Source organism: Amphiura filiformis, unplaced genomic scaffold (genome assembly GCF_039555335.1).
Source record: "Amphiura filiformis unplaced genomic scaffold, Afil_fr2py scaffold_75, whole genome shotgun sequence".
NCBI classification, from domain to species: Eukaryota; Metazoa; Echinodermata; class Ophiuroidea; order Amphilepidida; family Amphiuridae; genus Amphiura; species Amphiura filiformis.
This window is the reverse complement of record NW_027305539.1, coordinates 107,279-229,174: the sequence shown is the minus strand read 5'-3', so window position 1 is coordinate 229,174 and position 121,896 is coordinate 107,279. Positions and strand designations below refer to the sequence as shown.

The 121,896-nt window shown below is 34.8% G+C and overlaps 1 protein-coding gene across 1 annotated transcript; it reads right to left on the bottom strand.

The window, feature by feature from the left end:
- Positions 1-1,380: 1,380 nt before the first annotated feature.
- Positions 1,381-77,312, bottom strand: LOC140144719 (transient receptor potential protein-like). The gene is made up of 6 exons (XM_072166532.1): positions 77,306-77,312; positions 66,102-66,220; positions 48,749-48,862; positions 25,746-25,946; positions 14,607-14,702; positions 1,381-1,515 (listed from the first exon to the last, which is right to left on the bottom strand). Exons 1-6 carry the CDS (start codon positions 77,310-77,312, stop codon positions 1,381-1,383), a joined length of 672 nt encoding a protein of 223 aa, XP_072022633.1.
- Between the last annotated feature and the right edge of the window lie 44,584 nt (positions 77,313-121,896).

Here is a 121,896-nt window from a genome sequence, read left to right as displayed (position 1 = left end):
AGAGGTGGTCAGTCGAAAGTAACATTGAAAGAAGACAGGAGTATTCCAAGGATTGCAAGATCCCAGCAAACACAAAAACGTTTTAAAAACGTTTTAAACAAGTTATATTTTGGCTTTTAGTTTAGGTAAAAACGTTTTAATAACATTAAAATGTCGGGGTATATAAAGGTCATGATAACGTTTTAAAACGTTTTGTATGAAAACACACTACAACAATATTTTTAAAATGTTTTCAAAAAATGTTATTTTAAACTATTTTTGCAAACATTTTTGCCAAATATTTTGTCAATACTCAAATAACATTATGTTAAAATATTTGAACTCAGCAAAAACTGAAATGTTCGTAAAATGTTCTTTTCAAAACCTTTTAATAACATTTAAATTGCGGGTTATATAAAGGTCATGGAAACGTTTTTAAAACGTTATTGCAAATATTTTAGGCAAACATTTTTCGCAAAATATTTTTTCAATCCCAAAATAACATTCTGTTTAGAATGTTTTGTATCAAGTTTTCAAGAATGTTTTTGGAATGTTATTAAAACGTTTTTATACCCTTTATATAACCCGACATTTAAACGTTTTCTGTAAAACATTTTTGTTTGCTGAGCAGAAAAAAAAAAAAAAATGTTTTTTAAAGTAAAGAAAACGTTTTATACTCTTAATATACCCTTTATATAACCCGACATTTAAACGTTTTCTGACAACCTTTTATAACCTTTTGCGAATGATGTCGAAAACGTTTTGTGTTTGCTGGGATTGCAAACAGGTCACGTTACTATCGCAAAACAATGTAACGACTTTAATGACGTCAAAGACACTACTCGACCATGCCCATGTCTTCTTTCCCTGTTGGTTTCTTCTAATCACCACTTCTAAGCAACTTTCTCCCGGCATCATTTCCTGCACATCTTAATACCCAAGCCAAATAAATAGTTTGCCTCCATTCTAAAGCCCTTAGTATTATCTGTACCACATGCCTCACCCGCTCTACATTTGACGATTTCTAGCCGACTTCCGTCTTGTTAACCTTTTGAACCTTGAGTATGTTACCACAAAATTAAAAACACCTTTTCGCTCTGTAGCTAGGCTACAGAGTGTCCCTGAATGAATTGTACCGCCGGAAACTTATTTTTTGGTATTTTAACGCATAAACCAAACATAACTGGTCTTCTTCCCTATGACCTACTTGATCAAAGTTTATACTTCATCAACAGATATGTGCACAGTTGGGGCGTAAACATTAAACCTAGAGGGGAGCATATTTTGTTGCGGTATTTATTATTGGAACATTGAATTTCAATTTCAGACTAATTTAGTCCAAAATGAAGGTGAATTTGTGCTATTTCATAACGAAATATTTTGAATACTTTACATGTTACGCTATTTTGATAGTAATGTTACCTTTCTTTGGTCAAAATCAATGGCTCTTGCAAGTTTAGGCAATGGTCCTAAAGTACGCTGATCAACATTAGGTGTATCGTCGGTTGGCTCGTAATGGGTGAGTACCGTCATTATCTAAAAAGAAAAGAAAAATTATGAAGTTAAAATGTTTAAAACATTACTACTCTGGACAACATCGGAGATCAAAATCTGACGATGGTGGCGGGGGATACATGGTGAAAACCATATTATTTTCATGGAGAAAATAGAGAGAAACACGATTTTTTACAGGTTAAAGGTAAAATAACCCAAGTACGGGTGGGGATTTGCCCCTAGACAGCATCGGAGCTCAAAATCTTATGATGGTGGCGGGGATACAGGGATACAGGGTGAAAACCATATTATTTTCATGGAGAAAATAGAGAGAAACATGATTTTTTACAGGTTAAAGGTAAAGTAATATCCAAGTAGGTGTGGGGATTTGTCATAATGTTGCCCCAGTAGCGTAAGTATTGATTTCTTTTTTTATATTACATTTGGTAAGCTTTCTTGAGAAAAATAAGCAATGATTTTAATTATAGCCTACACTTTCATTCAACATGGATCAAAGGAGGCGCTGCATATACGCATACGAAGAGGATTATGAAATAACGAATTAAGCCAACATCAGTATTAGATGTTCTTTGGTTTAAATACACGTTTTCAGGAAGTAAACACGGTTTTGAAGAACATGTGTATTTACTTAGCGATAAGCATCCCCGGGAGACCGTCAAATTAAATAAGCAAAAGCATTTACATCAGTATCCCAAAAAACACAAAAATGTTCTTAAGACGTTTATGCAAAATATTTTTAAAAACAATAAAATGTCGGGTTATATTAATGTCAAGAAAACATTTCTAAAATGTTATTGTAAAATATTTTGGGCAAAAACTTTTTAGCAAAATATTTTGTCAACACTTAAATATCATTCTGTTAGAAATGTTCATATAGTCGCTGAAATTGTTCAAAAAATGTTTTTAGACGTTATTAAAACGTTTTTATTCCTTTTTATATAACCCGACATTTTTTAAAAAGTTTTCTGTAAAACATTTTGCTTTTGCTGGGATGGTAATCAACGTTTATACTGTATCGGATAAATAGCTATTCATGAATCACTTATCATACGTAAACATCGATACAAAATTCCTCTCACTATTTGCTGTCTTCAAAATACTAATTTTTCTTGAAGATCAATGTAGACAAAATAACCTTTTCACATTATAAAGTTAAAGGCAACGTTATATTTTCAAATAGTAAACTACTCCACCATAAAAGAAAGATGAATGAAGAAATACATTACATAACCTAATTCTTAACACGATTTTTATAATATTGAATCAATGTGATTGTTTGTAAGCATTGCTATTAAACGGGCTTAATTAACACGGCACGGAAAATAGCCCGGAGACGTCAAATCTTCATTCAAAAGCATGTTAAGCATTTTTTTTAAAAACGCAGTGAAATGCTTCCAGGTATAACGATATAAAATAACAAAACCAAGAGGGAAATGATTGCAAGACGAAAACGTAAGAACAATTTGAACGATTAAACTTTGAGTTTCTTACAAAAATGGTATTGAAAATTAATTGATTAAATAAATTTGTTTATTTTAATAGTTTATTATACTTAGAGTCTGATTCCCTGAGAAGATTAATTTGCATCATACGTAGTCACAATGCATAGAGTTCAAAACTCTTTATAATGTTCTGTAGTCTCCCGTGGCAATGTGTCACATCGCGCCCCAAAGAAGAAAAAACACCCGAAAAAGTACAAGACAAAGAAAATGAAAAAGAAAAAGAAATGAAAAAAGAAAAAGAAGGAGCAGAAGAAGAAGAAAAGTAGAAGCAGAAGAAGAAGAAGAAGAAGGATGAGGAGGAGGAGGAGGAGGAAATAATTTCTTTCCCACCATAACCAAGTGTAAGTGGCCTTGAGTAGGTTGATCACTATGCACCACACTCACTTTAACGTGCGTGATTGTCCTACTTGGAATGGTAATATACTGGCAACATTATCATTCAAGTACGATACTTGGTTTCCTCATTATTAGCTAACATCTTTCACACTAAAAGATTGACAACACAGACAAATACCCCACTCAAAAGATAACAATAACAAAATGGAATCAACGTTAAAATGAGCTCAGTTCAGTTGTTACAGGTTTTGATTTTGTTCAAAATTTTGAAAGAATTTCCCCATGAACGTTTTTTTTACGAATTCATTGTGGCGCGCAAAGTACCTTTAGGAAGATGGAACGAAATGAAGAAAAAGGCCAAACAAAACAACTGTCCCTCCTGCAGGAAAGTTTTTCCACAATCCAATGACACCTTTGTTTGAAAAGGTATTACTTGAATGGCATTTTATCATATTATATCTTCCATGGTCTTACATCAACCATACTTTTTGATGTAGTGGTCTTCAATATAAAAAAAAGAGAAGGAAAAAAGTTTTTCCCGCCATCACCAAGTGTAAGTGCTCTTGACTAGGTTGATCATTATGCACCACATATTATTATTCAACATTATTATTCAAGTACGGTACTTGGCTTGCTTATTACCTGAGTGTGATTGCCCTACTTAGGATAGTAATTTAGTGACAACATTAGTATTCAAGTATGGTACTTGTCTTGCGTTAACAACTTGCAAACTTGCAAGCATGAAAAATATTCTTTTCTCCCAAACTCAGAATTGAACTAACGTTAAAATGAGTTCGAAAGAGCCACAAGCAAAACTATTGCTAGTTTAGTTGTTAATTGCCCCATCGATATTTTGCAAGAATTGACAAATTGATGCATTTTACTTTTTGTTTTCAGAGTTCAATTGGGTTACGCAATTCTGAAATCACCTTAAGCAAGATGGTACGCAATGAATATGCACACTCTAATTGAATTATTTAAAGGGGCGGTTTAGATTAACAGCATCATTCTCATACATCATATAGTAACTTTTTCTATCAGAATTGAAGTGCTGTTTTGTCAGTATAATTTCAATAATCTTATTATAAACATCTCAAAAAAGTAATTAACCCCCCTTAAATAATGACCATTATTCAAAATAGGGTGATTGTATTACAAATCTGTAAAATGCGTTGGAAGCAGAATTTATTTCTGCACATTTTGACACCTCATTTGCAGCAATATTGACTAAATATTGACGTCACAGCGTACATTTAAATCAATGTAACCCAAGATTTGAAAGTTGCAATACATTGTATTGATTTTGTATTCAATGTAATGGAAGGAAATCTGTGTAATGATATCTGAGTGCTTTTGTATTATTAACATTTGTATGCAAGTGCAACTTTCAAATCTGGACCTCACTACATTAAATTGACCGGTGTTTTATTGTTTTCTGGGCTATCGTATCAATTGAGGTGTCAAAATGCGCGGACATAAATTCTGCTTCCAACGCATTTTACAAATTTGTAATACAATAGCCCCTTTTTGAATAATAGCCATTATTTAAGGGGGGTTAGTTACTTTTTGTGAGATGTTTACAAGAGGTTTTTGGTCCGACTTAGTTTAAATTGCATTAGTCATGTGGCGTTTTATTTTATGCTGTTTTGTTTTTGAAATGTGTATGAGAAATTGATATAAAAAACGTGATGTGCCAAGAAACCAGACCCAAACTGAACATATTTTATTGCATAAAAAGTAAAGAAAACATATTTAAATATTATATTGTCCTATTGTTTAATGGACTAATAAATAAATGAATATTGATAATTGTTTTGAAGGTATATGTAAAATTAGTTTTAGTGACGTAAGTAATGAACCAGTTTAACAATGAATTCAAGACATCTCCTCATGCTTATAAACTAATTACTGCAAAAATTAAGCACATTAACAAAACAAAAACAATATTGAACAATGAAGGAATTGTGAAATTATCTTCCTTATTTTGAAGTAGCTTTAAAAAGTATTGCATATTATATCGATATAAATCGTTTAATTCATTAGTCGTAGATCTCTTGAGGGGAAAACATAATTTGCATTCATCATTTAAAAGTAGGTATAATAATTGTCTTTTTAATGTGATACTGTATTCTAATTGGTTAGGAAACTGTGTATCCAGAATATTAAATATTACCCAATTCTTTAACACCTAAGACTTATAACGATGAAAAATGTTCTCGCGTGAATTTTAATAAGCTTATTATCGGTGGTACTGACTGTCAATGAAGACCAGATTGTAGTCTTGACAAACTCCTTATGTAGTAACTGGTCACAAAAACAGGTTTTCAGAGTGATGAATAATCCCTAGTTTGCTCCATCGTTGAGTGACGAACGATTTGTTTTGGTCAATGAGGTAGAGTGTTTTCTGTTGCGTTGAGAAAATCGCGCTACCTTATTGGGCAGGTACCAACGATGAAGTATAAATTCAGCTTAAGATAAGAACCGTGTGTAGGAAATTAACGACAGAGAAAAACAAGGTAAATATAACGTACGATTTTGGTAAGATAAATTACCCATTCAAAAGGTATTATATAGGGAATAATGATATACTGTCAGGTAGACGATAACGTGAACTTTTGTAGTGCATTTATATAACCTGTTATCAGGTGCCAAGTCCTTTTATTAAACTTTTAAATGGAACGGGAAAAGTGCATGGTTTATCCGAATATGCTTATGTTTAACATACACCCCACACCCCAAAAAATCACCATTACTCCGCCCCACACACAACATTTGCATAAATACCCACATTTCACGTGTGATACTAATGTAGAATTTCCGTACTTCGAAAAAAATAACAATAATAAAAACAAATACGTAATACATGGTGGTGAGTATAGTGTGAGGGGTTGCGGTATACGTGGGGTTGGAATAGGGTATTGGAATGTAGGGCTGGTACATTTATAATACCATTAGCGACCACAATCCCCATTTACCCCTGCACAACACACGCACAATTTGCAGTCACGTGTTCACAAAATGACAAAACCCCAAATATCACATAATGTCAATGCGTAATTTCAATTTTATGATGCGCAAGTTTTATTATTGTGCGATGTTATCAATCACGTATTCACAGTATGCACGTATTTGCATTCAAACGCAATCTACTTTTTAATTAAAACTGCTGATGGTCTCTCTAACCAAAATGCCGCAGGCATTTCAGAAGTTGTTGCCAAAAAATCTAACTTTATCTTGTTTTAGTGCAAAAGCTTTACAAACCACAGCGTTTTGTAAGGATAAACACCAAGCATTATATTGTCCCATAGGACAAAAATGTCTGAATTCAAGATTTTTTTATAAATGTTAAGATGCCCAACATTGAGCTTTTAGCCGAAAATTAAAATTCCCTTCAGACACAGCAGACAGTTTTCAAAGTATTTTGTTTAGCAGCTAGACCGAGGTGTTAGAAAATTCACATCTACCCCGATCTAACGAATTCAGTTCAATTTAGATCCGTGTAAAAATGTGCGCTTCAACGCACGCGCACGCGCTAAACGTGCTAGAAGCAAACCTATTCGACTATGCGTCAGTAAGTACGCTAACTAATACCCACAACTGAAGAAAATAAATTATATGCTTCACGCACCTCTATTTGGACCACATCAGTCCAGATTCAAATGTGTCAAACAAGTGGTGTTTATATAATTGGTCTTAACTAATGCATATACTGTCTGCGAGTCGATGGTACTCATTGTTCGAGCGTTGACCAATTTCCGGATCCCTCTTTCCAACTGTATCTGTAATCAACCCAATAATGACAAGAGACACTCGAGGTACGTATTTGGCGCAAACGTGTCTCAAGTACCAATACTTCGTGGCTGAGTACTTACAGGTTAAGGAACTTGTTTTCCTGTAGTGTTATTTACCCAAAAGCAATATTACTGATTGATTTTAGTAGTGAAGATAACGTAGCTGTGACAAAAGATCGAAGCATTAAATTCCGATCTTTAAGGCGGCGCGATCATTTGTGCGTAATTATTGGGGCCAGGGATTCGCTCTATCATTATAAAAAATATTTGAAGAAATCAAAGAGCCCTTGGATTATAAATTGTAGTGTAACGATATTGACAGACACAATTTCAATCAATGACAAAAAATAATGTTTGTAATCGATCGAAAAGAAACGTTTTATAAATTTTGAATTTAGCCTGAATCCTTAAATATGGCACCTCTCGCCTTTTTTATAGGTCAATGCTGTTTGAAGCTATTTCACATACATGTTCTAAAGACTCTAAAGAAAGAGTGATACCATATATTATAAAAATATCTTTTGTTGATTTAAAATGATAATGTCATGAAGTTATAAATTTTAATGTCAAATTCCGAAAACCAAAACAAAACATTGTGAAGCAGATATTTCTCAACATATGCTATTTCATGACCGTATCAGTGTCAACATTGTTTGTTTGAGACCTTCTCCAAACGTTCGTGCTATTTATACGTAAAACGGCCAATCCGTCTTTACAAATGTGTTATTTTTATGTAAACAAAAGGCTAAACATAGCATTATGAGATGTATGTTTTTATTAATATACTTCTCTGATTGGCATGCCCCCGTGGCCTAGCGGTAAAGAGTTGGACTCATAAACAACGACACTTCGGATCGCTGGTTCGAGTCCTATCTAAGCCGTGGAAACTTTTTTCTTTTTATATAATGCATGATTGCATTGCGAAATGAGTCACTTGTCGATACTTATGTTCTTTCATTTCTTTCACTTCCTTTTTCGATGAGTAGAAGTGGTATCACATATATTAGGTTATTTCGTTTTAACGAAAGAAGCGCGGTGTTAGGAAAAAGTACACTACCATTAAGTTTGTTGTTAGGGCAAAGTATTGAGTCGTGTGATTAATAACATCGTTGCCAACACTACCTTATACACAGTAGAACTACGTTAGTCAAAGGTAGGTTCGCTAAGATATTGATTCCATGTTTGCCTCAAAGAAAGTTGGCGAGTGTTTTGTTTTCTATTGTCTCGTGGTATGAAAAACCTTTTTTGTACATTTTGACTCTTACCTAATTTGGCAAATAGAGAACAATAAAAACAACAACACAATCATATTTGAGATTTTGCAAGATGAAAATTTCGCACTTATCTATATAAATAAATATATTTAACAGTTTTTGCTTTCTCTGAAAAATGAAGATACCATTGAATTTGAAATTCTGTTCCTATTTGCCGAATAGGTAACAGTGACGTGATAAATCTTATCAATGTGATATTCCGTTTAAAATCCACACCCCTGTGTAAGATTTGTGACATATTTTTCCAGAGGGAGTGTGAATTTCCAATGGAATAAACACATCAAGAAGCTTTGTAAATTGAGTAAGTCAATTATACTGATTCCATTTGAATTTCATACTCCTCCTGTGAAAGATATTTACAAACTTTTCCGCAGAGGTAGTGCAAGTTTTGCATGGAATAACCTATTAGCTGGGCAGATTATTGACTTATATGGCCACAATTGTGCATTTAGTGATACAAGCACCAAAATTGGTACAGACACACCCTTTGGGTCACTTTATACAAAAACAACGTTAGCCAAATTAAAATCCAACATGGTCGCCATTTTTTCAAGATGGCCGCCACTGAATGACACATATTAATGTTATAAAGAATTTATTGGTCATACAAGCTCCAAAGGTTGCAACTAACCTTTCTTTGTGTCCCTTATCAAGCAGAAATACAAAACACTTAAAAAATCCAAAATGGCGTCTGTATTTTTCAAGATGGCGGCTATTCATTCCAAGATGGTCGCAACTGAATGACATATATTGATGTTACAACAATTAATTGGTCATACAACCACCAAAATTTGCAGTTATCCTCTCCTTGTGTATCTTGTCATGAAGAAATAAAAACCACTTAAAAATCCAAGATGACCGCCATTTTATACAAGATGGCCGCCATTGAATAACAAATATTAATGTTACAAAGAATCAAATGGTCATACAGTGAAGCTACAGTTAACTGTCATAATTGAAGAGCCTGATGATATGAATTGTGATCTGACTTGACATATTTGTGTGCCCTTGATGCTTACAAATCTGTGTTTTAACATAAATGTAATAAAACTTGTTCTCATCAGTCCTGGCATTAACATGAGCACTGTAGTGTACGGGGAAGACCATATTTGTAACACTTGCATCGTCCATGACATTCCTTAGTACATTCACATTTTGTTAGTTCTTGACCAGTAGTCCAATAGGAGGAAAGGTACTCCAGAAGATCTTGCAAATATGAGCTTACTGTGTCCAGCCCCAATTCTCTGGCTGGGATACTGTTGATTGACTCCAAATCATACCAGTAGGTGGGATCGAATCAAATGATCTCTGCTTACGAGCAAAGAGTTCTAAACGTACATCATTCACTCTTGTAGCAGATATTTAGTTTTGAGAAAACATTTGATGCCCCATTATGCACATTCCATGTTTGCCAGGCTTTGCTTTACCACGGAAGGCAGACTCAATATCACTACCACTTAAGGCGTGAGCGAAGAGCATTCCATTAGTCTTTTCAGGGCCAATTGCATCAACGAGTTCATGTATTGGTATACATCTCAGATATGATCATTGACCAAAGGCAAGCCACAACTTCTGCAGGCCAAGTTCTTGCAAGGAGGTCAAAGTAGATATTGCAATAACGACAACATCAATATTATTTGCCTTTATCATTAGGACTTTCTTGCCTTTCTTTACCGCATGCCTGACGTATACAAACACTAAATGGAGAAAATGGCTAAATGGAGAAATATCGTCCAAATTGATCACATCATTGCTGAGGGCAAGTTCCACCTTACGACTACCGGATCGACTGTATCCATGTCGTCAATTTTGTCTGCAAGGAAATGGAAGAGTTCTGTATTGTTCTCAGTACCACTCATCCTGTCACCGTCTTCTGGCTCCTGTTCCTCGCTTCAATCTTATTTCAGACTTTAAGCTTGATGGCAGGTAGATGTCAAAGACATTGTCTAAATATTGACGTCACAGCGTACATTTAAATCAATGTAACCCAAGATTTGAAAGTTGCAATACATTGTATTGATTTTGTATTCAATGTAATGGAAGGAAATCTGTGTAATGATATCTGAGTGCTTTTTTGTATTATTAACATTTGTATGCAAGTGCAACTTTCAAATCTGGACCTCACTACATTAAATTGACCGGTGTTTTATTGTTTTCTGGGCTATCGTATCAATTGAGGTGTCAAAATGCGCGGACATAAATTCTGCTTCCAACGCATTTTACAAATTTGTAATACAATAGCCCCTTTTTGAATAATAGCCATTATTTAAGGGGGTTAGTTACTTTTTGTGAGATGTTTACAAGAGGTTTTTGGTCCGACTTAGTTTAAATTGCATTAGTCATGTGGCGTTTTATTTTATGCTGTTTTGTTTTTGAAATGTGTATGAGAAATTGATATAAAAAACGTGATGTGCCAAGAAACCAGACCCAAACTGAACATATTTTATTGCATAAAAAGTAAAGAAAACATATTTAAATATTATATTGTCCTATTGTTTAATGGACTAATAAATAAATGAATATTGATAATTGTTTTGAAGGTATATGTAAAATTAGTTTTAGTGACGTAAGTAATGAACCAGTTTAACAATGAATTCAAGACATCTCCTCATGCTTATAAACTAATTACTGCAAAAATTAAGCACATTAACAAAACAAAAACAATATTGAACAATGAAGGAATTGTGAAATTATCTTCCCTTATTTTGAAGTAGCTTTAAAAAGTATTGCATATTATATCGATATAAATCGTTTAATTCATTAGTCGTAGATCTCTTGAGGGGAAAACATAATTTGCATTCATCATTTAAAAGTAGGTATAATAATTGTCTTTTAATGTGATACTGTATTCTAATTGGTTAGGAAACTGTGTATCCAGAATATTAAATATTACCCAATTCTTTAACACCTAAGACTTATAACGATGAAAAATGTTCTCGCGTGAATTTTAATAAGCTTATTATCGGTGGTACTGACTGTCAATGAAGACCAGATTGTAGTCTTGACAAACTCCTTATGTAGTAACTGGTCACAAAACAGGTTTTCAGAGTGATGAATAATCCTAGTTTGCTCCATCGTTGAGTGACGAACGATTTGTTTTGGTCAATGAGGTAGAGTGTTTTCTGTTGCGTTGAGAAAATCGCGCTACCTTATTGGGCAGGTACCAACGATGAAGTATAAATTCAGCTTAAGATAAGAACCGTGTGTAGGAAATTAACGACAGAGAAAAACAAGGTAAATATAACGTACGATTTTGGTAAGATAAATTACCCATTCAAAAGGTATTATATAGGGAATAATGATATACTGTCAGGTAGACGATAACGTGAACTTTTGTAGTGCATTTATATAACCTGTTATCAGGTGCCAAGTCCTTTTATTAAACTTTTAAATGGAACGGGAAAAGTGCATGGTTTATCCGAATATGCTTATGTTTAACATACACCCCACACCCCAAAAAATCACCATTACTCCGCCCCACACACAACATTTGCATAAATACCCACATTTCACGTGTGATACTAATGTAGAATTTCCGTACTTCGAAAAAAATAACAATAATAAAAACAAATACGTAATACATGGTGGTGAGTATAGTGTGAGGGGTTGCGGTATACGTGGGGTTGGAATAGGGTATTGGAATGTAGGGCTGGTACATTTATAATACCATTAGCGACCACAATCCCCATTTACCCCTGCACAACACACGCACAATTTGCAGTCACGTGTTCACAAAATGACAAAACCCCAAATATCACATAATGTCAATGCGTAATTTCAATTTTATGATGCGCAAGTTTTATTATTGTGCGATGTTATCAATCACGTATTCACAGTATGCACGTATTTGCATTCAAACGCAATCTACTTTTTAATTAAAACTGCTGATGGTCTCCTAACCAAAATGCCGCAGGCATTTCAGAAGTTGTTGCCAAAAAATCTAACTTTATCTTGTTTTAGTGCAAAAGCTTTACAAACCACAGCGTTTTGTAAGGATAAACACCCAAGCATTATATTGTCCCATAGGACAAAAATGTCTGAATTCAAGATTTTTTTATAAATGTTAAGATGCCCAACATTGAGCTTTTAGCCGAAAATTAAAATTCCCTTCAGACACAGCAGACAGTTTTCAAAGTATTTTGTTTAGCAGCTAGACCGAGGTGTTAGAAAATTCACATCTACCCCGATCTAACGAATTCAGTTCAATTTAGATCCGTGTAAAAATGTGCGCTTCAACGCACGCGCACGCGCTAAACGTGCTAGAAGCAAACCTATTCGACTATGCGTCAGTAAGTACGCTAACTAATACCCACAACTGAAGAAAATAAATTATATGCTTCACGCACCTCTATTTGGACCACATCAGTCCAGATTCAAATGTGTCAAACAAGTGGTGTTTATATAATTGGTCTTAACTAATGCATATACTGTCTGCGAGTCGATGGTACTCATTGTTCGAGCGTTGACCAATTTCCGGATCCCTCTTTCCAACTGTATCTGTAATCAACCCAATAATGACAAGAGACACTCGAGGTACGTATTTGGCGCAAACGTGTCTCAAGTACCAATACTTCGTGGCTGAGTACTTACAGGTTAAGGAACTTGTTTTCCTGTAGTGTTATTTACCCAAAAGCAATATTACTGATTGATTTTAGTAGTGAAGATAACGTAGCTGTGACAAAAGATCGAAGCATTAAATTCCGATCTTTAAGGCGGCGCGATCATTTGTGCGTAATTATTGGGGCCAGGGGATTCGCTCTATCATTATAAAAAAATATTTGAAGAAATCAAAGAGCCCTTGGATTATAAATTGTAGTGTAACGATATTGACAGACACAATTTCAATCAATGACAAAAAATAATGTTTGTAATCGATCGAAAAGAAACGCTCTACCGATCTTAATTCTAGCCTGAGATTTAAAATATGGCACCTCTCGCCTTTTTTATAGGTCAATGCTGTTTGAAGCTATTTCACATACATGTTCTAAAGACTCTAAAGAAAGAGTGATACCATATATTATAAAAATATCTTTTGTTGATTTAAAATGATAATGTCATGAAGTTATAAATTTTAATGTCAAATTCCGAAAACCAAAACAAAACATTGTGAAGCAGATATTTCTCAACATATGCTATTTCATGACCGTATCAGTGTCAACATTGTTTGTTTGAGACCTTCTCCAAACGTTCGTGCTATTTATACGTAAAACGGCCAATCCGTCTTTACAAATGTGTTATTTTTATGTAAACAAAAGGCTAAACATAGCATTATGAGATGTATGTTTTTATTAATATACTTCTCTGATTGGCATGCCCCCGTGGCCTAGCGGTAAAGAGTTGGACTCATAAACAACGACACTTCGGATCGCTGGTTCGAGTCCTATCTAAGCCGTGGAAACTTTTTTCTTTTTATATAATGCATGATTGCATTGCGAAATGAGTCACTTGTCGATACTTATGTTCTTTCATTTCTTTCACTTCCTTTTTCGATGAGTAGAAGTGGTATCACATATATTAGGTTATTTCGTTTTAACGAAAGAAGCGCGGTGTTAGGAAAAAGTACACTACCATTAAGTTTGTTGTTAGGGCAAAGTATTGAGTCGTGTGATTAATAACATCGTTGCCAACACTACCTTATACACAGTAGAACTACGTTAGTCAAAGGTAGGTTCGCTAAGATATTGATTCCATGTTTGCCTCAAAGAAAGTTGGCGAGTGTTTTGTTTTCTATTGTCTCGTGGTATGAAAAACCTTTTTTGTACATTTTGACTCTTACCTAATTTGGCAAATAGAGAACAATAAAAACAACAACACAATCATATTTGAGATTTTGCAAGATGAAAATTTCGCACTTATCTATATAAATAAATATATTTAACAGTTTTTGCTTTCTCTGAAAAATGAAGATACCATTGAATTTGAAATTCTGTTCCTATTTGCCGAATAGGTAACAGTGACGTGATAAATCTTATCAATGTGATATTCCGTTTAAAATCCACACCCCTGTGTAAGATTTGTGACATATTTTTCCAGAGGGAGTGTGAATTTCCAATGGAATAAACACATCAAGAAGCTTTGTAAATTGAGTAAGTCAATTATACTGATTCCATTTGAATTTCATACTCCTCCTGTGAAAGATATTTACAAACTTTTCCGCAGAGGTAGTGCAAGTTTTGCATGGAATAACCTATGTTCATGTTGTTTCTTACCTCTTCTGTTGTCCTTGCGTGTGAGATAATATCTGTTCCAACTTGGTCTATAGTGTTCGCCAATTCTAAATAGCTGGATTTAAATTCTACATCAGTCTAAAAAGAAAACACAGAAATGAAGATAATAAGCTTTTTATTCTGGTAAGAATGTAGCCGTGAAATAAAGGTAAACATTGCTCAAAATAGGGAACCACTATAATTGTGCTTTAATTATAGTATATCATAAAATTAAAATAAGCAACATGACCGCTCTTTACATTTAATATGAGTTAATGCTGATTAAAATCAATTAAGTAAAATTTTGTGATTTTTATGCAAAAACAATGTCATTTAGGAATTGAAATTGGATTATTTTTTGCTTTGGTTTGTAATGCTAATAAAATTGCATACATGAGTACTCAGCGATGTTATGTGCCCAAAAAATATTCTATAATATTCATTAAAAGTGGTGTATTTTGTCATCAGACATTAGTTTTCACTTGTTTTGATATTTATCTCGATTTATTTGTTTATGGAATGTTCTAGAAATTTAATAGAAAATGCACGCCAGTGAATGAATCTGATTGTTTTGTGTTGAGGTAATGAATTATTTTATAAAGGCCGTAATATGCCATAAATAGTAATGATTATTCTAAGGGCCGCAAATTATATATAAGACCTTGAGAGTAACTGAAAAGGCGGCATTTTATAGCTACAACAAAAGTACAAAAGTCACCGTATTGTGTGAAGTCTTCAAACTTCGGTTCGCGGTTCTAGTTTGTTGGAGAGAACACAATACATCAAAGGCAGGAGTGAAAGCCAATAGTGCTTGATTGTTTTATTGACTTAAAGAAGCGACGAAATATTTTCATCAACGAACTGTGTTATTTAGCTGGACTAACATAGTGTGTTATCTGACTCTCACAGCAAAATAATTGTCAAAATCGAGTACAAATTGTAAGTGATCCCGAAAACCCCGAAAGAGCAGCTTTTACATAAATCATTCTGTTTTTCATTCGTATCTATATCCTGAATTGATTTCAGTTAGTTAAGGTTCAGATTTGACTAGAAGAAAATAGCCCTCAATTAAATATTGTTTGTTGATATTTTGTCGAATTTGTCAAAATCCAGCTTTGTCTCCAACAGAAAATTGATCTACCATACTCTACCGCTCTACCGTGTAGCAACGCTTATGCGCAGTTACTAGGTTTTATCACTTACGTTTTCAGCTCATTATATCTTAAGTACTTCCTCGGGAAAACTTTCAACAGATACATTGGGAAACATAGAACAAAATGTGATAATCTCCTGCTGCAAGATTTCAACATCACAAACAATAATTCCCATATATTGTTAAAATTTCAAATTGAGCCCTAAAATCTTTACCTCTGGGCAGTGGGCACCAGACATAATACAACGCATTATTCATGAAAAGATCAATAACAATCTTAGCACATTTCAACATTTATTGCGACTATATTACATTAAATTGAAATATATTTAATGTATATATGATTATAGTGCATCGTTTTAAGGCATCAAAATAATCAACTAAGCGCGACACACTTCGACTCATATATCACTCAGGAGACTTAACTGCTCTATATTCTTTGTTATTATTATGTATGGTATTTGTTGCAGATACATTAATATAATTATTGTGATGATTACAAGAAAGACAGGTGCAAACCGTCTGTGCCTTATGATAAGCTATTTGAGCTGGAATTTAAGCTGTTTGACATTATAGTCATCCATTCTTCTTATGGAATTTTATGAACAAAATATGCAAAGCGGCTTAAAAGAGATTGATAAGAAGTAACAGGTCTTTGAAAATCAGATACTCCGGATCAGGTTAGTATTTAAGATACTTGCATTTAAAATGATCAGTAAAAAAACCCGATGATGCTTTCTTCACATGTTAACATTGAGCTGTACGATTTATTATAAAAGGCAATTAATACCTCCAATGGCACACCATAAACTAAAGAAAATCTTATTATAAACAGCATTTATGAAGCGATGTTGCAAAAGTAACAGCGGTGTACAAATCGCAAAAAACCCAATGCAACAAGAAGTATTATGATATTATAATTTATTTTTTATGTATTTATTTATTACTTTCAGCCAAAGCCAGACAAAGCCCAGTAGTACGCAGAAGCTACTTAATTAAAGGGATGCCAACCGAGTATGACGGGACCGGGATATGGGAAGAGGTCCGATTTTACAAGCAGGATGAAAAACGGAGAACCAGCGAAGGTGGGTTGAGCAAAGGAACACAGTTGTCTTAAGACTGTGCAATAAGCAACATTCTGAGTGTGTCTGATCTTGAGAAGCAGAAAGTTTTAAATGCGAGGAGCGGTGGTACTAATTCATCTCCGGCAAGTGAGTGCGATCTGTTTGGAACTTGGCAAATCAAAAGATTTGTTTTCATTTTTCACAGGACACAGGCATTGCTCTCAAACAGACCGATTGCAACACAGGTAATCACTCGGCAGAGGGCAATAGGACACCCGTCCTACGCATCGCTAAATATCAAAATGAGCACCAAGATGTCAACATCCTTACCTCCGGGCCACAAGATATCAAAGCACGACATAATATGCATGAACACATCAATAACACCCATAACACTTTTCAACATTGATTGACATTAAATTGAGATGCTTTCAATGTATATTGATATGTGGTGTTAAGGCATTGGAATAATCTACTAAACGCGACACACTTCGACTCATATTATCACTCAGGGGACTTAACTGCTCTTTACTTTCATTATTTCTATGTATGGTATTTGTTGCAGATGTGTTTATGTAATAATATGATGTGTAAAAGAAAACAGGTGCTAACCACCTGTGCCATATAAGGAGTTATTTGAGTTGGAACTTAAGCTGTTTTACATCATAGTTTTTTTCTTAAGGAATGTAAACAAAATATGTAAATCGGCTTTAAAGAGATTGAAATGAAGTAAGAGGTCTTTGACAGATAAAAGTGTTCTTTATTATGTTATTATATGCATATAAAAAGAACTGAGCGATTTATTATAAAGGGTGATAAATACATCTAAAGGCAAAGTAATAAATCAAGTAAATCTTATTAGGCGCATTTCAAATTGTCAATACTAAACATGGGAGCAAGACATTTTTCTTAAGGAACCCCATAAATCAAAGAGCTCAACATTGAATTTTTCATTTTTTTGCTTGTAGATACTACCTACTTTATAACCTGAAATAAACGCTTGAATATAAAATAATTCAGCACATTTATTGTATCATCTTGATCACATTTCCAGATTATTCATAAGCACAAGAATGCGAGACAACACTTTGTTTCATTCCCGAGATATCAACATGTCATAAAATAATGAACAACAGCGTGATTAAAATGATTAATATATAATTATTTGAATGTTAACCTTTTTTCATTACTGGTGATATTTTGTTCTGTCAGGATGGTGCCTGATGACTAGCGTCTTGGCTGCACTGTTGCTAAATGAAACAAAGAACACCAACGCATCAGCCAGAAAGTCTCAAAACTACCAACTCACGACTTTACGCCCATTTCGTGGTAGCAGATCACACGTGGCTACTAAGTTAAAAGGCAGTAATTGCTACGATATTTTTTTATTATAGAAACTGCATTTTTATTTGCGCCCTGCACCCACAGAATAAGCGTGAAGTCACACGTTGGGAATTTCGAGACGTTCCAACTGTTAGGTTGATGTTCTTTGCTTGAAAACACATTTATTGGAAGTGGTATGTCCTTTGTAAATATGGGAAGAGAATTGAATTCAGAGTACAGTATATTATGTCCCCATTCACAAAGGACATAACACTGACTATACATGTGTCTTCAAATGAAGAATAGAACTCAACAATTGGAAGGTCTCGAAACCACCAAATTCTGTAACCTTACATTATACCAGCAAGCAATGTGATGATACAAACATGGTGCAAAATCAAGGTAGTTATATGAAAGATTGGTAAAAGAAGCGCTTATGCGCAGTCACTAGGTTTTATCACTTACGTTTTCAGATCATTATATCTTAAGTACTTCCTCGGGAAAACTTTCAACAAAATACGTTGGGAAACATAGAACAAAATGTGATAATCTCCTGCTGCAAAATTTCAACATCGCAAACAATCATTCCCATACATGAAAATCTTTACCTCTGGGCACCAGACATCACATACCGCATTATTCATGAAAAGATCAAGAACAATCTTACATGTTTCAACCTTTATTGCGACTATGATATTACATTGAATTGAAATAGTAATGTATAATTATAGTGCATCGTGTTAAGGCATAAAAATGTTCAACTAAACGCGACACACTTCGACTCATATCACTCAGGGGACTTAACTGCTCTATATTTTGTATTATTAATATGTATGCTATTTGTTGCAGATACATTAATAAAATTATTGTGATGATTACAAGAAAGGCAGGTGCAAAACGTCTGTGCCTTATGCGAAGTTATTGGAGCTGGAAATTAAGCTGTTTGACATTATAGTCATCAATTTTTCTTATGGAATTTATGAACAAAATATGCAAAGCGGCTTTAAAGAGCTCGAAAAGAAGTAACAGGTCTTTGAAAAACAGATACTCGGATCAGGTTTGTATTTAAGTTACTTGCATTCAAAATGATCAGTAAAAACGATATATGATGCTTTCTTTACATGTTCACATTGAGCTGTACGATTTATTATCAAAGACAATTAATGCTTCCAAGGGCACACCATAAAGAAAAGTTATTTATCTTATTATAAACAGAATTTATGAAGCGATGTTGCAAAAGTAACAGCGGTGTACATATCGCAACAAAAAAGAACAATGCAACAAGAAGTATTATGAAATATTATAAGACCAACAGTGCTCAAAAGCTAAATTAAAAGGATGCCAACCGAGTATGACAAGACAGAAATATGGGAACAGGTCCGATTTTACAAGCAGGATGAAAAGCGGAGAACCCAGAGAAGGTAGGTTGAAGAAAGGAACACAGTCGTCTTAAGACTGCTCTGAAATAAGCAACATTCTGATCTTGAGAAGCAGAAAGTTTTAAATGCGAGGAGTGGAGTACTAAATCATTTCCGGCAAGTGAGTGCGACCTGTTTGGGCCTTGGCAAATCAAAAAATTTGTTTTCATTTTTCATAAGAGAAGGACCTGACCCCAAGGGACACAGGCATTGCTCTCAAACAGACCGATTACAACACAGGGAAGAACAGGACGATCACTCGGCAGAGGACAATAGGACACTCGTCCTACGCATCGCTAAATATCAAATTGAGCACTAAGATGTCAACATCCTTACCTCCGGGCCACCAGACATCAAAGTACAACATAATATGCATGATCATATCAATAACACCCATAACACTTTTCAACATTGATTACCACAATATGACATTAAATTGAGATGCTTTCAATGTGTATTGATATGTGGTGTTAAGGCATTGGAATAATCTACTGAACGCGACACAATTCGACTCTCAGGGGACTTAACTGCTCTTTACTTTCATTATTTCTATGTATGGTATTTGTTGCAGATGTGTTTATGTAATAATATATAATTATGATGCGTACAAGAAAACAGGTTGTGCTGAGGGGTCACATATATGAATAGGTCAATATGATTGGGACTTTCTTTCATTCTTTAAAAAAAAAAATTATACTGAAACATAATTCATGATAGATTTGAAGTCATCAGATCTTGGTCAACTGTGAGATTCGTTCAAAAATACAATTTCATGCATAAAGTATTTTGGTATTTTTTATCAATTCAACCCGCTATGTATCCGGGCAATGTATCCGAGTAAAAAATTAAAATCTATAAGCCTTTCTCTCTCGCATCTCGTCTACATTGTAAGCTATTGTGCGTATGCCTATATGTGATGCGATCAAACAAAATCAGTCGGAACTCGGAAATATTGATTTTGAGATATAGCCAAACAAAGGCAACATTTCCCTTTGTTTCCTCTTGTTTTGGAAACTCTTCAATTGCTCATAACTTTGGAACTGGTTGTTCAATTTCAATGGAGTTTTCTGCAAAATGCAGCTTTGCAAATGCTATTAACTCTCCTATGAGAAACTGAAAATTTAATATTTCCGAGTTCCGACTGATTTTGTTTGATCGCATCACATATACTGAACATCGCGGTACACACAAAGGTGATATACATGCACCGTGCACGCGCCAGTACAGTACAGTATCGCTAGAATGTCAATCCCAATGATGTTGTTAGATCTAGCAAATAAACCCATCAATATCCATCCTTTATGTCTCAACGATGTCTATGCATAGCCTATCAAACGAATCTCGAGTTTGGTGCAACCTGATTGACTCAAACCTACCTATTTGAACGAAGTTTCAGGAGACCATAAGCAGCACGACCAGCATTCACTCGTGGCCGCCATTTGCTTTTGTCATTTTAAACAACAATTGGTTAAAATTCCGTGGCGCGAGATGTATCGTTAAAGGGACATTCAGTATGTTCTGGTAAATTTTTTAGGTTTCAATGTTTGCAAAAAGACTTGTATATGAAGTTAAATATGAAGAAAACTATTTAGACTATTTTGGCCCGGGATTTTGGTACGTCAAGTGATCATGTCTGTTATGCCCAGTGCGTTCCAAGGTCCTGCCTTGATCACATTAATTAATATTCCTTTATTAGGATTGCAGGCATTTGCCGCTATAAAATTTAGACTTACTTTATCTTGTATCAGAATACGCTTGCAACAAAACGATATATTCACACACACCACCACACACACATATAGTTTTGAGCATAGGCCTAGTGATGAGAAATTCATAACTTTCACAAATCATGCTGTTTTGTCAAAATAAATATTGTTGCAATTTTTATTTGTTATTTCAAGTTGATTGCGCCACATCATGAGATCAAAATATTAACATTCTAAAAATTTCCGTTGACCATGCCCACAAAATCTGTAAATGTCCCTTTAAACAACTAGGATTTTTCCGTAACTAACCCACTTGCTTAAAGGCTTTAACTTGTGAAAAGTTAACGGATATTAAACTTTTCTGTTTAAACCTGTTAAACCAAATTGTTTAAAAGAAAATATGTGCCTTTAAGGTGGCTGTGTACTCTCAGACATGCATGTAGTAAAAGTGCAATAACTTTGTAATTATTCGCGCAAAACATATAAAAGTATACATTTTTATGAAGGCAAGACATCAATAAATCTTAATATAAATACAGATTTGGGGTAAAAACAACAATTTTGAAGAAAATCACAAAAAATGAGTTTTTGGCAATATTTGTTAGGTACATCATAACAAAAAACACTCTTTCCAAAATATTTTATTTTGTTTTTAGCTCAATCTTGAGGCTCCATTCCAAAAACGGTTTTTTATTTTTTGATATTGGCCTTATTTTTTGAGATATTGACCATATAAGGCATCAAAATGAACTTTTAAAATTCAAAAACGCCTATTTGCACAAAATGATGCCCAAAATCGGAAATAGACCAAAATATAAAAAATGAGAAAACCGTTTCTTGAGTCGATCATGCTTTTTACGATGATCATATTTGCTTACCTATAGATGCTGTATTTATTGAGTTATCGTGTACCTAAATCGTCATTTTACCGAGAAAATGAACATTGAAATAATGGCCGTTGAAGTTTAAAGTGGTCACATTTTGCACTTTCATCGAATCTCACAGGAGAATGCGACAGTTTTCGTTTTTGAAACTTATATTACGTGAACATCGGGTAAATCCACAGCCCCTTGAGAAGTTTGAGCGAAATCCATTCATAACTTGATATTTAAATCGGGGGAAAGAACTTGAAAAACCCCACATTTTATCAGCTAAAACGGAGCCATTTGACCACTAGGTTTTTGTGAAATCAGTGCTTCCGTGGTGTTTCCATAAGATGCGCCGCGCAAGCAGATAAGCGTCGCGTATGCGTCGCGTATTTGTGCGTCAACAAATTGCGCGATACGCAACGCGATGAGTTGTTGCGTGCGTGTACCTTGCTGGTACAACAAAGATTTTCTTTCCTTTTCAATTTCAAACACGAGTGGAATAGTGAAATAAAATCCTTAAAATATTGCAGTTGGAGTTTACAAATCTGGATTTTCATTCCTTGTATTTATAAAAAACATAACAAGGTACAAACATATCATAAAAACTCAATTTTGAGAAAGAAACAATGGCTAGAGTACACAGCCGCGTTAAACAGATATTGGTTAAAATCGTAAACAATGTTTCTTAAACAGCGCAATCTTAACTTAAAAATACTTACAATGTATAATTATAGTGCATCGTGTAAAGGCATCAAAATAATCAACTAAGCGCGACACACATCGACACACATATCACTCAGGGGACTTAACTGCTCTATATTTTTTTATTATCAATATGCTATTTGTTGCAGATACATTAATATAATTATTGTGATGATTACAAGAATGACAGGTGCAAAACGCCTATGCCTTTTGAGAAGTTACTTGAGCTGGAATTTAAGCTGTTTGACATTATAGTCATCAATTTTTCTTATGGAATTTTATGAACAAAATTTATAAAGCGGCTTTAAAGAGATTGAAAAGAAGTAACAGGTCTTTGAAAAACAGATACTCGGATCAGGTTTGTATTTAAAATGATCAGTAAAAAAACCGATGATGCTTTCTTCACATATTAACATTGAGCTGTACGATAGAAGTCAGTTAATGCTTCCAAGGGCACACCATAAACTAAAGAAAATTTATTTATCTTATTATAAACGGTATATATGAAGTGATGTTGCAAAAGTAACCGCGGTGTACATATCGCAATAAAAATGCAACAAGAAGTATTATGAAATATTATAATTTATTTTTTATTTATTTATGACATTCGGCCGAAGCCAGGCAAAGTCCAATAGTGCTCAGAAGCTACTAAATTAAAGGGATGCCAACCGAATACCACGGGACATGGATATGGGAAGCGGTCCGATTTTACAAGCAGGATGAAAAGCGGAGAATTCCGAGAAGATAAGTTGAGCAAAGGAACATAGTCGTCTTTTAAAAGACTGCTCTGAAATAAGCAACATTCTGACCCCAAGGGAAACAGGCATTAATGCTCTAAAAATGGCCGATTAAAACACAGGGAAGAACAGCATGGAAGATGATCACTCGGCAGAGGACAATAGGACGCCCGTTCTACGCATCGCTAAATATCAAATTGAGCACTAAGATGTCAACATCCTTACCTCTGGGCCACCAGACATCAAAGCACAACATAATATTCATGAACATATCAATAATACCCATAACACTTTTCAACATTGATTGCGACGACATTAAATTGAGATGCTTTCAATGTGTATTGATATGTCGTGTTAAGGCATTGGAATAATCTAAACGCGACACACTTCGACTCATATTATCACTCAGGGGACTTAACTGATCTTTACTTTCATTATTTCTATGTATGGTATGTGTTGCAGATGTGTTTATGTAATAATATGATGTGTAAAAGAAAACAGGTGCTAACCACCTGTGCCATATAAGGAGTTATTTGAGTTGGAACTTAAGCTGCTTTACATCATAGTTTCTTCTTAAGGAATGTAAACAAAATATGTAAAGCGGCTGTAAAGAGATTGAAATAATATAACAGGTCTTTGAAAGACAGATACTCTGATAAAGTTTGTTATAATGAATATTTATTTTACTTTTTATTTCAAAAGGATCAGTAATAAATAGACAGATAAAAGTGTTCTTTATTATGTTACCATATGCATATAAAATGAACTGAACGATTTATTATAACGGGTGATAAATACTTCTAAAGGCAAGTAATAAATCAAGGGACATATTATTATGTACATTTTAATGCACACATCTAAAGGCAAGTCATAAATGAAGTAAATCTTATTATGCGCATTTCAAATTGTCAATACTTGAACATGACGAGTAAGGCATTCTTCTTAAGGGACGCCATAAATCAAAGAGCTCAACAAATATTGAATTTTTCATATACTAGTATTTGCTTGTAGATGTACCACCAACTTTATAACCTCAATTCAACAACTCTTTCTATATACCTTTGTACAGGAGCCAAGCGTTGTTAGTCGGCGATGAATCCACAGTCTATCAGCGAATACGCGAATGCAAGGTTACACGTTACACGCGTTACATGCCTGGAACTTATGCGTAAACACACTCTCTTTAATGTTCGAGGTAGCAGCTAAACATTACCGCTTTAAACTTTCTACAAAGCACAATTATATCATCTTGATCACATTTCCAGATTATTCATGAACACGAGAATGTGAGACAACTCTTGGTGTCATTACCGAGATATATCAACATGTTATAAAATAATTAAAATATATTTCAATGTTAACTATTGCGGCCCGAGTTAAACTCCTCGCGTTGCCACATGTAAGTTTGGTTTATACCGACCCATGCTCGTCTTCAAAGGTTTTTCTCCATGTGCTCCGGGTTTCCTCCTGCTTATAAAATCAGCCTCTTCCCATATCCCTCTACTGTCATATTCGTTTTCCATTCCTTTAATTTGGTAGCCTCTGAGCACTATGCTTTGTCTGGCTTTAGTCGAATGTTATAAATAAAATAAATAAATGAAATAAAATAAATAATGACTTATTCTACATGTCTTGTAGAATTGAAATAGAGTTATGCAAGGAACAAGTCGCCAGGCATGTTTTTGAGTTATAAGCCTTGAAAGATAGCATTCCCATAAAAAAAATCAAATTTTGTAATTCTTATTTTCGTGGTATTTGACCTTGGGACTTAGTGGACTTTCAAATCCTTAAAAGTACATTTGAATTATGATAATCCCTATTCAATCTTGTGTATTAGGCAGGAAACTAATTAGCACAATAGTCAGACTAGCAATTTGGTAAAAATATCTAGGTATCATTTATAAAATTATCCATATCTTGAAAGTATTGATGCTATGTATATAATTTTGGTATCATTGTGAAGATTATTGTCCCGTGCTTACATTTTTATTCAAATCTTGAAATTTTGGGTTTTTTGGAACGGGTTACAAAATGTTAAACGAACTAAACTTCAAAGAAGAAACATTTCATTTGTATGAGGCTCAAAAAAGTTTGCACACAATCTACAATAAAAGCTAACATGAAAAAGCTGTTTTGTCACCAAGTTATACATTCAGATTTCAATACTTACATGACTGAGTTTTTTCAATGTATGACTCATAACAAATGCCCTGTCTACGGGGTCCCCGTTAGCAAGTGTAATGTAGGCCTCACTGGCTAATCCTCTGTAGAGTTCTAAGGTTCCCACAGACTTCTGTAATTCATCTGTAGCTTTGGTGGCAAAGTTTTTTGATGTGACATTAACTATTGTGGTTCCGGAATTAAGCAACGTCTGTAAGTAGTAAATAAATAACAGAGAAGAACGAATTATATATTATGACATTTTAGTCATTGTATTCAAATTTAAAAACGTGTTTTGTTCTTGAAGAGGGCAAAGAGCAAGCAAAAGTAATAAGTAATGAAATAAGCGGAAAAAAGGAAATAGAGTGCACGAAAGTACGAGCGAAAGATAGAAGAGAAAAAGAGCGAAATATGTGAAAGGGTAAAGTCATTTAAAAGAAAGGAAAAAGGAAGAAAAGCAAAACAAAGATACAACCTAAAAGAAAGAGAAAATGTAAGTTATAGACAAACAGATTGAAAAAAGTAAATGAAAAGGAAAGAATGGTAGAATGACAGTAGAAGGATAGAGAGAAAAGTAGTAAACGAAGAACAGATGCAAAGAAGGAGAGAAAATGGAAAAGACAGAATACATCCAAAACCATTCAGAAAGTGGCAAAAAGCCAAGAGAAGACAACACCAAAGAATCAAAGCAATAGGAAGAACCAATAAGAAAGAATATCAATCACGTTAATGGAGGTTATACGAGATATTACGAGACCTATGTTTTTACACGTAGACTTAATCATTGGTATAACAAGTATTGGGTGAAGGTATGTCTGGAAAAGGATAATATCTTCGTGGTTGCGAGATATTGCACTGATGTAAGGTGGCAAAACAGGCGCCAACTGACGATTGAAAGAATTCAGGGAACCAATGTGTTGTGAATTGCATACCTTGTCCACGCCTATGCTATTATAGGAGAAAATTGCCAATTGTAACTAGGATTTGAAACTTACATAAAATATTTGGTCTTGGAGCCTTATGATTCAAATGAACACACACAAACCAGGTCTGTTTGTTGGGTCTTGAAATCGAATTGGTAAACTGATGTCGAAAACGTTTTGTGTTTGCTGGGAAACTGAGTTGTCACTGTTCTGCGTGACATAATGCAAAGGAGATTGAATGATCATCAACAGCTGGTTTCTACGTTCTATTTGAATAAATTATGTAATTAAAATTTAATGTTGCGTGATATGTGTTATGTAAACGATCACGATCATGCGAGGAGAACAAATTCAAATGAATGGAATTGAATGCAACGGAAATAAACAGAGAAAACGTAAAGTCCCTGACGAAAAGTGCTTCATACAAGAAATAGCATGCACCATCAATAAGATCAATATGAAAGAAAATTCAGTACGTTAATGGTGATTGTGCGAGGTGTTGTGATACCTACATGTAGTATGTTTTACACGTGCAATTTATCATTTGTATACTGCGCCAATAAAGTATCCTTACAGTTGGAAAAATAATCACAATTTCCGAACTGAACAATATTGAGGTAAATTTGTTTTTTTAATAGATGCACTAGCTAATCCTGCACATTATGACACCACATTGAATCCAATTCAAGAAGCAAAGTTACAAGCATTTGATTAGACGAAGGTCCAGTTTTAAAAGTGACAAACTAGCCTATTCAAAACTCCACAGACTAGACATCTGGTTTGAGAGTGGTGAATGGCTAATTTTTGCGTTTGGCTTTAATTTAAAACAAAAGGAACAAAAGAAAATTGAAACAAAAGAACTGGCAAATAAAATGAAAGCTTTGAAAAGTACAAAGAAGTAAAAACTGAAATAAAAACTGCTTTAAATAACGCTTCATTGAAGAAACTGTGTTGTCTCTTTGTTTCTCTTGTTGAAATCTGTTTGCACCATGTATAGGCCAGTTTGTCACTTTTAAAACTGGTCCTTCGTCTATTCACATGCTTGTAACTTTACTTCTTGAGGTCACATTGGATTCAATGTGGTGTCATAATGTGCAGGATTAGATAGTGCATCTACTATTATAAAAACAAATTTACCCCAATATTGTTCAGTTTTAAAATTGTGATTATTTTTCCAACTGTAAGGATACTTTATTGGCGCAGTATATAACAAATCGGCAAGTGTATCAATATGATCCCAAACATCAGCATCTGTCAGGGTACAATTCTTTTACTCTAACATGTTTGACCATTAATTTTTTTGACATTTGAACTGTTCGGGTACACAAATTTGCAAAGTGGTAAAAATGGCGCCAAATGGAGACTCAAATAATTCAGGAAAACGATGTATTGTGAATTAAATGAGCTAGTTTATCCATGTGTACGTGTATAATACCATATCAACGTAACACAAACATTACACAAACAATTTTAATTAGCATTTTAAATTCACATGAAATGCAATCAAATGACCACACATCTGGATAGTTCAATGGTTGTGATTTGTCTGTCAGGCAGAATGCGAAGGGAATGGAATGACCGGTAGCAGCTGTTTTCTACGTTACATTTGAATATGTTATGTAATTGAAATTCACTGTTATGTGATATGTGTTATGTAAACTAAACAATCACTGCGCTATGATGCTTGAAGAAATAAATTAAAGGAACTGAATTGAACGGAAATTACATGAGATTACGAACACACGATTCCATGAAAAAAAAATCGTGGAAAGCAAAAACCTTCTTCACAGTCAAAGATATACACATAGAAACAAACAAAGAGGGAAAAGGCGGAAATGGAAAAGACAAAATCCATTTAAAACCATTAAGAAAGTGAGAAACGACGGGAGAAGAAACAGCTAATGAATAGAAAGAATCAATAGGAAAGAAGATTAATCAAGTTAACGGAGATTGCGCGAGGTGTTGTGAGACCTAGTTTTCAAACAAGCAATTTATCATTATAGTATTTCAAAGGGTAAATGTATCACCAGGAACTTAATGGGTCAGGACACAGTTCTTTAACTCCAACATGTTTGTACATTCATGGTACGATCTCTGAATGATTCGTGTACAAAAACTCATGCTCCACAACATGAGGTCAATGTTTGAGCTTCGATGGTTATCTTGATAGTAAATGAACCCTGGTTTTAAGATGAGATCATTTGGCCTCATTGTGCATCGTCTGGAAAAGGAAATTATATTCGCAGTGGCGAGACATTGGACTGAGTAGAGGTGACAAAAAAAGCGCCAAATGACGATTGAATGAATTCGACAAACCGATGTGATGTAAATTACATACCGTTAGTTTATCACTGTCTACGATTACAATACAATATAAAGGGGAACATCAGCATTACGCAGACACTTTGGATAGATAAGAGCAACTTGAAATTGACATTCAAATAAGCACATATAGTTGGTATAGGGTTCGTGGAATTCAATTGGTTATAGTGTTATCGCATCACATAATGAGAAGGAAATTGTGTTTAATATCGGTAACAGCTGTTTTTTACCATTTTGAATTACAATTTGAAGCTGCGTGACATAAATGTGTTATGTAATTACTGGCTAAAATACAAGGAAGACAATTTGAGTTGAAGGAATGCGCACGCAACTTAATCTACACTGCCAGATTTCCATTGCTGCCAACCCCGAGGTACACGGCTGCGCAGCTACTTTGTGGCTACTTTAGAATACCAGTGAAGTACCAATCCAGGACCAGTGTGTGATTCCGATGTGTGTACTCTGAACGGGACTCTAAAGTACCTACATGGGTACTCTGTGTACAAATGAAGTAGCTGGGAAGCAACGTACTTCTAGGGTTGCAGTAATAGGAATGTTGTAGAGTATTATTAACGCATGATTTCATACATTACGCATGGAAAAAGAAAAGTGCTTAATAAATAGTACTGCGCTGCCAAGAAAACCTTGTTCAAGAAAACACACCAGATGTTACTTCTTTAGTTAAGAAAATAATATTACTTTAAAATATCGTTAATTCTTAAGAAAATGTATATATTCAGGGATGAGCGCAGATCTGAGTGAATTGAATGATGCAACCATACTGCAGTTACTGTCCGTTTTCCTATACACAATACACAGTGCTCTCACCATTGACGCGTGACCCCTAAAAATGATGTACGTATGAAGAATGGGCACTTGCCTAGTTAACATCACTGTGTGAAAAATAACCAGCCAATATTTTAGCTATTCTCCAAACTTCTAGCAAATATATTTCTCTAACATGACCTAAAATTACAGCTAGATTAGATGTTCAGAAATAGTCGCACTTTTGTAAAATATGAGCGAGGGCAAGGCATAGCTAGCCAACTCCCCGTGTTAATTGAATAGAGATTTGACCGAAAATATTGGTATCGGACCGCTCACTTCTGAAGGATGCCACAAAAAACGGTACAAGCTACATCTTAACTATTCTAAATAGGTTCTAGAAAATTTAGTTTTGTAACATGTCCTAAATTTTTAGCTAATTTAGATGTTTGGAGAGGGTCGCACTTTTGTGTTTTAGGAAGGATATGTAAACGACAGATAACACCAAAAATATGAAGAAATTATTTCCAAACCGTGTTAAGTCAACAATCATTATGTTGCTCATTTTGAAGAATGCTGGTTAACAAAAAGCAAGTCTTTGTCTCATTTCGTAAACAAAGCTACACATACCATTGTTTCCTTTCGTTTCCTTTATAATCGGTTAACCAACTGAAGCTATAATACCAGCTTTATTGCGATGTCGCACATTGAAAACAGACACTTGTGCACAACCAGAGAAGATCTGATTTATTCAGTTGAGCTGCTTCAATGAGTGTTATCTTGGTTTAATAGCTTTTAATGGGGTTTAAGTCCTGCAAAGGTCGAGATGAATTCTACTGTAGACATGACTGCATCATGCGTGAAAGGAAAAAGAATTAGAGTTCTTCCAGTGAATACATTGAACATATTGCATTCAGAATTCTTTTGAACTTTCGACCAATAGCAGACGATTAGAAAGATCACAACTCATAAGCAACGTGTTAGAGCTTGGTGCTGTGCAGTGAGAATAACAATTTATATCGTCGATTCGAATTGGTGATAATGTTATCACATAATGTGAATGAAATGGTGCTTAATATCGGTAACAGCTGTTTTTAACCACTTTATATGGGTTATATGTAATTACAATTTGATGTTGCGTGACATGACTGTGTTATTCAATTACCGGCTATGATACAAGGGTGATCATTCGAATTAAAGCAACTCCAGATGCATGAAACTATTAGACACATGATTTCATGAAATAAACAGGGAATACGAAAACCACCTTCACATTGACACACATATTATTTATTATTAAGTGATGTTTACACAGTTGAGCTAAACATTGAAACAAACCGTATACATAATACAAAACCAAGGAAATTAGCCAAATGAAACAATGCAATATATTAACAAGAGGGAACTTCATTTTGTGATAGTGTCAGTCTGTCACAATCTTTTTCAGATTCTCGACGTTTTTCGCACTTTTACTTTAATATTAGATCGTAGAACTAGAATTTACTCGCCGTAATTAGCAACCCTAACATTTTTCAACCGACTAGGTACATATCCCGTGATTGACTAACAAAAGTAGGGCTTGGCAACTGGCCAACGCAAGCTAGAACACTTCACTTGTGTTTTCCTTTAAGTTTAAGGGAAGGGGTATGAACGTTTGGACAGTATTTATTGTGGGACATCAGACATATCGAATTGCATTCTGAATACGAAGAATGGCCTTCTGATATCAAATAATTTAATTCGCAATGTAATACACATTTTATGGCAAATTATTAAAAATTGACATTTTTGATATTTATCAGTACTCGAAGTAAACTTTATAAATCTGATGATTTTACCTAAAGTGTATGTAGGTGGGATGAAAAGCCGACGATCAATTGAAAATTTTGACCTTTCGTATTGAAGATATGGATTTTTCCCAAAACACCAAAAAAAAAAATAGGTCTTTTTGGGAAAAAAATCCATATCTTCAATATGAAAGGTCAAAATTTTCAATTGATCGTCGGCTTTTCCTCCCGGCTACATACACTTTAAGACTATATCATTAAATTTATAAAATTTACTTGTGTTGTATCTCCAAAATGTGAAAAATATCAAATTTTATTAATTTGTCATAAAATTTGTATTACAGGGTGTCCCAGAATGATCTGTACCGGGAAAGATGGAATTTTTTAGGTATGAAGGGCATGTTGAATGGTCATATTGTTTTGCATTTTAAGTTCTACATATATTTAGCTTTCTCAGATTTTTTAGATTTTAAAAATTTGACGTTTCTTGTAGAAGTTATAGAAGATTGCGTACAAATGGTGAATTCTAAGTTTTGACAACACAACCTATTTTGAAAATCTGTAACATTACTAACCGTTCAGCACAAAGTTATTTGGAAAAGTTATGCAGGTATTTTAGCTGTGCCCTGTTCATATTTCCAATAAATAGCCGATATCTATCTATTATTTATGACGTAACGAAGCAATCATTATATGGAATTAAAGATTTGTGGCCTAATCCCATTCTCTATTATTGGCGGTAGATTTAAATATAGTTATTGTGGTGTGAGGTCCATGTCATTTGAAATGCTTGCAGAGATCGAACTGGCTGTGGTACAGAAAAGACGGCTCCTCAATTTACTGTACAGCAGCGTGGATTTCTTTCAAAAACTTACTGGCAAACCGGCAGCTATGTTGAGACGCAAAGAAGATTCATTAGACGATAGTGTATAACGTAAAGAAGTTTGACGAGCACGGAACTGTCAGGAATCGGCAGAGTGCAGCTTCAGGTTCTCGTAAGCATGTTAAGACTGTAAGAACTAGAGCGAACATTGCAGCTGTCCGGCAAGCTTTAAGGCGCAGCCCCAACAGTAGTTGTCGTCGAAATGCTGTGCCAAGCATCACACGTTCTTCATTTAATCGTATCGTGCCATTTTTCAAAGGTATGCGAGCCGTTTTTCATCGATTTTACATTATTGCATGCCACGCCAAAACAAATAAAGGTAGCGTGCTGAAATTAACAGAATAAGTAGGAGACATGTCCAACATTATAATGCTGGTATCAAAAATAGATACACTGCCCGTCTTCTATTTTTAGTTATTTTTGCAAACACGGTACAAATCATTCTGGGACACCCTGTATATCGTGAATTTCATAAAATGAAAATTATTTGATATCAGAAAGACATTCTTCGTACTCAGAATGCAATTCGATAGGTCTGACGTGCTCTCATGTCCCACAAAAAATGCTGTCAAAACGCTCAAAACGCTCATTTCAGTTCCCTTAAGCGATTCAAAGATTGATTGCAAATATGAATGATTCATATTTCAATATAGATTACTAGGTCCCCGTTACTATGGCCTCTAAAAACCAATATCACTCGAGAACCGCGATGCCCAAGAAATAGGCCGTTCTGTGGCAGGTCCATACAGGGTGCATCAAAATAAAATAAACAGTTGGAAAAATACGACTAGATTAAAAAGCATAATGTATTTGGTCAAAATACTTTAGTTGATAGCTGAATCAACATCGTATCCTCCTCACAACAGGAAAATCACTGGCGTGTGACAAAGTCACTTTATTTACAGTAAGAGACAGTCTTAGTCTTCCCATGGCCACCCGGGCTTAGCAATCATTCCTCTGTGCAATTATGTGTCTCCTGGAGTCCATCCATACTGCAGTTACTGTCCGTTTTCCTATACACAATACACAGTGCTCTTTCCCATTGACGTGTGACCTCTACAAATAGCCCTACGTTAAAAGTATGGGGATATGACTAGTTAACGTCGCTGTGTGAAAAATAACCGACCAATATTAAAAGTACTCTTCTAAAGTTCTAGAAAATATAATTTTTAACATGTCCTAAATTTTTAGCTAATTTAGATGTATGGAAATATTCGTACTTTGGTGTTTTAGTTAATGTTATAGGTAATAGTACATTGCCTAGTTAACGTCGCTGTGTGAAAAATAACCGGCCAATATTAAAAGTACTCTTCTAAAATTCTAGACAATATAGTTTTGTAACATGTCCTAAATTTTTAGCTAATTTATGTGTTTGGAGAGGGTCGTACTTTTGTGTTTTAGGAAGGATATGTAAACGACAGATAACACCAAAAATATGAAGAAATTATTTCCAAACCGTGTTAAGTCAACAATCATTATGTTGCTCATTTTCAAGAATGCTGGTTTACAAAAAGCACGCCATTGTCTCATTTCGTGAACAAAGGTACACATACCATTGTTTCCTTTCGTTTCCTTTATAATCGGTTACCCAACTGAAGCTATGAATACCAGCTTTATTGCGATATCGCACATGAAAACAGACACTTGTGCACAACCAGAGAAGATCCGATTTAATCAGTTGAGCTGTTTCAATGAGTGTTATCTTGCTTTAATAGCTTTTAATGGGGTTAAGTCCTGCAAAGGTCGAGATGAATTCTACTGTAGACATGACTGCATCATGCGAGGTCTGCAGGAACACTCGTGAAAACCCTTTGATTTTAGATAGCCCCACAAGAAAAAATCCAAAGGTGTACGATCAGGAAATCCTAGGGGCCATTCCACTAACTTGGTGATTCAAAGCAAACAAATCTGCAAGGCGTTCTATCAATTACTGTAAAGAAAGTGGTGCAGCATGTGATTTTCATGTGATTTTTATTGACTTCGAGCAACTACACGGCTCGCAAAATTTAGCCCCTGCGTCTTTATTAATGCCCACACGCCCGTGATTTTACAGTTGTCATGGTTGTGGGGAGGATAAGATATGTTGATTCAGCTATCAACTAAAGCAGTGTGACCAAATACATCATACCTTTTAAACTGTGGTATTTTATCAAACTGTTTATAATGTACTTTATTTTCATACATCCTGTATATAATCTAATTTTCTTTATTCTACAGTTTGATACTGAGGGACCAGAGTTATTTGCCATATCGAGGAAATATTACATGCAAAATCTTTAAGCAGGAAACTTTATAAGTATAGTTCAAATGAAGGAAAAAATTAGTCTTGCAAAACCAGGGTATAAATGTTTTTGTTTTAATGTGATTTTCCTCTGGAAGGAACTCGAAGGGAACTTTTCTATGTTCCATTGATCTCTTGTACAGACGAATAGGAATATCTTAATTAAACTTTATGTCTAAATGGCTTCCTTTGTGTTCCTCGACTCATTCGTATTGAATGAAGATAGGGATTTAATCGCAGCAAATCGGCGAGCGAGTCATCGCATTGTATTCAGTTGGGTTGTAAAATCCCATTCTAATAATAGTTCAAACATGGCATAAGTATTTACAATAACAGTGATAACATAAGCATTGCACGAGCACTTGAACGGACCTTTATGATAAGCAAATTTATGACCTACATAGTTGATAACTAATATATTTTCGAAGATATGGCATTGCATTGTATTGAACACACCGGTTTACAATGCTTTACGACCGAATTTTCAGGAGAAAAATAATTTTGAGATTAATCGGGTAAAACCGGGGGTAGCTCTTGTTTTTATCAGCCTGCTCAGATAGGACAAAGTGCCTCAGGCAAACATGTCACATATTGTATTGGGGTTGACTTAGATGTCAAAGTAATGCTTAAGCTACTACATAAGCTTTATTTCAATAAAATCGGTACTTGGTCTACAGAACAGCTGTTTTCTACCGGTTTGAATAGGTTATAATGTAATTACAATTAATGTTGCGTGATATGGCTGTGTTGTGAAATTACTGGTGCAAGTAAGACAATTCGAGTTAAAGGAATGTGCACGCAACTGAAATTGTGTTGGAACAAGCAGGCAGAACAAAAAAAAAAAAAAAAAACAATTCCTGAAAGAAGTAGCACCATCTTTTACGCATAGACGTAAAATACAGGGTGTCCCAGAATGATCTATACCGAAAAAGATGGAATTGTTTAGGTATGAAGGGCATGTTGAATGGTCATATTGTTTTGCATTGTAAGTTTTACATATATTTAGCTTTCTCAGATTTTTTAGATTTTAAAAATTGGACGTTTCTAGTAGAAGTTATAGAAGATTGCGTAAAAATGGTGAATTCTAAGTTTTGACAACGCAACCTATTTTGAAAATCTGTAACATTACTCTGTTCAGCACAAATTTATTTGGAAAAAGTTATGCAGGTATTTTAGTTGTGCCCTGTTCATATTTCCACTAAATAGCCGATATCTATCTATTATTTATGACGTTACGAAGCAATCATTGTATGGAATTAAGAATGTGTGGCCTAATCCCATTCTCTCTTTGGCGGTAGTTTTAAATATAGTAATTGTGGTGTGAGGTCCATGTCATTTGAAATGCTTGCAGAGATCGAACTGGTTGTGGTACAGAAAAGACGGCTCCTCAATTTACAGTACAGCAGCGTGGACTTCTTTCAAAAACTTACTGGCAAACCGGCAGCTATGTTGAGACGCAAAGAAGATTCATTAGACGATAGTGCATAACGTAAAGAAGTTTGACGAGCACGGAACTGTCAGGAATCGGCAAAGTGACGCTTCAGGTGCTCGTAAGACTGTAAGAACTAGAGCGAACGTTGCAGCTGTCCGGTAAGCTTTAAGGCGCAACCCCAACAGTAGTTGTCGTCAAAATGTTGTGCCAAACATCCCACGTTCTTCATTTAATCTTATCGTGCCATTTTTCAAAGGTATGCGAGTCGTTTTTCATTGATTTTACATTATTGCATGCCACGCCAAAACAAATAAAGGTAGCGTGCTGAAATTAACAGAATAAGTAGGAGACATGTCCAACATGATAATGCTGGTATCAAAAATAAATACACTGCCCGTCTTCTATTTTTAGTTTTTTTTGCAAACACGATACAAATCATTCTGGGACACCCTGTAGTTGATTAATTAAGGGGACCAATCACGTTAATGGACGTGTTTAACAAGTGTTTGGGAGACCTAGTTTTTTGGTATGCTTGTGGGGACAACTGAAATATTTACCGTTTGTATCGTTTCGGACTTTGAAAATATTCTCGCAGGACTTGGTGTGTCCAGTACAAAAACTCATACACATACTCATACAGTACGCACTATATAGGCAATTACAGCTACTGAGGTCAAAGTGTTTAAAGTAAATAATTAAGGAAATGACCTGTACGCAGAGCAATAATGCCAGATATAAATGTTGATGTTCCTGTAGCAGGAACACGACGTGGACTGCACTACAGTAAAAAAAAAATTAAAGTACCAGTTATGTTCACCCCTGTATATCCTAAACAAAGACAGATATGTCATAATTGGAACCAGCAGCCAATAGCTGCATCTTTTAGTCGACTTTAAGACCTCATTTGTTGAAATTGAAAAACACGATGATCCAAAAACCCAAGGAAGATGCCAATTGTAAAGTTGCAGTTTGCTGCATTGCATGCCCTATTGATTTGTACACAAACCGTTTACGAACAAGAGAACTAGCGCTGTGTTTCCATTGATTAGCAAGTTAAATCTAGCGCCGTGCTTTCATTGATTAGAACACAAAAGTGCAACTTTTGATTTCGTTTCTTCATTAGGTTTTAGATCACCGCTTCTTTAATTCTCAACCAATTTCAACAGATAAGGTCTTAACCCTTAGCTAAAGGGTCCAGGTAGTGGCTGCTTGTTTTAAATTTAACATATGCCTACTTGTCTTTATTTAGGATATAAAGGGGCGAACACAACTGGTACCTTAATTCTTCGGCTTACTGTATGTTCCGTTATTTGCTTGTATAGTATATAAGGCAAAAACAAATTGTTTGCTTGCCATCCACCAAAATCAGGGTCGGACCTTTAATTCTTTTTTTTTTTTAATTTAGTGTTTAGTTTATAAGTTTAATGGTTTTTTATTACTTTTTCTGTGTCTAAATTTATTTTCAAAGCTAAATTTGACCAACAAAATTGTTCTTAAGCAGAAAATCATTACTGTAAACTAATTATAACATTTATATCTACTCATTCATGTTTTCAATTAACTTGGCGTCTTATGCCTATAAGTTTGCAGTCGTTCTAAGTGAATCAAATTCTATGGTGTGTCTTATGTATTGAATGTGTGAAGTGGAGTATTGTTGTATCTTTCCACATGGCCAATGTTCATTGCCTACTGGCCTATACAGTACTGAGTCATAAAATTTTTTTTTCTTGGCCTAACAATAAGAATATGTTGACGAACTCTGTGGTTAAATAACGCCGAATGGCTTCCCGTTTGATTTTCGCCTCTTTCGTATTGAATGAATGCATGGAGATTAAATCCTAACAAGCCTGAGTCCTACAAAACACTGTAAACAACTTCACGGCACGTGCGTGCATCCCACGGGATGTGATGGCGCAATAACCTTAAGTGATATATGGGCACAAATTCGCTGGCCCGGGCAGCGTAAGACCCGTGGCTAGGTGTCGGCGGCCTACTGCTTGGCACGCGTGGGGTCTCAGGTTCGAATCCCACCCAGAGCCAACAACTTCTGTGTTCGTTTTCTCTCTTTATCTCCCTTCTTCCCCTTCCAGTCGCCAAAAAGGGGTAATACAAAAATGTGCATTCTTTACCAAATAAAAGGTGTCAAATGACGAATGAAATAATTAGGGAAACCAATGCGATGTATCATTACACTAACATTGTTGGAATTTTCCGTAGAAATAGCGCATGTGGAATTGATATAAAATGTATTCAATTGAGAACAAAATTGGTATAGGGTTCTCGAAACCGAGCTAGTAATAGTGTTATCACATCACATAATGTGAAGTGAATGGTGTTTAATATCGGAAACAGCTGTTTTCTGCCATTTGAATAGGTTATACCAGGAAGTGCAATTCCCTGGTTATACGTAATTACAACTTCGTGCTGCGCGACATAAATGTGTTATGTAATTAATGTCTATGATGCAAGGAAGACAATTCGAGTTAAAGCAATGTGCACGTAACTGAAATTACACTATCAAAGTCCGATGTGTGTACTCTAAGTGGGTAGTCCCAATTAAGTAGCTGGGCAGCAGTCTACCTCTACGGGCGCAGTTTTAGTAATGTTGTAGCGTACGTAATGCTATCAACACAGGATTGGATTAAAGAATATAAGCATGGGGAAAAGAAGTAGCATTGATTAAGAACTGTTTCTATTGCGGAACTAAATGTTTAAGCAAGAAAGTGCGATATCGATCAAAACAGACTGAACTGTCATGTTGTGATGGTATCTGTCACAATCCTTTTCATAGTTCAACTGTAACACTCCAAAACGAACTGTCCTTCCATCAGTTCTTTCCGCTTTTTTACAAGTAGATGGTTAGACTAGATATGACTTCGTGGTTTTGTTGTTGTTGCTGTTGTTGTTGTTGTTGTTGAAACTTAAACATACAACAAAACACCGCATACTGGATGATAAATTTGTTCTTTCAAGAAAACTTTGTTCAAGGAAACACACCCAATTTACTTTAAAACATCGTTACTTAAAAAAATGTATTCTGAGATAGGTGCAGGTCTGAGCGTACGTCGTAAAAGGAAAATATATTAGAGTTTGAGTTCTTAAAGTGAATACATATCATGAAAATCTTGCATTTAGAACTCTTTGACTATTAGCAGGCAATCAAAAGTAACGTGTTAGAACTTGGTGCTGTGCAGTGCGAATAACTATTTATATCGTCGATTTGAATTGAATATAACATGTAATAATGTGATCACATAACGCGAATGAAATGGTTTTAAAATTCGGTAACACCTGTTTATTACCATTTTGAATAGGTTTTGTGTAATTACAATTCGATGTTGCGTGACGTAATTGTGTTATTACTGGCTATGATGCAAGAAAGACGATTCGAGTTAAAGCAATGCGCACGCAATTGCACAACATTTTTTCGCACTTTTACATTAATATTAGAGTGTGGGACTAGACGGTTTTTTTAAAAAGCCTTGTTCAGAAGAGAAAACATCAGATTTTATTTCATTTTGTATTGGTAAAAAATGTATTCATGGATGAGCACATATCTAATCGACTTTAGTAATAAAATGTAACAGGGAAAATGAATACAGTTCATCAAAGATCTTGTATTCAGAATTGTTTTTACCAATTCCAGATTATTGGAAAGAACAAGGATCGCAAATAACAGAACATGTTGTACAGTGAGAACAACAACAATTACATCATCGATTCTGCCCTTAACGAAAGTTCAAAAGTACTAGACATGATAGTGTTAGTAAAATATCTATGAAATAAATTATCCTTTTGTGATTTGAATTCCAGGATGAAGTACTACGTTTCGCGTGCTTTGTTTCCGTTGTTCTCCTGTATTTTCCGCTGTACAAAACGCCTAGAATGAAGTACAGCAAACAGGCGTAAAATAAACGTAGCCTAAATAAAAACGGAAAAACTATATTGACCTTCAGGTTATTGTACTGTTATTGTGTAGCCCGTCGAGCACTGACTACAAGTCAATTATTATGAAACGTCAGTTGCTACCTTATGGTTACCATTATACACGATTCTGCTGGTAGTGATATGTAGTGCTGTTGTGACGTCTGGCACTAATGTGGCTTATGGTAAGGAGAAAGTGCCAAAGTGGTATTATACGTCGTATATCGGAGCTAAATTTAGTTAAAGTTCGTCTTCAAAATGGATATGTGTAAGTATACAGGCACTTTCAAACGCACCGTCTGGTAGAACCTACGGCACTTGTCTGTTCTTCTTCGTCAATGCTAATGAGCCGGCAGAATTAACATGATTTAGGTGGTTCCTTCTGCGGAATTAAGCCTGAAATATACATATTTTGTCATTGCAATAGTGCATCATACTTATAGGTCATTCTATTTTTTACGTAAAGTAGCTATCCTACTTGATTCGTATAGATATTGCCATCATAACTGTTAATTTCATGGTTTATACACACATACACACATACACTATGTACACATACAAACATAGGGAAATACAGCTGCTGAAGTCAATGTCGACCGTCTCAAAAGTTGTATTATTTGCTGTTTGGTTATTGAACTTGTATGTCGAGGGTTTAGAGTCTGAAAGCCTTCAACAACTCATAATCACCTGCTCCAAAAAATGAGCTTAAAGTCGCCAGTACACTATAGAAGACACAGTCCAAATATCAATAGAAAACAAACAACAAAAATTCCGAAGGAAATATTGATATTTGAAGACCAAACCAAGGAGCTATCCTAACATATTCGGTATAAAGTAACGGGTATACAATTTCAAATAAGATATATAATATATAGATTACAAATATGGAATATCTCAGAAAGTTATTTTGCCATTTTGGCTCATTTTGTGAGAGCTAGTTAATGCTTTCTGGTTCTTAACTCTGGATATGTTCGGTCCTGTATGCTGACTGAAGATCTATACACAACATTATTTTGTAATTGCAGTTGTGAAGGGTTAATATCACGTCTTAAACGTTGCTTCAAGTCAACGTTATTTTTGTAACATTGATCTATGAGTAAGGTACACTACACACCAACAGTGGCATCCGTGGGTTTTCAGAAATTGGGGAGGGGAGGAGAACGTGGGGCGCACGGGTCTCAATTCTCCCGACTGTTCAAAACATTTTGGTACGCTTTGCATGCCGTAATTAGTAATTAACCCCAACATTTTTCACCCAACTAGGTACATTTCCCCTGATTGACTGACGAAAGTGGGGCGTGACATTTGACAACCAATAAAGCAATCGAGGTTAACATTGGTGCCCACGTGACACCTTTGTTGCAGGGGCAAGGACGCATCCCATGTGCTTTCCCTTAGGTTTAATTGATTCAAAGATTGATTGCAAATATGAATGATTCATATTTCAATATAGCCCTACTAGGTCCCTATACTGTGGCCTATATCTCTTGAGAATCGCAATGCCCGAGAATCAGGCCATTGTGTTGCAGGTAAACATAGAATCTAGACATTTCTATTCTAGAGGATGATACTGTGGGATCTTCAATAATTTCATTATTGAAGACTAAATAAAATGCCCGATCATCGAACAGGAAACATTATAGGTATTTAGTTCAAATTAAGGAAGTTGCCTGTATGCAAAGCCAGGGTATAAATGAAATGTATAAATGTTGATGTACTTCTAGCAGGAACACCGTCGGGGACTTTACTTGGTTCCGTTATTTGCTTGTATAGACAATAAGAATATGTTGAAGAACTCCAAATGGTTTCCTGTGTGATTCCTCTCATTCATCATATTGAATGAACATATGGAGATTAATTTGGTTCTCAAACAATTTTGCTTCCTATAGTCTCTTTTGTATTATAGGAAACGAGTCATGGAAGCCACTGGTTACATTTATTTTTTATGTGTTGCAGTTATTGAGTTATGATAAATAATTGGTCAAAATGATTTTTTTTTGCTATTCCCTTCTCAAATTGAAAAATATGCACACGAGGGAAAATAAAACCCATTACTATGAGTCTTGGGATCTCATGTATTAAACCCATATACCTGTCTCTATGGGTATTGGACTTTTCCCCTCAAAAAGTTGAACCAAAATCGCTAGCTCATGTGTACCACTCCACTACTACCTAAAAGCATTGTACGTTATCAACATTTAATCCACAAAAAGGATAGCGTATTAATAGCTAATGCTACAAGCACTTTGTCTTGTACTTTTAAACTTTTGTCAGGTGCAGTCTTGCCCTAATATGGCGTATGGTAAGTAGAAGAAAGTAGCAAAGTGGTATAATATTGGAACTAAATTTAGTTAAAGTTCATCTCCAAAATGGGTATATGTAGGAAGGCAAATTCAAACGCACCGCTTGGTAAAACCTACGGCACTTGTCTCTTCTTGTTCCTGCTACTTCTAGTGAGCCAGCAGAATTAACATGATTAAGGTTGTTTTTTGTACGGAATAAAGCTAGACACATACATATAATATTATTTCAATAAAGCACCATACTTAAAGGCAATTCTAGCATATTTTACGTACAGTAGCTATCCTAACAGCCACCAGACACGTAATAGACATTGCGAACATAATTGTTAATATAATTTCATGGTTTTAAACATACACCGCAACATAGGCAATTTACAGCTGCTGAGGTCAATACCCGTCTTAAGAATGTTATATAAAGTCAATGTTATTTTGTTTATTGATTTAGTATGTGGCATTTCATGTACGCTGACTGCACACAATATATTAAATTGCAGCAACGAAGGGTCAAAACCACTTAAATGTTGTAGCCTATAAGTCAGTGTTATATTGGCTATTGATCTATATGTAAAGCACATGCCACCAAAAAAACAATCAAAGTTAGCATTCGTGTCTACGTGATACGTTACGTTGCTTTTCAAAGACACCTATTCAGTTGTCTACGTCGGATATAAATGATTCAAAGATTGGTTTCAAATATGAAAGATTCATAGTTTTAATATATTCCTACTAGGGCCCTGTTGTTATGGCCTCTGAAAACAGTGTTCAAAACCAGAAAGCTGTAACTCATAATGACCAGTTCTAACAAAATTGGTCCTTTGGTCTTCAAAACTCAATATTTCCTCCACAATGTATTTTGTTTGCTATTGAATTTTGTGAAGATTGATGTACTGTATCTTCTATTATAGTACCCTGCGACTTTATGCTCATTTTGTGGGAGCAGGTGATTGTGAGTTGACGCTTTCTGGCTCTCACCCCTCGATATGATGACTTGCGAACCGCGCCTTTTCTCGGTGAACGTCGTACGCCCGCTATGTTGAAGGTCGGCTATATCGTCGGTTCGCTATATTTAACTGGTATTTTCCTATACTAAAGGGTTCACTATATGAAATAAGGATTGTATGTCAAAATTGTATTATATGAACTAGGAGCTAGCAAAGTTAGGGTTATGGATAGGCTTAGGATTAGGGTTATGGTTAGGATTAGGATTATGATAAGCTTGAGTGTGAGGGTTAGGGTTAGAGATATATTCTACATGGCGAATCTTATTTTTAAATTCGACCTAGCGGGTCTTTGACAAGCGACCATCTTGCACTAAAATGGATTATGGTAAGGAGGAAGTAGGAAAATTGTATTATATAAGTTCGTCTCCAAAATGGGTATTTGTAGACAGGCAAGTTCAAACGCACCGTCTGGTAAAACCTACGGCATTTGTCTCTTCTTGTTCCTACGACTGTGCCGTTAGAATGATTAAGGTAGTTTCTTGTACGCAAAAAAGCCAGACACATACATAATATCAATTCAATAAAGCACCATACTTATAGGTAATTCTACCATATTTTAACAGTTTTCTCCCAGTAGCTATTTTAACAACCACCAGACACGTAATAGACATTGCGAACATAATTGCTAATATAATTTCATGGTTTGAAACATACACACAGCATAGGCAATTTACAGCTGCTGAGGTCAATACCCGTCTTAAGAATGTTATATAAAGTCAATGCTTTTTTGTTTATTGATTTAGTATGTGGCATTTCATGTACGCTGACTGCACACAACATAATTATGATATTCGATTGCAGCAGCGAAGGGCCAAAACCATTTAAAAGTCTTAAATGTTGTAGCCTATAAGTCAATGTTATTGATCTATGAGTAAAGTGCACGCCACCAATAACACAATCGAAGTTAACATTCGTGTCTACGTGATATCTTTGATGCGTGGTCAAGGACACCTTCTCAGACGTCTACGTCGGATTTAAATGATTCAAGGATTGATTGCAAATAATGATAGAGTCATAATTTCAATATAGCTCTACTAGGTCCCCGTTACTATGGCCTTCGAACACAAAAATGACTTGAGAACCCTTCCTTTTAAAGAAGTACGCCCGCTATGTCTAAGGTCGAATATGAAAATAATATTTGCTATGTCAAATCTTAATGTAGGGTTTGCTAAAGTTAGAGATATGGCTATAGGCTTAGGATTAGGGTCATGGCTAGGCTTAGGATTAGGATTCTGGCTAAGCTTAGGATTAGGATTACGGTAATGTTCATATTCGACATGCCGAACATTATTTCATATTGGACTTAGCGGGCTTACGACATAGCGAACCTTATTTGTATCCGACATGGCAAATCTTCAACGTAGCTGGATGTAACCTCTTCCTTCTGTCACACTGCTAGAGAACCATAAGGAGAAACGCCAATGCCCCACCACTAGTAATGGTTAATTTCGATATTGAAGTTTAGAGGCATGAAAATGCCCAACTTTCAAACAGGAAACTTATAGATATTTAGTACGAATTAAGGAAATTGCTTGTATGCAAGGGCAGTGTATAAAATGTTGATTTTCCTGCAGCAGGAACGCCATTGGGACTTTACTGCATGTTCCGTTGAATGCGTTGATTGCTTGTTTATATGGTCGAATCCAACGAAAAGTGTACACGGCATGTTCAGGGCCATAACTTAAAAGTATTAATCAATTGGCATTCATTTTTGTATTGTGTTTATTCGCCTTGATCATACGCTTCGCGCCATATATAATAAGCCCCCCTTCTGTGAAAAACTTAGACACAGAGACCCCAAAACATGCTATTTTACCCATTTTTTCAAAATATTTCTTAAAGTATTTTTAAAAACGTCTAAATCAGTTATGAAAAGAAGTCATTGGATTGAATCTAAATTGATTTCCTGAAAGGCGTGTATTAAAAGATTGCCTGTTCAATTTTTCACATATTTGTACATAATTATGAATTTTTTTGTGATCATTTTTTGAGTGGTATTTTTTTACATTACCTACGAATACAATTGTTCATAGCACTAGATATATAAAAAAAAAATGGAAATCACTAATAAATGCGCAATTGATACAAGCTTTGATGTGTCCAATACTGAAATGCATTGCATTCGGGCATCTTTATTATTGTGTTTAGCTGCCAGAAATTCTAAATGGCACAAAGGTAGGTTTGGTAAAAAATATGCATTACCTCCGAATACATGTTAAAAGCTGTGTCATTTCCACAAAGTGAGAGAATAGTAAACAATAGTTAAGCAATAGGTGCATGGTAATACACTCTTTATTTCTACCAAGTTTCAATAGCCTGCGTTTAAATATTTCTGAGATGTCAACAATAAAAGCAAGTATTCGTAGGTAAATTTCGGTAACCGAATGTTACCTACGAATACAATTTGACATCATGACAGTATTGTGAAACACAGCCATTCATGCCAATGCCCATATTGGTACATAACGAAGGCCTGTATGTTTGCTATCAAATCATATGTCAATGAAAGTTGCGAATTCACATACATGCCCACCATGCAAAACTGAATACGGCTTAATTGTTGAAAAATATGTACTGAAATAGACGACGGTCTGCTCATTTGAAAGAAAAATCAGATTCAAAGAAGATTAGAAGGGGATAAATACTTGGATTTGTCAACTGTCATGTGTGCTTCATTTTAAATGTTTACCGACCTTCTGGTGTCTGAGTAATTTGTGTCCAAATTGATTTATTCGAAGGTAACTTTTGACGTTTTCGCTAAGGTTACCTACGAATACCATGAAAAAAACGACTGTTCTCATTGTCTCATCATCTAGACAACATAATGATGGACCCTGGTATAAAGCTAATTGTAGTTGCCCTCAAACGAAAGGCCACAAGACGTAACTGACTCCAAGATGGACTTCACAAGTCTGCAATAACGGTTTTAAGCGAGTTGTGTGCAATTAAGCAAATTATAGTCACTTTAGTGCCTTTGTTTCTTACTTCAATACTCTTTCAACCGTTGTGAACCGACATTATTAATACATGATAGGGTCTAAAGTATCAATAAACGCACATAAAGAAAATGATACATTCAAAGTGCTTTATAAAATGAAGTTTTGATTGGGATATCCACCAAAAGTCTAATTCTTACCTACAAATACTGAAATGTTACTTACGAATACAGCATAATATATGACATGTGTAATGAAGTGTCCCTACCAATGGAAATTAATTGTCAAAAACTTTAAGCGGTACCCCAGGACACTATTATTACCCATATACGGATTCATTCAACAATTATTTATTATGTAAAGTTGCTGATTAACTACTTGTATATCAAAATGAAGTGGTCAAAATCTTGCTAAAAGCATCAAAAAAATTTTGATCTAAGGTAATAGCCTTTATTCATTTGGACGTACCATCTGAAAGAGATCTAAAACTACCATTTTATTAATTCATTACCATAATAGCAAACTTTAAACCTCTAAACTCAATATAGATATTGTTAAATCGCTCATGTTACCTACGAATACCCGGGTTTGTTCACCTTTTCATTGTATAAAGCGTTAGGTGTATGCTTATAATTCCTAATATTCTTGAAAACATATATCCTACTCGTTCTTATACAATGTGTAAATTGATTCATACTCATTTGATAAATAAAATACAGAAACTGACCTAAACTTCATTTTCAAAAGTAATAGCATAAATTGACTAAGATCATATTGATCGCGTTATAAAAATAAAAACAAATATTTTCTGGTTGAGCTAGCATTTTCCTGATACCCTGTGGTCTACATTACACGAAAAAAGCGTTAATGAGAATATTCCATTTGTTTTAGGTTGATTAGTATTGCGATAGTGAAAGAATCCTAGTGGTATTCGTAGGTAACATTGGGTTTTGATATCACATTTACTATCACACGTCCTGGATTTATTTTTCAAGATTAGTAATGGCACTTTTGGTTCCTATAAGGCCAATATGTCATCAATCAATGGGCAAAAGGAAAAAAAAATTGTGGAGGCATTTTTATTTCGGACTTTTATTTTTGGCCCGTGGACACTTTTGGTTGGATTCGACCATATATACATTAATATACAAAAAGAATGTTAAGAACTCTAACTCCACTGGCTTCCTATGTGATTTTCCTCTCATTCGTATTGAATGGGTGTATGGAGATTAATTTTGTTCTGAATACATTTGCTTTGTGGTTCTCTATATTATAATGGGGACTCTCTCTCTCTCTCTTTATATAAATTCCGTTTTTTATCAGATTTTATTTGTACTAGTGTCTCCTTTCTTGTTGTTGCAATGTTCTACATGCATATCGTCAGCCTACTACGATAATTGCCTTTGTCATTTTTTGTATTTTCGACAACAAAGTACAAAAGATGGTTAAAACATGCATCAGTTACGTAATCACCCTAATTATTTCTGATAATTATTGTTAACTGCATACATATGTGTTATATGCGTTACAATGTTTATACACACAATACAGTAACATTATATATATACCCAGCAAACACAAAACGTTTTCGACATCATTCGCAAAAGGTTATAAAAGGTTGTCAGAAAACGTTTAAATGTCGGGTTATATAAAGGGTATATTAAGAGTATAAAACGTTTTCATAACCTTAAAAACATTTGTTGATAATCTACTGCTCAGCAAACAAAAATGTTTTACAAAGAACGTTTAAATGTCGGGTTATATAAAGGGTATAAACACGTTTTAATAACATTCCAAAACATTCTTGAAAACTTGATACAAAACATTCTAAACAGAATGTTATTTTGGTGTTGAAAAATATTTTGCAAAAAATGTTTGACCAAAATATTTGCAATAACGTTTAAACAAGTTTTCATGACCTTTATATAACCCGACATTTAAATGTTATTAAAAGGTTTTGAAAAAACATTTTAGAACATTTCTGTGTTTGCTGGGTTCAAATATTTTAACATAATGTTATATAATTATTGACACAATATTTGGCTAAAATGTTTGCACAAATAGTTTACAATAACATTTTTTGAAAACATTAAAAAATATTGTTGTAGTGTGTTTTCATACAAAACGTTTTAAAACGTTATCATGACCTTTATATAACCCGACATTTAATGTTATTAAAACGTTTTTACCTAAACCAAAAGCCCAAATATAACTTATTTAAAACGTTTTTAAAACGTTTTTGTGTTTGCTGGGTAATAAACAAGGTATGTTTGTTATTTAGTCCTCTGGTATACATTATCATATGTAGCTCCATGCATGTGTACCATTCGGTTTTAAATACACTGGGTGGATATGCGTCCATGATTGTGAAAATCAAATATTTATTTCTACACCTTATACTACATGTATTGTTTGCCAGCTTATAAAGTATTAATTAAACGTTTGCTTTCAATTACCTTGATCATCGAAAAATCATTACGTTGTGCTGCTAGAACTACCGGTGTTACGTCAGGATGGAAATCGTCGTTATCGCAGTGGCAATCCAAGACAGCTTGTCGCTCATCTGGAGTCTGCATATACACACACACATAAAAAACAAAGTTGCAAAAATAATAAAGCTATATATAAGGAAGTCTACAGTTTGTGTCCGCGTAGACTGACTGTAGGACGTCTAGGTCTATATATTCGACATTGGTGAGTGATACAAGGAAAGCAAAACGATTTTAAAGGCAAAATATCACCGTTTAACGATGGTAAATTAACAAACCAGCTTCTATATCTTTCGGTTAATAGCAAAACCAATTTTTCTCAATGTATGCCATTTAATGCAAGGTTATCTTTGCATTACAGTGGCGAGCATTAGGGTGTTCGTGCTGGCGTATAATGTGGGGTACATTGTACGAAAAAGAGAAAAAGAGAGATGGAGAAAAACACGAGACAGAAGTGAGATGGGGGAATGAATTAGGATAGCGACTTTGGCGAGGGAGAGAGGAACCTCTAAAACACATAAAGAAACAGAAAAGTTCAAAATCAGATTTATTGCATTATAAAATTCATTATCCAAGAATTTTAAAAATCTAACGACAGCGAAATAGATATATAAAGGCAAACATATGGCCTAACACTTTATTTATTTATATCTATTCAAGGTCCTTACTTGACAAGATGTGATAAAATCAATATTCCTACACGAAGATGGAAATAAGCATATGGTCTTTTGATGGGTTTCTAAACATAATCTGATCAAATGTTCCGTCCCTTTATTTTGCTATCAATAGAGAACTATTTGATTTGATTTATATAACATTTTATATAATTGGACATCAATTTCCGTTCAGGCATTGTGCAATATAAGCCACTAGTCTGCCTATTCTAATGGCATTCTAAAGGCATACTTCAATGTGTGTCTGATTGCCCTATATGATTACCTGTCAGAGTTGTTTACCGTTAATATACAGAGAGATTATCACCCGTGAAATGCTATGTTGTAGAACATTTGTATTGTGACGAGGACGAGCTCGTACTATTCATTTTTGTGTGTGTAATGTTGAGTTATTTGATGGGGAACATGTAGGAGGACGTGTTTTTGTAGGTTTTGCTTATGGGATATATTAATATTTGCGAAGGTGAGGGATGGACGGGTGTGTATATATGCCAGGTGCCCCCATCATGACCGGTGCCCCCTCGATTAGATCTTCGTACTTGTGGGCATTCGTATGCAAACTATTAACTCCGATGATATAAAGACTGCTCATTCGTCCATTTTCGTTCAATATTAGCATCACAGCAGTGTTTTTAAGGGGGTACTACACCCCTGTCATTGCCTGTGGTAAATGTGTGACTATTTTTGTATTTTTCTCAAAAACTAATAACACACTGGTAACAAAATTTATGTATATTATTGGGGCAAGGAATCCAATTATTACACTGAAATTTCCGTGACTCAAGACAAGCGGATCGGTAAATATGATAGGAAATGAGGTACATCCTAGCGGTACCTCATTTTTTATCATAAATAACGAACCTTTTGTCTTGGGTCACGAAATTTCAGTGTAGTAACTGGATTCCTTACCCCTATAATATACAAAACTTTTGTTACCAGTGTGTTATTAGTTTTTGAGAAAAGTGCAAAAATAGTCACAAATTTATCGAAGGGTGTAGTACCCCCTTAAAGACAAATACCCTAATTGAAAAGTTGCAGCTATTCGTATTGATTTGAAGTCAGCGCGGAAGATAACGATGGGTTTTACGTGCCACAACGCTTGTGTAATAACCATTGATCGCTGTAAATTGCAACTTTAACATTTGGTCATTTTTATTTAAAAGCACTACTGTGTTGTTAATAGTGAACGACAATGGACAAATGTGGTACCAAAATGCACGCAAATAAAGCATCCTTCTTTCTATGTTGAAATATTGTGAAGATAATTAGTTCTGAAACCATTAGACGTATTTATAACAGCTGCGTTACTTTTTGTGCAGACTTTATTACATGACAACACATCAATACAACAAGAACCTCGTACATAACGAACACCTATACAAGTCATGGATCTGAAAACATTGTTAACGAAGTCCTATATCCTTCTTACCCCTGTATACGGGCCTGTATACCAATTCCATAGTTCACGTCAAGTTCGGTTGGGACGTCAATGCCCTTCCGCGGTGTGTCTTTGTACACGTGCATGAGATTAACTTTACGCTATGACAAGACAGCAACAGAGTAAATATGCGTAATGCAAGGGGTTGTGTGACTGTGGTTGGGTTGTGTGTGGGTGGTGTGGGTGAAGGAAGAAGGGTGTGGGTGAATTGAAATGTTACTTATTAATAAATAATTATCTTTTTCGTGACGGCATCAGAGGCCCATGAAGAACGCAAGATCCTCTACATATCATGTTTTTTCCTCGCAACACAATTAATTACGCCCTGCAATAACACACATAACGCGGTTCACGTACCTGTCACAAGCTAAGTTAACATGGTTAATACAACACAAAATTCTTTAAAATCTGGTACCACCCTTCCCAAGAGACCCAGTCTACAATCTACGTCATGATATAATTTTATTAATCCGTAATTAATATTTAATTAGCTTTACAAATAACATTAATGTACGTTATAAGGAAAACTGAACTTTCATTAGCACTCCTTTTATATCACAGAACATTCTAACCCTTTAATCTTTAGCATCATTAAGCCCGAAGACACGCTTTCACGCAAACATGAAAGTCTATATGTGACGTGTCATGTCAAAAGGAGACACTTTTGGGCAGGGTCGTAAATGGAGAAATAGCCAAAAATCTAGCCAGGGGTGATTTTTTCACAATTTGGGTTTCTTGCGAATTTGTGATGTTATTAGTGTTAAAAATATTATCTGATAGTTTCAGACTGGAATATAACTGGCATCTTGCATTGTTCGAGACATTTTTCAAGGTAATTCCTACGCTCAACATTGTCAATAATATTTTTAAAGGCCGATATCTCAATTTCCAATTTTATAATAACATAACTTATGAACTCAATATCTTCGCTTAGGAATGTCCGATTTCATTGGAGAAAACGGCGTTGTGCGGCAAAATATCTCTATATTTAAGATATGTAAAAACCTCAAAATTGATAACCTGCCCAAAAGTGTCTCCTTTTGACATGGCACGTCACATATTACCAAAGGTCTTGTTTAATTTTGATCATCCTCACGGCAGTAACAGTTTTTTGCGTTTTTCCCCAGGGCATTTACATAGTGTGTAGATGATACTGCATCATGAGGGACTTGAACATGAATAAATCAATGTGTACCTTTTTAATGTTACAACCGCCGATGACACATACTCGTTTTGCAAAGAGCATGTTAACTATCAAAACATTGTTGGAAAGTAATATGAGCGAGCGAGGGAAGTGAGAGTATATCACCACTTGGTAAGAGGCTGGAATGAGGAGCCCTTTGCTTTGTATAAGTAAATGCCGACAACACTTATGATGTCTGACTGCACTTAATGGGAGTCATGGCTTATTCCACATACCGGTAAATCTTGACACAGACTCTAGACTCTATTTTGTATAATATTAAAGTTGGAGTTAAATATGGCACATAAACCTAAAGCATAAAATATTATTAAATACAAAGATTAAAACAGGAGCAACTTTTACTGACTAGTTTGACGGGTTCGCTTTTCATGGTCGAAAAACATCATCAGAATATTGATTCATGGTCACAATAACATATTATTATTGTTGTAACAGAATATACAAACTGTTTAAGTGGCGACCAATTCAGGGGCAGTTTATGATTCATTTGTGGAATGAGCAACATCAGTTATGTGAATATCTGGAAATGGTCAATCCCTCATTTCAAATTATAAGTTTTGGTTTCTCTTTTGTTCAGAAACCATAAATCAAGGGATTAAAAAGTAGAGCAGATCTGGGGTATATAACCAGGAGTATATAATAGCCTATTGTGCTAACATAATTGTTATCATGAGTATCGGATATCTATTCCCGCGGGTGACAGTTGATGCACTCTGTCGTACTTTCATGTCACCGTATAATTACACCCCGAGTTCTAGGCCTGGAAATCCTGCGCTTTTATTGAGGGGTGGGGTGGGGCATTTGTTTGTTTGTATGTATGAGACATAAACGATGCATGGAGGTGATTTAATTATGAATTAGTTTATTATCCCCGGTAAGCACAAACCAGTTGACCCACACCTCTTACCTAGGCTCCCCTCTTCCCCGCCTATATAACCTCCGCTTCCCTAAGTATCTCCTGCTCCCCCACAAAATATCAATTTTTAATAATTTACCATAAAATGCATTTTGCATCGCCGATTTAAAAATAATCAAAATTGATTATATTCATATCAGAAGGACATTCCTCCGATCAGAATACAATTTGATATGTCTGATGTGCACTCATGTCCCACAAAAAAATCCTGTGCAGACGTTGCAACCTGATCACTTAATGCTGTATCTGATCAAATGATTGTTCAAGGTCAGTAACATTTATATGCATTATAAGATTAAATTAGAGGTTACTGACTAGGTATAATTGTTTAAATCAAAAATATATGACAAATATCAAAGCACAAGCTGTTTCATTTCTTTCTTAACAATTCACAACATCCGATTGACCCAAATCCAACATAAGTAGAAAAACATAGAGGCAAACATACGATACACTGAACATTTTGATGACATTAACAGATACATTAATCTTCATTATGGGTAATATAAAGCCAAACAGATATCGAGCCACATATTTTTGATTATGTGCAATGAACCTAAGTGATTATGATTATAATTTTATGTGAAACATTTGCTTAGAGAAGAACATTTCGGCGATTAAAGGGTAAACAATAATCCATTCCAAATTCATTTCGAGTAACCTTCATTTTGTACAAGTGCTGTACGTGATGTGTTTTTGTCAGAGTGGCTCACTACAATATGAAGTATGACACTTTATTCTGCAACCTAATATTTCAGACAATGGTCAAGGTCCAAAAATCTGTAACCTTTTTGAAATGTTCCAATGTAAATATGGAATCTAACTAGCTCTAGACGTAGTGATATAACAAGATTAATTACCATAGCAAGGGGTCAACACTATTTTGAATTTATTGCGCTGCACTAGATGCACGCACCATTGATTATCAATATATCGATAGAATATAGGCATAAAACATAGATCGTAATTTTATAGCAATTTCATCGTATATTCTATGTAATTTCACATTATGCAGAGTCCATAAACTATTCACTCGCACTTGCACGATAAGTGTCTTTGAAAAGACCATGTTGACATGGTGTCTTCAGGAAAGAAAGTTACTAAGACCTAACTTTTGAGACCGTTTTTATGTTTGAAGGTGCAAAACTAACCATATGGTATGCTGTTATACCGCTGCGCTCAGAAATAACAATCATCAGGACAAATTGTAAGCAAATAGTTTCTGAGTTAGATTGACAGGTGACGTCAGACGGAAACTAGTAGTTTTAATTCAGTCTCCGATTAGAATTACAGAGTATAGCAGTTATGCACCTTTAATGCTCTTTAAAGTACGCGAAAGTTTACGATATATATAACATAAGCTCAACTGTTTTCTGTTTCAAGTATGAGTTTCAAGTATCAGACACACGATAACGATTGCCTCTTGTACCTGCATTCATGTCAAAATATTATCTTATTGATCCTTGCCTCCAACATAAGTAGAATAACATAGAAAACAAAATAAGATACATTGGACATTTTGATGACATTTCCAGATCCAGTGATTTATATATTGAGTTTATAAAGCCATTCAACACAGATATCATACCACATGATGTGTAACGCGTGAAGTGATCATTATCATTTTATGAGAAACACCATACCACATAATTACTTATGTGCAACGAGCTGACATGATTATCATTTTTATGCTTCTAAACAATTGAAATATTTTGAAATTGAAAGTATTTGCAAAAACTCATTCCGATTTAAAAATTTTTTTCTTGGATATATTTGAACGTTTTCACCGTAGAGCAGTTGGTGCCATTACAATGTTCCATCGAATGTACCACTTCCCTGGATGTACTATGGTAATGCTCTAGAGGTATTGTGCCAACTATTATCTGACCAGCTCCAGACTGACACTCGTCTTCGCCACTCCGTTTGATTCCAAGATCCAAGGTCTAACCTTGTTAGTCATGAACGGTCCTTTCTTCCATCTACACCCCCCTCATGGAATGCACTCCCGCCCCACATTTTAAGAATTGTGAAACAGGTCAGCTTCATAAATGAGGTTAACAGCTGTCCCAGGCGCCAACCCGTTAGCTTTACCGTAAACGCTAAGCTGATAATGTCTTGGTCATCGTGTAGCTTGACATTACAAAAAATTGTGTTGAGCATTAAAATAAGTATGAATCGAAATGTACTAGAAACGTTAGAATGAGCAACATCAATGCGGCTGAGGTCATGGTGGTGGTATGTCATTTCTGCCCAGCTCGGGTCTAGCCGGCCTCGTCTCGAGGCGTTACGGCGCCTGGGATAGTGTTCTTTTGCTTCTCAATTTATTTTTTATTCTGATCTCTGTAAGTCTTTTCAACCTACTGCTGCTGTTAGTATATCATATCACTAGTGGCCCTGCCGGTCATGGTTTAGGAAAACAGGAATAAACCAGACAAAATTGCTGATCCCAATTTTTATTTAGTAACTGCTCACAATAAACTACAAGTGCTCAAATCTATTAAAAACTCTATTTAGTGATCTTTCTCCCTGCAACAAACTAACTTGTTTGAAAATTGTGCCACTATCCCTGGCTGAGATCCCAAGCATCGCCTTTATGGACTCTCACAATCATGTTTGTCTGAGGTATATATGCGTATCCGACAAGCGATTTTCTCTTGTGTCTCAAGCATGTCAACATATCGGAGGCTCATCGCAATACTGCGCTCAGCGTCAATATAGCAGAGTGCTCAGTGCAATAGCTCCCATGGGGAATGTTGTGTACAAAAGGTATAAATGCAATCGTAATTATGAGTAACTCTACACAGAGGAGCTAGTGGGGATAAGGAAGAGTTACGCCTAAACCTCGATAATATCCCTACTATTAGAATAGCATAGACACATACATAAAATACATTTTGATGACATTTGCAGAAACAGGGATCTACATAATGAGGTTATTAAGCTATCCAACACAGATATGATTTCAATGTGTGTAACTATATAAAGGAATGGGTGCTTTGTGTCGGCGTGATAAATTATTGCTTGTTCCAATTACTTTACAATGTAGTATGTATCTGCATTTGTTAACACAATTGAATTATAATTAATTATGTTGTAATTTAAAAAGGAACAAAGTCATATTTACGTCTGGTAATACGTTTTTCCTGTTAGATATCTCCTCACCCGGAGGATATTGATTATGATTTGGTCAATAGTGCATTTATAAGCAGGAAAATAGTTACCGTCAAATTGCATACATAACGTTTTGCGTTTAACAACAGTTATCTAGGCTAATGGGTCATTCCAATTGAAATCCATACATCCCTTGTGGAAGACATGACCTTAATCTTAATCAGAGAATGTGAATTCAAATGGAGTTACCTAAATGGATGACTCCATTTGAAAGATACACTGCCTGTGTGAGAGATTAAGGTCGAGAATTCCATAGGGGGTATATGAATTTCAACTGGAATGGCCCAATTGATATCAAACATTTATTATCATAGCACAGACTTGTTAAGGATGAGTACGTTAATTGAAACTAAATAGAGCTTGAAAAATATAGAGGGTGCATAATTAGGAATAAAGAACCTGGTAAAACTAAATGGTGGAACTATGGCTCATAACGATCTCCTTCATTGTTTATCAAAATTAGTAAAACACTCGTTTAACTTTATGGCCACATTCCAGGGAGGTAAATAACATGTTAAAATGTTAAAACCCAGTAAATTATTTTGCCCACCCAGTAAATTCAACTTGCCCATTGCCCAAAAGTGCCCACCCAGTAAATTATTTTGCCCACAAAAAAATTGGGCACGATTATTATAATAATCATCATAAAACTAGTACGAAGGTGCATTTCTTGAAATCAACTTGCATTTTGAAAGTGATGTTGAATAATGAAAGTTAACATCTGCCAATTTATTCATTTACCATGTTTACAACTTCGGAGTAAGAATAGTTACCACACAGTGCACAATGGAAGCAATTTCCACATAAAACCACATGAGCCCATAAATTTGGATATTCTTGAATAAGGCATGTTTTTTATAGACTTGAAACATTAACTCAATCCAGATATACATTGCTCATTTCAAGTCTTTGAGCATGCACAAATAGGTTTGAGTAAAAGTCAAAACATTATTTCAGTGTAATACCAAATAAAAACATTACCCTTCCTATCTGCTTTTTCCCTACCTAGGAGTAATGGTGAGTGGTTATTAGTGTAAGATTTTTAAATGTCCAAAGTGAATTATAATATGATATAGCCTACAATTTTTCTTGAAAGTTGCAACATGAATATGGTAACCTATCTATATGAATTTAGGGGGAGGGTAAAGGCCACTTTTTACATCAAAGCCAACTTCCACGCAAAACCAGGTCTACATTTCTGAAAATTCAAACGCCTGAATGCCATTAATTATCACTGCCCACCCAGTAAATTATTTTCCTTAATTTGAGGGCAAAAATAAATTAAATTATCCTTATTTACCTCCCTGCCACATTCTCCTGTGATATTCGAACAGGGTTTCTTTAAAACGGTTAGACAGAGCCTATAAAAATTATGTGGACTAAAAATACTTGATATGTTAGCATTTATCAATAAATTTGTGGTAAAAAGGCTACACAAGAGTGGGTTATGAAATAACATTGAACATAAAATTTGCATAAAAGGTGAATTTTTATAATTTTAATGCTCACTGAAGCAACATAAAAGCAGCATTGCCAACACACACTGTTAAATACGTCAGCGTTTTTGTTTAATTTTAATTTTTTTAACAGAAATCATTTTTGTACATAATATTTTGTATCATTCTATACACAAACGCGCTAGAAAACTATATGCAAATAAGCACTTTCCACGCTCTTCCTGTCGTGTGCATATTTTTGGAATGTTATGCTAATACTTTTACAAGGTGAATGTCACGTCCTATATGGTTGAATCCAACCAAAAGTGTCCACGGGCCAAAAATAAAAGTCGAAAATAAAAATGTCTCCACAATTTTTTCCTTTTGCCCATTGATTGGTGGCATGTTGGCCTTATAGGAACCAAAAGTGCCATCACTAATCTTGAAAAATAAATCCAGGACGTGTGATAGTAAATGTGACATCAAAACTCAATGTTACCCACGAATACCACTAGGATACTTTCACTATCGCAATACTATTCAACCTAAAACAAATGGAATATTCTCATTAACACTTTTTTCGTGTAATGTAGACCACGGGGTGTCAGGAAAATGCTAGCTCAACCAGAAAATATTTGTTTTTATTTTTATAACGCGATCAATATGATTTTAGTCAATTTATGCTAGTTTATTTTTGAAAATGAAGTTTAGGTCAGTTTCTGTATTTTATTTATCAAATGAGTATGAATAAATTTACATATTATATAAGAACGAGTGGGATATCTGTTTTCACGAATATTAGGAATTATAGACATACACCTAATGCTTTATAAAATGAAACCCGGGTATTCGTAGGTAACATGAGCGATTTAACAATTTCTATTGAGTTTAGAGGTTCAAATTTTGCTATTATGATAATTAATGAATAAAATGGTAGTTTTTAGATCTCTTTCAGATGGTACGTCCAATTTTTACCTTAGATCAAAAATGTTTTGATGCTTTTAGCAAGATTTTGAACGCTTCATTTTGATATACAAGTAGTTAAACAGCAAATTTACATAATAAATAATTGTTGAATGAATCCGAATATGGGTAATAATATTGTCCGGGGGTACCGCTTAAAGTTTTTGACAATTGATTTCCATTGGTAGGGACACTTCATTACACATGTCATGTATTATGCTGTATTCGTAAGTAACATTTCAGTATTTGTAGGTAAGAATTAGACTTTTGGTGGATATCGCAATCAAATCTTCATTTTATAAAGCACTTTGAATGTATTATTTTCTTTATATTCGTTTATTGATACTTGAGACCCTATCATGTATATTTAATGTCGGTTCACTGTGGTTGAAAGAGGATTGAAGTAAGAAACAAAGGCACTAAAGTTACTTTAATTTGCTTAATTGCACACAAATCGCTTAAAACCGTTATTGCATACTTGTGAAGTCCATCTTGGAGTCAGTTACCTCTTGTGGCCTTTCGTTTGAGGGCAACTTTACAACAATTAGCTTTATACTAGGGTCCGCCACTGTGTTGTCTAGATCATGAGATAATGAGAAAAGTCGTTTTTGTCCATGGTATTCGTAGGTAAACTTAGCGAAAACGTCAAAAGTTACCTTCGAATAAACCAGTTTGGACACAAATTACTCAGAAACCAGAAGGTAGGTAAACGTTTAAAATGAAACAAACATGACAGCTGACAAATCCAAGTATTTATCCCCTTCTAATCTTCTTCGAATCTGATTTTTCTTTCAAATGAGCAGACCGTCGTCTATTTCAGTACATATTCTTCAACAATTAAGCCGTATTAAGTTTTGCATGGTGGGCATGTATGTGAATTCGCAACTTTCATTGACATATGTTTTGATAGCAAACATACAGGCCTTCGTTATGTACCAATATGGGCATTGGCATGAATGGCGGTGTTTCACAATACTGTCATGATGTCAAATTGTATTCGTAGGTAACATTCGGTTATCGAAATTTACCGACGAATACTTGCTTTTATTGTTGACATCTCAGAAATATTTAAACGCAGGTTATTGAAACTTAGTAGAAATAAAGAGTGTATTATCATGCACCTATTGCTTAACTATTGTTTACTATTCTCTCAGTTTATGGAAATGACACAGCTTTTAACATGTATTCGGAGGTAATGCATATTTTTTACCAAACCTACCTTTGTGCCATTTAGAATTTCTGGGAGCTAAACACAATAATAAAGATGTCCGAATGCAATGCATTTCAGTATTGGACATATCAAAGCTTGTATCAATTGCGCATTTATTAGTGATTTTCATTTTTAAAGATATATCTAGTGCTATGAAAAATTGTATTCGTAGGTAATGTAAAAATATACCACTCAAAAAATTATCACAAAAAAATTCATAATTATGTACAAATATGTGAAAAATTGAACAGCCAATCTTTGAATACACACCTTTCAGGAAATCAATTTAGATTCAATCCAATGACTTCTTTTCATAACTGATTTAGATGTTTTTAAAAATGCTTTAAGAAATATTTTGAAAAAATGGTTAAAAATAGCATGTTTTGGGGTCTCTGTGTCTAAGTTTTTCACAGAAGGTGGTCTTATTATGTATGGCGCGAAGCGTATGATCAAGGCGAATAAACACAATACAAAACGAATGCCAATTGATTAATACTTTTAAGTTATGGCCCTGAACATGCCGTGTACACTTTTCGTTGGATTCGACCATATGCATCAGTGAACATAAACATAAAGAGGAAAAAGGAGCTTGAAATTCTGTTTAAAAAATTGAAAACTGTTAACAGCCAACCCGCCTATGTTGAAATAAATACCCATATTGTCATGTACAAACCGACAAAAAGACACACAAATGACACAGGAAAAGATATTTCCCTTCTTTTTATAATACTGCTACAAACAACATCAAAATGACAACGTCATGAATAAACGTTTACATCAACAGTAGCAGTAGCAAGACACAAAAACCGCCATCTAATTCTAAAACTAAGGGAGCTTGTCCCCTTTCAGTTATACCATTGACCATTAAGTAATTTTAATTACAGTACCAACATATGAAATACAGTGCGCAAGGAATTGAGATACCAGTTATGTTCATCCCTGTATATCCTAAGCAAAGCCAAATATGTCAAAACTAGAACAAGCAGCCAATACATTCTGATTTAAGCATGCATGCTTACTTTGCTTGAGCATTTTGAGTTTGCTCCCATTAAACCCAAGCCTGTCTCCACACAGAGCCATCGTTTAAACAAAAAATAAAAATAAACAAACAAACAAATAGGGCAAATTCAGGCTCACGTAGCATGGCGAGCCACCCTGTTCTTACGCGTGCTGTATCTAATTGCCATGTAACGCTACATTTAGCAACCTCATTTAGGTTCTCATAATTTTATTTATATCAAAAAATATGCACACGTGCTAATCTCAATCATATAGCGTTTTGATCTGAGCGTAGATGTAATTTTATATTTTTCACATTTACTACATGTTCTAGCCCAGAAACCATTTATATTGGTAGAGTAGTTGCTGAATAGTTACCATAACGTTACGTTGCTACGTTACCTTGTGAAGGTATCTTTTTATCGACACACCCTGTATTGTCATGTAACGCACAATTTTATTTATCAAATGAGTATGAATAAATTTACATATTATATAAGAACGAGTGGGATATCTGTTTTCACGAATATTAGGAATTATAGACATACACCTAATGCTTTATAAAATGAAACCCGGGTATTCGTAGGTAACATGAGCGATTTAACAATTTCTATATTGAGTTTAGAGGTTCAAATTTTGCTATTATGATAATTAATGAATAAAATGGTAGTTTTTAGATCTCTTTCAGATGGTACGTCCAATTTTTACCTTAGATCAAAAATGTTTTGATGCTTTTAGCAAGATTTTGAACACTTCATTTTGATATACAAGTAGTTAAACAGCAAATTTACATAATAAATAATTGTTGAATGAATCCGAATATGGGTAATAATATTGTCCGGGGGTACCGCTTAAAGTTTTTGACAATTAATTTCCATTGGTAGGGACACTTCATTACACATGTCATGTATTATGCTGTATTCGTAAGTAACATTTCAGTATTTGTAGGTAAGAATTAGACTTTTGGTGGATATCGCAATCAAATCTTCATTTTATAAAGCACTTTGAATGTATTATTTTCTTTATATTCGTTTATTGATACTTGAGACCCTATCATGTATATTTAATGTCGGTTCACTGTGGTTGAAAGAGGATTGAAGTAAGAAACAAAGGCACTAAAGTTACTTTAATTTGCTTAATTGCACACAAATCGCTTAAAACCGTTATTGCATACTTGTGAAGTCTATCTTGGAGTCAGTTACCTCTTGTGGCCTTTCGTTTGAGGGCAACTTTACAACAATTAGCTTTATACTAGGGTCCGCCACTGTGTTGTCTAGATCATGAGATAATGAGAAAAGTCGTTTTTGTCCATGGTATTCGTAGGTAAACTTAGCGAAAACGTCAAAAGTTACCTTCGAATAAACCAATTTGGACACAAATTACTCAGAAACCAGAAGGTAGGTAAACGTTTAAAATGTGAAAAATTGAACAGGCAATCTTTGAATACACACCTTTCAGGAAATCAATTTAGATTCAATCCAATGACTTCTTTTCATAACTGATTTAGATGTTTTTAAAAATGCTTTAAGAAATATTTTGAAAAAATGGGTAAAAATAGCATGTTTTGGGGTCTCTGTGTCTAAGTTTTTCACAGAAGGTGGTCTTATTATGTATGGCGCGAAGCGTATGATCAAGGCGAATAAACACAATACAAAACGAATGCCAATTGATTAATACTTTTAAGTTATGGCCATGAACATGACGTGTACACTTTTCGTTGGATTCGACCATATGCATCAGTGAACATAAACATAAAGAGAAAAAAGGAGCTTGAAATTCTGTTTAAAAAATTGAAAACTGTTGACAGCCCAACCGCCTATGTTGAAATAAATACCCATATTGTCATGTACAAACCGACAAAAAGACACACAAATGACACAGGAAAAGATATTTCCCTTCTTTTTATAATACTGCTACAAACAACATCAAAATGACAACGTCATGAATAAACGTTTACATCAACAGTAGCAGTAGCAAGACACAAAAACCGCCATCTAATTCTAAAACTAAGGGAGCTTGTCCCCTTTCAGTTATACCATTGACCATTAAGTAATTTTAATTACAGTACCAACATATGAAATACAGTGCGCAAGGAATTGAGATACCAGTTATGTTCATCCCTGTATATCCTAAGCAAAGCCAAATATGTCAAAACTAGAACAAGCAGGCAATACATTCTGATTTAAGCATGCATGCTTACTTTGCTTGGGCATTTTGAGTTTGCTCCCATTAAACCCAAGCCTGTCTCCACACAGAGCCATCGTTTAAACAAAAAAAATAAACAAACAAACAAATAGGGCAAATTCAGGCTCACGTAGCATGGCGAGCCACCATGTTCTTACGCGTGCTGTATCTAATTGCCATGTAACCCTACATTTAGCAACCTCATTTAGGTTCTCATAATTTTATTTATATCAAAAAATATGCACACGTGCTAATCTCAATCATATAGCGTTTTGATCTGAGCGTGGATGTAATTTTATATTTTTCACATTTACTACATGTTCTAGCCCAGAAACCATTTATATTGGTAGAGTAGTTGCTGAATAGTTACCATAACGTTACGTTGCTACGTTACCTTGTGAAGGTATCTTTTTATCGACACACCCTGTATTGTCATGTAACGCACAATTTAACAAATTCATTAGCTCTTCATACATTAAAAATAACATGAACATCTGCAATAGCTAAACATTTTAACATAAATAATATGTGTTGCTGCTGTAATTACGTTTAATGCAGAACATTAAAGTTTAGTACCCTCATTTACCAATATCTAAATTCCAAGGTCATTAGGACGGATGTCACGTAACATTTCTGCTGTGCATTTTTAAACATCTTTATTAAAATCGAAAAGCGCATTATTTTGCAGAAATATTTTGAATGATAATTAATGATGCGAGATTGGTATCGTTCGATTGGTAGGAAAATTTAGAACAATGCGGCGATCATTTATGTCTGTACATACAATCCGTTTCGGGTAATTAATTACTATTGTACAATATACATGTAGCGTGGTAACTGTGCTGTGGCTCCAGAAGTAAATGTCATTGGTATAGATCAGCGAGATTGGGATTTATCAGTAAATAAACTATGGTAAATTTGCCTGCCGCAAAATAGACCATTTACCAACAGCTATAATTCCAAGGTCATTAAGACGGATGTCATTTAACATTTTTGTTATGCACAGAACATTAAACCCAGGGGGGCCACTGGTCATTGACCAGGGGGTATCATGCGTGGCCAAAGATTCAAGTAAAAAGAGTCTTTTATGTGTCTATTATGTTTGGTAAAGATGGTAATTATCTGAGGAATTTAATTATTGTGTTAGGAAAGTTTCATATTTACAAATCAAAAATGAACGAAAGGAAACACGATTTGATCATTTTTAAACAAGAACTGAAGTATTATTATAATACGCTAAAGTGTATGGCTTCTTGCAATTTAAAAACACACATTTTTGATAAACTTTGGGAAGGCTGGGTAAACATTGTCACGTAAGCCTTGTATAACCCTTTTCATATATTTCATGTTAATACAATTTCTTTTCCTGCCCTGTAATAATTATCTATGCCTTTAGAAATAATTTCTTCATTGTATACCATTAAATATTCATTGTTGTTTGTGCTATATTATTTTTTTTCTCTCTAAAAAATCCGGTAAATTTTATACTTGTATAGCATTGGTAATGTAAGATGTGTTGTGGGAGCTGGTGGATCCATTTTGTATGTTTTTTCTTTCCCACCACCAGCTCCAAGTACAGGAATAAAATTTACGAAAAAAAAAAAAAAAAAAAAAAAAGTCTTTTTTCATGATCAGACACTGCACTTACGTATCGTGAATAGGGTATCTAAAACAAGGAAATTTTAAGAATAGGGGTATACCTTGTACAAAACATCACAGTGTTGGGGGTCCTTTGAAACAAATGTAGCATGGAATAAAGGTTAAAAGTTATGAACTTTTGAATTTGTGTTTTCCCGGTTGTTATGAAGGGTTTTAGAGTCAAAAAATGACTGATTTACTTGTTTCTAATGGGGGCAAAAATAATGTCAATTCTTATTTAGGGTATAAAATTGCACTTGTTATACTTGCTTAGGGGTGTATTTTCAGACCTCGTATATACTTGTTTAGGGTGCTATTTGGGACTTCGTGGCCATGCATGATACCCCCTTGTCAATGACCAGTGCCCCCCACCCCCCGGGACATTAAAAATATCTTAATCGGATAATACTTTCAATGATAATTAATGATGCGATATTTCTACTGCAAGGAAAATCGTTCTCTTGGTAGGAAAAGCTAGAATAACGCGGCGATGATTTAACAATAGAAATAACCTCCTTTAAACACAACCATTTGTACATTCCGTTTTGGGTAATGAAACGAACCAGTGTACAATATAGCGTGTTAACTGTGTCGCCTCCAGACGTAAATGTCATTGGTATGGATAGGGATTTATCAGTAAGCTATTGTAAAATTGTCTGCCTAAAATAGATAGCCCTACATTATGAAGACCTGAGCGCAAGGAGACCGTAAGTCCATGTGGCCCCTCAACATGTATACACTAAAGTTACGTATAGTTTTTAGGATTTTATAATGTTTAATACATGTTCCAGGGTGAAAACAGCTTGGAAAGTTGTGAAATATTTGTTTTGGCCCCTGAACATGCATAAAACATTACCAAACTATACGAAACTATACGTAGCTTTAGTGTATACATGTTGAGGGGCCAAGTTGACGCAGGATGAAACATGAGATGTAACGCTGTTTTTAAAGATTTAGGAATGATTAGCGATGATCAAATAGCTAGATATGATTACAATTAATTACAAAATGTCATTTTACTTTTCTTAATGCATTGGTTTGAATTTAGGGTTGAACATTTTAATATATCTATACGATAAGTAAGATAACGGGGATAACGTTACACTGTAGAGATAATTACGTACGTATTATAGGATACAACGTTGTTTGGTTGTAACATTTAATTTGCAAAGGAATACACTATTTCATCCTCAGAGTTAGTCTTGGGTTAATGATATATAACAGAAAATATATTCATAAATTATTTATTAATCTTGTGTAGAAATTGAGGACGCTAATTATTTTGATTATAACGTTAATTTCATTATTGGTATCATGGGGTTTTTCACCCTAGGACGAGGGTTAAAATATTGTGTGATACAGTACTTTGTTCATCAAGAAATTAATTCTTTGTTATTTATCTTTAACAAGTTGGAAAATCAATTCAGAACATTTGGAAACAAGCTTGTATTTAAACACTGAGGTTTTTTTTTTAAAAGAAAGCTTACCTCTAGTTTCAAGGCATATTCACAGATCTTTTTGACGGTTTCAAGGTACCCAACATCTACGGCTCTTAACAGGGCATCGCCAACATGGACATCACGCATCAAAAGTTGGTCGACTATCACTACATTAAGAAAAAGAGAAAGGAAGAAAAGAAGATTAATTTGTATATTTTACACACAATAAGTAGAAAAATGTAGGTCAAGTGTTATAAGAAACGGTATTACTATTAGAGACCGGAGCTCCCAATGCTCACTGGTGTGTGTAGTCATGAACATATATACACCAGGCACAAAAAGAAACTCGTCAGGTATATTCATCCTTTCTGTTCAATAACTTGATAATTTTGGATTATTCTGAAATATACATTTTGTTAATTGGACTTTTCTTTCTCATTTGACACCCTGCTCGTGAACATAGAGCAAGAATTGACCAAGATATGCGCTTCCAAACTCTCAAACCCCAAAATAAAAAGTTGCAATTTTAACGATTCAATTGTGCCTGTTACACTGTGTGCTTTATTGATTGGCCCGTGCTGATTGTGTGCAATACAACGATGCGTTCCCATTGAAAATCGTTGAAAATGCAACTTTTGATTTTGGGAATTGAGGCTTTGGGGGCGCATATCTTGGTCAATTCTTGTTCGTTTTTCACGAACAGGGTGTCAAATGAGAAAGCAAAGTCCAATTAACAAAATGTATATTTCAGAATAATCCAAAATTATCAAATTATTGAACAGCAAGGATGAATATAACTGACGAGTTTCTTTTTGTGCCTGGTGTATGTTGGGCTACACATGCTACAAGGTCAAGAAACAATCCCTGACAATAAACTGATATATCATTTTCAATTTAGGTAGGGTTCTTCATTCGCGATACCGACGGCAACTTCTTTGAATGTTCAATTAGTGGACTTAAGATTTATAACCCGAGTCATTTAACGCCTTACTTGAGCGCTTGTAGTGCACTGAAAATATCTGTTGGTTGGTAAAACAAAGGTTAAAGATGTATTGAATACTTTTGCATTTCTTCGTTGTGACATTTCTCATGTTTCAGGTATCGTAAGTGATTTTTGCGAGGTTGTTGCTACGTATATCATGTATGTTAATTATGAAAACGAAATGATATCTGGTATTAAATAAACGAGTCATTCCGCTTTATCGCGTCACTATACTAGAACATTACCAAAGTGGATAGCTCTTTGACCGAAAGACGTATCTTCTCTAGGTGATTGTAATTGTGTGGTTGCATGTGATAAGCATCGATACAATTAATCTTGGAGATAAAATCAAAATTCATTGAGTTAAGCCTTGATCACCAACCAAATTCCTATATGTTTCAGATTGCCCCAGATATGCAAGTGCTTGAAGAAATTAACCTATTTCCATGGGCCTACATTCTTACATTAACATGATTAATATTCCTCATATACTTAGGCGGAAAATATGATATTCTAAACATTGTGGAAATCGTAAGCTTTTATTGTCAAATGGAGCTTTTGCCTGAAGTACGAATTTGAAATTTGAACTAACCATAAGAGCGCATCAAATTAGGGTAGAACCTGTGGGTACGTTATCTGTCTCATAGCTGCGTGTACTATGTTATGGTAAAATACGTGTTATAATAATTATATGGTTCCGAGAAAAAAGATCGTTGGGGAGTTCATCAGTGAATGCTTGACCAGTACAATGCACATGTACATTATAATGCTAGTAAAAAATGCTAAAGGACATAAAATACGTTGTGACGATATTAATATCATTAACGTATGTTCGTTATTTCATGCACGGTTACGTACGGTTTGATGGAATTTGGGTCAGGTGCAATTATGCATGTAACAAGCAATTACAGAATATGATAGCAGGACTACCTTTAGATTTTCTGCATGATGTAGCTTTGTCTCACATTCTATATAATGCAATACAGAGCAAAGTTTCTTAAAGTTTGGTTTATGGTTAATTTCAACGTGTATTTAACGGGTCACGATGGATTTAACGGATGCCATTTCAAAATGTGGACTTGTGTGGACTTTCACACCATTTAAAGTGTACTACCAAGCAACGTGTATTTTTAACGTGTAAGTAAGCCAAGGGGATGACTGGCTACTGTGGTATTGTGGCGATCGACATATGGGTCGCTTGGTTCTGGGCCGCTGGATTACGATTGATTAGAAATGTCTTTCAACTTGCCATTTTCTTATTGTTTCTATCTTTATACCTGCACTTTTTATAAAACTTATATTTTTATATTTTCGAAATGTTTATCAAAGAATTTTTTTTCTCACAATAAGTGTTAAAAATGATATGGCAGGGGCAATGTCTTTCTAATGTTAGACAATTAACTAAAAAGCCGTTGCAATATAATATATATGGCTTGCGGATCGTGAGTCAAGACCCATGTTATATCAAAACAAATTTGTTGGTGTTTACCGGGCCCAACCGAGGATATACTTAATTTATTGTTGTTAATGAGTTATGTACGTTTTACAAAAGTGTTGTTGTTTCAGCCCTCTTTACAACATAACTCAAGAACCACAGGACCTACAAATGTATATCTGAGATATTTGAATTCTTCTGCACGCTCGCTATGAATTGAGCAATGCAAATTTTGCTAAATCTCACTACCATTCGCAAGATGCTGTGAACTACTTTTTTTCTGCTGCTTCGACCAACAATACATCGTATAACCTCAAAGCGTGTCTAGCCATTGTGCAAATCACTTTGATGCTTTCAAGCATCATGGTTCTTTATGATTCTGCTCCGCTATATGAAATGGACAGGAAACGTACCGTCAATTTGTTTCCATGAAAAGAATCTGTCTCTATTATCATTTGCTCCTCAATTCATTTTTTAATATAGTAATTCCCTGACACGAATATAAACAATAATTCTATACGTATTGGCCATATGCCAATACATTGTCGAACTTATCAATCATAATTATAATACAGACATATTATATTCATTTTTATTAATTTTAGTCTCATCAATATTTCAAGTGACCTATAATTGTAGTACTCATGGCCTGGTTGCGAGTACAATATATGGTTACACTTTTTTTTAAATGTCCAATTCATATTAAAGTAACTCATATGTCTATGATTTTTTTCTATTCTGTCTATAATACTGCCATTCTGTCGGTTTCCCTTTTCTCATTTATGTGTATTTGCGGTCTCATTTTCCTTATTGTCTTTACTAGTTGTTTGCTAGTTGATGCCCTATATGTATTCAATGTTATTTGCATTAAAGTAGTCCAGCTCAGTTATTTCCTATGCCTAAACAAGCATATGTAGTGAACCCTATAATGTTCTTTAAAGAAAGGTTGTTCCTAATGCTTGTAGTATTACAGTTTGGATTAGGAATACCGTTCAACTCCAATGCACTTATATCTTTCTCAGCCGATCAATCATTTTTTATAACATTCGGTGAAACGACAGGTGAAACACAATAGACCACGTTCCAAATAATATATAATAATTATATAATATCGTCGTTGGGCAGGAAAAACCTCATGTGTCATTGACCCCTGATCATTTAAGGGAAGGTGTGCACCAAAAACACTTTTTCCTTTATTAAACTTGCTAGACACTTCATATATGTGACCATCCATCTCAAACCGCTCGTAAAGTCGGCAAATTGTATTTCGAGTTACAGTCCAAAATGTGCATCAAGCTTGTATTCATAATGTACCCAATAATTGTCCTACAAGTTTCTCATTTCAGTCCAGTCCGCACATCAATCTTTAATCCTATTGTTGAAGAGGATAATAAGCTTATACTTATAGTAAATAGCTTTAGTCTTTGTTTGCTATGGATGAATCTTGTTCAAGTGGTGGGTTAACCAACAATTAACAATGAGAGGACATTCCTGAACCTCGTTGACTTGGGGATGATTTGAAGTGACCGCCAATTATCACAATTTAATATTTAATACCAGCGTGATGTAGAAAAGAGAAATATTGTAGCACCAAAATAATGTACCCTTTTACTGAAGGAGCAAAGTTGAACAAGCCATAACTCCGCTTTTGGATATCGTTTGAAGTCAAATGATATATCATTGTAAAGCTCATGATATATATTTTGTAAACACGGAAGAAAACAAAATTGACCAGGGGCCGACTTTACGAGCGTTTCGATGTGGATAGTCACATATGGTGTCAAGGACACTTGGGTTGAATAAAAGCGAAAAATGAAAAAAATACCTAATATGCATATTTTATTGGCGGCCATCTTGGATTTTTTATTGTCGGATTTCAAAAGAGTCCAGGTACACAACGAAACATGTTAGAAACCTAATTCCTTTTTTAAATGAAAGATAATAAGCAAACTTATGGGTGTATTGGCACAATGTGTTACGTGTACATGTGTGTTTTGGGTCCAATAATCGTGTAAAAACAGAATTTTGAATAATATTGAGGGCGTCCATCTCAACAAATGTTATGATAATTATGGCTTTAACTGAAAATATCTGCTAGGGGGTTGGTACAACGAGGGTTAAAGAAGTATTGAATGCTTTTGCATTTCGTTGTTGTGACATTATCTCTTATCTTAGGTATCGTAAGTGATTATTATGGAGTTGTAAGCTTACGAAGTGATATCTGGTTTTTAATAAACGAGTCATTCCGCTTATCCCGTCAAATCGAAAATATACGCTAGAGCATTATCAAAGTGTATGACTCTTTGGCGGAAAGACGTATCTTCTAGGTGATTGTAATTGTGTGATTGCATGTGATATGCATCGATAAACCCAATGCATTGATTAATCACCTCAGGTTAAATAAGAAATAAATAAAACAATGGTCATCATCCATAGTCCTATATCTTTCAGATTAATCGTCTAGACGCATATTTTGCCCCAGATATGAAAATGCTTAAAGAAATTAACCTATTTCTGTAGGCCTACGCTCTTACATTAATATTCCTCATATGCTTGGGCGGAAATCGTAAGCTTTTGCCCGAAGTACGAATCTGAAATTTGAACTAACCATAAGAGCATAATTATTCGGGGAGAATCCGTGTTTCATAGCTGCGTGTACTAACTTACTATAATAAATACGTGTTAAAATGTATGGTTCGGAGAAAAAAAGATCGTTGGGGATTTGATTAGTAAATGCTTGACCAGTATAATGGCCAACATACAGCCTGTCTCAAAAAAATTGTGCAAGTGAAAAGCGCCATTTGTGGCAATTAGAAAATACCGTTGTGATATGATGCTTATATCAACGTCAAGGGCACATTAGCTCTCAAATACCGTTTGTTCTGTTCAATTTGCTTTTTTTTAATCTCGAGATATGTTTAGTTAAGAACGAAAGGGTAAAATAACAAATGTGCCACTTTTACTAGGGAATAGGGCTGTAAATGTACATCAATGATGTATTAGACGCATCAACATCATTATTTTTTTCTAATTTCATTAATTTGTCAAATTTCATGAACTTGTCAAAGTTCATTAACCTTTAAGTGTGCAATATTTGTTTGTCTTTTAACATGTCTTGAGAGACAAAGGGAACAGTATTTACCATAATAAAACCATTGACATGCACATGTATTTAATTTTACAGCAGAATGTGAAATATTTATCTTTTAATTTGTCGTAAGTGGAAAAAGAGGATCATTTTACCATGATAAAACAGTAAAAACAGTAAAACAAATTCGGTATTGTTGTGTTATTGATGCATTCTTTTGATTTCACGTAGGAACTCTTGATCACCTTGATGCTATCATTGATTTACATGTACAGCCCTCTTCCCTAGTAAAAGTGGCACCATTGTGATTTCACCCTTCCGTTGTTAAGTAAGCATATCTCGAGATTAAAACAAGCAAATTGAACAAAAGAAACGGCATTTGAGAGCTAAGACTACGCTCTTGACGTTGATGTAAGCATTATGTCACAATGGTATTTTCTAATTGCCAAAGAGGGCGCTATTTCACTTGCACAATTTTTTTTGAGACATGCTGTACATGTATATTACATGCACATTATAATGCTAGTGAAAAAAATGTTAAAAGGAAATTAAATATATTGTGACAGCATTAACATGATTAGGTATGTTAAACATCAATCATTTCACTGCTCCATATACCATCACATTCTTTATTCCATGCACCGTTACATACATAATGTTTGATGGAATTTGGGTCAGGTGCAATTATGTACCCAACAATCAATTATGGAATTTAATAGCAGATCTAATTTTAGATTTTCTGCATGATGTACATTTGTCTCACATTCTAGACACATAATGCAATACAGAGCGAAGTTCCGTAAAGTTTGGTTTATGGTTAGGTTTATGGTTAGGGTTTACATCGCTACTCAAACCCTAACCATAAGGGAACGTCTTTAACGCGTATGTAACGGGTCACGATGGAATTTTTAACGGATGCTATTTCCAAATTTGGACTTGTGTGGACTTCCACACCATTAAAAGTGTACTATCAATCAACGTGTACTTTCATGTTTAACGTGGAAGTAAACTTTTAACGACTGCTGATACTAACGCAATGCAATACTTTGACCAAACTCTAGCCCCAAACTCTTACCGATGACTAGCGAAATTTTATATGTTTTGGGCTACATACGAACATTGAAAAATATGTGAAAATCTTGGAAGCACATACACGTACGATCACCCCGTGAATTACAAATACTTCGAGGACCTGAAAAAAATGACGACATTTTCACAAGTCCAAATGTGTGTGTGTTCTCGGTGTGTCGGTGGGTTGTTATGTCAAGTGCTCAAGAGGTCGGTAATATCGAATAAATTCGATTCTGGTTAACACTACGAGGACATTAAGCTATAGAGGGGGTAGTAGGGTATAATAACTCATTTTTCACCGTTTAACAAGGTTTGCGTAGCGAGGACGCGTGTTTAGGTCCTCGGTAAAAAAAATGTCCTCGGTGTGTCGGTGTGTTGTTATGTCAGAGTCCTCGGAAGTATTTGTAATGCAAACGCAAGTTTGCATGGCCTAGCGGCAGATATACATATGACTTTATGCAAATTGATTTAAGCAATTTAGGTCGGTTGATACTGCCTGGAGATCATGTACAACAGGAAGAAGATTGATTTCTTTTCATATAACTGTCTCGGTTGTGTTAATTTAATCTAATAAAATGGTTGCACAGGGTTAGTGAAGGCAGGCTTTTTATACCTGCATGATCAACGAATTGTTAAGCTTTTGTAGTTCATATCTTTACTAATTTGGTGTGATGTTGCCGTTTTCTTATTGCAATATTCTTATTATCTTCATACCTGGACATTGTTTTAGTTGTGCTTTGTTTTATATTTCGAATGTTCACAATTATGTTAAATATATATGATATGTTAAGGTGAATGCGATGGTAGGGGCAATATCTTTCCAGTTTTAGACATTAAAGCCGTTGCATGTATCTCCATAGATCTTGTGATTAAGGCCACTAATAATAATACCAGAATTGTATATATTGAAAACACAGGGTACACAGGGTAAACCAGAATTTTACATATCTACTTTTTGGCATCTGGCAACACTGTATGATGAACTTTTTGTTTCCAAACATTCAGAACAGGTGAAATTATGATAAAATGATTTATAATAATAGACTGTGATTTAACTAGATTGACTAGATTCATACATGAAAACTTAGACCTATTTGGGCTATTTGGCGTAATGTAGCTTTCATAATTTTCGGCATCTGGCAACACCGCATTAAAATTAAACTTCATTTATTGTTTCGAAACATTCAGAATAGTTGACCATGATGATAAACTGACTCTACATACAACTCATTACATCACATGTGCTAAATCTAGGGCAAAATGCAGCAAATTTTCTTTTTATGAGAATTTTGAATTTTTACAAAATGTATGTTTTTCTGGCAACACCTTCCTTAGAGGAATAAATTTCCCAAAGCTGTTCTTATTAGATATGTTGGGTGCAAGGTATGTTCTACCTATAACCATAACGACAAAATCCTAGGTGAGCGCAAAAGTTATTTTTTCGTATCGCCAAAATCGGTAAAAAATGGCATTTTTCAAATTTGAAAAACTTGCAGTGTTGCCAGGTCCGAAATCGATATTTAAAAACGAATCTCTAAACACAACTTCGTTTGTAGATATAACAAGGATGGGGCTTTTTTATGATACAATTTATTTTTAAATTCTAACTTGTATATTAAGACAACGAGGCGCCCATTTAAGGGCAATTTTCACTTTTTTAGCTCCAAAATAGGCGAAAATTGTAAAAAACACAAATCGGGCCGTTGCCATGGCAACGGACTTCAGCTGAATTTTTGAAATGCATTTTTGTAACCTCCAACCAAGGTCCTTTCACCTCAGCAAGAAAAATTTTTTTGACCGTGGCCAACCGTACTAAATAAATATATGATATTGCACTTAAATTGCGAATTTCAAAAATCAAAATTATTTGATATCAGAATGACATTCTTCGTATTCAGAATGCAATTCGATATGTCTGATGTGCTCTAATGTCCCAAAATAAATACTGTCCAAACGTTCATACCCCAGCCCTTAAAGCTAACGATTAAAGGTTTCTTTACATACCAAAATATATTTAATCAACTTTTCAGACAGAGGAGAAAAAAAAGGGCGCAATGAGGGGCCCTCTTTTTTTTGGGGGGGGGGGCACACTGTAGTATTACAGTTTGGATTTCGATTGATTAGGAATGGCGTTCAACTCCAATGCACCTACATATGTCTCAACCCATCAATCATTTTTGTAACATTCGGTGAAACGCATGGATAAATGAGATGGAATTGAACAGCCAATTTGAAGACCTAAAGGGCGTAAAGTCAAGTAGCGTAAAGTAGTGTGAAGATATCCTGGAAAGGACCTGACCGCAATCTGCAATTGTATACTTTAACCTTGAAATAACTTGTTTTTATGTGTTTTGCAAAACCATTTACTATTAACACCCAATTCGTGAAACACACCTGAATATAGCTTTCATCATTTTTCAAATGGACTCGATATAAACCAACATAAAAATAAAAAAAGTTAAAAACATTATTCGTAAAAGGTGAGAAATGTTGCCAGAAAACGTTAAAATGTGGGGTGATATAAAGGGTACGTAAAGGGTTTTCATAAATTATTTATTTGTTGAAAACTTTCTTTCTTTCTTTCGCCATCTGCTATATCTATTTGACACTCATTCTTGTCTGAATATTTCCATCACTGTTTTAAAACTACGCTTGACCTGCCCTGTACTATTACAACGCGATTTTGATCCGCTTATTATCTTAATACCATGTACCGGTTTTAAATTACAAATTGAACTTGGGAAAAAGATGTAACCCTCCGTGGAATGCAGAATTCCATCAACACGCAACGCATAATCTAAACGAGGCCGGGTTTCAGTTGGACGAAAGAAACAAAAGACAGACAACCTCCACAAAAATATTGTTTGATGTTTGAGCAAAGGCGGCTGTACGAATTTATATGTAATATTATAAGACCAACCTATTGTATGTCTTGTTGAGGGTGTCTGCTGTTTGTCTCTTTCATCCAAAAAAGCCAGAAAAACCCCCGTTTAACTTGTTTACATGCATTATGCTTGTAGATGGAATTATACAGTATAGGCATAGGTATTTAATTGAAGACACAGACGTAACTGTCAAGTTGCGAAGCATGTAAAGCGATATAAGTTATGAACATTCTGTTTGGATTATATAACAGTCAGAATTACTATACATCTCTACACTTGCTGATGAGAGAAAAAAAAAGAACTGCAGTGAATAATTTAAGAATTGAAATGCATTTTTCTTGGCATGTAATTGGAGAGTTGTGAATTACTTTCAGTTTCTAAAATGACAGTACTAGTAATTGAAAATAAAACATTCAGAATATAATAAAATCTAACACGAGCAATAATCATTTCACGAGAGGGTCGTATTACTAAAATGTTTTGTAGACATGTAAGGAGTTATACCTCGAAAATGAACATGACTCGATTTAGATTCTCAAATTATCCAAATATGTCCGTAATCCGATCGACAGCATCATCCCCCCGATTTTTGTCTTTGTTGGTGAGTTCTTGGTATCGTATAATAGATCACATTTTTCTCATTACCATCCTGAAATATGACGCTCCGAATCGATGTATTTCCAAAGAAATCGTGGCAAAATGCACGAATTGTGGTTATCAAATATTATACGCACATGAATTCTGGATAGGCCGAACGAAACCGGTGAATTCGAGACGTTTAGGCCAGTAAATCTAGCATTTTCTAAGGAACTAATTGCAACAGAATTTTTTTCACCACAATGCATTTCCTTGAAGTCCCCAAAGTACCATACTAAAAGTCCCAAAATATCCAAGTATGGGAAAAGTGCCTAATTTGCATAAATCCAAAATGGCCGCCTAAATTTAAGAACAATCTAGATTTTGATATATCTTCACTTCTAAATGGCCTATTACAATGGCTCAACTTTCTAGGAAGGGGGTTTTGGACACAACAAGTATCATGAGATTGATTACATGAACAGATCATCGTTATATTTTCAAAATGGCCGCCAAAATCTTTTTACACACGTAACACATTATTTTGAATGATAGAACAGCAATATTCTACTTGGAACAAATTGAAGCATATTTTTTTTTATACCACAACACATTAATTTGAGGTCTCTTGACACCAGACTAAAAGTCCCAAAGTATAGAAAAGATGCCTAATTTGCATAAATGGAAGATGGCTGCCTGTCAAAAATTCAGAAAATGTCAACTTTGACATTATATCTTCACTTCTAAATGACCTAACACAATGATTCAGGTCTTATGGGATAGGTTGGAAAATGATTACACAAATGGATCATGAACAGCTCCACAATATTCAACTATTGCAAAAGGTGCCTAATTTGCATAAATCCAAAACGGCCACCTGTCGAAAGCAATAAAAAAATATAGACTTTGAAATATCTTTACTTCCTAATGACCATGATGACCAGTATGATGGTTTAATTTTCGAGGATGTATATAATTATGATATTTGTTTGAATGAAACTGTAGAGTGGAGAATCCTCCTGCATTAATCTCAGAAAGCAGTGTGAGCAGTGTGGGGAAAGAATAATGCCAAGAGGACTGCTAGGATTTTCCAAAATGCATTACATTTCATTTTTGACTTGAAAGAAAAAAGCCTACTTGTGTGATGTAAAGCATTTACATAATACGAAGTATTCATATTTCATGGCAGCGATAATCTGAAAATTGTTTTCTGACCTGACATGTCTCCCAAGACATTCCTTGAATCAACAAACTATATTATATAAAGCTATTGTAATGAAACTATTAATGGGTGGCGGTGTTTAATTTTGGAAATACCTACCTACCAGTCAGTATTGTGCATTTCTACACCTGCTGCCTTACGTAGGAAAAACTTCCACATGACCCGTAGAAATTTCAGCTTCTTCCACAGACCACCAGGTGCCAAGTCTAATCAAAGTCCCTCTGAATAACACTCTTCCAAAGTTGTCCTGGGACGTCCAGGTCTTCTCTTTCCATGGGTGGGATTCCAGAGGTAGAGATTTCTTGGCCCGGATGCTACTCTCATCCATTCTGTGCAGATGGCCAAACCACTGTACTAGCATCGCTTTCTTATGATAGAAGGTTGCTTCTGTTGTTTCGTCACTGATGATCTTAAGTCGTTGGTGATATGCTGGGTCCATTTGATGCGGAGAATTTTCCTTTGGCATCTCATAACAAATCCATCTGATCTGGACTCATCTCTTTCAGTGAGGGTTCAGCATTCAGAAGCATATAGAAGGGTAGAGAGAATGCATGCACTATAAAATTTCATCTTGTTGTCTTAGTTGATATACCGGTCCTTCCACACCTCAAGTTCTTTAAAAGCACCAGATGGTTGGTGGTTTCATATCAATGTTCAGTTCTTCGGAAGGGGTTGAACCTTGAGAAGTTTAATAACTCACTAGGCTCTTCAGCGTTGAGTAGGTCTTCAAAAGAGAACATTCTTCAGCTGGTAGACTTCTCTCTCTCTCTCCCCCCCTCTCTCTCTCTCTCTCTCTCTCTCTCTCTCTCTCTCTCTCTCTCTCTCTCTCTCTCTCTCTCTCTCTCTCTCTCTCTCTCTCTCTCTCTCTCTCTCTCTCATGTTGTTTTTACTTGAAGCTACTTCCAAATCAGCAGCGATCTTGCTCATCCAGGTCTTTTTGTCATTCTTAAGCAATTCTTGTGTGCATGTTGAGTTCACAGTAGTCACTATTGCTGGTTTGACTACCTTTCTCTTGTCAATAAGCTCCTTTGTATCGGTTGAGATCTAGTCTGCCTTCTTCTTCATTCTGAACAAATACATCCCACTCTTCATCAACATCAGTATTAGCATCTAATTCAGCCAATGCATGGAACATTCCATGCACCGATTTTAGCATTAAAGCACGCCAAAACATCACTATCTAGCAGTGTACTGTTGCATATTTTACATGGATTGTAGTGATTGCCAGGTTATGGCCACTTCCAACATCAGCTACTCTGTACACTCTAACGTCTTTTAAGGAGTTACGCCATTTCCGGTTGATTAAGGTATGGTCAATTTGGTTGACTGTCCTTCCATTGGGAGAATTCCAAGTTGGATTTTCTTGTGTGGGAAGAGTAACGATCCAACAATGAGATTGTGTTCTTTGTGATTGTGTAATTTTGTTGGCCATTTTGGGTACATTTATTGGATTTATGCAAATAAATCTCTCCCATATTATTTTCCCATACTTTTCTATATATATTTGAGAACTTTTAGAATGTTGTTCAGGGAACTCAAATACATTGTATTGAGCTGAAAGAAACTGTTGATTTGTTCCAAGTGTAGTTGTACACATTTTGAGAATATGCTAGTGATCATTCTCTGTGGTCAGTTTATATCCTATTCCATGAGAATGGTTTTGTCCACAAACCCATTCCTAGAAAGTTAAATCATTGTAACTTGATAATTTACATTTTTGGCGGCCATTTTGAAAATTTACTAATGATGCTGCTGTGTAAACATTTTGTAACATATCCCATTAGACTCGATGTGTCCAAACCCCCCTTCCTAGAATATTAAATCATTATAATAGGCCATATAGAAGTGAGGGTATGTCAAAATTTAGATTTTTTTCTAAAATTTTAGCGGCCATTTTGGATTTATGCAAATTAGGTATCTTTCCCATACTTGGATATTTTGGGACTTTTAATATGGTACTTTGGGGACCTCAAGGAAATGCATTGTGGTGAAAAAAATTCTGTTGCAATTAGTTCCTTAGTTGGCCCCAAAAAGTGCTAGATTTACTGGCCTAGTTTCGCTCCGATACCGATACCAGTTCGCTCAGATCAAAATGATCAAAATAGATAGAGGGCGCAATAATGATATAAACTTAAAACAAAAATAAAGAAGTATAAGAGGCGAACTAATTAAAAACATGGCCTTATCTTTTCAAAATATAAAAGAGCCTACCACCACTAAAGAATTGGTTAATAAATATTTATTAGTTAATTAATTAATACAAAATAAAATAGAGCAAGAAATTATTTTTATAAGAGACAATCATAAAGTAAAAAAAAAGATGTGTAATGTACATGATAATACACCAGCAAAGTTAAACAAAAGAAGCATGAGATATATTGTCAAGAATGATATTTGGGCGTTATCACAATTCTCGTTCTCTCCCATAGAGGCATAAAGGGACGATGTTTGAAATTGTATGCAATTCTGAAGACAATCCATATCCTAAACAACAGGGTTACGTAATATACATTGACTCTATCTATTGCTAAAAATGACTAAAATCAACCATCAAATGATTCTAAAACTTATTGATATTGTCCCATATCTAAAATGTGATGCGATCAAGCAAAATCAGTCGGAACTCGGCAAAAATAAATTTTCAGTTTCCTATAGGATAGTAAAACGTATTTATAAAGCTGGATTTTGAAGAAAATCCCATTGAAATTGAACAACCAGTTCCAAAGATATGAGCAATTAAAGAGTTTTCAAAACAATAGGAAACAAAAGGAAAATTTTCCTTTGTTTGGCTCTATCTCAAAATCAATACTTCCGAGTTCCGACTGATTTGGCTTGATCGCATCACAAATGGGGAGTGCGTGGTTAAACACGTGTTACGCAATGTGTCCACAACCAGGTCATTACACTCCAAATAATAATATATATTGTGAAAGCTTATTCCGTACATTAAAGTAGATTGACTTCTGTTAGATTGCATTTGAGTGATGAATCATCACGACCGCGCCGCCTGGGCAACTCAATTCAATATAACAGTTTTCATTCATTCCGCTGTTGTGTGTCCCCAAGGGGACGAAGACCTTTCCAACTTAAAAATAATTGACTTTTGGGGGTAACTTGAATCTATGTACTTAGTATTAAAGGAAGGAATGATGAAAGGAAGGAAGAAAGAGGAGAAACATTGGATATTCTTTAATATATATTACTTAATAATATTATGAAACAGGGCGCACTAGAAAGCCGTCCTCTCACGTAATAAAGTTTCATATAATATATGTGACGGGGAAATGAGTTTTTCATCGTTCATCGATCGTGTGTGTAACGCCAATGAAATATTCCTTTCAGGTACATATATAATTTACATTACACAAAAAAAAAATGAATTCCGACTTTACAGGGCCGATTTTGTCACGTTTTGTTTTCTATTATCATTGGAATATATGTGCCAGCGGTTTTGATATGAGAAAATGGGGTCTTCATAACTTTCGACCTTATATAAACTAATTGATAATTCACAAAAACACCCAACATCATCAGCCAAGATGCGCGCATTTTTTTTTGTAATTTGCAGACATTTGTTTCTACCGAAACCCATTGATATTACACCGACATTTGATGGAGCATCGTGACACCAAAATCATCGTAAACCCGTCTAACACCATGGCACATATAATCCCGTATAACATCAAACAAGGCGAAACAAGTATTTCAAGGATCCCAGCAGGACCGCGACACTCCGGCACTTGTTGGAAGACATCTAGTACAGCAGACAGTACATGTACAATGTGATTTTCTCATTTATAATTAGGATTACGTCATTGCCAGAGCTTGTTTATCTGTTCATTAGAATGATTGAAAGCGGTGGGCGGACTTATACTCTTTGTTTTGTGAGCGGTACAAATGTGATTCTCTGATTAATTATAGGTCAAGGTAGGTCAATTCGGACCGTCTCTTCCTCGGACCTCTATGTAGGACTCTATGGTATCTTCTCATTACACGTTCGTAGTAAGACTTGGCCGGCGACGACGCTTATATAAATGGTTTAAAACGTTTTAATAACATTCCATAAACATTTTTGAAACTTGATACAAAACATTCTAAACAGGATGTTATTTGGGGGGATGAAAAAATATTTTGCGAAAATTGTTTGCACAAAATATTTGCAATAACGTTTTAAATACGTTTTATAACCCGACATTTAAATGTTACTAAAACGTTTTGAAAAAAAAAAACATTTTAAGAACATTTCTGTGTTTGCTGGGTGCAAAATATGTTTGCAAAAATAGTTTAGAATTAAATTTTGAAAACATTTTAGAAATATTGTTGTAGTGTATTTTCACACAAAACGTTTTAAAACGTTATATACCCGACATTTTAATGTTATTAAAACGTTTTTACCTAAACCAAAAGCCAAACTATAACTTATTCAAAACGTGTTTAAAACGTTTTTGTGTTTGCTGGGATACAATTTCATATCTGTGTTATCCTCATATTAAAACCAGCCTTGACTGAGTGTTGTCCCATGGCTAAGAGTAACAATAGAATCATAATTTATAAACCCCAAAAGATTTGAAATTGTCAGAAATTAGAGCAAAAAAGGGCTTTTGGTTTAATTACCTGAGTAACCTTCAGCGATAGCGATTCTCAGCGCCGATTTTCCATTAGCGTCTTTGCATTCTAAGTTCAACCATATCTCATCTTTGCGTTGTATTAAATCCATAAATGTGTTGATGTCCCCCTTCTGGATTGCTGCCAGGAACTCATTTTCCTCTTCTCCATTATCCAAGATATTATCCTCAGGTTCTACAAGTGGTGGTATAGTGATAGTCATGATTCTGAATTAAGATAAAAGACAGACAAAGTATTGTACAATACATTTGAAAATACGATATGTAGTTTGCAGCCAATGACGTGCGCAAAAGAGGGCAGCGCCCTCTTTTGTCTGTCAGTTGGGGGAAATACACTTGGAATGGTCGGGGGAAATTCACCTATTCAGAATAACATAAATGAAGTTACCAATTATGGACAGGTCGATGCAATAGCAATAAAGCCTTAATATGAAATGATAGAAATAATGTCGTGACCGTTTAAACCGTGGTGCTAGCTCTATGTATGGGATGTTACTATCAGATTGTCATAACACAACGATTTGGAATGATTTTTGAAAGGAACAAAACAAATGAAAAAAAAAGCTTGGTATCAATTACAAAATGTTAAATACTGCGCAAGTATCCGAACACTTAAGGAGGTACTACACCCTTGTGGTAAATTTGTGACTATTTTTGCATTTTTCTCAAAAAATAATAACACACTGGTAACAAAAGTTATGTATATTATTGGGGCAAGGAATCCAATAACTACACTGAAATTTCAGTGACTCAAGACAAGCGGTTCAGTATATATAATAGGAAATAAGGTACATCCTAGCGGTACCTTTTTTTCTTATCATAAATGACGAACCGCTTGTCTTGGGTCACTGAAATTCCACTGTAGTAATTGGATTCCTTGCCCCTATAATAGACATAACTATTCCAAAAAATCCAAAAATAGACACAAATTTATCGAGGGGTGTAGTACCCCCTTAAAGGAGTATTTGAAGACCTGAGCTCAAGAAGACCGTAAGTTTTGTATAGTTTCGTAATGTTTTATACATGTTCAGGGGCCAAAACAAATGTTTGCACCCTGGAACACGTATTAAACATGATAAAACCCTAATAAGAAACTATGCGTAACTTTAGTGTATACATGTAGAGATAGACTTACGGTCTTCTTGCGTTCGGGTCTTCATTTCGTGATCATAGCATTCTTTTTTATGTCATTTTTCAGTAGATATTCACGAAAAAAGCTTCAAAACTTCAATTGATTCCGATTTTGCGGTTGCTATAGTTATGCATGATTATGTGTATTACACTGCTCCATAGACAATGTGTTTTAATTTCGTTCTAGTGTACCAGAACGTAAATCAAATTTCACGATATATCCAGTGGTATACAAATATCAACTTTTTTGATAAAATTGGGAGGGGGATGATGCTGTGGATCACAAAATGCCCTTTTAAAGCCAAAGCAATATCTTAAAGACACTAAACCTAATTACCAAATGAAGTTATCAATTATGGAGAGTTTTGTTCTGCGTATTACCTCATTAAACATTTATTAAGCTATTATGGACACGGCGAATAAGTGTTGATCTGTCACGCTATAATAAGTCCGTTAGAATACTAGAAATCACCACGAAGGAGGAAATTATCCAAATGTGTCACTTTTGAAATTTTCTCTTTGTCCATTCAATTAGGTATAACTCAGCTAAATAAAGACGCATCGTGCTAAATCACAATACGTAGAACAAAATTATTAATCTACTGATAACTTTAATTATAAATCGAAAAATGTATTTTTAATTTTATTTTTAATTAGTAATCAGTTAAGTGTGATATTACTTTAATATTTTAAGTGTTTGGATACTTTTTGTGCGCAGTTTATAAGGAGGTGTTAATATTCATCAGTGATAATTACATGATTTCTTGAACTGGTGCCAGACGTTTAAAACAGTCATTCATTTATAAATTGGCTATTGTCCTTACAGTGACCCGTGTTAGAGTCTTCATACAATGTACAACACTTTTACATGAAGATACAGCTATAATGATAGGTTGACCACTGAACCATTAAGTTCATAGATAATAACCTGATAACAGAATTCTGTCACGCTTTTTTGGGACAAAGTATGAATTTTTTTCCAGGGGTAATCTAGTTTAGGGTTTGTACCGAATACTGTAATTTCGCTTTAATAGTACTGCAGCACTACTATCAGATTACTTGAGTGGGGGGGCAACGGGGTCAAGTCATATTTCAAAAGGGCAAGCTTTCACGGAAATGGCAAAAAAGAGCTGAAAAGTACAAAAGGGCCTCAAAATATTAAATATCAGGACGGCCACTGGTCAAGTGTAGCAATCGGCAGAAGACGACCTAACATTACTCTTGTAAAAGGAAGATAAATAACAAATAGTATGCCTACAATATACATGAAAATACCAACAAACCAGTAACACATTTAGCAGCTCAATATATGAGAATGTCAACTTGAATTTTTGCCCTACCTGTCATGAATCACGTATAGCACATGTTATATAAACAACATAATTCTTACATATGTTTTTCTGATTACAATCGGTTATATAAGTCAATTACAATAATGGAACATATACTCATGATGTACATTCCAAATTATGTAATGTGCGTTCATTCTGGCAAATATCATCAGTATTCAAGCTTGACTTTGCTGTAATAAGCTGTAACGCAATTTGAAATAATTTTATGTTCTCTGCTGAATAAGTGCAACCACAAATGAATTTGCAGTATTATCTTTATAACAAACGTGTAGATTCTGGGCTAATGTCCATTTTCGCTTATGATTTCAAAGCTGTTTTGAAATAAACCATTTTAACAAGCACATGAAAATAAGAAGATGGCATCCCACTTGGCCTGTCTATTAAAAGAGGCCAAACGGAAAGAGGCAATAACTCAGAAACACAACCGAGATACAGACCCGCCATTAGGCTACAAGTGTCAAGAATATATAATATTTCAACGCATTGTTTTACCAAATCGATGGTAATTATTTTTAATCAAGCGGTGACTGTAGCATACCCCAACGTAGTACTGTAAACATTTGCTACGAAAATCGTTCAAATTACGGCCAATCCTAGGAATTAAATGACTGCAAAAATGGAACATAGACTATGTTGTCAAAGGGCGACGGTCACTAATCTACTAGAACTACATGACTGCATACTAATTGAGTCATGAAGACAGCCTTGTAGTCATATCAGCAACATTTATTTATGAAGTGAACATGAACACTTTGTATAAGGCACCGATATCGTAATTGACTTAGATTGTGGCAGAATGTAAAAGTAGAGACATTTCAACATATTATATTTCTCATACAAGGATATTTGCCTTCTGAATTGGCTATTCCTTCTCTCACAAGTAATGGAAGTCAGTATTATGAAGAGTTTAGGTCCACAACCACGTGTTTCTCATTTACATGTGTGATAAAATCACAATTAGTTTGACAAGTTTGACATTAGCCACAACGAGTTGTACCTTCAACGAGCCATTATTTACCACAACAGTGCTGCTTAACAATATGCAGACTATTTTTCTCATTTTAGAACCAAGGGTCTCACAGAGTATTGTTAGTGTACATGTTTGCTTTGTAATGGAGCATCCAACTGAAATTACTATACCTGGCTTTAGCATCACAACCCATTGCAATATCGCACAGGTAAATCAGAAACCTGTGTTTGTGGACTTAAGCTCTTCCTTGACAGGCAACTTAATCAATACTCTGTTTGTTCTTGAATAGATCATCCTCGTGTGATATAATGGAAACTTGTGACTTCGAATCACATTAAATTCAGAATCATGATTCCTCTGATTCTAAAAAAAGCTCAATTCGGAACGCAGGTTTACAATATTTAGTACACTTTACCATTTACGACATTAGAATATTCAACTGTGGTCCCTTCGCCGCTAATTGGATACACACATTAGCGATTTCTTGCAGTGATAAAATGCACTTAAATATCATAATATATGATTCCTGTCAAATTTCATTTTGTTATTTTATATTATTTTAAAACAATATTAGTAAAAACTGGTTTTATTTAAATCAATGTTAAGCCGAAATATGAAATGAAAGCTGTCGTGACCGTTTAACCATGAAGCTGTATGGCCGTTTTACTATTGTATTGTGATACCACAAGGACTTTGGAGATTCTAGTTATTACGTTTAAGTTGAAAAATGTGTGAACATTACAAATATGCCAAAAACAGTATGCTAAAAGCTGGAAAATGTGTGAACATTACAAATATGCCAAAAACAGTATATTAAAAAAAAATAACGCAATTTATTTAACCCTCATTAAACAAAGCGCGATTCCAGATGCCATAAAACACCCAATCAAACCGACAAACGGTTACATATAATTATCCACACATCCAGTCCGATATTCCTTATTTATAAATAGCAATATATACATTCTTAATAGAGAGTAATGGAGGTTGCCATTATGACTGGGCGCCAGTATATCCGGAGAGTTGACCTCTAGCACAGTGGGTGGTCTTCCTGTACTTTTCAATGGTAAGGCAGTTGACCTCAGCAACTTGTCGCTCAAAATTTGGTGTGTTTTACCGAATAAAACCATTATAAAATGAATGGTGCTGGGTAAATTATTAAACGCTTTCAGTACCTTTTCTCTTAAATCAGTTTGTCATGACATATGTAAGTTACAGGCTCCCCCAATCTTCAGATTTTTGGTAGTAGTAATTTTTGTGTAAATTCATGAATACCGACATGTCATTTCTTATTCATTTGTATGGCGTGGATGCTGATACGATGTTGTGTGATTAATATTTAGTACATGATTGACATCCTTTGCGCTCATGTTAGCTCTTTTTTCCCATCCACCTTAAACCCTGGAGTATGGTATAGCTGTTCAGCTTCGAGGTAGAGATATTGCTGAGACCATTTTCTTAGATATTTTAATTAACATTATGAGCATTAAAATTCCTGCATTTGTTATCATTGTGGTTTCCTATCGTTTCCAGCGATAAATACGGCAAACTCCGAAATGATGTTTGGCTTGAAATAAACTTTCTTCCAAGTTTAACTGATAATCATCAAATTTCGAGGTTTTGGCAAATAATGACGTCATTGTCATGCCAATTTGGGGAAGTTTGACTTTGCTATTCCTTCCCTCACAAGTAATGGAAATCAGTATATCGTCCTTGTCAGGAAATTAATCAATATTCTGTTTGATCCGTATTACTATCATATTGTGATACCACAACGAATTTGGCGATTGCAGTTATTACGTTTAAGGCAGCTGTGTACTCTCAGACATGCATGTAGTAAAAGTACAATAACTTTGTAATTATTCGCGCAAGACATATAAAAGTATACATTTTTATAAAGGCAAGACATCAATGAATCTTAATATAAATACAGATTTGGGGTAAAAACAACAATTATGAAGAAAATCACAAAAAGTGAGTTTTTGGCAATATTTGTTAGGTACATCATACCAAGAAAACACTCTTCCCAAAATATTTTATTTAGTTTTTAGCTCAATCTTGAGGCTCCATTCCAAAAACGTTTTATTTTTATTTTTTTGATATTGGCCTTATTTTTTTAGATATTGACCATATAAGGCATCAAATTGAACTTTTTAAAATTCGCAAACGCCTATTTGCACAAAATGATGCCTAAAATCGGAAATAGACCAAAATATAAAAAAATGCGAAAACCGTTTCTTGAGTCGATCATGCTTTTTACGATGATCATATTTGCTTACCTATAGATGCTGTATATATTAAGTTATCGTGTACCTAAATCGTCATTTTACCGAGAAAATGAACATTGAAATAATGGCCGTTGAAGTTTAAAGTGGTTACATTTTGCACTTGGATCGGAGCTCACTGGAGAATTCGGCATTTCTCGTTTTTCTACCTTACATTACATGAACATGTAATGAGCGAAATCCATTCATAACTTGATATTTAAATCGGGGAAAGAACTTGAAAAAACCCACATTTTATCAGCTAAAACGGAGCCATTTGACCACTAGGTTTTTGTGAAATCAGTGCTTCCGTGGTGTTTCCATATTGATGCGCCACGCATGCAGATAAGCGTCGCGTATTTGTGCGTTAACAAATTGCGCGATACGCAACGCGATGCGTTGTTGCGCGCGTGTACCCTGGCTGGTACAACAAAGATTTTCTTTCTTTTTCAATTTCAAACACGAGTGGAATAGTGAAATAAAATCCTTAAAATATTGCAGTTGGAGTTTACAAATCTGGATTTTCATTCCTTGTATTTATAAAAAACATAACAAAGTATAAACATATCAAAAAAACTCAATTTCGCGAAAGAAACAATGTCTATAGTACACAGCCGCGTTAAGCTGGTAAATGTGTGAACATTACAAATATGTGATGCGATCAAGCAAAATCAGTCGGAACTCGGCAATAATAAATTTTCAGTTACCTATAGGATTGTAAAAGGTATTAATAAAGCTGGATTTTGCAGAAAATCCCATTGAAATTGAACAACCAGTTCCAAAGATATGAGCAATTAAAGAGTTTCCAAAACAATAGGAAACAAAAGGACAAATTTCCTTTGTTTGGCTATATCTCAAATTCAATATTTCCGAGTTCCGACTGATTTGGCTTGATCGCATCACATATGTCAAAAACTGTATGTTAAAAAATTAACGCAATTCATTTAACCCTCATTTAACGAAGCGCAAAGCGCGATTCCTGATGCCATAAAGCGCCCAATCAAACCGTCAAACAGCTCCATATAATTATCCACACATCATTTGCGATCATTTAAGCGAAAATCATTTTTACCCATCCAACCGGGGGTAGGTATATCTGTCCAGCTTCGAGGGTATAGAAATTGCTGAGACCAAGGTACACATTTCTGTCCATTTTCTTAGTTTTTTAATTATCATTTTGAGCATTAAAATTCCTGCATTTGTTATCATTGTGGTTTCCTATTGTTTCCAGCGATAAATACTGCAAACTCCAAAGTTTCTATGATGTTTGGCTGAAATTCAACTTTCTTACTAGTTTAACTGATAATCAGCAATTTCCGAAGTTTTGGTAAATTATGACGTCATTGCCATGCCAATTTGGGGAAGTTTGTCCTCTTTATCGCATCAATGGAAAGACGATACCCATACCTATCATGGACATCGCATGTTTTTTGTACAGCGAAAATCCAGAGTGAGATGTATTACACGTTCTTAAACACTTGAGAACGTTCCTGCAATCTTATTGGTTCTTACCCGTGTGATATGAGATAATATCACACGGGTCAGCGCGTGTGCATAGCGCGATACGCGTACTCGCTATTTGAACCAATCGGAGGTGCATACAAACAATGGGACTGATCGATTTTAAGCCCTAGGTAATTCCTTGCAAAATGTAGGATTTAATTTGATTAAAATTTGTAATACTTAAATATTTTTTATTTAAATTGAAGTGTTTAAGAATGAGAATAAAGGTATGGTTTTTAGTAGGGGGGTGTGTTATTTTGCAAATTTCAACTAACTTTTTAATATGAATTGCAGTTCAAAATATGGTATCAACATTGGAAATCAAGAATATGAAAGAATTTTATTCAAAATTATTTCTAACCCCCTGTACATGCCCTTGAAAATTTTGAAACAAGGTTTCCGAATTTGGCAGGCTTGTGTAGCAGACGACATTAATGGAAGTTGAAATGGCTGTAAACACTTGATTAAAGTGCTTTTCGCTAAAACTATGGATTGTGTATGTGCTCTTCTTGATTAGCTAGTGTGAAATTAGTTCCATATGATGACATTTGAGCAATTTTGGACATTAAGGCCTATAGGTTGGTGTGGTGTAAAAAGTGAGTAGGCCTAGGCATATCTTTGTGATCTTAGATGCAGCAAGTGGAGCTAAAACACTTTAAAATGAAAAGATAGACTTGTCATTACAGATCAAACAGCTCATAGTGAAGGTGTAGAAAGTCTTATTGATGAAAGGCTGGATTCTGGGTTTATGTAGGCCTATGTCTGACCATCTTTTCTAGGTGTAGGCCCTAAGGTCCGTATGCACAAAAGTGGAATTGAGTTCCATCAGGAATGGTCTTTTACTCTTATTTACTTCATAGAGTAGCTAGCAAATTCTAAAGATTTACATGCAAAGTCCAAAAATAAGACAAAATAAATAGCTTAAGAAAATGTAAAGGAAAATGTCCCGTGTCCTGGGACCAGGTCTAACTTTAGACCCGGTCTAACTCATTTGTGCATACGGACCTAAGAGTCTTACCAAGCACGTAATTGGGAACAGAATAGGTAGACCCAAATAATACCCAAGAATAACTCTACTCAACTACTGCCTCATCGTCGAGCAGTTTGACTCAACAGGCACTTGGCTGCATACAAAGTTAATAAATCATGGAACAAGGAAAGTCCAGTGAATTGACATCCACATTTCCCAGTGAGCCTAAAGGACAAACGCTTTAATGACTTAACGTATAGGATATAACTCTAGCTATCTAGAAGATCTTCAAAAGTAGGCCCGATATAAACACATACTTGCATGCATTGTCAGTGCTTCTGGGATCCGGACTCCCTGCATGAAACCATATAGTCTTACTATACAGGAGCTCTGATTAGTTTACATCATAATTATAGAGCCATATTTTTCACTAACTAAACTTCAACAGTTACAACCTACTCAAAACTGATACCAGTCTTTTATCAACTTTATGATGACTAATTGCGCAATGATCCCAAGAACCTTCTTAACATCAACATTCTAGCATTCACCTTTGTGTCAATGGACAGATTCCAGCAAATCAAGTACATGTATGGTAATGACATTTGTGACAGGCCTACTCATTTAAAGTAGCAGAATCTTTCTCATATATGAAGCCACAAAGATAAAGATGATCGATCATGTCTTGTTCCGGGTTTCAGAAGCAGAAGGGAGACAGTTTTACCTTTGGGGAATGTGATCTTACAGCTGAGCATGCCATAGGCCTATCTTCCAAGGATCCAGAGAAGCTTGACAAGCCACCGGACCGATCCAAAACCTTGCAGCTGTATCTTGAAGATATGCAAGGGACACAAGTCTTTCACTTCTTAAATCAAGTGATGTTGGCAATTAAAAGATCATAGAAAACTGTGTGTGAAATATAATGCCGAAAACCTGAACCTCTATTTGAGGAATGTGATGTCTAAGGCAGACTGCGGCTGGATTAACGGATTTTAATGAAGCATTGCACTCTCTTCTAGACAAATAAAAAGTGATAACCTCCAGCTGATAAGCTGTTTATGATATTGTCAACATATTGTATCAAACTCAGCATTTACAATACAAAATAATTATTAAACAGGCTCAAGAATCACAATTTCTTTCAGTTTCTATGATAATCTACTACATTAAGCATGTGCAAGGCTGCCGAATTCGACAACCTTGTTACCAAATCTTCAGGGGGCATGTACAGGGGGGTTAATCTACTTAAATTTATTTTTAATGATCATATTCTTGTTTAGTATAGTCGATACCATATTTTCAGCAGCAATTCATAAAATTTTTGAATTATCACACCCCCCTATTTTTAGACGCTGTCGTGCATCTATCGTCTACGGCAAGCTATTGGGGTCATAACGTGGAGGTAGCTACGCGCAGCTTATTTAAAGCTACGTGCAGCTTTTTGACCAATCAAAATCGTCAATTTAATCACGTGGTTGGGTCGTTAGCTGCGCGTAGCATGGTGCCAGCTATCCTCTTTCACAATTATTATCTTGTAATTAATTTACGGAATTAGATAACGAGCTGGTAAGGATGTCAAATCACAGCATGTGCCAAAAAAGGGCTAAAATGATATATATACACAAAGCATATTTATTATCATGAGTGTTCCCAAGTTTACACCGTGTTTAATGGCATACTTTATACCCGGACTGTATAAAGCAGTGCATGGGATCAGAAGGTCAAACAACAACATGCAAAGCACTGATTAAAGACATTGCAGGGAGAGCAAATGTCGCATGCCTGATCCTCCGGCCTGATCCACGTCGTGAAGAACTTGTGTTGGTAAACAAGGAAGGTTGCTGATATGCACCGCGCTGTATACTGAAGACTCATTATAAATAATATAATTTAATCATATTGGACAATAATAATAATTTGATCAATAAACTTGACGTTAAACTTTAATAAAAAGCCAACATAAAGACACTTTTACATTACTTTTAAACGCTAGATTTTAATGAACTAGAAAGAGGGTATGTATGATATCATTACGTGCAGTTGCTTGCAATCACGTGATTGTAAACACCAAATCTGATTGGTTAATAATCTGCGCGTAACAGGAAAGAAGCTACCCGTAGCAGGCTCCACGTAATGAGCCGCTTAGCTTGCCATAATCGTCTCATATAACACGGACGACATCATTATTTTTGGCGTAAAACAACTCGGCTTCGCCTCATTGTTTTACTTAAAATAATGATGTCGCCTGTGTTATATGAGAAAATAGATGCACGACAGGGGCTAAAAACAATACCTTTATTCTCTAATTATTGCCTCAGTTGAACGGAGGTTAAACAAATCAAGTTCACGTTAGACAAGTTATGGTTTTAAATTGACCATGGTATCTATCTGTCTAGCATGGCTAGTTCATTTCATAATGGACGCAGTCAAAATTCTAAAAACTGTATCCAAATCCAAGGTAACTCTAATCATTTATGTGGATCGAAATTGCAATTCGGATAGAATCCCGTGACTTTGTGATGCTTTCAGTTCCCATTGATTTTATAGATTACCACATGGCGCTGCAAAACGAAGGTTAAAGGCGTTGTTTTGAGACTGACGATGCAAAGTCAAAATTCGTGTACCTTGACATACAATACAATACAATACAACTGAAATTTATATAGCGCCTAAAACCAAACAATTGTACTAAGGCGCTGATAAACACTTAAACCAAATAAAATTACAGTCCATAGGCAACATTAAACAAATGGCATTTCAAGAGTCTTTTGAAAATGAGCAGAGAGTTTGCATTTCTGATATGTTTCGGTAGCCGGTTCCATTGACGAGGTGCGTAGCATGTAAAAGCACGGTCTGCAAATGTTCGGTGGTGAGTTCTGGGTTCGAATAATAGTGGTGCAGAGGAGGAACGTAACGGCCTGCGGTCAGTCTGTATCTGGAGCATGCTTGAAAGATATTCAGGAGCCTGTTGGTGGAGAGATTTGTATGTTAGAACCATGATCTTAAAGTCAATTCTTTGCTTTACAGGCAACCAATGCAAGTTGATGAGATCGTCAGAGATGGGGTCGTATTTTCGCTTTCTGGTGATCAACCTAGCTGCAGTGCGTTGAATGTTCTGGAGTCTTTTGAGGAGATTGTTGTTGATACCTGCTAACAAACTGTTGCAGTAATCGAGTCTAGATGTGACTATATAAGGTGTGAACAGCTAATTTGGCGGAGTCTGTGGTTAGCATTTTCCTCGCCCTACCAATATTGACAAGTTGGAAATTGGCGGACTTAGTAATACTTGAGCAGCCATTGTCAAACCCGGGTCAAACATAACTCCAAGGTTCTTCACATCATTCCCGCACCTTGACTTTTTCGTCTAGACAGATAATTGGAAGTATGTAGTCATGCACAAAGATAAATCCTAACATATGATCATCCCTGAAGTTATAAATGATTCATAAAAAATAATGTAAAAAGCCTAGATCAATACTATACGTACGCTGTAAAACGAATGAACGACAGTGGCAAAGTAATCGGATATGTTAGAAATATAAATAATTCATGAAAATAATGTACAAGCCTAGTAGATCAATGTTATATAATACGATCTAAAATGAATAAAGCAAACAGTGCCAATGCAATCACATTTTTTTTCAGACTGATTCAAAAAAATTTAAAACTTTCGATAATGCTTCGATTACGATCACTTCATTTTTAAGGCATTTGAAAATAAATTATTACATAGTGTATTTCTAGCCTGTAAAAAAGTTAATGGTGGAAATTTCAGGCCAATGGTGTTGAATATGTATACACGTTTAGATATACATGTTCAGTTAAGAGGCCATTCGTGGCCAGCCTAGGTATAGTTAATGCAAATGATCATGTGATTTATTTTGCATCCCATCTTTATAAAAACGCCAGAGTACATCACTTTCAGTAAATCTATAGTAAATCATCAGCATTGTTAACTCGGGATGATATACGCCGGAGTACAGGATTACAAGCGTCCCATATCTATGATCAAACCATATTATATGGCGCTGCGTTATAGATTAAAAAATACTGATAAAGGGAAAAAGACATTTTAATAACTAATGGACGGACTAATAAGATATCTTTTTTATCATTTCTAAAAGTGACGCTATCTCAATAAACTTTACAAGAATTTGATTCTCATAAAGTATTATAGTGCCACTTCAAAGTCTAGGCATAGTGTCTCGTATTTTAAATACGTGTCGCGAAAAGGACTTGCTCGTACAAAGAAAATGAGTTTGAAACCTATAGTTATTTGAGCTTACCCAGCACGTTAGACATCACTCTGTCGCAAATGGTCTGACCATAATTGGTACAAACAAAATAATGCACTCTGTATTCCTCTTCCCATATGGTGGAATATAAAGGGCATATTCTTTCACAGACTCGTCGTCTTCAAGACGCAGTATATGTGGTGTTGGTCAGATTGTAGATGGTTTCATTTGGAATCCGATCCACACGCTTGATGTTTAACATGACTCTGTAGCAAGATGTTGCAAAGACATTGATCTTGTTTTCCATGTCATTGGTGATTACCCATGACTCACACCCGTACAGAAAGACAGTAACACAAGAAAAACACACCAGACAACAAATACTTATGACAAGTTGGAATTCTATATATATATATATCAAATATATGACAATAACTGTAGTTTATTCAAAAGCAGATAGATTGAATACAAGCACTTCAATTCACGTAAAAGGTACAAAATAATCTCCGTCTTGCAAAATATATAAAAATGAAGTTAACTCTTATAACAAAATAATCTAATTAATATTGTATTGTCTTTATTTTTTGTAAGGTATGGACTTATAATCTGAGTACCTAGACGACATGAGAGAGCTAACACAATATACGGCATAATCTATAAAAAAAAAAAAAAAAAAAAGTGTCCACGGGCCAAAAATAAAAGTCCGAAATAAAAATGTCTCCACAATTTTTCCTTTTGCCCATTGATTGATGACATATTGGCCTTATAGGAACCAAAAGTGCCATTACTAATCTTGAAAAATAAATCCAGGACGTGTGATAGTAAATGTGATATCAAAACCCAATGTTACCTACGAATACCACTAGGATGCTTTCACTATCGCGATACTAATCAACCTAAAACAAATGGAATATTCCCATTAACGCTTTTTTCGTGTAATGTAGACCACAGGGTGTCAGGAAAATGCTAACTCAACCAGAAAATATTTGTTTTTATTTTTATAACGCGATCAATATGATCTTAGTCAATTTATGCTAGTTTATTTTTGAAAATGAAGTTTAGGTCAGTTTCTGTATTTTATTTATCAAATGAGTATGAATCAATTTACACATTGTATAAGAACGAGTATGATATATGTTTTCAAGAATATTAGGAATTATACGCATACACCTAACGTTTTATACAATGAAAAGGTGAAGAAACCCGGGTATGAGCGATTTAACAATATCTATATTGAGTTTATAGGTTTAAATTTTGCTATTATGGTAATGAATTAATAAAATGGTAGTTTTTAGATCCCTTTCAGATGGTACGTCCAAATGAATAAATGCTATTACCTTAGATCAACATTTTTTTGATGCTTTTTAGCAAGATTTTGACCACTTCATTTTGATATACAAGTAGTTAATCAGCAATTTTACATAATAAATAATTGTTGAATGAATCCGTATATGGGTAATAATAGTGTCCTGGGGTACCGCTTAAAGTTTTTGACAATTAATTTCCATTGGTAGGGACACTTCATTACACATGTCATGTATTATAGTGTATTCGAAAGTAACATTTCAGTATTTGTAGGTAAGAATTAGACTTTTGGTGGATATCGCAATTAAAACTTCATTTTATAAAGCACTTTGAATGTATTATTTTCTTTATGTGCGTTTATTGATACTTTAGACCCTATCAAGTATTAATAATGTCGGTTCACAACGGTTGAAAGAGGATTGAAGTAAGAAACAAAGGCACTAAAGTGACTTTAATTTGTAATTGCACACAAATCACTTAAAACCGTTATTGCAGACTTGTGAAGTCCATCTTGGAGTCAGTTACGTCTTGTGGCCTTTCGTTTGAGGGCAACTACAATTAGCTTTATACCAGGGTCCATCAATGTGTTGTCTAGATCATGAGACAATGAGAACAGTCGTTTTTTCCATGGTATTCGTAGGTAACCTTAGCGAAAACGTCAAAAGTTACCTTCGAATAAATAAATTTGGACACAAATTACTAAGAAACCAGAAGGTCGGTAAACATTTAAAATGAAGCACACATGACAGTTGACAAATCCAAGTATTTATCCCTTCTAATCTTCTTTGAATCTGATTTTTCTTTCAAATGAGCAGACCGTCGTCTATTTCAGTACATATTTTTCACCAATTAAGCCGTATTCAGTTTTGCATGGTGGGCATGTATGTGAATTCGCAACTTTCATTGACATATGATTTGATAGCAAACATACAGGCCTTCGTTATGTACCAATATGGGCATTGGCATGAATGGCGGTGTTTCACAATACTGTCATGATGTCAAAGTGTATTCGTAGGTAACATTCGGTTACCGAAATTTACCTACGAATACTTGCTTTTATTGTTGACATCTCAGAAATATTTAAACGCAGGTTATTGAAACTTGGTAGAAATAAAGAGTGTATTACCCTGCACCTATTGCTTAACTATTGTTTACTATTCTCTCACTTTGTGGAAATGGCACAGCTTTTAACATGTATTCGGAGGTAATGCATATTTTTTACCAAACCTACCTTTGTGCCATTTAGAATTTCTGGCAGCTAAACACAATAATAAAGATGTCCGAATGCAATGCATTTCAGTATTGGACATATCAAAGCATGTATCAATTGCGCATTTATTAGTGATTTCCATTTTTTAAAGATATATCTAGTGCTATGAAAAATTGTATTCGTAGGTAATGTAAAAAATACCACTCAAAAATTATCACAAAAAATTCATAATTATGTACAAATATGTGAAAAATTGAACAGGCAATCTTTGAATACACACCTTTCAGGAAATCAATTTAGATTCAATCCAATGACTTCTTTTCATAACTGATTTAGATGTTTTAAAAATACTTTAAGAAATATTTTGAAAAAATGGGTAAAAATAGCATGTTTTGGGGTCTCTGTGTCTAAGTTTTTCACAGAAGGGGTCTTATTATATATGGCGCGAAGCGTATGATCAAAGCGAATAAACACAATACTAAAACGAATGCCAATTGATTAATACTTTTAAGTTATGGCCCTGAACATGCCGTGTACACTTTTCGTTGGATTCGACCATATAGTTACGATAATAGTCAATCTTAAATCCATTAATCAGTCTATCTTATTTGAGTTAGCTTGTGACTAAAGCCTGCTGAATAACACGCTAAAATATAGAATTATCACACAAGCCTATTATATAACTAACGCAAGTGATACATATTTAAGGGAGCAAACGTTAAATTTTATTATGGGATTTTGATTGCACTAGAATAAAAGCACCGGGAAATGACGAATCTTTATTTTGAACGCGCATGTCTTAGCACATCATAATGGTGGGTTTCATGCGCAGTTCTTTTCGTTCTTTTCCGTATTATATAACAAAATATTTCGTTTCTGTTTTTTAATTCTATTGTAACATCCAATGTTGGTTGGGCAGTCCTAATCCTAATCATAAGACTGTAAATTACTGTAAAGAAAGTGCTTTGATTTTAATTGACTTTGTGCAACTGCATTGTTACTCGGCTAGCAAAAATAGCCACCCCAACAAAAACAAAACGTTTTTTCAACAGGTTATATTTTGAATTTTTGGTTTTGGTCAAATTGTTTTAATAAACATTAAATATCGGGGTATACAAAGGTCAAGAAAACGTTTTAAAATATGTTGTATGAAAACGCACTTCAAAAAATAGTCTTAAAATGTTTTCAAAATGTTATTGTAAAATATTTGTTGCAAACATTTTTTGCCTGCAGTAAGTTATCCAAAAAAAACACGTTTTTGAATATTATGAAAACGTTTTATACCCTTTATATAACCCGACATTTAAACGTTTTCTGGCAACCTTTTCTAACCTTTTGCGAATGATGTCAAAATGTTTTGTATTAACTTTTGCTGGGACGAAGTCCTTATTATTGGTCACGCCCAGTGATTTTACAGGTGTGGGAGGACAAGATGTTGATTCAGCTATCAACCAAATTATTTTGACCAAATACCTCATACTTTTTAATCCAACTGTAAATTGTACACCTTATTTTGATACACTCTGTGTACTAAAATTTACATAAATACAAAGTTTTAGTACGATGATTGACAGTGTTTTGGTCTCATGCTCAATATAGATAGTGCAAAGCATTTGGCTACAATATTTTATAACAGTGATAATTTCGAGACTGAGTGGCACTTACACAATTGCTCTTACAGATGAGCCGCCAAGATGCTCCGATCTTGGGAAGGCAGCGGTGTTCAACAATAATCGCAGTAGGGACATTTTAAAGTTAACAATAATGTTTATTATGTATAGCAAAATATGTGGACATTTATTCAAGTATGACACCACTTGACTTTGGTCTATATAGCTGACAGTAGGACAACGCCGTTTTCTTGAAACGTGTTTTTAAAGTGAATTTCATATACAATGTGTCATAAAACATAAAACAATGTGTCAACAGAAGATCTTGTGGTGGGAAGGCCCTAGTTGTGAGAGTTGTATATAGTTAAACATAAAGCACGCAATTATACTTCTAAGACGACAACATTAATACGTCCATGTCATTTTGAAACCCGATCCTATAGACAATAAAGCAAGTAAACGCTTCTGGAGCACGGTAAAATTGATTAAAAAGGATTTATTTTCAGTCTTCATGTAATACGTAATATTAAACGTCAGGCAGAGGGTGAATTACTGTCTTTGTCCTTTTATAGAAGAGAGGAGAGGTATAGATTTATATGACCTTGATCTATACAATTTTCTTGTTTTTAACTCTCACAACTAGGGCCTTCCCACCAAAAGATCTTCTACTGACACATTTTTTTATTTGCGTCAAAAATTTCACATATTTTTGCAGGTTGTTATCAACTTCACCATGGCATCAAATGACTTACATGTACCTATATTCTTTTAAAGTATAGCATTTTTAAGTTTTATAATTTCCTGTATTTAATTTTATCACTATACTAACTTGCTTTTTTACAATTTATTCATCTGTATTGTGTCGCTTTTCGATTTGTGAGACGGGGTCATAGAAGTGCTTACATGTGTTTGACCTTATAAGTTTACTTCTTGTTTTTCCGTGTTTCCATGGGTGTTTTATATTGTTCATATGCAAGATTTTGTACCTCGTTAAGGTTTGATATATGTACAAGTTAGAAACGACAATCAAGTATGCTTGGACAAAGAGCATCATCCAGTCACAATAAAGTATGCTTGGACAAAAAGCATCATCCAGTCACAATAAAGTATGCTTGGACAAAAAGCATCATCCAGTCACAATAAAGTATGCTTGGACAAAAGCATCATCCAGTCACAATAAAGTATGCTTGGACAAAAGCATCATCCAGTCACAATAAAGTATGCTTGGACAAAAAGCATCATCCAGTCACAATAAAGTATGCTTGGACAAAAAGCATCATCCAGTCACAATAAAGTATGCTTGGACAAAAAGCATCATCCAGTCACAATAAAGTATGCTTGGACAAAAAGCATCATCCAGTCACAATAAAGTATGCTTGGACAAAAAGCATCATCCAGTCACAATAAAGTATGCTTGGACAAAAAGCATCATCCAGTCACAATAAAGTATGCTTGGACAAAAAGCATCATCCAGTCACACTAAAGTATGCTTGGACAAAAAGCATCATCCAGTCACCTATTATTTCAGTTTTGGATTTTTACGCTTGATGATATGCCAACACTATCTACAGCCGCGTATAGCCAGAGTGGTGTGGGTACTATTAGTTACAATTAGTACGACTTATTTTAGTTACTTAAGGGGGTACTACACTCCTGGCCAATTTTGAGCCTATTTTTGCATTTTTCTCAAAAATTATAGCACATTGGTGACAAGTAAGATATGTATATTATAGGGGCAAGGACTACAACTACTGTACTGAAAATTCAGCAACTCAAAGCAAGTAGTTATTGATTTATTGATCAAATATTGGTTTTCCCTCATTTTTGAGTGTAACTCCACAACTGCTGTCTGTGCTGAAATAAAATTTCCAGTGCAGTAGTTGTAGTCCTTGCCCCTATAATATACATATCTTACTTGTCCCCAATGCGCTATTTTGAGAAAAATGCAAAAAAATAAACACAACATTGGGCAGGGTGTAGTACTACTAAGAGATTTTGATTTCTTACGCTTGATGTTATGGCAACACCACGTAGCTAGGATGGTGTGGGGCGACACAACCCCCTGAAATTATGTCGGCTTTGATTACTTTTTTAGCTAAATGGCTAAGTACAATTTTGTGCCATGAGGAATCTCATACTTGTTATTTTGAGAATTAGTATTGAATATGGATCTGAGTGACGTGTATTATAGCAGTATAGTGTAACTTAATACACTCACGTCTAGCTCTTGGCAATAACCCTCCCTCGCACGTGAGGTTATATTTTCTTTAATTGAAGAGAGACAAAGGATTACATAATGCCTATAATTAGGAATGCGACAGCTTAAGGTATCTGCCTAATTTCAGTCTAATTTATAAAATGGGGAAATTGCGGTGAAAAAAATGAACACGTATTTGTGCAGTTTAATTATATAAACCACTTGCACATCATTCTAAAACACGAAAAATAGTCAGGCAAAAATAATGTTTTGGAACATGCAACTCAATTAAGATTACCTGGTAATGATAATGATATCGTTTTAAACATCTTGATTATAATCTACGAAAACCTAGAATTTGCTAACATTTGGCAAAAACAAAAGAAAAATGTAATGTGGAGACATCCAAATTGCACGAAAAGGACAATGAAAGTTTACGTCTCAATGCGGAATTGTGCCATAAAAAATGCAGTAGCTTTTAATATTAGATGGATGCCCTTTATTTTTTTTACTTTGCTAGGAGTTAAGGAGGAAAAGAAAAGCTTCAAGGGATACTTGTCTGAGCCTAACCTCTACAGTCAGACCAGGTCTAAAGTAAGACCTGATCTAACTTCTTTTGTGTATACAGACTTATTTGGCTGTCCTAATATATCAAGAATCCGTTCTGACCTGTCACTCGGCTTCCAGGATTACAACTTATAACGATCACTACAAGGTTAAGCTTCGAGAAGGTTATTCCTCTGGTTAGCACAGCAGATCATTTCTCACATACTTTACAGGTATATGTAATGCCCTACCAGCACAATATAGTTTCAAACTAGTATCCATAATTATAGAGCTTCAAGCGTCAGGTTAATTGATTTCTGGGTGCTGTTACGTCGGCAATATGTATCTACTAATTATTCAGGCTAAGCTTTGATTTTGAATACCTGACAGCGATACTTTTTTAACTGATAAGTATACTGCTCACTTGAAATTGAAAACAGCCGATTCTATATTAGAACATGAGAAACAGATTAAGCATGTAACAGAGACGGCATTACATAACAGTAATCACTAAACCACCTTAGGACAGGTGTGTGCTTGTAAGCGCGTACACATTCTGCATTGTGGAAAATCAATAAGTTTTAAGTTCCTCCTCATGTATCAACCCGTATGTCTTGACACGGATTTTTAGTCTCGTGATTACTTAATATATCTTTCCAAAAGGTAAAGGTAAATTTGACCCACAGCAGTATACGCCAAAATGAAATTGTTTCTAAAAGTGTTTTTAGAATAAAATTTATTTAATGCTAATTTATTGCACAGGCTAAGGAAACCTGATAACCTTTTAGAAATGGCTGAGTGGGAGGGCTAATTTCAATGAGATATTTTTTGGGGGTAATAACTAATATCACACATTCTGTATTGTGGAAAATCAATAAGTGTTAAGTTCCTCCTCATGTATCAACCCGTATGTCTTGACACGGATTTTTAGTCTCGTGATTACTTAATAATTATATCTTTCCAAAAGGTAAAGGTAAATTTGACCCACAGCATTATACGGCAAAATGAAATTGTTTCTAAAAGTGTTTTTAGAATAAAATTTATTTAATGCTAATTTATTGCACAGGCTAAGGAAACCTGATAACCTTTTAGAAATGGCTGAGTGGGAGGCTAATTTCAATGAGATATTTTTGGGGGTAATAACTAATATCACACATTCTGTATTGTGGAAAATCAATAAGTGTTAAGTTCCTCCTCATGTATCAACCCGTATGTCTTGACACGGATTTTTAGTCTCGTGATTACTTAATAATTATATCTTTCCAAAAGGTAAAGGTAAATTTGACCCACAGCATTATACGGCAAAATGAAATTGTTTCTAAAAGTGTTTTAGAATAAAATTTATTTAATGCTAATTTATTGCATAGGCTAAGGAAACCTGATAACCTTTTAGAAATGGCTGAGTGGGAGGGCTAATTTCAATGAAATATTTTTTGGGGGTAATAACTACACGAAAAGCAGAACTTGCGCATGTTTTTGGAACATGAAACCCAATATTCTCTATAGTAACGGCAGGCTTATAATATGCCATTTGACGCAACATGCTTATAATCTAACGTTTTTCTTACTAAAACATAACCATTTGCAGGTATATATGGCACAACAAATGTGAAAAGTGCCGCAAAAATTGAACGTGAAGAAAATCCAAATTGCTTGAAAAAGTTCACATTTCGTCGCGGAATTGTGTTCTAGGGTTGATTTATCCTTTGTTTTGTTTTGTTTGTTTTTTTAATTAACCCATGTTTTTTAATTAACCCATGTTTGTTGATTAAAAATTTATTAAAACATGAAATATCTGGTAGAAATATATTATCGATATTACGTCAACAAATAGTCGTTAAAAGATAAAAGATGTCTGAAAAAGATTGAATAACGAATACTGTCTTTGTTAAAAATAGTCATCGAATATTCTACATGTTGTCGAGGCCTCTGCCTATAATCCATAGACACTTTATTGCTTCAACGCTGTCATGATGAATTTATTTATATTATTTACCCAGGCGTCAATATTATACATTATTATGTTTTGATGGATCCAAGTTGTGATAATATTGGATCCAAAACATAATAATGATAAAATTGGATGTTTTACGCCCAATATTTATTGGTCTCGCTATGAGTTGTAAAATATTGGACTCGACTACGTCTCGTCCAATATTTTAAAACTCATAGCTCGACCAATAAATATGGGCTCAACCGATCCAATTTTATATCAATATTAACTGTGGTGTTCCCATTTCTACTATTGCTACTTATGCGTGGCCTACATTATACGGTATGTCGTCACAAGATTGAAACAGTATACCCTAAGGCTCTGGTACAGTAGTATATAAATTATTATATACCTCAGAGCATGCGATACATTCACAAACATATCGTCTGTGCATATACAGAAAAGCAACATCCTTACACACTTTAAATTTTTGCTGTCCCGTACGTCCCAGACCTTAATGATGAATTTACTTAGACCTGTCATTCTGCTCCCCGGAATACAACTAACTGCTAACAAATTTTAAGGCTACGGTGCAATTATCCGCTTATAGAAAGAAATTGATTTGGGTGTTTTTGTGAAAAATTGGTATACTGATGGGTGGCAATAACAGCAAAAAGTAGGTGTAGAGAAAGTCAGCATCCGAAAGTCTGCGTGGCACATCCCCGTACAAAATTTGTTTGAAGAGGTGGTGGCAAAAGTATTGTTTGCATATCGGCAGAGACAGCACATGAATCGCATCCATAGAGGAAAACACAGGTTGTGTCAAACATTTAAAGCAATAGTGTGTGATTTGCATAAAGAATAGATTCCGAATTAAATGTTTGCTTTCACTGATCACATTATCCCCTTTTAAGTTCGAGCCAGACAAGTGAGGTTTAACGAAGAAAATTACGATTTTATTCCAGCGCCTACAATGCGTGTACTACGCTCGCCGATCGTAACATGTAATACTGCACGGAGCTGTATCGCGCTTGACGTGTGTATACACATAAAGCTGACATCCACGGGAGATGTTAGCAAGCAGTCGATCGATGAACTCTGAATAAAACCGGGTCGACCCGGTTTTAATATAAAAAGTTAAATTTTACTGTTATTAAAGCACTTCAGGGTTGGTATTTTACGTGGTATTTTAGTACACCACTGGGCATTATAATTATGCAAAAAATAGAAATCCGAGTAAAATTGAGGGCGTCGCTGTGAAGCAAATCACACATTATGGCTTTAAGGCGTTTTGTTAGATCTCACAACCTAGGCCTATTTATGAAATTCCAAGGTCTAATCTGGTCAGTAACAGCAGATCATTACTCCCGTACTCTCATACTCTACAGGTACATATGGAATATCACAACACAATAAAGTTAAGATTCCAACCTGATCCATAGAGCTTCAGACGTCAACGGGTTAATACATATCTTGGCGTCAGTACATATCGAGGGTTGAGAACCAGAAAGCTTTAACTCACTATGGTTTTCATTGTCAGTTAAGGTTTTCTGGTTCTCAATCCTCTAGATATTTCTATCTGCTGTCAATTACAGGCAAGTTTTGATTTTCGTCATAATGCAGTTATCTCTACAGTAGAATTCACCACGACCTTTGCAGGAATTAAACTCCATTAAAAGCTATTAAACCAAGATAACACTCATTGAAAACAGCTGAACTATGTTAAATCAGATCGTCTCTGGTTAAATCCACACTACACATGTTTCTGTTTTATCTGTGCGATATTGCAATGAGCTGGTATTATAGTTTCAGTTGGGTGAACGATTATAAAGCATACGCAAGGTATTACAATGCTGTGTGGGCCTTTGTTTCCGAAATGAGACAATAGTCTACATATTGTTAGCCAGCATTCTTGAAAATGAGAAACATAATGGTTGTAGACTTAACCATGTTTGGAAATAATTTCTTCATTTTTTTGGTGTTATCTGTCGTTTACATAATCCTTCCTAAAACACCAAAGTGCGCATATTTCCAAACACCTAAATTAGCTAAAAATTTAGGACATGTTACAAAACTATATTTTCTAGAATTACAGAGAGTACTTTAAATATTTGCCGGTTATTTTTCACACAGTGACGTTAACTAGGCAATGCCTATAACATACACTGTTTGTAGAGGTCACGCGTCAATGGTATAAGAGTACTGTGTATTATGTATAGGAAAATGAACAGTAACTGCAGTATGTAAATATATATGTAAAAATAAGCTCATCTCTACTGATTCAAGACAGAGAGCGCCTCAAAATATTGAATGAAACTACACTGGTTAAACCAGCAATACACTGGTTAAACCAGCAATACACTGACTATGCTGAGAGTGAGAACTATTTTAACTGATGACTTTACTGGCTTACTTGTAATTGAAAACATAGTTGATTCTAATTCTATAAATAAAACATGACAAACGGATTAAGTATGTAGCAGAGACCGAATTACAGTAATCGCTAAACCACCTTAAGCATGTTAAGGGATACAATGTACTTTATGCATACCTTATCAACGCGCGTATGTTCGTCAGAGCAAAACAATCAATGTTAAGTTTCCATACGATGTATCAACTGTTATGTCTTGACACGGATTTGCTAGTCTCATGATTACTTATAGTGTATGTCTTATCAAGGGCAAGGGTAATGTTAACCATCGCCCTGAGAAAGAGGAAGGGGTTGTACTCTCCAGAAAGTAATTATCACTCCAAAATACCTACCCTCTCAAGGTATGATATAAGGGATATTACTCTTAAAAGCGGAATGCTCTTATATCATACCTTGTTGAAAGAGTGATTTCTACTCCTTAAAGAGTATAGTTTTACTCTTTTAGGGGTGATTTTCACTCTTATCACCCTTTTGGAGAGTCAGATTTTCACCCAAATGACTTCAGATAATCGTAGATACACCATTTTTGCTCATTTTAGTGATACATTTTAACCCCATCGTACACGCGGTTAAGACTGACCATCAAATTCAACCATCGGGGGTTTGTGAGGTGCACAATAGGATTCTACAGTTAATTAAATCAGTGATTTTTATTTTGCTCCCGTGAAATTATTCTAATTGCTTTTCAGCATGGTAGTAGACATTTTCCCCGCTCTATACGGCCTCTGTGGATAGTGGGCAAGCGACCTTGGCCATGCCATCAATTTTTACTTTCGTGATCGCTTTGATTCGCAATTTTCTTTTTGAAATGCGTCAAATTTCAAATACTGGTACCAATTTTAGCTAATTCAAAGCTTCTGGTAAAAAATGCGGTGTCAAATTGGAGCTAACACGATTCTGCACACGATTGTGTCAACCAAATTGTCATATTCCATGAACTGGTTTAGATTTATGCCGGGTAACATAAGTGAGGAATTTATATATTTATAACTATGTGCCTCCACAACTGGGTCAGTAGCTTTATTCTTTGTACTTTATAAAGCGCCTTCATCTGTGACACAATAATTTTTACATAATTATTCAAGGGATAATAAAATATTTTATGTACAGAATATTTGTTTGTATAACTGCACCACCAGCTGCAAGTGTTAATTGATATCACTGTCAACTGCTAGTGTACGTAGCTTAAACAGCCTCAACCGCACGATAATTAATATATTATCGTGAGGTTGAAGTATAATTTTGTACTTTTATTCTACCTTTATGGCAGAATATGTTTTTATCAGATTGTTTTTATATTTGCTATTTATTCCGTTCATTATCAAATCTACCTGTTCCAGTATGTAGCATTAGGCTGAGGCGCCCCATTTTAGCGTTAGCTTGGGATATTTAATTATTTTACTTATTTTTCACCCGACTTACCAGGGTGTCCAAAGGTTACCGTTAAACAGGGCGCCTTCGCCTACTGGAAAATCAGAATTGTTATGAATCTTAGGTAGTACTGATATAGCAAATCACTTATTATTCCTTCTATTGTTTCCCACACCAATAGAATTATGAGACTCGAATAAGTAAATAAGCACAATACTCAATATATATCAATAAGAACCCGACTGGGAGCAAGTTGGCCATGCGGGACGGGCTCCGACTCATAATCGGAAAGTTGTGGATTCGAGCCCGGCGACGCCATCCTGTTGTGCCCTTGAGTAAGGCACTTTATCTCGGTTACTCATCTCCACCCTGGTGTATAAATGGTATAAATGGTATCGGCATTCTTAAATGCTGGGAAGATAACAGACTCGCTGTGGAGGAGGTGTAGCGATCCCCTATAGCAACATTACATGGAGGAGTCTGGCCCAATCGCCAATGAAAGAGAGATGGGCACTCCGATCACTGTTTATTATACAGGATCGTCTCCTGTACCTTAATAAGAGCCCGTATAAGTAATTATTGTTGTAAGGTACGTAGCTGTCAACAAATATCTTACACTACCTTAAGATCCATTATTCACTTTCGTGTTTTGCCTTGATCTACTTTCTGACAGCTTTATGTGTCACCACTCTCTCACAAAAGTGGACTTGAAGAGGTTTCATTAGTGATGTGTTGAAAGCTATGTATGAAATGCGTGACTTGCGTGTAATGTGGACTTGCTGCTTGAATGGGATACAACATGTGGATACCACAAGAAAGAATTGTAACTAAATAAAACTTCACATATAAGCCAGTTGTTTTTGGTAATGATATAAATTTCTGAAGGATACAGTTTAAGGTTTTTTTAGCAATGATTTCAGTAAACTTAAAACAATTCAAAACAGTTTCTATTATAAATGGTCGAGACTGAAAGAGCTAACAAGCGACAAATCATTATAATTAACCATGAAACTTCGGTCGTGTTTTATCTGAAATCTATTATTGCTGCCAGGGTTTGCATGTATGATGACATAATGACATTCAATCTTTGAGCTTTCGTTACTCTTACATCTTCCCTGATATAAGAAAATGTCAAACAACGTGAACGTATACGAATAAAGGCACCCTGACGGTAGGTACAAATTGTATTATTTTGTTGTATCAATTGAACCACAACGATAAAGTTATTTTTCTGTTCATGGTAATTGTCAAAAAACATTTCCTATCGGGATATCTCTTACAAACTGTAGAGGTATACATATAGGCGCTTAGGGGTTGGGGTGTGTGCGTGGGGTAGGTCGTAAGTGTAAAAGCACACACATCAGCTTGAAGGTGATTGTAAAATAGTTATATTGTACAAACTGGAGGGGTGGGTGTATTTTTATGAGTATTTGAGTTGCTGTAAATGCGTGCAAATGTGCAGGTGTGAGTGGATTTGTGGCAAATAAATGATACATTTTAGATTTATATAGCGTATTTTTCAGAAGATTCAAAGCGCCGTAATTTCGCTGCCTGGTGAATCATCATAATCAGAACGCATTAACTAGGCAGCCGACCCCAGCGCAAACCCATCCGCACATAGATTTTAACATCCGCCAATATCTGCAGCTCCCCACAGTCCATTGGGTGAAGGAAGTTTTTGATATAAACCATAAACAACTAATAACCGATTTTGAAAGCAGGAGGAAACTGAAGAAAACCTGCGAAAGCAAGCTTGGATCGGGGTAAACCAACTGCACATACAGTCATTGGGAACGGCCGGGGCTTGAACCAGGAACCTCAGCGGCAAGGCGAGGGATCAACCGATGCACCATCTCGCTCTCCAAACGTATGTTGTGAAATTAATTCTACAAGATCTGTTACATAATATCATAAAATGAGGTCACACACTAAACACTAATTTTTCCTATGCCCCCTGTGTTTCCAACGAAGGGTCGACGGCCACGGATTGGGGGGGTCAAAACTTAAAAATAGTCACATCATGTTGTAATGTATCGCAAATTGTTGCTGTCACCACAGGGAAGGAAAAAGTAGATTGTCGTATTTTTCTACGGTCGAATAGGTGAAAAGTAAAAAATTTCATACACAAAGGTCAAAATTAATTGATTCTAGTTGTATCCTTTTTAAAGGGTGTAAGGATGCCAAAAACATTGCTTCCATTTATGTAGGAAAACTAGATGCTAACTCAAAAATCTCCCAATCTCCCAACTTACACTTTTTCGGAATACCTGAGGTGAGAGAAATCCTTTTTATAGTATAGGTTTTTTTTAATTTGAACAAGTTGGAATCATTATGTGTCTTGTACACGACATCATCTGAATGCTCACGGGAATAATGATGTTTTCAGGATGCGCTTGAAACAAGACACATACTCTGCTTCATTGATCTTCATGGGCATAGGTTATTCCAAATACGATTAGCACCGACAACAATCACCGGCCATTTTGTGTAACCTGAGAGTGGACAGGCGGGTGCAGTCGGCGTGAGAGCGGATTCGGCGTCCAGCACAAAGATGATCATTACGCGTACATCTTTGCAAACAGATAAAGCTCTTCCAAATAAGACATTTGTAAAATTAATATACAACAGGTTCTTGTACTGATTTCGCTCATTAACTGGGAGCCAATTCATGCAACATGCCGGCAGGGCTGGTCTCTGCCACAACTAAAAACTGACCGTGTGGCCTTGTTTCTTGGACACGCTTAAGATCTACTGCACGTGCACTCAGCAACTGAGAGTTTTCGTAATCAAGGCGCGAGAGGACCGGACCCCTAACAGGATTGTGGCAAGCGTCACGGTTAATGAAGCGACGAAGCGTCCAAGTCAGACATGTTGTAAATCATACAATGAATTCAGAAACTAAAGAGTGCAAAGTGTCGACTACATGTATCACTTTGGAATACAACATTCCTGTGAAAAGTTGAGTTGAAACGTCACTAGCCTGTAGTATAGGTTATTTAATACAATGAAACGTCTGCTGAATTTATTTACATCGATGCTTCAGATTTATTCATGTTTGAATGAATACCAAGGTCAATACTCGTTCTATTACACAATCACATTTGCGTATAATCAATCACGGTGATGCAATCAAGCAAAACGAGTCTGATGTCGATCAAAATCAAAATTCAGTTTTCAATTACATTGCATGAGCCATTCTCAGAACTTTATTTTGCTGAAAACCCCATCATAATTATTCTTTTTGTTCCAGAGATATTGCCATTGTAGTGTTGCCCAGAACAATAAAATACAAAGGATGTTGAATATTATATACTTCATTAATATATTCTTGTTCATTGAGTGGTTAAAAGTGGATCACATGACCAAAATAGTTCTACCATCTGTACTCCTATCCGTAAATAGTACCTCTAAGCCGTAAATAGTATTTTCAATGTCCCGGATGAGCCGTAAATAGTACCGCCAAGCCGTAAATAGTACTTTTGACCATGCCGCATTCGATGCGACGGAACAGTTCACGCACGCGAAACTGCCATGTAGCGTGATTCGCGCTGCTGTAATTGGTAAGCCCGATTTTAGCCTATTCGATTTTTTGAAGGGCAAAATATAGGTTGTGCTTAAATTGGTCGTGTTGTTCACTCAGGATAGAAGCTGGAGAGTCCAAACGTCAAATAATTTTCTTTTAACCAATCAATGAACAAAGAATATATTAATGAAGTATATAAAACAAATATATACTGCCTTTATTCGAGGTTCTGGTTAAAACTATGGTCCCTCGTTGGGATCAATTAATACTATTTTCCTTCGGGACTGCACCCCTCAGGAAAATAGTACTATTGATCTCACCTCGGGCCCATAGTTTTAAACAGAACCTCTCATGGCAGTATACTATTATTGGCTATATCTCAAAATCAATTATTCCCGACATCCGACTCATTTTGCTTGATCACATATTTATTTTGTCCTCTATTCGCATACGTTTTCTTTTTGATTGGATTTAAAGTAGATTATCGACAGATTAGGTTCACGATATGGTATGTACAGTCTACCAGTATTGCCTTTTATTTGACCTTCGCCTCTAGACTTCCTTTAGCTCGTCTCGACAGGTGTTTCTAAAAACAACTGGTCAGAAAAATGTTATTTGATGTATAGTAAGATATTTCAATATAAGCCTTATCAATTCCATTGAAAAACCATATAAGGAATATTTATATTGATTGAGAATAAACCTTAAGTTTTATTAGAATAGTTGAGAGGTCACTAGCCTTTACTTTGTTAGCAACATCTGCCGAATTGATGTGCATCAATGTAAACTGACTCGTCTGAAATGTTAACTTTTAGGACGAGTCAGTTCGATAGTGATGTGCATACTATTATACAAAACCTTGAATAGAAAACGACCAGAAGAGAAAAAGGGTTCAAGTGCCGGTTCTTGAGTTTAAAATTTCTTACACTCTATATTCTTGATGACATGTAAGATGCCATAAATAATATAAAACATGAATGCGCAGAGGTTCTGACAGTACCAAATTCGCCATATCTTGTCGTTCGTTAGATCGTATTTATCAATTGAAAAATAAACCCTGAACCATAAAACCCAAAACAAATTGAACAATTGTATATAAATTTTGACGATTTATATAACCGTTTTAACGTCGAGGATTGTATCACAGCTGGGATCTTTAAAACTTTTCAGAAGTACGTAGATCATTTTAAAACGCCACGACACTTTACTTTAAGCACAGTAAGCATGAAGAGAGTGCAACGTGTCGACTACATATATCATATAGATAAGAGTAGGGAATACAACATTCCTGTGAAATGTTTAGCTGAAAAGTCACTAGCCTTTAGTTTATTTAATACAATTAAACATCTGCTGAATGTATTCGCATCGTACGCCTCAGATTTATTCATGTTTGAATGAATACCAAGGTCAATACCCGGCATTACACAGTCACATTCCTATTCTGAATGTTCTCAATTAGCGCAATTCATGTGTTCTATTTGATTCGATATTAAGTTGATTATCGACAGATTAGTTTTGTAATAATTGTAAGGATAAACATGTATTGATTTTTATTGGACATGTGCGTTTTTGTTAGCTTTCTTTATAGCTTTTTAGCTCGAAACTCCCGATGCCTCAACGGGCGTTTCTAAAAACTACTGGTCAGAGGAACGTTATTTTATGTAAAACAGAGTGTAGGGTATTTTTAAATATGTGACCCCTCGGCACAACTGAGCCCTGAAGTCCATCATTTTTGAGATATTCAACCAAAATATTCTGCCTGGAATTAGCTTTAAAATGATGTATATCATGTCTATAGTACTTGACATTTAAGTAGTGAAAAATCAATAAAACAGTCAATAAATCCTTTGTTTCCTATTGTTTATTGTTAAGTTCGATGGAGCATATCTCAATAGTGGCACTGGCGACATCCGGGGCACATATGTGACTCCTCGCCACAACTGAGCCCGGATGTCGCCAATCATCATTTTTGAGATATTCGACCAAAATATTCTGCTTGAAATTAGCTTTAAAATTATGTATATCATGTCTATAGTACTTGACATTTAAGTAGTTAAAAATCAATAAAACAGTCAATAAATCCTTTCTTTCCTATTGTTTATTGTTAAGTTCGATGGAGCATATCTCAATAGTGGCACTGGCGACATCCGGGCTCAGTTGTGGCGAGGAGTCACATATAGCCTTTATTTATTTCAAATACTACAAACTGTAGGAATATCTATATTGCTTGAGAATTAAACCTAGCAAATATTGTGGGTTAATTGCACTTTCCGTAGTGGCACTATAAAGCCATTAAAACGCCTCAAAACACTGTTTTTGTGAATGCAAATACAATATGGAATAGTTGAGAAGTCACTAGCCTTTAGTTTATTTAATACCGCGAAACATCTGCCGAATTTATTTGCATCGTATGCTTCCGATTTATTCATGTTTTAATGAATACCAAGGTCAATACCCGTTGTAACATACACAATCACATTTGCGTATTCTCAATGTTCTCTATTTGCACATGTTTTTTATTTGATCCGATTGAAGTCGCTTGGTATTTCGTTGTAATATCACAACCAGTGAATACATACAATCGCATGCGCACATTATTCTAATTCTTATGTAAGTCAAATGAATACTGCCATTCAAGGTGAAGACCGTTATGTAATCGCTCAATATATGCTTAGAACATGGGCGGAGAGACAGGTGGAGTGATAGGAGGACATAACCCCAGCATTTTTACACAATAATAGTTTTAAGTGCCCTCCAAAATGGCTTCAAGTTAGCTCTCATTTTGTAAATGACGTGATGGCCTCTTCGGGCTATTATAATGAAAACACAATATTATGTCGCACACGTTCAACTTTAGATTGGCGCCCTTGACTTAGAGTAAAGTCCATGTCTTAAGGCGGTACTACACCCTTGCCCAATTTTGTGCCTATTTTTGGATTTTTCTCAAAAATTATAGCGCATTTGGGACATTATGTATATTATAGGGGCAAGGACAACAACTACTGCACTGGAAATTTTATTTCAGCACAGACAACAGTTGTGGAGTTACAGTCAAAAATGAGGGAAAACCAATATCTGATCAATAAATCAATAACTACTTGCTTTGAGTTGCTGAATTTTCAGTACAGTAGTTGTAGTCCTTGCCCCTATAATATAAATATCTTATTTGTCACCAATGTGCTATAATTTTTCAAAAAATGCAAAAATAGGCACAAAATTGGCCAGGGGTGTAGTACCCCCTTAAAGTAAAAGAAAGATTTGACGAAAAAAGGATCCACGTGAAAAATTTAATCCATTCCAGGTGTTTTACATTCCTCGATTAAAAAAAACCCCTACAAACTCAGTTATTTGCTTGCCGATCATTTAATAGAGCCTATGTTAAAATCGTCGAAACTGAATTTTATGATTTAGAAATTAAATTTTTAAAACAGTCACTTGAATCGTTTTATAATCAGGCTACACTTACGATCAAAGTCATTATCGAACTAATGAACTCGTACTAATTATTCTGATTACCAATGATTTTAAAGTACCTCATCAAAACCACTCTCTTGGAAGCACAAAACTGTAACAAAGTGAACATGCCAAGGCATCATTCTAATAATGATTTCAAATACAAAATGTGTCGGGTGAAACGTGAATCGAGAATGACCTATAAACATGATTAATGTGTGTCATTATTCTCACTCTAAGCTCGATTTTAACTATACCTGGAATAAAGATTAAAATAGGTTGTAATACAGGGTGTCCCTGAAAGAACGTTATCGTCGGGAACTGAACGTAACTTAATAACTGATGATATTGAGAAACATATCCGCTATCACATACTTTTTTAGTTTCGACAATTGACCGCTCCGTTTTTGAAATAAACGAATTTTACGAAACTCCCTCGTTTTCGTAAAATTCTTATATTTCAAGAACGGCATGGTCAATTGTCAAAATTCAAAAACTATGTAATAGCTGATTTATTCCTCAACTACACCAAGTATTTAGTTATGTTTAGTTGTGGCGTTAAAATACCCAAATTATTAAGTTTCCGACGATACAGTTCTTTCAGGGACACCCTGTATCTCGATGTGAAGCATGTTCTACTTTATTAATTTAATCATTCAACAACAAGATGATCCAACGTGTTAAGATCTAGTCGGCCTATATATTATGATGGAGTGTATAACATATTGAAAAAATTCAAGCTTAAGCTATAGAGAAGTCAATTTAATTTGTGTTGTCCATATTGCAGAGTGTAAAGCTCTCCTGTAAATCTAATACCTCGTGAACAAAATTTGATATGAAATACGTTGACCCTGACAACGATCATCAATAGGTGACAAAAATATAGCGGAAAATGCTAATCGGCATAACACTTGGGGGCAGGGGGGTGCAAACAACCACCCGAACGGCTGAAAATAAATAAATAGTGTACAGGGTGTCCCAGAAAAAATTACCGAGTGAATAAAATTGGACGTAAGTCGAGAACTAGACATCAGAATCAAACAAATTAAAATGTAGCGAATAGCCTATTTTACTGTGCATCACATAGGAAAATTGTATTTGATTCGCTTGAGTGGTTGCGAAGAAATTAACAATTGCATAATGCACGCATCAATGCAGTTCATTCCAAGTTTGATCAAAAGGCGTTTTTCTTATAATCGCTCACCGCTTCCTAAAGTTTCTTTAATTCTTAAATTTAGTCCACATAACTATTTTATAATCCGACGGTGTTATGTTATTCATGCTTTCACTGAAGAAGAATAACATTTTGTCCGAGAAAACTTTGATTTCTGCAATTGGAAGCTTTCCCACTTTAATTCTTTAGGTTGTGCAAAAATGTTATATTTTAACTTTTCAAAGAACATTTGAGTCAAGAATGACCATGATGACAATGAACAAGTGCTAACAGCTGAGATTTTTGATACCATTGCAACATCAATTTGAAGTTTTAAAAGATTTTAACTTTGCATTACAATTTCTTGGAAATATTACAAACCATTAATGTGTGTGAGAATTTTTTTTAAGCCAGATGGAATTCTTTATGCTATAATTCTTTATGCAATATTCATATCAACATTAACGAAAAACGTACCGAGCATCATCTTACATGCAAGCTTTCATTTTCCAAATCGTGCAAGTTTTCAAATGTGAACAAACCCTAATTAAATGTTTTGCAAGAAACAAATTATTTAAAAATAACGGAAAAAATTTCACGGTACAAAATATGAAGCCCATTGACAGTTAACCACTAGTGCGCATTGTGTTGAATGATCTTTCTTTCAAACTTGGAATGAAGTGAATTGAGGCATGCGTTATGTAATCGTTCATTTCTTCACAATCAGTCAACCGATTCAAGTAAAATTGGCGTATAAGATGCAGAACAAAATGGGCTACACACTGATTTTCAGATTTTTAGATTCTGATGTCTATTTCTCGACTTAGGTCCAAATTCATTTGCCCGGTAATTTTTTCTGGGACACCCTGTATATTAAATAATTAAATAATTAAATAATAAATAGTGTAAACACATATGACATAGCCCTTGTTAATTCAAAAACGATTTTCGTTAATTAAGAATATAAAATTAAGAACAATAACCTAGCATGAAAATGAAACCATAACTACATATCTTTTGTCATTTTTTGACTGTTGGCAAAAAGCTTGTGTGCTAATTTAACGCATCATAGCGAAATATATCTAAAGCATCCACCTTAAAATAACATTCATTTTGATGAATGCAAATACAATATTGATTCTGGGAATAGTTGGGAATAGTTCTGGGAATAGAAATGTCAATAGCTTTTAGCTTATGCAATTCAATGAAATATCTGCTGAATGTATGTGCATCGCATGCTTCAGATTTATTCATGTTTGAATGAATACCAAGGTCAAAACCCCCAGCGTTACACAAGTACATTTGTGTTTTCTCAATGTTCTCTATTCACACATATTGTTATTTGCATCGATTTTATCGCTTGATGAAGAGCTTTGTTGCAAAACCCCTTACATCCACTTTTGACTTTTTGAGAAAAACAGCTTTTTTTAATTGTGCAAGTATTACTTGTTCGATTTGATTCAATTTTGGATTGGATAAAGTGTTGATGAATAGAAACTAAAAGAATAGGTTTGGGACAATTTTCAAGGCTTCCTATTTATTTTGTCATTTCTTTTATATCGCACCTTTTGTGGATGTAAGGGGTTTTGCAACAAAATAAATTTACCCCTTTTCTAGAAACCACCTTTGCAATCACATTTGATCCCATTTGTTTGCACTACATTATGTAACTTGACTAATGCTTTGAAAATCAAAAAGAAAAATTGAAATATCTCATTTACTTTTTTAATTATGAATTTTTAATTAAATTCGGGAAAATGGCATTTTTTGGGTATTTCCGAAGCTACACCTTTTGTTAATTAAAATGATTTTTTCAAACATAGTGACCCAAAAACAGTTCCTTTTGGTTTTAATAGGTAAAGAACATTCCAGGCTACCATTATACATCAAAAAATTTAAAACAAAACAATTCTATATTCATTTTAAGTTCAGATTTCCGGAAATTCCCTAAGATTTCCCAAACGGGAAATATGCGATAACTCCGAAACAACCACCAAAATGTGTATTTTTACCCACACTATAATATTATGCCAATAACTCAATTTGGCAAAAAGTGGATGTAAGGGGTTTTGAAACAAAGCTCTTCATTTGTATTATCACGACCATTGAACACAGACACTCGTATGTACATTATTATCATTCCAATTCTTATGTTGACTTTCAAGGTGAAGCGCGGACATGTTACACCCTCGGATTTTGACGGGAACACAATATCACGCCTCCCCACAAACACACGTTGGCCCACGGGAATATAGAACCCGAATTGCTTTAACTTAGCCTTCATTTTTGAAATAAAAATATCAACTTTCTTCAACAAGAATTTTACATAATAGTGTCCACCAAAGTAATCATGGTAATGGCTTAAAGATGGCTCTCTTTATGTACATTTTCAGACTTCTGAGGGGAACTATCTACCTGACAACTAATGGTTTTTAAAATTGCTTTTAAAATTGCTTTTAAAATAATTACTAGAAAGTTAGAACAACCAATTAGCTACATATTGATACAAAAATGAATTCATTTTCATTAGCAAAACTTGAGTTTTTCGTGATTTGTATGTCCCCTACCCCTTAATATTGTCATATTTTACGTTGTTAGATATGGAATATTAACATATTTCTCATATATTATGTTTAACTACCTGACAACTAATGGTTTAAATGCTTTTAAAATAATTCTAGAAAATGAGAACAATCAAATAGCTACATATTGATACCAAAATGAATTCATTTTCATCCGCAAAACTTGAGTTTTGGTGATTTGAATGTCCCCTATCCCTCATATTTTACGCTGTTAGACATGGAATATTAAAATTTTCGTATATTTTATGTCTATCTAGCTGACAACTAATGGTTTAATTGCTTTTGAAATAATACTAGAAAGTTGGAACTATCAATTAGCTACATATTGTTACCAAAATGAATTCATTTTCATCAGTAAGACCTGTGTTTTGGTGATTTGTATGTCCCTTACCCTTAATATTGTCATATTTTACGCTTCTACACTTGAAAAATTGATATTTTTTTTACATTTTTAAGTCTATACAGCTAACAACTAATGGTCATTTTGCTTTAAAAGATTACAAGAACCAAATAGCTATGTTTTGATGCCAAAATGAATAAATTATAATGAATAAACATCGAGTTATGTTGGATTGTACGTCCCCTACCCCTTAATATTGTCATATTTACACTGTTACACATTGGAAAATTAACATTTTTTCACACTTTATGTAGACCTGATGGTTTTTCTGTTAAAAATAATACTGGAAAGTTAAAACAATCAATTAGCTACATGTTGATACCAAAATGAATTCATTATTATGAGTAAAGGTTGAGTTATGGTGGTTTTATTTCCCTAACCCTTAATAATACCATATTTGACATGGTTATACATGAACAATTAACCTTTTCTCACATTTTATGTCTATCTACCTGACAAATAATGTTTGTTTTGCTTTAAAATAATACTAAAACATTTGAACAATCAATTAGCTACATATTAATTCCAAAATGAATTCATTATCATGAGTTGAAGTTGAGTTATGATGGTTTATATTTCCCCTACCCCTTAATATTGTTACACGCGCTGCTACATGTGGAAAAGTAACTATATTTTACATTTTCAGTCTATTTTCCTGACAAGCAGTGGTTGATCTCACCCCGCACATATTAATATTCAAAATATTACATGAATGGTAACTTACCAAACAAATTGTGTTAATGGAACTTATATAGTTCAGCTGAGTGACATATTAAGACACGTAAAACACCCCAACCCCGAACCCTATACACACCCACCCCCACCCCCACATACACACCCCACCTACCCCAAACCTACACAACACAAACCAACATGCACGCAAACATGCACTTATATAAATATTTGAACCAGAACATCAATGTTTGCCTAGATATGCTTGATATTAAAAACAAAATTAAAAAATGGAGCTTAATTAATTTTGAAAATAGAAATTGGCACAATAGTAAAATTTCAAGCCAGTGCCATAAAAACACCCACCCTACGCATTGTTGTGAAAAATCTCATTTTCCACTAGTGTATGGACTGGCCACTTCCAATCATGATCTAATGAAACCTAGGTTTGCTTTCAAATATACTAGAAAGTTAGAACAATCAATTAGCTACATAGTCATACCAAATTAAATTCATTATTATAAGTAAAAGTTGAGTTATGAGAATTTATATCTCCCCTACCCCTTAATTTTGCCCTATTTTTTGTGATTTTATGTGATTATACGTCCATATATAAAATGACCTGTAAAAAAAGTGTTACCACAATTTGAGACCACTACCTACTTAGCAGTGATCTAGAGGGTCCATACTAACTACCTATGGTGTCAAACCTTGTATGTAGTGGGGGTAAACGAACTCCTTATTTAGGGCCTTGTGTGTTCTTGCTCCTGGACTAGTCGGGCGTGCCACCGCATTCCGCTGTGCGCTCCCACAAAATAGGACCGCCTCGGACCCCGATCGGATGGTACGAAAATTTTTGCCAATAAACCGTTTTGAAAGGATCGCTCCTTGTCAATATATCTGAGAATACTGCACACGTATTTTATTATGGGTTTAAGTTATCAAAACCGCATCATACCGATCAACCAGGCTTCCAAAAGAGAATGACCGAGAATAGGTATAGAAAAACTATACGGTGACCGAGAATAGGAGTTTAGTGACCGAGAATAGGAGTTGTCGCCAACTTTGACCTTTTGACCTTATACTTCCAATACAAGTTCAATGGAAGATGACATGCAGGGTATGTTAAACGGGGTGTTGTGTGGAATGCACGTTCCCATATAGCTAACTTTTATAATCATTTACGCAAGCAATAGAGCGGGTTGTTTCTTAAGTGACCGAGAATAGGCGTATTTACCCTAACGTTTCAAAAATGATAAATTCCGTCTGATTCAAAAATAACGATCTTTGCATTTATAGTCGTAGCAGACAATTGAATATATGAATACAAAAGCCACCCAAGTCCATACTTTGGCCTAATTGAGTTAAGCATGGGAACTTGTTGCTATACACAGGCCTGTCATATGTATGAAAGAACAACTCAAATTCATCCTCCGTGTCTATTGGGTATGTGAAAAATAGCATGTATGAAAGAATCACCCAATTCCATGATTTGAGTCTTGTAACACATTGATTGAAATGCAGTATGTATAAAAGTCTACTTGTAACACATTCATTGCTAGAGAGTGACTTTTGAAAAAAAAATGGGTTTAATAAAGGGAAGTGTGTGGTTTATATTACATGGCAGAATGCTTATCAACATTGTGTGCTTTATTTTGTATTACCTTACTAGTGGTAATCTCATTCTAACATTGTTGTCTTTGTATATGATTCAAAAACCACCCAAGTCCAAAATTTAAAATGAACCCCACGAAGTCCCTGAAATGCTAATCGTCATACTTAATACAGGTTAATCCACTCATTTGCACGTAAAACTTACCATATTGACCAGGTCAATCTAACTGAAGGAATTAAAATGATACACAGGGTTTTCTCTCAAAATCACTTCCCATGGACTTGGGTGGCTTTTGTATTCATGTATTCAATTTATCACAGCAAAGTCGCAGACACACTTTGGTTTGAGCTGATATTGATGAATACTTCGTCTGTCGTCTGCTAACATTTTGGATTACAGTCTGAGGCAAGGACACTTCTAAAATCAATGAGGATATACGTGATGTTTATAACCTATAGCTATTATTAACTATTACTTATTCACAGACTGTAGAAGATATATCGTTCAAGCATAATATAAACTGTAATCATTTTGACATTTTCACCTAGTAAATCACGAATTATTATATGGAAAATAATTGGAACATTGACGATATGCATCAATTACAAGGTTATATATTTTGGTTCAGATTAATTTATTTAATAAATCTTTTCAAAATTAGAGTAAGGATTTTAAATGCATAATAAACTTGTCTAAAAAGGATGAGAAAATAATCTATTCTCCATGCTAGAGTACTTTAATTGTTCATCTCTCCAAAGGCAACGTTGTCAATTAGACCCCGCAAGATTGACCGATGTGAATGGAAAAGGCTCATTTACAGGGACCAATGTTTAATTGAAATTGAAATACATGTATACATCAGACTTTTTTCTTTGCTTCTATCCATACTCTTGATACAACTAACGCTTTGATTGTTTTGAAAATTTGAAGGAAAAAAAACGTAAATAAATAAATAAATAAATAAATAAATAAATAAATAAATAAATAAATAAATAAATAAATAAATAAATAAATAAATAAATAAATTAATTAATTAATTAATTAATTAATTAATTAATTAATTAATTAATTAATAAATAAATAAATAATAATAACAAATAGCTCAATGAACAAAAAATAGATAAAAAATGACGGGTTTATTAGTAATAATACTTTAATCATACCGTTACCGCACAGTCTCTCAAAGAGAGAACATGTTTCCATTACAATTGTCCACACGCTGACTATTTCACCAGTCAATTAGACCAATCATATATACTATGATTGATGAAGCTACTCATATATCACTAATTGGGTTCAAACTCAATTAAAGGAGGGAGGAAATGATTTCTGCTCGATCTGATAGTTAATCATCCTTTTATCATACTGTCATACTAAAAGGAAACTCATTTGATTGTAATTTGTGCCGAGTCTTATAAATTAGTTACGCTATGTTTAGTGCGATTATCAAGGGCGGGTTGACTATAGAAATAAAAGAGTATAAAGCCGAAATATATACCTTATATATCGTTATGAATTCGGCAGAATGACGTA

Bases quoted from the DNA above. Each gene is read 5' to 3' on its own strand.
- LOC140144719 (XM_072166532.1), bottom strand. The intron at 48,863-66,101 runs GTAAGCTTTCTT...GTGTATATGCAG, and splicing joins AATATGCCTTGAAACTAGAG to ACTCCAGATGAGCGACAAGC. The intron at 25,947-48,748 runs GTAATTGAAAGC...TACTACTTACAG, and splicing joins ATGATTTTTCGATGATCAAG to ACGTTGCTTAATTCCGGAAC.